This window comes from Lycorma delicatula, chromosome 6, assembly GCF_047948215.1.
Source record: "Lycorma delicatula isolate Av1 chromosome 6, ASM4794821v1, whole genome shotgun sequence".
In the NCBI taxonomy this organism is placed as follows: Eukaryota; Metazoa; Arthropoda; class Insecta; order Hemiptera; family Fulgoridae; genus Lycorma; species Lycorma delicatula.
Genome location: NC_134460.1, coordinates 131,195,863 through 131,340,041, shown reverse-complemented (window position 1 = coordinate 131,340,041; position 144,179 = coordinate 131,195,863). Strand labels below are relative to the sequence as shown.

At 29.5% G+C, this 144,179-nt stretch overlaps 2 protein-coding genes across 5 annotated transcripts; one reads left to right on the top strand and one right to left on the bottom strand.

Annotated features, from left to right (window-relative positions):
* Positions 1 to 68,181: 68,181 nt before the first annotated feature.
* Positions 68,182 to 107,843, bottom strand: Tbp (TATA binding protein). 4 transcript variants are annotated; one of them, XR_012756729.1, is made up of 7 exons: positions 107,162 to 107,842; positions 100,758 to 100,894; positions 97,074 to 97,317; positions 92,810 to 92,913; positions 91,690 to 91,784; positions 80,905 to 81,144; positions 68,182 to 69,025 (listed from the first exon to the last, which is right to left on the bottom strand). XR_012756729.1 is itself a non-coding variant. In XM_075368531.1 (6 exons), the coding sequence occupies exons 1-6, from the start codon at positions 107,411 to 107,413 to the stop codon at positions 81,104 to 81,106; spliced, it is 873 nt and encodes a 290-aa protein (XP_075224646.1). In that variant the 5' UTR covers positions 107,414 to 107,842; the 3' UTR covers positions 80,826 to 81,103. The 4 variants fall into 4 exon arrangements, 3 of the variants coding, with proteins under 3 accessions (XP_075224646.1, XP_075224644.1, XP_075224645.1); XM_075368531.1 differs by lacking the exon at positions 68,182 to 69,025 and having other exon boundaries at positions 80,826 to 81,144; XM_075368529.1 differs by lacking the exons at positions 68,182 to 69,025; positions 80,905 to 81,144 and adding an exon at positions 81,497 to 81,753 and having other exon boundaries at positions 107,162 to 107,837.
* Positions 107,844 to 109,059: 1,216 nt separating this feature from the next.
* On the top strand, positions 109,060 to 119,590 carry eIF3k (eukaryotic translation initiation factor 3 subunit k). The gene is made up of 4 exons (XM_075368528.1): positions 109,060 to 109,289; positions 109,572 to 109,788; positions 117,025 to 117,244; positions 119,361 to 119,590. Exons 1-4 carry the CDS (start codon positions 109,237 to 109,239, stop codon positions 119,516 to 119,518), a joined length of 648 nt encoding a protein of 215 aa, XP_075224643.1. The 5' UTR covers positions 109,060 to 109,236; the 3' UTR covers positions 119,519 to 119,590.
* Positions 119,591 to 144,179: the final 24,589 nt, after the last annotated feature.

The following is a 144,179-nucleotide window of genomic DNA, read 5'->3' as shown; positions in this document are numbered from 1 at the left end:
GGTTGATTTTATTCTTGTTATATAGTTTGTTTTTCTTTTCCGTGGAATTCAGTGCTTAACCGTAGTTTTTCTTTTGGTGGAATCTGTTTTCTTTGAATGTTATCTTTACTTGTAGATAGCTCAATACAGCTCTTAAATTTATGCAGAGAATCACTAAAAGCTAAATCTACATTTTCACATGGATAGACAGTTGACCAGTCTGTATTAATTAGGCAGTTTTTAAGTACATTAATGTTCATTCTTTTTTATTTTTATTGTTTTGCCTGGTGTGGCATATAGATGAGATTTAATTACTTGGTTCACATAAAAATTAATAGTCTGTTATACTGGGATGTGTACTAAAAATTCTTGTTTCATTCATCAAAAAAATCTACTTTTAACAATCTACAGTAACAAGCAGTATTTTTTAAGAATGAACATCTTTTTTTATAAATTGCAAGTCTGTTGGATTTATAAACATCATTGCAATCAGAATAGCGGTTATAATTTTCAATAGGTTAATGTTTATTTCATCACTGTAAGTCCAAGATTCGGTTAACACAATACGTATAGATTTATTGTTAAATTTACTCAGTTCAAGCAAAAATAGATCAAAACTTTTTGTTGTGCTTCAAATGTTTTGGTCTGGGCAAAGTAATAGATCATAATTGTTCATAGGTTAGTAATGTGTAGCAATAAAGAAAACAAAAATTAACTAATGTTAAGTTAGTATGTTATATGTTGAAAGTTTATTTAAAACTTATTTGAATCAACTGTTTCTAGTATAATAACTGGTTGATATTCTTTCCTCATCATGATTTTGCTATTGTGGATCTATAAATATTTAAAACCTTGGTGGCTTTTCGTTGTTTTCACCAGTGTCAGCATTTTCTTTCTTTCCGGAGGCAAGCTTTCATTGATACAGGGATATCAGATGAAAAATTTAAGAGGCATGTTGAATAATTCTTCTTCTTTGCTGTAGAAAGAAGAAGAATTCTTTTTCTGTCTGTTCTTTTTGTAGATTTTATCATTATTACCGGAGGCTTGTCACCTTGACCTAGATTTTTTGTTTTTATCCACAAGGTAATTATGCAATTCAAGGCAATTAGCTCTAATGTGTTGTTGTAATTTGGAAAAAGCATGATGTAAGTTTCACTTCCTTTTAAGGTCATTCATTTCTCTAGATTGAGCTTTGATCTGCTCAGAACAAAGGATAATTGTTTTTCTTGAAGATTAATTTTCTTAAGGACATCCTCAACATTAAAACGTTTGAAGGATTTTTCCCAATTCTTGCATCATTCTTCTGTTGTCTTTTCTCATTTCATTGAGTAGATTGACCACTTGTATTAATGAGATTTCTCCCTTTGATGTAAATGTTTCCAGAGACAACCTTTTTCTCTTCTCTTTTGTGCATATATTGTTGATACTTCCATGCATTATAAGAAAATATTTTTTTATCCTTAATTCATAATTTTGTGGATAATCTGAATCTTATTATCAATTTAAATAATATGTTTAAATTCTGGATTAATATTAGGTTTCTCTTAATTATTGAAATACTATATGTTATACATTCTAATTTTAATGTAATTTATAATTTAGATTGTGATATAACTAAAGTATTTGCTAAACTTTTCTGACCAATCTAGGATTACAATGGTGGAATCTGGGAAGTCGATACAGAAACATCTCCTAAAGCAAATCCTCCAGTTCGGTTATTGAAATGTCACTCAGGACCTGTAACTTGTATGGCTGCATCACCAGTTGGTTATTACATTGCGACAACTAGTAATGATGGTTGGCTTCACATATACAATACAAAAACTCAGAAGTTGATTATTATTAGAAAATTTACATATCCTATTTTCTGTCTAATATGGTTACGATTGAATGTAAGTGTTTTTTAACGATGAACCACATATGTCTTTTAATATAAAAAAAAAAAAAAATTGTAGTATAATTGGTCAGAATTGTAATATGAGAAGTGTCAGGCACTATTAAAGAACTCTGATTTTGAAATCAACAAAGAGGATCTGTTTTCGAATTCCTCAATCCAAGGTCATCTCATAATTCATTGAATAATACTTCTTATGTCCACTAATTAAATGGACATAACTACATTAAATGGATGATATAAAATTTCATTCTCAGGTTGTAACAAGGAAGTCATATTACTGGAAAATACAAACTTCTCAAAAATGATACTGACTTTAAAACAGGGTTCACATTTTTTTTAACTTATAGTTCCTAGATTTTACTTGGGTTTTACTAAAAAAAAAAACACCCTGGTAGATTTTGTAAAACATACACACACACACTCTCTCTCTCTCTCTCTTAACTAATTTAGAACTTGTATCTGTATAAGAAGTTTTTTCTTTGAATGTTTGAATATAGAATTCGCACAAAATAATGGTTAAATCTTTCACAGCCTTAATTTTATTTATCTTCTCAACTGATTACAGTGCATTTGTTAATCGCAAATTATACAAAATAGCTGCATTAACTCAAGGCAGGGTGAAACAAAAACTAAGATATTTCTGGATCTCAGAATTTGTTTCATGCTTGTAAAGTGAGTAATATTTAACTCATTCTATAAAGTTTCATTGATAAGTTGAACCAGCTTACTCTATCCTTCAGATTTATTTTTATAATATATATTTTCATACATGCTAACTCATCAAATGTGACTTTAATAATAATAAGAATGCCCCGGACAAAACCCAACTCCACATCTGCAATAACATCAACACACACATCTGGGGAGGGCAACAATATGATACTTTGGTTCCTTCACTTATGTTGGCCAATGGGGCAATGGTCTTGGTTCAGCGATCCCCTGTGGAGTATGGGATTGGTGTTCACGAGTTGTCCAAGTTGGTTGTGCTTCTCAGTTTTGCTATTTGCAGTGGTGGCGGGATGCATGACCATGATCTGATTTTGCTGATGTTGGTTGTAGTGCTAACAGGAAGTGCTCATCCCTCTTCTTGGTTGTGGAGCCAGGTTAAGGGTGGGCTGCTGTAAGCTTGCTCTGCGGAAGTCTTGTGCTGACCACTTGGTCAGTCACTTTGGTCCTTGGCAGGGATTGTCGAGAGTTTCAGCATTCAAGTCCTAGTAAAGGCAGTTACTTTTATATGGATTTGAATACTAGATTGTGGATACCAGTTTTCTTTGGTGGTTCGGTTTCAATTAACCACACATCTCAGGAGTGGTTGAAATGAGACTGTACAAGACTTAACACTTCATTTACACTTGTACATATCATCCTCATTCATCCTCTGAAGTAATACCTGAACGGTAATTCCTGGAGGCTAAACAGGAAAAAGATTGTCCCATTGGTAAGGGTATCAGAGCCCTTACTGCTACATGCCAGCCCTGAAATGTCAGTATTGCGGGTCAGACAATACCTGACTCCTCGGCCCTGTGGTTCCTGTGCCTCCTTAAATGTGAGGGAGGTAACTGACTGGGGGAACCCAGGCAGGATGAATGATCTGGGGCATGCCCAACCATCTCTTTGCCTTGCGGTGTGTGACTGGTGAATTATAGGTTTATGGAAACTTCTACTTCCATTTCCACAACTTTCGAGGCAGAGGGTCCATGTAACAACCCTCATCTTGAAGAAACTTTTTTCTTTGGAAGTGAAGAATAGGAAAAGTGTAGAGTTTAGTAATAAAGAAGAGTGCAAAGTTTTGGAAAAGGATCGAAAAAGTTTTGGCCGAAGAGTGGTGGACGATTCCTAAGATTAAGAGGAAAGAAGGTGACTTTTCTACGGTTAGCCCTTTCTAGATTGAAAGCAGCTATCTCGAATTGATGAAGCAGGCATTGAGGAAGCAGCTGGAGAACCTGTTAAGGAAACAAAAAAATAGTGACAGAATTATTTGTTGAGACCATCAACAACCTATAGTCATTGCGGCTACTCAAAGCAAAGAAGATGGGACACAAGGACATTGAAGTTTGGCCCACATAGTTCTTAAATACTTCCAAGGGTGTTGTCATGTGCAGGGAGCTACTAAACTGTATCGAGGAAGAAATCGTTGAAGAGCTTCATCCACAAGCAGTCATGGCATGTTGTAGATTGAACACATGACGCAACAGAGAAGTTGTACCCTCTGAGTCACATGTCCTGACTTTCAACCGTCCCAAGTGTCCAGAGAAAGTAAAAACTGTTTTCATAGATGTTTTCCCACCACCCATATTGAGAATCAACAATTTTCTTGTGCCCCAAAATTTTTAAACTTACCATCTGTTAAAAATAATTGTAATTTCTGTTTTTAAGATGCACTCTTAAAAACAGCAATTACAATTTTTGTTTTTCAATGTGGTATATCCTATTTCTGAGTTGAAACTTATATTTTGAATGAGCGCAATTTCTCACTGATTTTTTTTTTTTAATTTCATGATTTTTGAAATCTGTAGTATACTGTCAAAAAGTAAAGTATTCAAGCTTTAATTCCTTTTTTTATTCATCTCTGTCTCTTGGTTGCAAAGTTAAAGCAGTTTGAATGCAATTTTATGATTTTTTATCACAAAATGTAGTTGTCCCTTTAATTTTTTGCACTGGTATAATAGGTATTTAATTTTAATTTGAATTATCAGGAAAACATAATTTTTGCCTTTTCTTTAATCAGCCATCACCTTCCTAGACCGCCTGAATGCCCCCAATTTTCTGTGGGCTTTCTATCGGCCTCTCCCTGAAAGCCTCCAGCACCCACAAGGAGGTGTTAGTGCCCATGTTGAGAACAAATGGATTAAATGTTCATCCATTCATCCCAACTCTGTTGTGTGATGTTTTGGGTGCCAGAAGTTTGGACATAAAGCAGTGCGATTTACAAGGAAACAAATCTATCTGTGTGGTGAACCGTTGTACTCAAATTGTGTCAATTGCCACGGACACTACTCAGCAAGATTGTGTACTGTACAGTTTATAAATAAGAAATAGCAATCCAGGATATGAAGACCACATAGAAGGTCAGTTACTGCAATGTAAAGAAAATTGTAAATAGTAGGTCTCCGAAGGCTGTGTCCTATGCCCAGGTTGCATAGGACACAGCACTTCAGCCACCCCACACACTCTTGCGGGGAGTGTATAGAGTCTCGACTCTGTTGCACTGCTGATTGCTCCATCAGAGCTGATATCTTCTGATGCCAGCAGCAAGAGATCTCTGTGATTTACTGAGGAGGATCAGAAGAATCCATCTCAGAGGCCTCAGACACTCTGGAGTTTGATATCGAGGCCTTCAGAAGATGGAAAAAAGAAAGAAGAAAGGATGGCCTAAGTGCAAACTTAGTTGGAAATTGAAGAAGAAATTAGTTTATATGTGCTTACAGAATGAACTGTTTGATTTTTTTTTGACAACATTTCTGTAGAAATAGTGGAGAGTTTTGATGTTTTGAGTTTTTAACATATTTGAAGTATTTTAGAGTGTTAAGTATTTTTAAGTGGCAAGGGTCATCTGTGTCTATTTGGGGTTTTAATATCTGTTAACAAGTCTATTTCTGGATGATCTGTGATGACAAGACTAGTTTTTAGTTTGTCGATCAGGGAGGGATAAAAATTTAAAGGAGCTAATGGCCACATCAGTTGATGCTCTAAAAACTTAGTAGTAAAAAATATTTTCATTTGTTCTTCATGTTGGGATATATAAATACAGAGTGATGTGTTTATAAGACTTAAAAATAAATTAAAATCTGCAGCTTATGATTTTGAGAAAGAATGTTTAAAATATACACGTGCATAATTACTGTAATGTGTGCTAATCTGCTGAGCGCTTTTACCCAAAATATATACATAGTCCAAGTGAAATTTTGTTCCTGCCGATTTTACTTTATTATTTTAATAATCAATAATGTATATTCTTTTATTACTTGTAGATTTACAAATAAATAAATGTTTGAATAATCATTAAAGATTAAATAATACATTTTTGTTTACTAGATTGATTCCAAAGGCAATGCCTTGGTAGCTGGTTTTGGAGATGGTAAAATACGGGTGTTAATTGCATCGATCTTGGAGAGAGAAAGTGAAGAAATATTTGAACAGATTTCATTGACGGAACAGTTTATCTCAATTGTATATGTAAATATCAGCTTATTGTATATGTAATATTAGCTTATACCTAATCAAGTATTTCTAAAATAGATGTTAAAAAGATAATTTACAGTTAACACAGATAAGTAGAATATTCATATGTTTTATTGAAACCTTTTACTTTATGTTATTGATGTATAATTAAAAAAATTTGTAAAAATCTTTGATTTTACAACTGTCGTTTGTAAGATACTTTCTTTTCCATCAATTACATTTCCCATTACAGGCAATAGAAATCTGTTATCAGTAAAAAATGTGTGTACATCAAACAGTACATTCATACAAACTTACTGATGTAAAACTTCTGAATATAATTTGTTATTATGTCAATGATAATACTGCAGGATATTAAATAAATTGCAGACTTAAAATACCTTTCAAGCATAAATATGGTTTAAAGAAATGTGAACCAAGAGTATATAAAAAAAAAATGCTTTATTCTAAATGAAACTAATGTATAAGAGGCTGAAGTTAATAAACGTAATATAAAATCCTTCTATTCATAATCAAAATTAGTGATTGTAATTCCAAAAGTAAAATTGCTGATAATGGAAAAAATGATTCACACAATTCATCCTTTACAGAAATAAAATTGAATAGAATAGTAAAGAAAGGAGAAATGACTGCAATGTATTTAATAATTATAAGAAACACAAAAATGTGAATGACCTCTTTTGGCAATCCAAAAGAGGTCCTGACTTTACACAATATCCATCAAATATGATATATTTTATCCTGTATGCTACGTTTTAAGATACTTGTTAAACAATTTCACTTTCTTTTATATTGATGTATACTAATCAGAAAAGGAAAAATAATGTTTGGATTATGTATGTAGTTGGTTATCAGCTGCACGTTTTATCTAGTACATTGAAGTAAGTTAAAATTGTATTTCAAGCAATATATATATTTTAATGGCTCTGAAAAATTATTTATGACTTTTTATAGGTTCCTTAAAAAAAATCTGTGTAGGACATACAATTTTAATATTATATGAATCTTAAAGTTTCATACATCCAGTTAGGAAGTGACAGAGAAAATATTATGTTTTTAGATTTCTCACACAGGGACAACTTAATATGTTACTTCTGGTTTTAATTTGAACCTTGCATTTTTTGGCATATGTCAATAAACCTTGATTTTGCATGAAGATTATTTGCGCTTCATTCAAATCTACATAAAAATCCATCACGGAGTAAGAGGCGACGAAGTCAACGAACTACGTAACAGTTCTAAAGATGACCTAACCTAACAGTGAAATGAAAATTGGAAAAAAATAATAAAAATAAACTTTTCAACATTATATTTCAGTTTAATTAAATTTTTAATAAAGAATACTCTCAAAAAATACCTCTAATTTTCTTAGACAAGGTTTTTTTCCATTTGATGAACCGCGGGACTAGAATATGTAATTTTATTCATTTGTTTTAATGTACCTTTACGAATCGCGCCGCTACATAGCAGTACTTGATAGTACTAGGTATTTTACAAAAATTTGATAATGTACTGAAATAAGAAAATTTAAAAGAAAATATACTACAGCTTGTTTTAATAGTAAATGATCTTATTTAAATGAAAGTACTGAAGATAAAACAATTTTTTTAATTCCATCACTTCTTAAAAAAATAAAATAAAATTACAAGAGGTTATACTAGTTTTATTTAAAAAAGTAATAAATAAAACAGAAATAAATTCGATTGGTAAAATCGAATTTAATGATAAAAATCGAGGGTTACACTCAAAAAGTAATAAGTGCAATGTTACATCACGGATTTCGATTCGTAAAGGTTGCTATACTAGTTTTATTAAAAAAGGAAAAATGTGGTATGAAGTGAATGATATGACTATCGACAAACTCGATAGTCAAGAAACTCGATTATGCCAAGAAACTCGGTTTCTTGGCATAATTGGCCGTGAAATTCAATTTGTTTGTTCTAGAAAGGCAATAAATTTTAATAATAAATCCATAAGATAACAATCAGTAATTTAAAAAAATAAAAGATAATCTAACAAAACGCAGTGATATCCAAAAAATTACAATGAAATTTTAAACCGGGTACGGTGATAGTCTCGCAGATATCATTTCTTTCGCCCAAAAAAAATTACCGTAATTTAAATAAAACTTTTTTTAACAAAACGATACTGATATATAAAAAAGGTAAGACACTACATTTCTGTTCTCAAAATCTCTTATTAAATTTAGAATTTAAAAAAAAAAACATGTTAAATATATCTAATAGACAATAGTAATCTATTATCTATTACATATATTTAACATGTATTTTTTAAAATATTTTTGATAATATAAATGTAGTGTCTTACCTTTTTTGATATCAGTATCGATTTATTTATATTACAGAAATTTCAGTTTTTTGAGCGGAAGAAATGATATCTGCGAGACTTGCCCGTAAGGTTTACAATTTCATTGTGATTTTTTTGACTGTATTGAAATTTCACTGTAATTTTTGTTTGTTTATGTACAAACAGTATGTAATATATACAGTATGCATATCATGTTTTTTTTTTATTTTCATTACTTGCATAAGTGAAACAAAAAAAATCATTTTTTTATCATCATACATTTAATAGAAACTGTTTATGAATTAGAATAATTATAAAATATCTTTTAAAATTGGGGCTTGTATTCTATAAGTCACATAGTCTTTTAACAGAGCAAATCATTATTACTACTAAAACTATAATCATTTGATATTAACAGATTTCAGTATTATTTACAAACATTGATTTATTCAATGTAACATTTAAATTTTATTCTCTAATAAAATATTACATTATATAAGGTGAACTTGGATTCTATTAGTTTAAATAATAAAATAACTTGGAGATGTAATATACTAGGCATTAATGATAAAATAATATAAACTATTATACTACAAATTTATAAAACTGTAAGTACAGTAATTAAAATATAAACAAAACAATTCATTGTGGTGAATTGACTAATACCCAGCATTTGCCCAAAATAAAAATTTTAGAAATCAGATGGATAAAAACAAGGAAATAGAGAAAAAAATTTGTGGGGGAAAAATGATAAGACCATGAAGTCTCTAAAATATAAAGCAGTCTTAATTGCAAGTTCAAATCTTAAAGTCTCAAATGTGCATATTTACATACAATTTAAAATAGGAATTTTACATTAAAAATTAAAAAAAAAACTTTTCAGAGTATCAAAAGTCACAGTCAAGCAGTAACAGCTGTGTCACTAAATAGCGATGGAAATGTCTTAGTAAGTGGCAGTGATGATTGTACAGCTTTTGTTCATGAAGTTCAGCTAGGATCAGAAAGCATTATACTATTACCAATTGGATTCATTCCTACTCCTGGACCAGTAAATTTTCTTATAAACAAACCTTCACAGGTAATATTTTTACATGAGCAATTTTGTTGTAAGATTTTGATCTTAACTCAGATTGACTGATGTGAGAATGTAGTGTAAATATACTAATTTTTAATTTATGCATGAACTATTTTAATATTAAACCTAATAATGTTTTTAATGTATAAAACTGTTATCTAATACTGGTACAGTAATATAATGATGAACTTAAAGTCAGTTTCCTCAATAATAGGAGAATAGTTAATAAAAGTAACAGAAAATGTTTTTTTTTATTACATGCTTAGTATACATAAAAAGTGCTCAAATTTTCAATTCAATCCTTATGAATTTGTGGCAGTTTTTTCCTTTAAAGTTTAGCACCAATTTATAAAATTGATGAGTTTTCAATTGAGTTTTAAGCAGTTCAAATCATTTCATTGATGCCTTGTCTATTCAAGAAAAGTTGGACCGAGGTAATCTCAAAAGTAAAGAGTGTCAAGGCCCCATCTTGCTGCCAAACATAGCTTATCAAGACCATTCAATGTGAAGCATGCTTCTTCATCAGATTGTATTACTGAATTAGAGAACTGAACCAGAGAACATCTGCTGCACAACAAAAACATCTGCTGCAAAACATAAAATTATTCTTGGTACTTTCTATCGAACAGAAACCTTTATGGTTGATATTTGGAGTTGTTTACTGATTTTTTTACAAGTTGTTCATTTTTAAAAAAGACAACTTTGGTACACAACCTTCTTAAGGAATATCTCTAACACCCACAAATTTCAAATTTTATGTTCAACTTTCTTTTTCTATTTAGACTCTGGAATCACCGGAGTAAGGTAAGCCTCTGAAGTAAAGTATTACTTCAGAGGATGAATGAGGATGATATGTATGAATGTAAATGAAGTGTAGTCTTGTATAGTCTCAGGCTGACCATTCCTATTTGGTTAATTGAACCACCAAAGAACACTGGTATCCACACTCCAGTATCCAAATCTGTATAAAAGTAGTTACTTTTATACAGATTTTCCTTTACTAGGATTTGAACCTGAGAACTCTCGACTTTGAAATCAACTGATTTGTGATGACTAGTTCACCACTAGAGCAACCTGGTGGGTTTATGTTCAGTTTACTGGCATATTGATTGGTTGGTAATTGAGAATTAGAAAATCTTGCATGAAATTCTTCTTGGTGGCAGCAGTATCCTTAGTATTTTCCACTAACAATGAAGTTCAGCAACTTTTTTTGTATTTATACCACTATTTTCAATATAAATATAAAAATGGACTGAACAATAATTGAATAGTACGAGTAATAGCAGTAATTATATCAGCAGATTATTACCAACTGTAAAACCAAAATATGTAATCCTCTACATAATGGAATTTTGTTTCAAAATTTAAATATTCATGCAAGGAAAATAGAGTTCAATAGTACATAAACACAACCTTCAGTGAGAAACCAACAAATAAGATCAAAAAAATTGAGAACTTGAAATTATATGAAGCTGCAGGTCATCAGAGTTTTAGCAGATATAGAATAAAATAAAAATTCTTCGATTATTGGCAATAATGATTATATTATATTTAATATTATAAATTCAAACATATAACTATAAATTATCAAGTAGTTGGTGAACAGGGCAATTTTTTTAAGTTGGTACAATATTAAAAGAAAATTCATACTACACTGAACATCAGACTCAATATGGTTGACTTTTATACTTTGAAGTCAATCCAGTTGGATGCTGTATTTTTATACTATTATTCTAACAATACATTATTATTACAATTAAATAAATACACATGTAAAAAATACATTTCCTCTATTGAAATATTAAATATTATTTAATCATGAACCTCCAAAATAAAAAGTTTAAACAATTTGTTTACATTTCAATTAATTTACATTAATTACATCTTTTTTTTTGTTTTTGAATATTAGTTACCAAACTGTGGTCTTTTACCTTATTCAACATCGAGACTACAGATGGTCTGATGTAAAATGTAGAATTAATATAGAAAGGCTGATATGAAAATAGTATACTTCATTTACAAAATATACAGACTTAATATTTTTTTATCTGTATGATAATCTACATTTAAGTTTTTTATTAAAGTTAGTTTTTTATTAAGTTTTATTAAGTTTTTTAAATTTAATTTAAATTTGTTTCAATTCTACTGAAGAAACTATTAACTAATTTTCATTTTAATTTGAGGAGATTGTTCCCTTATTCACTAATAACTCCTTTTTGTTTAAATGGATATAATTTTTTCATGAAGAAATAAAAAATAATTTGCAAAAATAAACTAAAAAAACCTATTTACTATTCACTATAATTGTTAGTATTACTGTATTATTATAATTAAAGAAATCATTTTCAGGAAAAAGTATTTCTTATATGCTGTAAAAACGGTAAATTTTTAGAAGCAGAGCTACCATATATTCAGTTGAGTTATGAACAAAAAACATTTAAACTGGATTCTATACCAATTGTAACAAATACCTTTAAAAGTACGAAATCTGAGTTACGAAGACAAATTGAAATTGATGCATTAGAGAAAAAGAAGCAAGAAAAGATTGAACGTAAAAAAAAGGAATTAGAAAAGATCAAAAAAGAAAATCCAGATTTAGATATTGATGAAGAATTATTTTTAGGTATGGATTTAAATCTTTTTCCCTCCGTATATTTTTATGTTATTAAAGTGGTAGATCTTACCTTTTTTTTATTTGGTTATCTAAAATGAAATAATTCTTAAAATATGATCATGATCACTTAGTTTGTAAATTAAGTTTTAAGGACTTTTAATCATGTACGAAAAAACAAATAAAAAAATAATTTAGAACAGAAGGAAAGGTTAGGCAATGAAATGAGATAACTTTCAATACAATACATGAGGTAACTTTCAATACAAAGACTGACTGAGCACTAGTTAAAATAGATTAGCTACATCAGTACATCAGCAGATAGCTTGAGCTATGTGTTTGTAATTAATCTATGTTAAATCTTCTAGAAAAAAATTGTACTAATAACTATCCACCTAATTTATAATTACATTCCAGTATATTTATTGAAGAAGTGCAATTAAACATTTGATTTTATGTAAATAAAGAGCTCATAGAAAATAACTATTTAATGTTAATTTACAAATATAGCATTTGTTTGTGTAAAAGTAATTCAAACTTATTAGTAATTGCTCTTTTCTGTATTAACATTATTAAAAGTAAAATCCCCTTCATATATTCGTGAGCCACCACTATCTGTTATAAAAGGAAAAGATTAAATTTTTTTACTTCTGAAAAAGAAATGATAATCATTTTATTTTTTCCATTAATATTAGTTTTAAATAAATATGGTTTGTATTGTATTGAAAATGAACTGGTTGTTACTGCATCATAATGTATGTATAATGTTACCACCAGGGTTTATAATCTCATTATACGCCCATCAACCGTCAGTTCTTTTTACTATTGGTAAAGCTGCAATTGATGAAATATGTAACATATCATTACTGTTCCATCATGTATGAAGTGAAGTGTGTGGCATGATTTTTTTAATGTAAGCAGAAAATATTCAGTGTTTGAACAACCAATGATAACTGACTTTGTTTTTAAACAATATATTATAAATAACAATGCTATGAGAAATTGATGCTCAAAATTTGGAGTGGATGCTCAGATGTGCATGATACAAGGAGGGGAAAAGTAGAACTTGTTAGAAAATTGACAAATGATTGATAATGTTGTTTCAGAATTTTGAATTTTGAAATGAATTTTCATAAATAATGAAAATTACTCTTTATAATTGTGACAAACAGTTTGAGTTTCTATAACTTCTGTGCAAAGTACCAAAACAGCAGATGACATGCACAAAACATCACATTATTTGAGAACTACAATAAAAAATGATTATCACATCATGACTGTGATTGGAGGTGAGATATTGGTTTAAGTTCATGTATGTAGAGGCCAAGGAACAGTCCACGTAGTGGGTACACATTTATTGTTCACCTAGCAATTAAAAATATATGAAGCATACAATATTGAACCATGTTAAAGTGTTTTGAGACCACAAAGTAATTTTACTGAAAAAATTAATTAAATAAGTAATCTCAGTAACATTAAACAGTTATAATTGAAACATTGAAGAAGCATTGAAATTTAATATGTAAGAAATTATGAAGAAAGATCATGAAATATGTTGTTTTCTGTGACCCTCATCCATTAAGGTTGGGTCTAAATTTAAAGCAATTTATGGAAAGTTATCATTGAACTATCCTTTCATCTGGGGCTTTGTGCTGAATGACTATGAAGACCTCATAGATTGGATTAACAACTGGCTGACAGATCTTTCATGGTTATCTGCAAAACTGCTAAGTGTAAATTATAGTTCACATTCAAAAGAGAAATAATGTAGATATGTCGCAAAAATCAAACCTTTTTTCTCTTCAGAACCTAAATTAATAGGTGCAAAATCAAACCTTTTTTCTCTTCAGAACCTAAATTAATAGGTGCAACTTCTGTAATTTCATACTAACTAATTTTTTTGAATACCAATTAATATATCAATAGTTATTTTACTTCAATATTATTAACATAAATTAAAAAAAAAAAGACTAAATTTTACTACATTTACTAATTGAACAAACATAAGTACAGATAAAATTGAATATTTAAGTATGTGGGATTACATTTATCTGTTAACTGCGGTACAATGAATGTGGATATCATCAGTAACTGCAACACATCTTGATGAAAGATTTATAACATAGTTCTGGAGAGATCTTTGAGCAGTATTTTTCATTTATTTAAAGATGTGATTGAATTTTTAAATTAATTAGCTGTGTGTAAATTTAAATAATTTATTGTTGCTGATGAACTAGATGTGTAAAATTTCACTTTCAGTAAACAGAAAGTAGCTGATTACAAAATCTCTTAATAATAACAACTTTCATTTATTTTAATGCATTTTTTATTTATTTATTTTAATGCAGTTGTTTTATAAAAGTATCTTTTAATATTACAGTTGATTCAGCTGAAGATGTTGTATTTCCACCTTTATATATACCTGAAGAACCTAGCCCAATACTTTTTGCAAGATATGTCAATGATGAACATATATTACTATCGATGGGTGGATATGATACTGGATATTTTTTTATTTACAATATGTATGATGATAATCCAGTTGAAGCAATCTTTATACCAGGAGTTGGAGATGTAGAAGTTTCATCATATGCTTTATTGTCAGTTTTTTATTAAGAAAATGTTTTTATAATTATACAATTTATATTACTAGTATATTTACTAGTTTTGTAATTATTAAATTAATAATCCCCCTTTGGCTTATCTTATGTTTATTTGCCTCAAACTATAAATATGAATAATATAATAATGATGAGGGGGAGATAGGGAGAGAGGGCGAGAGGGCGAGAGGGAGTGAGGGAGAGAGGGAGAGAGAGAGAGAGAGAGAGAGAGAGAGAGAGAGAGAGAGAGAGAGAGAGAGTGAGAGAGAGAGAGAGAGAGAGAGAGAGAGAGAGAGAGAGAGAGAGAGAGATATATTAAAACTCCATTAAGATTCTTAATGATGATGTAAATCTAAAATTAAGCAATAACATGCTGAATCAAACTGAAAATAAAACATCTTAACATACTTCAAATGTTTTTATTAGTTTTGCTATTGTTTTTATACTGACATCAGCTGATATTACTGGTGGTGTATTTTGTAAACAAAACCCCACAACAATATATTAAATGAAAACACACATTTTAGATCATATTGTTTGTAAGTGTCTGCCTTTTTTATAAAGCCACCAGCAGTAACATCAACTGATGGAATTGGAAAGCAAAGACAAGTGAAAATGTTTTGAAATAAGTTAAAAAAAATGTTTTATTATAAAATTCAGTTTTGTGTCATTTAAAAAGTTAAAATTTCATATCAGTTTTCTGAGCTTATGAGTTAATTTCATTCTTGTCTAATTTCATCAGTCATTACTTATTATAATGAAAGCTTTTACAGTACTTAGTTTCACAGTTTTTAAATTTAAATGTAGTGTTTAACTTTAAATAATTTTTTGATTGAATTTAATTTTATTTTTCTCTTCATCTAAAGATTTAATTAATCATAATTTTATCATTAATCCAAAATGATAAAACTTAAAGTGTGTGTGTTTATGCATGTGCATGTGCATGTGCACGTGTGTGTGTGTGCATTCACTCACATTTAATTGGTTATGTACCTATTCTAGACAGACTATGATGATAGTCAATAAAATAAAGTATCACTAATACATGTTAATGACCAGACTCACTCTTGCTTAATATACAACATATGTAAAATATTAAGCAAAATTAAGAAAAAAAAAAATCTACTGACGATAAACGTAATTACAGCCACTGATTACACTCAAATAATGGTATTAACTACAACGTTCAAATTTTCTAACTTAACAGGCCCAAATGGTAGAAAATTTATAAACATTAAAATTAATAAAAACAGAATAATAAATTAATAAATGCAACATAATAAGTCACCTGTAAAACTGAAGGAGTTGACAGTGTCATTTTCAAAATGACTTTAATGTTTAAAAATCTTAAATAATTTTTTTAATAATTAGTGGACTAAGGAGATTTTCTATAAAAAAAATTAATTCAACTTTTATACAATATTTATTTATTATACATTGTTAACAAAAGCCTTATGCTCAATTACACTTACTCTACTTCTTTTTTTTTTGTGGTAAGAAATGAGTTTTATAGCAGGTAAAATAATGTCAAATCTGACTGGGATTTGAACTCATTTTGCTGATAAAAAGACAAGAGATGCTACAACTCCACCACAAACTATAATTTTAATAATAGGTTTTATGATTCAAATGTAGATACTGGGTATCATAAAGCAGATCCTGTTTTAATAACCTTTTCAGTCTTAGTTATTTCATTTCTATCGTTCTGATTCATTTAATTTTTTTATGTTTACAAACATTCTTGCTTAAGTGAGAACTTCCAGAATACCTTCTCTAAAAAAGAAACAAATTAATAAAACTTGCAACATTGTAAGACAACAGTACTATTATAGGTTTAGTTATTATGTATGATTATTTTCTAATACATCTATCTATAACCCAGAGGGAAATATATCATAGGGAATAGCTGTACTTCAAACTATTCCTAACATAATGAAATTTTCATGAAATAAATCTTTTGATAAATTTTACACGTAAAGTAGTAAGTACTTATCAGGTATTATTATTATTTTTTTCTTACTTTATTTTGAAGATTTATATTATTTATTTCCTTTTTTATGTATTTTGTTAATACATTTACTTGGGATTGTATGTGCCAATATTGTATAAAAAACTTATCACAGTATTGTATGATTAAGTGATACAAAATTTGATTCTTTATAATCATTTTATTCCTGAAATGAGCAAAGTGAATGAATACCTATTTACTTGTGAACTACATATTATATCTGAACTTAATTATATCATTCAAAATTTGCTCAAGTTACTGTGGAAAGTATGACTTTGTATAAATTAATGAAGTATTTGATAAAATTATATCCAGTGTGATCCAGTAATATTTTTTGTTGTAAAAGATTAGTTAGTGTAAAGTAGTTTTGGGTAACCTATTAATGATACTTAAAAAATTATGATTTTTTTTTTGATTAGTTAATAAACAAATTAATAGGAAAAACAGTGAATTCGTAAAACATGTACATAACTGAAAGAAAAATAATTTCTAAGTCTTGCTAAACTAACCATATCTTTTTTATCTTTTTTTTGTGGAAAAAAATATAGTATTCTACAAAAATCTATATATACAAAAAAAAAGTGGACTAATCAGATGACATAGTTTGAATAGACAGAATAAAGCTATAGAGACAGTTAAGAAAAAAAGGTTTAATAATTTCTACTGATTACTGATAATTCGCATAATGGACTATTTTTATCATTAGTCAGCCAGGCTATAGCTTACTGCCCACCTGGAATTGGGCTCATGGAACTGTAAGGTAACATGAGCTCAAATAAAAGATAAACAATAATATTATTATTATTTCTATATTTTCAGTAAACAAAAAGATGTTATAGCATTTGGATTAGGAGATGGCAGAATTAGAATAACAAAACTGGCAAGTCCATTTGACTTTTCAGATTTATCGGATTATTGGGAACTAAATATGCACGACAATGTAACAGGAAAAATAAGTGTAGTACGTCTAAATCATAATCAAACAGCCCTGTATACATGTGGAGCTGATGGAAATATATTTAGTTTCTGCTTAAATCTTGAAGAATATTACCTCAAAACAATTGACATGTTTACATACATCCCTTCATTAGTAAGTAATACAGTTACAATATTGCTTATTGTTTTAATGTTAAAAAGATTTCAAAGCTATATGTTAGGCAATCCAAGGAATTAATAGCATTATATTTTGCTTCACTTGCTGCTAAGCGACAAGAAAAAATGCTGTACAGTTCATGTATTTATATGAAAAGGTCTTTAATGTTTAGAGAGAAAAATAAAAAAAAAGAGAGAGAGAGAGAGAGAGAGAGAGAGAGAGAGAGAGAGAGAGAGAGAGAGAGAGAGAGAGAGAGAGAGAGAGAGAGAGAGAGAGAGAGAGAGAGAGAGAGAGAGAGAGAGAGAGAGAGAGAGAGAGAGAGAGAGGGGGGGGTGATGGGGGTACCTGCTTTAAATTAAAAAAAATGTTGATAAATTGCATTTTTATGACCTTTATTTTTTTGAAACAAAATGTGAATATTCACTCTAATAAAATATCAAAAATTGATCTATTATATCATGTCCAAGTTCTCAATCAAAATAAAATAAATATTGTCAACAAAGCTGTAACAACACATGACATTTACATTTTGTTTTTACAATGTATTTATTAAAGTACATGTTGACTAAAAACATCTTTGAAAACGTTTTCACAAATAATGAAGCATTTCAGGTGGAGGGACCCTGAAGTGACAATATTCAGATGAAATCAGTGACATTTGAGTAATTTTATGAGAGCTCCACACCTTAAAAAAAAGCCTTTAAAATTAAAACTAAATTAATTTTTTAATTGTATATTTTCTGCATTTAGAAGTATGACCCACAGACTGCTTATACACCTATATCACCTGAGTTACATATAAAAACTCAACAATTTAAAATAACCAGCAAATACCATGTATATAACAGTATACTCATTGACTCCAATGCTTTGCAAACAAACAAAAATAAAACATCACATTAACATATGCAAAGATTCAAAGAAAATAATTCAAATTAAAAAAAAAAATGCAGATTAATGTGACCGTCAGAACAATAAAAAAACAGATCATTACACACAAAAGATGATATCTTTGAATACATAAACTACACAAAGTTCTATGTTGGATCAAACATGGTGGTGTGGTGTCAAACAAAGATATAATGAACACTTCAATTATTTAAAGTTGGTATAGAGCTAGCAACATGGCTTGAACATTTGCCAATAATTCCATAAACTCAAATCTTTAATCTATCAACATTAACAGAAACGTAGATAAAGAGATAACATTCAAACATTATGAAATATATAAATACACAAAACCCAGCAAGAATATACTAAGAATGGTTGCAATTGAAATGTAACAAAATTTTTCCTCTTTTATTCTTTTTTTTTTTTTTACTCTACTTTTAAGTAGGTTTACTAAACGATGAACAAATAACCATTAGATAACTAGGGTGAGAATAACAGGCTTGTCACTGAAAGGTGTTTGCAAGAGTGATTGAAATCATTTTAAATTATTTTATTTAAAAAAAATTATACAATTTTATTTTTAAAATTTATTTTCTGTAAAATGTCATTTATTTCTGAAAAAGAAATAACACTTACCCTTATACAGAATTAATTTTTTCTATCAGCTTATGAGGAAAAATTTAAATTGCAGTTTCTCTTAAATTATCAACCCATTTAATATATCTTCCTGCCAATTTATTTTAAAATCAATTCAAAAATGTTCTTTTATAAAATCTATGTTATTCTGTTAAATGAACAATTGTAATAAAGAAAACCCTGAATTTTCTCTATTATTATTTTCTGTGCATAAGTACTGTACTCAAAATAATTCCAATTAATACCTTAAAAATTATTTTATTTTCTACTGACTTTAGTTATTTTTATGTATTTTTTATGATACTATTTAAAATATTTATTACTCTTATGTATTAATATAGATTTTAATCACTTCTTTTTTAAAATAAATTTTGCCTCCTGTAATGAGTTTTGATCAGACTTTCTTCATGGTTTCCCTTGAACTTTCCAAGAAGTTACTTTTTTATAAATATAACGATGATGATCCAGTTAAAACAATAGAAGTATTTTAAAACATTTTCCCATTATATACAATAATTATCTTCAACTTATGAATTGATTTAATAGTTGTCAAAAGATTTTAGTGAAAGTTACTGTTGGAATTTTCTCCCAAATTTTTAAAAATTTCTTGCATATAACTAATCACAGTTTAATGTATTAATTTTGGTTAATATTTTAAAATATAATTTAATAAAATGATACTATTCTTCCCCTTTTTCTTTCTTTGTGTTGTATTTTTAATAGTGATCAAACACAAAGATATATGTTATACATATTTTAGTCTGGATACATTATCATTTACCATACATAGCATGAAAGTCACAGATTAACTAATAATTAGGATGTATGACTTTCCAAGATGCACATATTCTCATTCTTTTTACTGATTTCTGAAAACCAATTTATCTTAATGAAATATGACAATTCAATATCTCATTAGTTAAATTACTGTTATTATAAAAACGACACCAGCATAATTAAATATCTATATTATGTTTTAGCCATTAGTGGTATTGGATGATAAAACCGATAAGGAATTATGTCTTGAGGAAGAACAACAAAAAAAAGAAACTGAAAAGAGAATGATCAAAGCTGAGTATAACAAAAAAAAAGTAATGAGAACGCTTAAATATTTAAAGAGAAAGTATGAAAAAGTAAAGGAAAGGTAAGTGTATATGTGTGTGTGTGTGTGTGTATATATATATTTTTTTTTTTCAGAGATTTACTCATCATGAAACTTTTAAACAGATGTTTCAAATCAAACCAGATATATCTTTTTGAATATTGTTTTCCATTCAACAAGCATCTGAGAATTGCTTTGGAAAACTACACTCATAAAAAATCTCAAAGAAAAAAATTCTTGTATTGGTTTAAGATCTGCAGATGTTGGTGACCAAAACTCTTTGAGATCAAAAGATTGTCAAACATACATCTATCATTCATTATTTATATGACTGTAGCAAAGTCTGGTTAACCCAACATTCTCATTTGTTTTCCTCTTAACAATCCAGTAATTGGTAAATTAAATTATGATAAATTATACCAGATACAGTTTTATAAAGAAAAGAATTTTTACATAGCATAGAGATATTATTCATAGAGATATTATTATGTTTGTGTAATGATTTTTATGAAAAGTATGAAAATGTTTACTGATTCATAATTGGCTATTTTATCTGATCACATAACAATCCATTGAGACCAAGCTTTGACAATAAAATACAGACAGTCCAGCATCTTAGTCCCATTTTCATCTAAGTAAGATGCAGAGTAACAATATTGTAAATGTTTATCTGGTGTTTACAATTCATGAAAAATACCAATGCAGTTATTTGATGAAAAACACAAATGGATAATTAAAATGTAGTTTAGATAATTAATGAAAGTGTACTCTTGAGGGTAACTTTATAAAAGATTTTCTGGCTGAATGAATTAAATACTCTTGCAATTTGATAAGAACTTCTCATGACAAAATAACAATGATGTTTTGCCTGGGCCTTTTTGAATCTGTATATTTCCAATCTTTTGAAATCTAATGTATCACATGATACTGCTGACTTAATGGAGGCTGCATCCCTAGAAATTTTAACTGAAACTTGTTTTAATAAATTTCAAAAATCTTATAGTGAAATAACATTTTATAGTTAAAAACATACTCATCTTTGGAAAATATTTTAACTGAACAACACAAAGGAGACGATACTGAAATGATATTAATGCATACAAAATTATTTCAGCTGTTATAAGGACTATCCTTGAATAAAGTTTGACAAATAAAGTAGTATATCGCTTTGCTGAGTTGCTGAATATTCAGCTGAATTAATCTATAAAAATTTCCAACTATCTAAATTAAAATTACTTTATACCATTATTAAGATACATTACTTGTGGTGTAGTGCTTCATAAATAAGAAATATAACAGTAAAACTAAGAATGATATGGCACAAAAGACTTGAATTACACATTATTATTTAATTAATACATTGTTGGTTATACCTACAAGTTGATTTTCATACAATACCACGGTTGTCATTACCCAGAAATCATTTTCTCTTCATTCTTGCCTATTTGTATGCTGTGTTCTGAACTGAAAAATATTACAATTTGCAATTCATCAAGTATTTGATAAATTTTCAAAATCTGGTGTAGAGTTGGTGTTGAATCCAGAAATTCTGTTTTAAATTGTTTATGAATTTTGGGGTCTTTTATCATATTTTCACCATTACTGAAACTCATTCACTATCAAACATATAGGATATTAAATTATAAACAAATTTTGGAATTCATGTCATGTGATGATATTACAACACATTCTTCCGTACATAAAATATATTTGAAGAAAAAGAAATTTCTGTCATCTATTACATTGTTTAAAATTGATTATATTACTGTTATGGTATTACACAGGTGGTCAGTTTTTTTGGCAAGGACTTTTGACAGTTGTTTTCAATTTCTCTTATTCATTTATGTGTAGGAAGGAGATTAAAGATTAAAAGTAGAATTGGTAAAAAAAAATATTTCCCCTCTCCATATATACCATACAAATTAAAATATGAATTCTAAGAAGCTATTCTTGGCTCTTAAGTAGAAGAGGATGCTAATTAGCTCTAAAAGTCCTATAGAAGAAATCTTTATATTTTGTAAGCCATTTAATCTTTTCCTATTGAAACGTTGAGTTATCACTTTGGTTAAGATAGACATGAAGGAGAGACTGATTAAAAACTTTCAGAGACTAAAATTAAACTTTCAGTATATACTCATTTGTTACTAGAGTAACTAACACAAAACCAATTAGAATCATTAATTACTTACAAAAGATGTTTTTATATTAGTTTGTAAAAAAATAATTTTAACATGAAAGTTTTAAATGGTTTGAAAGATATGATTTATTTTAAAAATCAATAGTATCTATTTTTCTAATTTTAGTAAAAAAGATTGACTTAATATAAAAAAATGTGTTTATTACAGAAATGACCAGCTTCCACCATTGCAAAGACTTTCGGACAAGAATTTTGAGTTAGATGATCGAATATCAAATATATTTGATGCTAAAATAGTAAATGAGATGAATGAATTGGAACGACAATATGAATTCAAAGTAGAAAAAAGTCAGCTTCTTTACAAAAAACTATATGATTATTTCATTGATCCGGTAGAAACGTTTAAAATAACTATTCCTGCTGTCAGGTAGGTTAAACTCAATTAATTTACAAATTAATATATTTTTCACTGAATGTTCCTTAGTTTTTTACAGTTTTGAACTTAAATTTCTTATTAATGATTTTTATATTACACTATCTGTATAGCCTCCTCTATGAATCATGAGACCTTGCCGTTGGTGAGGGGGCTTGAGTGCTCAGGGATACAGAGTAGCTGGACCGAAGGTGCAACCATATCGGAGAGGTATCTGTTGAGAGCCAGACTAAGGAATGATTCCTGAAAGAGGGCAGCAGCTCTTTCAGTAGTTGTTAGGGGCGTAAGTCACAATGACTTAAACGGCCATATCAACATCACTCAGTCCTCTGAGTACTGCGCAGCTGAAAGCAATGGAAAACTACAGCTGTTTTTTTTTCCAAGAAAATGTGGCTCTGCATTTTCAAAAGCAATAATGGAGGCGCCTTCCTTGGTAAAATATTCCGGAGGTAAAATAGTCCCCCGTTCGGATCTCCGGGTGGGGACTACTAAGGAAGGGGTCACCAGAAAAGTAAAAAATAACATTCTACGAGTCGGAGCGTGGAATGTTAGAAGCTTAAAAAAGGTTGGTAGGCTAGAGAATTTGAAAAGGGAAATGGATAGGGTAAACGTGGATATAGTAGGAATTAGTGAGGTTCGGTGGGAAGAGGAAGGCGACTTTTGGTCGGGTGACTTTAGAGTAATTAACTCAGCGTCAAATAATGGGCAGGCAGGAGTAGGTTTCGTGATGAACAAGAAAATAGGGAGGAGAGTGGAGTATTTCAAGACGCATAGCGATAGAGTCATTGTAATAAGGATAAATTCAAAACCTAAACCGACAACGATTGTTAACGTCTATATGCCTACAAGCGCCCATGATGATGATGAGGTAGAATGTGTATACGAAGAGATTGATGAAGCAATTAAACACGTAAAAGGAGATGAAAATTTAATAATAGTTGGAGATTGGAATGCAAGCATTGGAAAAGGCAAGGAAGGAAATATAGTGGGTGAATACGGGCTGGGCAAAAGGAATGAAAGAGGGGACCGACTTATAGAGTTTTGCACGAAGTATAATTTAGTAATTGCCAACACCCAATTTAAAAATCATAGTAGAAGAATATACACTTGGAAAAAGCCAGGCGATACTGCAAGGTATCAGATAGATTATATCATGGTTAAGCAAAGATTTAGAAATCAACTCGTGGACTGCAAAACTTACCCTGGAGCAGACATTGATAGCGACCATAATTTGGTGATAATGAAATGTAGATTGGGGTTTAAAAACCTGAAGAAAAGGTGTCAGATGAATCGGTGGAATTTAGAGAAGCTTGAGGAAGAGGAGGTAAAGAGGAATTTTGTGGAGGACATCGCAAGAGGTCTGAGTAAAAAAGATAAGGTAGAAAATGTAGAAGAAGAATGGGAGAATGTTAAAAAGGAAATTCTTAAATCAGCAGAAGCAAACTTAGGCGGAATAAAGAGAACTGGTAGAAAACCTTGGGTTTCAGACGATATATTGCAGCTGATGGATGAACGTAGAAAATATAAGAATGCTAGTGATGAAAAAAGTAAAAGGAACTATCGGCAATTAAGAAATGCTATAAACAGGAAGTGCAAACTGGCGAAAGAAGAGTGGATTAAAGAAAAGTGTTCAGAAGTGGAAAGAGAAATGAACATTGGTAAAATAGACGGAGCATACAGGAAAGTTAAGGAAAATTTTGGGGTACATAAATTAAAATCTAATAATGTGTTAAACAAAGATGGTACACCTATATATAATACGAAAGGTAAAGTCGATAGATGGGTGGAATATATTGAAGAGTTATACGGAGGAAATGAATTAGAAAATGGTTTTATAGAGGAAGAAGAGGAAGTTGAGGAGGATGAAATGGGAGAAACAATACTGAGATCTGAATTTAAGAGAGCATTAAAAGATTTAAATGGCAGAAAGGCTCCTGGAATAGACGGAATACCTGTAGAATTACTGCGCAGTGCAGGGGAGGAGGCGATTGATAATTATACAAACTGGTGTGTAATATTTATGAAAAAGGGGAATTTCCGTCAGACTTCAAAAAAAGTGTTATAGTAATGATACCAAAGAAATCAGGGGCAGATAAATGTGAAGAATACAGAACAATTAGTTTAACTAGTCATGCATCAAAAATCTTAACTAGAATTCTATACAGAAGAATTGAGAGGAGAGTGGAGGAAGTGTTAGGAGAAGACCAATTTGGTTTCAGGAAAAGTATAGGGACAAGGGAAGCAATTTTAGGCCTCAGATTAATAGTAGAAGGAAGATTAAAGAAAAACAAACCAACATACTTGGCGTTTATAGACCTAGAAAAGGCATTCGATAACGTAGACTGGAATAAAATGTTCAGCATTTTAAAAAAATTAGGGTTCAAATACAGAGATAGAAGAACAATTGCTAACATGTACAGGAACCAAACAGCAACAGTAGCAATTGAAGAACATAAGAAAGAAGCCATAATAAGAAAGTGAGTCCGACAAGGATGTTCTCTATCTCCGTTACTTTTTAATCTTTACATGGAACTAGCAGTTAATGATGTTAAAGAACAATTTAGATTCGGAGTAACAGTACAAGGTGAAAAGATAAAGATGCTACGATTTGCTGATGATATAGTAATTCTAGCCGAGAGTAAAAAGGATTTAGAAGAAACAATGAACGGCATAGATGAAGTCCTACGCAAGAACTATCGCATGAAAATAAACAAGAACAAAACAAAAGTAATGAAATGTAGTAGAAATAACAAAGATGGACCACTGAATGTGAAAATAGGAGGAGAAAAGATTATGGAGGTAGAAGAATTTTGTTATTTGGGAAGTAGAATTACTAAAGATGGACGAAGCAGGAGCGATATAAAATGCCGAATAGCACAAGCTAAACGAGCCTTCAGTAAGAAATATAAGTTGTTTACATCAAAAATTAATTTAAATGTCAGGAAAAGATTTTTGAAAGTGTATGTTTGGAGTGTCGCTTTATATGGAAGTGAAACTTGGACAATCGGAGTATCTGAGAAGAAAAGGTTAGAAGCTTTTGAAATGTGGTGCTATAGGAGAATGTTAAAAATCAGATGGGTGGATAAAGTGACAAATGAGGAGGTATTGCGGCAAATAGATGAAGAAAGAAGCATTTGGAAAAATATAGTTAAAAGAAGAGACAGACTTATAGGCCATATACTAAGGCATCCTGGAATAGTCGCTTTAATTTTGGAAGGACAGGTAGAAGGAAAAATTGTGTAGGCAGGCCACGTTTGGAATATGTAAAACAAATTGTTAGGGATGTAGGATGTAGAGGGTATACTGAAATGAAACGACTAGCACTAGACAGGGAATCTTGGAGAGCTGCATCAAACCAGTCAAATGACTGAAGACAAAAAAAAAAAAAAATATCTGTATAGCTATGCCTAGGTCTCATAAAGAGGGATTTTAATATTAATCTTTTTGATGAAACATAACAAAATTTAAATCAAGGCATTCAGCAAGTTTCATTAAAATCAGAGAAGCTGTTTATTCATAAAATTAATGTGTGCAGAACAGAGACAGAGAACAGGAAGTTAATTAGATAATCAGACATTAAATATGTAGAGGTAGTTAAATTAATAAATAAATGTCATAAGAATTTATTATACCAACCAAATTAAATCTTAACCAAATTAATGAATCATGAGACCTTGCCGATGGTGAGGGGGCTTGAGTGCCTAGTGATACAGAGTAACTGGACCGAAGGTGCAACCATATCGAAGAGGTGTCTGTTGAGAGCCAGACTAAGGAGTGATTCCTGAAAGAGGGCAGCAGCTCTTTCAGTAGTTGTTAAGGGCGTAGGTCAGGACGACTTAAACAGCCATGACAACATTACTCACTTCTCTGAGTACTGTGCAGCTGAAATCAATGGAAAACTACAGCTGCTTTTTTCCAGGAAAATGTAGCTTTCTGCATTTTCATATAACAAAGATGGAGGCACCCTCCTTGGTAAAATATTCTGGAGGTAAACTAGTCCCCCGTTCAGATCTCTGGGTGGGGACTAAGGAAGGGGTCACCAGAAAATTATAAAACAACATTCTACAAGTTGGAGCGTGGAATGTTAGAAGTCTAAAAATGGTTGGTAGCTTAGAAAATTTACAGAGGGAAATGGAAATGGAAATGGGATTTTCATCATGCAGATGTAGTAGGAATTAGTGAGGTTTGGTGGAAAGAGGAAAACAACTTTTGGTCAGGTGATTTTAGAATAATTAACTCAGTTTTAAATAGTGGGCAGGCAGGCATGATAGATAGAGTAGAGTATTTCAAAATGCATGGCGATAGAATCATTGTAATAAGGATAAAATCGAAGCCTAAACCGACAACGATTGTTAACGTCTATATGCCTACAAGTGCCCATGATGATGATGAGGTAGAGTATATATACGAAGAAAATGACAAAACACATAAAAGAAGATGAAAATTTAATAATAGTTGGGAGATTGGAATGCAAGCATTGGAAAGAGAAATGAACACTGGTAAAATAGAAGGAGCATACAGGAAAGTTAAGGAAAATTTTGGGGTACATAAATTAAAATCTAATAATATGTTAAACAAAGATGGTACACTGATTTATAATACGAAAGGCAAAGTCGAGAGGTGGATAGAATATATTGAAGAGTTATATGGAGGAAATGAATTAGAAAATGGTGTTTTAGAGTAAGAAGAGGATGTTAAAGGGGATGAAAGGGGAGAAACAATACTGAGATCTGAATTTAAGAGAGCATTAAAAGATTTGAATGGTAGAAAGGCTCCTGGAACAGACGGAACACCTGTAGAATTACTGCGCAGTGCAGGTTGAGGAAGTGATTGATAGATTATACAAACTGGAATGTAATAATAAGAAAATGGGGGAAGTTCTGTCGATTATTATACCAAAGAAAGCAGGAGCAGATGAATGTGAAGAATACGGAACAATTAGCTTAACTAGCCATGCATCAAAAATCTTAACTAGAATTATGTACAGAAGAATTGGAGGAGAGTGGAAGAAGTGTTAGGAGAAGACCAATTTGGTTTCAGGAAACATAAGAGACAAGGGAAGCAATGTTAGGGCTCAGATTAATTGTAGAAAGGAAGATTAAAAAAAAACAAACCAACATACTTTGCATTTATAGACCTAGAAAAGGCATTCGATAATTTAGATTGGAATAAAATGTTCAGCATTTAAGGGTTCAAATACAGAGATAACAGCAACAGTAATAATTGAAGAACATAAGAAAGAAGCCGTAATAAGAAAGGGAGTCCGACAAGGATGAACCCTATCCCTGTTACTTTTTAATCTTTACATGGAACTAGCAGTTAATGATGTTAAAGAACAATTTAGATCCGGAGTAACAGTACAAGGTGAAAAGATGAAGATGCTATGATTTGCTGATGAATATAGTAATTCTAGCTGAGAGTAAAAAAGATTTAGAAGGAACAATGAATGGCATGAATTAAGTCCTTCTCAAGAACTGCCGCATGAAAATAAACAAGAACAAAATGAAAGTAATGAAATGTAGTAGAAATAACGAAGATGTACCACTGAATGTGAAAATAGGAAGAGGAAAGATTATGGAGGTAAAAGAAATTTGTTATTTGTGAAGTAGAATTATTAAAGATGGATGAAAATGGGCGAATGGGTGATATAAAATGCCGAATAGTACAGGTGAAACGAGCCTTCAGTCAGAAATATAATTTGTTTAAATCAAAAATTAATTTAAACATCAGGAAAACATTTTTGAAAGTATATGTTTGGAATGTAGCTTTATATGGAAGTGAAACTTGGACGATTGGAGTACCTGAGGAGAAATATTAGAAGCTTTAGAAATGTGGTGCTATAGGAGAATGTTAAAAATCAGATTAGTGATAAAGTCACAATTGAAGAGGTGTTGCGGCAAATCGATGAAGAAAGAAGCATTTTGAAAAATATAGTTAGAAGAAGAGTCAGACTTATAGGACACATATTAAGGCATCCTGGAACAATCGCTCTAATGTTGGAGGGACAGGAAGAAGGAAAAAATTGTGCATGTAGGCAATGTTTGGAATATGTAAAACAAATTTTTAGGGATGTAGGATGTACTGAAATAAAATGACTAGCACTAGATAGAGAATCTTTTTTTTTTCAAATAAAAAAAATTGATCTTAATTCAGCGAACAAAAGAAGAGACCTGAATTTCAATTGTTACAAAAAAAAAATAATATATACCTAATTAAGACTTGTTCTCTTATTAAGAATGTTTAAAGTGTGTTTTCAAAAAAAGGTTTTGTCTTTCATTTAATGCAATTATTTGATTACACATTTACTTTTTAAATAGTGGATTTACCAATATTTAAAAAAATTGTAAAATTTAAAAAACTGGTAAGTTGATGTGGAACTGTATTGGCCAAGCAAAGACATAAGAAATTAAAAAGACAAGGTTAAATTATAATTTTTATTATGAATGTTTTTTTCATAACGGCTACAAGATTTGCAGAAAATAATTAATAAGCACAATATATTAAAGGATAATTTATATTCTATAACTCATTACAAAAAACAACAGAAAATCACAAACAATTATAACAATCACATCCATTCAAGGAGTGGGCTGAAGTGGACTGTGTCTTCCCTTTCAACTTAGTATAAGTAGATCTTCTTCACCATCACAAGCTTCAGGCATCAAGGCATTTGAAAATAGACTGTGAACTCTTTTTAAGGCTATCAATAATACTTCAATCAAAAATCAAAACAGAAACAGGCAGGCAGATAAAAAATGAAGTGCTTTCAGACATTTTTTAATAGGAATTTTACATTTTTAAAGTTGAATGAATCACTTCCTGAAGTTTGAATGGATAGTTTTTTACCTCAAAGATAAAACAATGTGACGTAACCTGCACTTACATAAGTACAGTTTATGGAATTAATTTTCCTTTTTTCCAAGTAATTTCAGATAAAAATTTTAAGAAACTGATCCCAATGTTGTACAATGAGTAGTTTTTGAGAAATTCTTGTGAAACATTAGAAAAAATAATTTTTTGTAAAGTTTATTCGTACTCTTAGATTTCTGGGCAAACTCTTTCATACTTCCCACATACAGAAATCAAGACAATTCATATCAGATGATCTGGCTGGCCGTGAAAAATCAGCTGGTAAATGTTGTATTAAGCTGATGAATAACAGAGTGATAAAAATAATCGAACACCTTGCCACGTTGAAAATACTATACATATTCATGTCATTAGTGTACATTTGTGGTAGCTCATGATGATGAAGTAAATTTTAGAAAACCATTATGTGTATATTTACTAGTGAAAATGAAAATTCAGATTAAAGATTATTAATGGTCAAATTATTTCCTATTTACAATTAGTTTTTTTATAAAAATATTGACAGTAACAATATTTTATTAATCTCTGTCACAGCAATGAATGAAAAGTATATTATATATCTCACAAGAGATACTGTAATTTTTTTGTAGTATTAGTTTTATATAGAATGCATTTTGTTTACTACTGATTATTTTTTTGCATAAATATTCATAATTTTGTAATTTTCCTGAAATTTAAAAATATTAACTTTTTAACAATTTATGTGATGTTTTATGCATTTAAAAAAAAATCCTCTTATAGACCTATGCTCAATTATGACTATCCTACTCCTTTTTTTGTGGTAAATATGAATTTTGTAGGATGTGAAAAAATGCCAAGCCTGACTAGGATTCAAACTTGGAACCTTCTGGATGCTATGACTCCATCATGGAGGCTGGCAATTATTATTTTAATAATCAATAAAGGAACCATCTGGAACATATTTACTTCCTTTTTCTTTTTCACTAATTTGAACATTAGTGCATTTGTTTTGGAATTTGTCCATATCTTCGGGTCAAAAATAAAAATTATTATATTTTATTTATTTTGCAATAACTTAACTTTCAAACTATTTATAGTACTATATAAAAATTTAAATCACTATGTTTAAATAAGTTAAACCTAAAATAATAAATTTGACTTAAATTATTTTTGGATGCATAATAACACCATCTGCTGTATATATATTATTGAGATGTCCAGTATCAGTTTTATTATTTCATTTTCTGTCATGTTTTTTATGCATTAATCTAGAACTGTTCTTTAGTAGTAATGGAGTTTCACTTTCTAAGATTTTTTATTTTCAAAATTATGTATGTTTTGATTGCCTGTATTTATGATGTACCTAAAGTCTTTTTAAGTTTTATCATGTTTACCAAATAACTATGTATTCTATTGTAATCACAATAGAACATGGTAAATAAAACATTATACTGGTTTAAAATGTTGATTTATTCAGAACTCAACATTTTAAACCAGTATGATCTAAATTGTAATTCTGCCGTACAGTTGCAAACTTATAGTTGATAATATTTGCAACTATTTTCTTGCAATGTATGTTGTGAATAAAATGTTTTTCTTGTTGATAATCACATTTTTTTTCAGAATTATATATTCTATGGAATTAAAAAAATGAACATTAAAAATGTAACTTTTAAAAAAGAATTAATTACTTTAAAATAATATTTCTTGTTTTCATAACTTTTATGTCTACCAGTCAGATTTGTAATCAGACACTAGGGACCAAATTTATGAACTACAGTTGGGCTGACAAATTATTGTCATGTCACCCATTCTAAGAAAGTATAATAAAGTACTGCTTAATGCTTTGTGGTTTGTTATAAATTAAGTTAGGTTGTACAGCTGGAAGATATATTAATATAACTGCAGGAGATTTCTAGCTACTATGTAGGCATTGTGATGATTGCTGTTGCTGCTGGTTTTTCCATTCGGAAAAATGTTAAAAAAAATTAGTATGTAAAAAAAATCTTATATAGTATATATGTATATTTAAAAAATGTGATTATTACTTAAATAATGAAAAGCTGTGCCAGAAAAAGATGTGGAAGAAGTAGACTACTACTCAAGGTGTAGATGTTATGTTGTCCAATCCCAGCTCAGATTGTCTCAGTGTAAGTGGGTCTATTTAGGCTCTCCTGCTGGTCATCAAAATCAGTATCAACAATTAACTAATTTTTGTATTAATAAATAATAATAGAGACCTGCATATGTAAAATGTATAAAAATAACCACAGAATGAAAAAAAATTATAAAACATTTCAGGCGAGACATAAATGTATCAACTTTTGTTCATTCGAAACTGGGTAAAATATTTGAAGAAGCAGAACAATATGTTGCAAAATATAAGAAGGACGTTAAACAAGGCAGGTAACTCAAATAGCTATTAAGCAAATTTACTTTACATTGGAATTTCAAATTTCATATCAAACTAAAGTAGGAGTATGTAATAAGTCAAGCTAGTTCGTAATACAGAGTGATTTTTTAGTCCTGTTACCCAATTATTAATGTCTGGTAATTTTTTTCTAAGAAAGGGAAATTTTATTTTGTGACACGAAATTGGTAGCGCTACTATACCGGTATAGATACGGCAGTGTGAGTTGATTCTCCTTGAGCTGTGTAAACTTTTGTGCCGCTTCTAGTCGTGTTACGAACACAATGTCTTTTACCATAGAACAACAAGTTTTCATTCTTGAATAATATTTTGCTATGAAATCGTACGCGAGTGTAAAAGAATCATTTCAATTTAAATTTGTTGGTGTTCCTCTGCTGGAAAAAATGTCAATTTCTAGGGTAGAAAACCGATTTCGAGAGGCAGGTAGTGTTTGCGACAGAAAACGTAATGGTTGACCAACTCGCTTGACAGATGACGTTTTAGAGAATGTGAAAACAAGATTCCTCAATTCTCCACGGAAAAGTTTACGAAAATTTTCCACGCAAGTTGATTTGTCATATTCGAGTGTTCAGAAAGCTGCTAAAAAATTGAAATTGTATCCGTTATCGCGTACGATTAGTCCAGGAGCTTCAGCCGCCACATTTAAACAAGCGATTGCAATATTGTCGTTGGTCTCTCGTAAATGATAACGGAATCAAATTTTTAAACACAGTGTTGTTTAGTGATGAAGCTTGGATCCATCTCGATGGTTATGTGAACAGTCAAAACTGTCGAATTTGGGCGGTTGAAAATCCTAATGCTTTACAAGACAAATCTTTGCATCCTGAAAAAATTGGCGTGTGTTGTGTGATATCTCGTCATCGTATAGTCGGACCCATATTCTTCGAACAGACAGTAAATGGTGAAGTATACAGGAATATTGTGCGCCAATTTGTGTCCCTCTTGGAACCTCAAGAACGGTATTGCTGGTTTCAGTAAGACACACGTCTCGAGAAACTGTGGATTTTCTGCAAGAGTTCTTTGATGATCGAATAATAAGCAAGGGCATATGGTCTCCAAGGTCACACCTCACATCTCCTAACTACTTTTTGTAAGGCTATATAGTCAATATTACAAACTTAATCACGAATACTTCCACTGCAACTCTTAAAAAGGTTTCTGCTAATATGCTGAAAAGAGTCAGTGCATGTATAACCGCAAGGGGTGGGCATTTTGAACATATTCTTTAACAATTATGTAAGTAATAGCTTTTTATTAAATCTATTTTGTAAGTAATAAATACATTTTTTTATTCCACCTAAATTTTCCTTTCTTAAATTACATTTAAAATTGGGTAACAGGACTAAAATATCGCTCTGTATAATAGTAAAGCTAAAAATAATAAAGTAGTAAAGTTATAAAGAACATAACATTAAGTGCAAAAAAAATTTCCCCTTCTAATTTGAAGCAGTGTAAATATCACATTTCACAGTACAAAGTGATACATTAATTTATTGCTTTTCAGTACAATTCCCCAGTCATTCTTATGGCTGTGATGAATGTAAAGCACTGCTGAATGTAAAGTAATGCTGTTAGCTACACATCCAAAAAATGACACGTTCAGATCTATGTCACATCTTCATTCTCTTCACTATTTAGTGGTAAATTTAAAAATTGTGAATAAATATTAACTGCAAGTTGGTAAGCCTGATGTGCTGCTACTGATATGCAATTAAATTTCAGCTAAGTGAAGAGAACAATTGGAAATAACATCACATTCCATTTTCCCTAGCAAACCTGGCATGGGGTGCTTCTTGTTATTTTGTCATTTTTGAGAGTGACTTTAACCCATGACAACATTCATTATGGTTATTATATTTAACATCTATTAATTTAGTATAAAACATTTTTGTTGATATTCTTTTCTAAAAAAATACAAACATTTATAAAAAGATTTTTTTTGTGCCTAATGTTTGTTAACAGAAAAATGTTCAACAATGAGTTACTTTTTCTTCCTTTTGATGGTAAAAAGATTTTTCTTTTGATATTTTTTCCATTCTGTTTCTTATTACTGGTATAAGAAAAAATTGCATTTAATCAGAATTCTTGAATTCTTTTTCAATTACAACATGGTTGTCATCATTGACAACACATTGGAATGTCCCTGGGAGTAGCTCCTAGAAATAGAAGATTATTAAGGTTAGCATTGGCATTTATTATTGACCAGATAATTTGAACTTGGATTCCTCCAGATGAATAACTGAGATACTACCACTTTTCCATGAAGGTTGATAATTAATGACTGATAATAGTTAAATTAATTAATTAATTAATGAACGAATAACCAGATCAAATTGAATGATCTACCAAGCATTGTTATGTAAATAGTTACTGTTAACAAAAGTAACTGTGTGCTCCCCAGTTGTTAATTCTGCAACTAATCTTCTAATGAGAAAAAAAGATTCTGGATGAGTCCTAACAGTATTTGAAAATATGTAATTATGGCTGTTTAGTAAAAACTATAAGGTAACCACAAAAAAAATTATTACATAATCTTGAAGCTTGTGTGAGAGCATGATAAAAATTCAGCATAAAAAAGAATTTAATACAATTTTGAAAATAAAATCTGGAATTTTTTTAGGGATGCGTGGAAAATCTCTAGCTAATCTTAAATTAGAAACTTTCTAATAAAAAGGTAAAGATTCTGGCAATTTGCTTTCTAGAGAGGTTAATTAATTACTGACTATAAGGAATTTATTAAATAATTTCTACAGAGATTAACTTCTTAATATAAGGAAGGAGTTTGAAACAAGCTTCATTTTTGTAAAACAAACTTATTTCACGGTTTAATGAATCTATATAAAACTTTTTTTTCATGCGTTCAGAATTGAAAGTGGATTGGAAAAAGGTTAATGAGTTAAGGTAGGTTATTTATGTCAAATATTTAAAGTTTCTATATAAAAAGAATTCAATCAATTCACAACTGCACAAGTGAAATTTATATTAAGAGTTTTTTGTTTGTGTCTCTTCTATCCTTTTAAAGTCTCTTCTATTGTCAGTGAATATTTGAATCCTGATAACTCTCATTTAATCCATAATCTTATTCTTTTGCTTCCTTCCTATCTTTGTAATTTATGTTGATGTGATCCATTTATCATAGTTTTAAACAGCTTTTCCCCTATTACGATTGATTTTATTTGTGTTAGAAATGCAAGATACTTATTTTACAAATCAGAACAATACATGTAGATGATATAAAATGCACAGATTACATATAATAAACAGGTATACTGTTTATACAAAAATACATTCATTATTTATAAAAATTAAACAGCAAAGAAAGAGGCTTAGAATGCACTTGGTGTTATGTAACTATTCTGTTCTAATTTTAAATATTACTTAAACTCTTCTTAAATTGCAATAAGATTTACTTATATTAGAAAGGATTTTAATACATTTTTGAATGAGTTAGTCGTCTTCATATTTTATAAAGTTTGTAACAATCTATCAAACATTTTCTTAATATATTTTTTGGTTCATTTGTTGGCTGTTATTGATCTCTATTCCTGATACAGTATAATAATTAAAATTATTTAAGAAGTCTTATTATCTTGTATCTTAATTACTTTTGGTTTTTTTATTATTTTTATATCAAAATCTGTCATAGTTGAATTCTGTCTCATAAATCAAATTAATGAATACGAACATCTATGTTAAATTATAGTTTATATTATTAACATTACATTCAATTACTCCTAAACTGATGATTGTATTATCAGTTAAAGAAAATGCATTAATACATTTTCTTCTTAATTGTTTAGTCATGTACACTCTCGATCATTTGATGGATCATGCTCTGGCAGCTTCTATCATTTCCACCTCACTCCTGCTGGTTGCTTTTTTGATAGTATCCAGTTAACAGTTCTTTTTACAAATAATTAATTACACTATACTTTAATTTTCATTCCTTTACAATTATGAACCCTTTTCAATATATGCACATATATAAATTAGCATTATTTATTTTGAAGTTGGTCGTTTGATTTAAAGCCATTCACTTCCATGCTAGGGTCATCTTTGTTTGTGTTATATTTTTATTTTGTAAAATACCAACTGATTTTCTACAGTTATTTCATGTTGGCTTTGTTTTGCTATTTTCATTTACTATTAGTGGATTTTGTGGTTCAACTGTTAATTACAGTCTTGTTTCACATAATTCAAACTTATTTTATAATTTCTGATTGAATATTTATTATAATTTTGTTTACTGGGGTTTTATCAGAAAAATTGTTTGTTTCTGTATTTAGATAGTAAGTAATCTGTTTACACCTTAGCTTCCTTTCTTTACATTTCTTTTTATAGATATAAGTAAGTATATGTATATAATTTTTCAGATTTTATTACTAATATGTGATAATACGTACCATCATGTGATTCTTTACTCGCTTAAGGAGCTTCTGGGGTTCTTTTATTACCCATTATTATTTTATTTTGATAATATTTCTTTGCTTTTATAATATTTTTGACGGTTTTATGAATACTTTTTTTGCATTTTAAAAAATTATGTAATTGTTTAAAAATTATATTTACTTCCAATTCAGCATTTTCTGTTTGAGATTATGGTGGGATAAATTATTTCTACTGTTGTTTACCCATTAAAAAAGTGTAAATGAATGCAAATTTCCCTTTGTGAATGAAATGACATAATTTGTTTTTTTGCTTTTAGAATGAGTAGTTAGTTTTTGCACCTCTTTACTCATAAATCTAATTTATATGTTTCATATAAAAGATACATACTGAATTTGAGCTATCTTAGTTCTCTGCCAAAATTGATTTAGAAGATGTGCTGTGTAAAAAGCTTGTTTTCTTTTCTATTTGTTTTTACTAAACTGCAAAATTATTCTCTAAAAATAGAATATTTTTTTACCAACTGAAGTTGGTGAAGAAAAATTGTAAAAAATTTATTCATAGATAATTTATCAGACAGTATAGTTTTTGTTTACGTTACTGCTGATCAGTGTAATGAGCTAATTAGATTACACAAAAAAATTTGCATTATCCAAAACCAAAGTGAAGGGTAAACAGTATATGTAATCCATTATCATAATAAGTTTGGTGTTTAATGATAGATTTGTACAAATTAGTCCTAAAATTTAAATGCGAAGAACCCAGGCACCATATACAGACATTTTGTGATTTTTATTTTTGGATAGCTGCATAAAATAGTGTTGCTATAAATTGTGTCTTTAACATCATTTGTTAAACAGAGATTTCAGGAACATCCTAATCCACAAGTTATAAAAACAGTATGTTTTTGTCAATGATATATATTGTTCAATTAATTATACTCTAAATAAATCATAATTTATTCCTATTATACTTCTCACTTATGTATGACTTTGTATAATTTTAAGCAGTTCTTACAAACTAAATGTATATACTTGTAAGATCAGATCTGCTTATAAATACCATAATATACATTAGGAGTACACGAGTATTATTTTGAAAAATAATAGTAGTAATCTAAGGAAATGTTTCCATAACATTTTTTGTAGGAGCATTCTGGGATTGGTTGACTGTAGTGTCCCTCATTATTAAAAGAATACTGGGAAGAGACTTTTTAACAAGTGTCTTCTGTAAACAAGTAATGTAGCTTAGATTGAATACACCTGACAAAACACTAAAAATATTTTTAAAAAAAGGGAAGGTGGGGCTCACGCGTTATGAATTAATAGGATTACAGTATTCGGTCACGTGACGCTGGCCCCGCCCCTCCATCATCTAAGAAATTCCTTTTCCCTCAGGGAATTTCTCTTTTCTTCGCAGTAATGTCAACCTCTAAATTTTTTGCATATCAAATATTATTTATTTAATTAATATTTCAAAGGTTGGAAGAGAGAACTGGACTGCAGCTGTTATCGTCGTTACAGTTTAGGGGAGAATTAAATAAATATTTAATATAAAAGTATACTTTTACATTATTTTATAGTAGGCTTCCTGGGGAGAAATTTCACTCGTTAATAAAAAATCGCAACGCGCGATGATTGATACAAATGAAATTGTCACGAACCAATAGGATTTAGTATTTTGGTCACATGACGTTGACCATCCTGTTTTCTCCAGATCAAGGTCACAAAAAATTTTAAATCACTAAAAAACCTTCGTTCATCGATCGATAAGTTGTTGCAGTCATTCAAATTAACATCATCTCTTCGTCTTCAGCACTGCCTAAGTTACAGATATGACGCTCTTTAAAAATAAAATGCTCTGTCTCTGATGGAGTATACGAGGTGTGTGAGGAAAGTAATGAGATTTGTAACACTGCGAGCGATCTGTACTAGACCGGCTTGTTCATCCCTTTCACATTCCTAATACGAGTTTCAACTCCGTTCAGCCAATACATTATTTTTGACAGCGCCATCAGTGAAGTTGTGTTACGAAAATGAAGCATCGTAAGAGCAACGTTGTGCAATCAAGTTTTGTGTTAAACTTGGGGAATCCGCGAGTGTGACCTTTGAAAAGTTGAAACAGGCCTATGGGGAACATTGCCTATCAAGAGCACAAGTTTTCCGCTGGCACAAATCATTTTTGGAAGGCCGAGAACACGTTGAAGATCAATCTCGCTCAGGGAGACCTTCAACTTCAAAATCTGACGAAAAGGTTGAGCGTGTGAGGGTTCTTGTGAGATCAGACCGTCGTTTAACAATAAGGATGATGAGTGGAGTGAACAGTTAAATTTAAACACTATGACCATACATCAAATTTTGACTGACGATTTGGACATGCGAAATTGGTGCCGAAAAACCTCACAACGGAACAGAAGGACAATCGAAGAAACGTGTGCGTTGATCTTCTTGAGAGGATTGACAATCGTGTGATCACCGGTGATGAATCCTGGACATTTGAGTACGATCCTGAAACAAAGCGCAAAGCGAAGAGTGGCACACTCCGTCATCTCCTCAACCGAAAAAAATGTCGAATGAGCAAATCAAATATCAAAACCATGCTGATTTGCTTTTTTGACAATGGGGTATCATGCATGAAGAATTTGTTCCTCCAGGACAAACTGTCAACCAAATGTCTTACAAAGGTGTCCTTGAAAGGCTCAGGAAAAAGAGTGATTCGCGTGAGACCAGACATTGCAGACAAGTGAATGCTTCATCATGACAATGCCCTGTGTCACACGGCCATTTCCATCAGGGAATTTTTGACCTCAAGACCATTCCTACGGTTCTTCAACCTCCCTATTCACCTGATTGATTCCTTGTGACTTTTTCCTTTTCCCGAAATTCAAACGTGTCTTAAAAAGGACGTCATTTTGCAACTCTGGAGAACATTCAAAAGACTGTGACCAACCAGTTAAAAGACCTACCAGTTGAAGCCTTCCAGCGCTGCTATCAGGAGTGGGAACAACGACTCCGCCGGTGTATAGCTGCCCAAAAGAACTACTTTGAAGGGGATAATATTGTTGTTTGAAAAAATAAAAACTTTGGTAAGTAAAAAGTCAGTCTCATTATTTTCTCACATACCTCGTACGTTGACCTGTTCTGTTGAGAGGTATCGTGAAGAAAAGACACTGAAGGGAACACATATTTCTTCCCAGTTCTTCGACTATCGAGTTTTTTGGTGACTCGTACGGTCGTCAATTCTTACTGCTATCATCAGTTTCAATCTTTCACAAAGCTTGTTCGTATTTTCAAAGTAATCGGGTCTTGTGGTCTCATTAAAATTATCGTCGTCCTTATTATCCCTCTGCCAGTTTTTTCTGTGCGGGAAACAAGTTTTTTATTATCTTAATATATTTCGAACCGACATTCGATTTTATACTATCGTATTTCAAATTTTGTGTTTTATGAGCACTGGTGAGCATAAGAATCTTTTTATACTCTGAGATTTTCGTTAGCATACACGTACGGACTCGTATTTTTTTAAAAGTAACTCGTATAATCCGCACCTGCGGATTGGAATCCTGTATTGCTTATAAGAATTCCATCGTCTTGTTCGAAATTAAAAGATTTGTCTCAGATTTTCAAATAATCACTTTCGAAGTGAATTCTGTAAACATTATCGATGCTATTTTTTAAATAGCTTACCGCGTCGACCATGTACTTCTTCGCCCTCTAATTGACTCATAACCATGCTACGGTTGCAGCTTTCCTAATTGTGCCTCGAGCGTTTTTTCTACCGTAGCAGTGTAATATAGGCTACGCTTCCGGTAAGGTATAAGTTAGGCGTAAGCATAACTCTCTCTCACCCCTGCTCTGACATCTCTACCTTTCGTAAATCAGCGGGTGATATAAACTCTGGTGCCCTTCAGTTTGTATCCACTTGTTTACCTGGACTTGCTTGATATTTTCTCAACCAGTTTGGTGATCGAATTGGTAATATGTTACTTCACAGTCACCTGATCTATACATCAAATGAATAAGTAGTAATTTTTTGTCTTATAAAAGATAAATATAAGAAAAAATAAACACATAACTTCCTTAAAAAGCTGTCAACCTTTGCCCTTCTTAAGGTTCATGTTTTACAGAAACTATATTATGGATTTAGGTGTTAAGGCCTATGCTACAATCTGATGGAGGATCAGTCCTCTAACAAACTTTGGCAAACTGGAAGAAGCTACCTTTGAGTAACGATCGGCCACCGATTTATAGCTCCAAACAGCTATAAATAGTGGACAGGTATTTGCTGGCTATAGTGACCTAAATGTGGCAGTGAAGTACTATCTTTTAGAATAAGAATATAGACGATTAATTTTATTATTATGATAGTTTATATATTTTAGTAATTGGCGGGGTGCGCCTACCCATTTAGAAAATATATGACATGTGAATGGCTGGACAATTAAGCAAGTAGTTAGATAGACTGTGGTTATTCTGTTGTTGCAATTAGGTTAACTCCTGGAGCTGTTAGGACAGTGATTGCAAAAACTGTTTTGAGGCACAGTAGCCCTTAGAGGTTCATAGACTGTAAGCCAGAAGATTCAGATATATTTTTATTGGTGATAGTGAGGTAACATGCAATATTTTTGGTAGTAAGTACTAACAAAGTATGGTATACACCTAATAAATCACTAAAAGTAGTACATAGTGAACTGTCTGCAAAAATATGTTAAATAAGTGTCTGCAGAAAAGATGTTTTAAAATAATTGTTAAAATTAGAATTTAATGCTATTTCAGGATGGACAAATTTCTTGGTGACATAAAAAAAACTACAACAGAAGCAAAACCAGCTCCTCTTTTTCCTTGGTTAAAAGGAATAAATTCATTTTATAAAAAACTGGACACAAAAACTTTGCGAGCACTTGAAAAATTTGTTGCACGACATGAGTTGGAGGACAAAAGACGCAAGGAAGTGAGTAGAAATAAATACTTAAAAAAAAGAAAAACAATCCTATAATATTTTACAGAAAAAAGAAACTACTGAAATTAATATAATGTATAATTAAATGTTCTCTTTTCAAATTAAATGACATTTAAAAACACCACTATTTTTCTTTATCTATTCCTATTCAGAACAAATTCTACATAAGGTTTTTACATATTCAGCAGTTATTTCAACTTAGAATGACTTTTATATATTTTTCTTAATGCTAGTATAATGTTGTTAACAAGAAAAGGGATTGTGTTAATTTATTAACAAATGTATGAAAATTTGAGAACAATTTTTTTAAATTTGTCAAATTTATACTACTGGTTATGCACAACTAGTAAGAATCCCGCAGCTGGATTATATGGATATTTAAAATTAAATCTAAAAAGTTGATTTTTTTTATAGTGGGATGAGTTCCTTGCAGCTAAACCTGATGTGAATAAAATGGATCCACGAGATATTGCAAATATAGACAATGCAATAAGAACAATTGGTGACTACAAACTGAAGACTTCAGATGAGTATAGGGTTCCAAAATCCATGCGCATATCTACTCAGCAAAAATATACTAAAATTTTGGATACCAGAAAACAGGTATATAATCTTTATGGTGCAATTATTCTAATTTAAATAGAAAAAAAACATCTATAATTATTTAAATATTAGGGTATATGCTGGTGATGTTTGGTTGGTTGGTTGGTTGGTTGACAGCATGTTCAAAAATGTTAAATAAAAAGTTGTTACATTCCAAAATTTGCTTAGGTGTACATTGGTCAGTGAGGAAGAAAGAAACATTAACAGTTGATGAATTTATCTATGAATGCTTGTTGCTTATTGGGGACTGTGTGTGGTATTTTTGTCTTTTTAAAATGTTATGGAAACAACTTGCAAACAAACATTGATAGGAAACTAGACAAAGGAAGGAATAAAAATCACCTATTAGATTTTTTCCTTTAAACAAACTAAAGTTGATAGCTTTTGCAGTAGAATAGTAGTGTTTCAGTATTGTTATCTTAAAAGCACTGGGTATGGGTTCGCTTCAGGTATGGCATTTTTCATATGCTACAGAATTACCATTTAATATTCTCTTGAGTACACTTTGAGCTTATCTAGTGAACTAATCATCAGTGTAATTTCTGTAACAATTTGCCAACAATGAGTCAGACTTGTATCACAATAGAAAATGAGCTAGTTGCAAGACTGTCATATTTATGATACCGTGAAGAAAAAACTGATGTAAAAAAAATGTTGCATGAAAAAAAATAAAGTAAGTTTTAGTCAAAGTTAATGTGAAATTAAAGTACAGTTATAAAGTTGTCAAGTATGAAGTTTTTCACAATTTCTATGCATATAAACATTAATAATGCCTATAATAATAAAAAGCAAATCAAATTCAGACATATGAATGTATAATAATGTAAAGAATTATCAAAATAATGTAATATAAGAATAAATTATATCTAGCAGTTGTCTTTTTAGATAGAGAGCTCTGTGATAGAATAGACAGCTTTGAAATAGATTAGACAGTTCTGTGATTTATTTTGTGTAGATGTTCTATGAATGGTATTAGTAGTGGTAAGCTAGTAGGAAGTTGAAATAAAAAGTTTGGATGATTTAATTTTTTGATTCAGATTGTGAATGACAATTAAAAAAAATATTTTTCTTTAATATCTTGGTTTTAGTTCATAATTTAAAGTTAACAGAAGTTATGGAATTACAATTAGATTAAGTAAAACATCTAAGCTTAGAATTATGGTGTATTGTTTGATTAAATAACTAATTTAGTAAAGTAATTCTAAAAATATAAATACTGTTCAGAAAATAAATACTGTTCAGAAAATAAATACTGAATAAAATATACTAAAATAAATATAAATACTAAAATAATGAAAATTGTGTATTAATTTGTTACACAAACACTGCTATCTGTAGTGTTTATAAGACTCTCCCTCAAACACTATCTGATTGGTTTATCAAAATGAAACTTTTTTGTGTTTAAATAAGTAAATGTTTTTCTAATATATTTAATTTTGTCATCTTTATTATAATTTCTAATATTTCTAATTTTTTTAATATCAGAAAAAAAAATGTTTATAGATGGTCTGTTAAATTAGATAAACCTTATTTATTATTTTCATAATTTTGATAACGTTCAAGAAATCTAAGGATCTATTTGTTTTTCCTGTATAAATACCATCACAATCACTCAAAACATTTAATTTTATAAATTGCACACTTTATTTTATTGTTTTGTTTTAAAATAATTTATGTGGTTTATTAGGTTTTATGCTGCTCTAAATATTTCTTTATTGTAAGTTTTAATTATGTTTTCAATGATATTATTAGTGTATAAACAAATACTTTATGTATATGTTTTCATTCTTTTGCATCTTATCCATTGGTTGTAATGTGTTATTTTAGTAATGTGTTATAGTTTTTTTATAAATATTCATTTAAGTAATCTCATATTCATTTCTAACTGCTAAGTTTTATGATGTTTATTTGATTATTTAACTTTCTTTGCTGATATGTATGTATGTTATTGCTCTAATAATCATACCTATACAAGTGATAATTTTATGAGACCAAGGGTGATTTAATATTTTATGAATTGTTGTATTATTAGATGTAGGTTTTTTATATGTTAATGTTTCAATTTGGTTGTCCTTGCTTATTTTGATATTGACATCTAAATAATTTAACATTCTATTATCTATTTCAAATGTGAATTTTAAGTTTTCTTCATAATGATTTAATTTGTTTAATATTATTAAATCATTCATTAGATTATTAGATGGTTCATTGTTTATTATAGGGTTATATGTGATGAGAATACCATCAACATACCATATCTATATTAAAAGTTGTGTGTGAGTGATACCATGCCACTAATTTACTCTTTAAATCCTGTAAATTTCTGACATAATTGCTGATAAATGAAATCCCATAGATAAGGTATTTTTATTTGTTATTAAATTTAAAAACATTTTTTTATTAACAGATAGTAGTATTAGTAGTATTAGTCATAACAGGTATTTTTAACACATTTGTATAATAAATTAATACACAATTTTCTTTATTTTAGTATTTTTATTTTTAATTTTTATTATCAGTAACTAAACTATTTCAGTCACGACTGAGGATGCGGGATCCTGTGAAAGTACTTTCATGGTAAAATTAAGGTAAGATATCATATCTCAATATTCCTGTACCAGCTGGTGTATATTTGTAGAATTAAAAATATAATTTAACAGTACAGAGCAATAATTTCAGTAAAATAACAGAAGAATAAATCTGTAAAGTTCTAAAATATTCACAATTGTCAAACACTGGGAAGGAATATCTTTTATTACCATAATATAGGCTGGCGTTATACGAGATTTGGTCATTGAATATAGTTATAAATATAATCTATTAGAGATTTCTGAGAACCCTTCACTGCTACTCTTTTAAAATAACAATTAAAAATCTTTTACCCCACTATTTTTTTTATCCAACTGAATTCTTGGAAATCCAGAAAAATTGTTCATAACTTGTGATCTGAGACTTCATTAGAATGTATTAGGGTTGATTTGTGATATCTGGGTACTGTTTGTTTTAAATTATGTTTTAAAACTGTTGTTTTTATTTACAAATATGCACTTTGTTTTTTCAGTTCTTGTTAAAAAAGATGTGCATTTTCAAACCAGGTGGACATTTACATGTATAATATCAGTAAACAGACAAAATGTGAAATTAAGACATGGCCTTAGTCAATAATGAATGAAATAATAAAAAATATAACAAACTTACATTTATGAAAAAAAAAATAATCGCCAAAATGTATAAAATAATAGGCTTAATATTTTTTACTTAAACTTAACTTTTTTTTCAAACATCATTCTGTTGTGAATGTGGTAAGTGTGCTGTGCATGTACTAAAGGATATTGGTGGGGAGAAGCTGACCAGTCCTGGATGAAGCAGAGGCCAGCATTCGCCTCTCTCTGTCCCAAACCAGTTGTAAAAATATTAAGCCTCAAAAGCTCGTCTGAAAAATTCCAAGTCAGACTTGTGAAAATCTGTACTTATCACATGAAATAAAATAATATACTGTAATAACAGACTGATATTAATGGTTGACACATTTGAATTGTTGTTGGTATGTTAATATTATCTTTAACGTCATTCTACCTTTAAAGATAGTTTGAAACTTTAAAGGCTATTTAAGTATTTGTTGAAACCTTTCTTATTATATTATTATTTGTTATAAAATAAATTTTACAGATTTATGATATAAAATGTTCATTCAATAATAAAGTATTAGCTCTAAGGGAAGCAAGAGTTAATATGATAAAAAGATTCCAAAAGTTGCATCTAGATTTGAAGAACATTCATAGGGAAATACCTGAAGGAACCCAAAATTTTCCACCTAAAATACCTATTATAAATTATGATACAGAATTTCCTGAGAGACGGTATCAAGTAAGTATTTTTTTATTCTATCCTCACCATAAATGTAATAGGTATGAAAAATACATGCAATTTATAAAACTAATATTTTGATACAAAGATTCTTCATATAATATTGTTATATTAGATGAATAATTAAAATTATAATATAGTAATTTTTTTCCACGTTTGGTCTGTTTATTTTTTAGTTTAAACTCTTCATGTTCAGTTGACATTTCTATACAAATTTTCTTAGAATTAAATTCTGTACAAATTTTATTTTTTTACTCATTTAATAAAATTATCTTATTATCTTATAAAAAATTGTGTTTTGCAACTTAAATACAAAAAAAGTTTTTTTGTGTTTATAATTTTCTAAAATATTACTAAATTTGCAAATTTTAGTCCAATTAATTACTAGAAATAATGGAACCTATTTTGTTCAATGTTTCAGGTAACAAGCCTGATAAAATCATCGAATTTAATCTTTAAGTTCCAAAACTTCCAGTATAATTTCATTTTACTCTTAAGAGCAAAAATCAACCTGAAATATTTTGCTAGTTGTGTGATTAGTGTTTATGAACAATGTTTCAAATGAATTATTTTATTTATCTCATTGTGTAGAAGATATCCTGAAATTTGAGTGTGTGTGTGTTTCTGTCTCTGTCTGTCTGTCTGTCTGTCTGTCTGTCTGTCTGTGTGTGTGTCTGTGTCTGTGTGCATGTGTGTGTGTGTGTGTGTGTGTGTGTGTGTGTGTGTGTGTGTGTGTGTGTGTGTGAAATTACATAAGATAAACCTAACCATATTAATTTCCAATAATAGGATTTTCAGAATATCCTTCATCTTCAGTTGGTATTAAATTTTGAATTTACATATACGTTTATGATAGAATTTAAATTTTTAAAACAAAATACAATTTCGAATTAAATCACAAATTATTATAAGAACATATTTTAATGTAGTTATAGAAATCAATACAAACTGCAAATGTGGGATACTGTGAAAATCGATTATTGGAAATTAAAATCGTAAGTATTAACCAGTGTTTTGTGGTCTGTATTTCATCATATTAAATTTTATTAACACTGTCAATATGTTAATGAATTATTTGAATTTAAAAAAAAATAATTAAAAATATATATATATATATATATATATATATGTGTGTGTGAGTGTTTACAAAAAATGTAAATGTATTTTTAAAAAATTAAACAAATAGAAATTGTTTAAAAAATGTATATACATATTACAAAATTAGAAATTAAGAGGAAAAATCAAATTTTTGTATCAAAAATTTATAATGCTAATAAATTATTTCAAAGGTGTATGTTGAAATGCCCATTACCACACCTTCTTGGGACTTTGAAATAATTTTATGATCATATGTTATTCTAAGTCATAAAAGAATTCTTTCTGTTTTTTTGAATGAATACAATTGTATCTGCATACCAGTATTTTTCTATTTAATAAAATCGTTTTTGAAGATTAGTTCTACAACTTTTTTACAAGTTTATATTATTGCTCCCAAATCATGCCACATAAAATTATCTAAAGAGAGAACAACATTTTGAAAATAAAAAGAGTGAGAAGTAAAAATAAAATGCCAATAATTTAAACCTAAGTAGTAGCTTCTGTAGATAAATTAAGTTGGAAATAATGGGGTATAGTTTCTATTTGTTAGGATAATTGTATACATTCAGTACATTGACATGGATTTATAAATTGCATTTAGTGCATTTTTATTAATTATTTTTTTTTTAGATTGATCCAGGCCCATTACCTGTGCCAGAGGAATATGTGGATGATCAGTCATGGGATGAGGAATTATATATTCTTTATCCTCACTTAACTAAGTACAATATTCCAGAATCAATAATACAAGAACCCAGTACAACATGGGAAGTGTGGCTCAGAGATAGAAGACAACAGTTGTAAGTACAGTTGTAATACAGTAATAATGATAGTTTGTAGAAAGAAGTTTCATTTAAAGTGAAACATTATTTAGCCAATCATTCAATCACTCAATATATTTTATTAATATTATAATAATGGACTTTTAAGATGTGCTTTTTATCTATTTTGGATGGTGGGAAGAGAAAAAACTTCACCCATTTCTAGCCTTTTGGCTAAAATATTTTTGCAAAAATATGGATAATAAAATGTACAAGTAAGTTTGGCTACTTACTCAACAATTATAACAAGTTATAAAAAAAAAAAAACTAACAAAATCAATAACACATTAGAAATAGAAAATGCATTTAAGGAGAAATGAGTACAGAAGAGTATGAACATAGTACACAAAGGAACCTGCCTCAGGCATATAGTCATTTGATAACACATCAGTCTACAATTATACAAAATCATCTACATTTTCAAAAAAGAAGGCTACTGTGTTGCTTTAAAAACTACAAATGAAATGTATAAAATAATCTGACAAATTAACAAAACATATACTAAAAGTACAGGAACCATAATTATACAAATTAAACAGCAAGGACTGCACGTCAAACAGATAGAAGTAGCATATGCGTAATAATGCCAGTACTTTCAGTTGGATAAGTATCCCTTACAATACTACAATAGCAAACATATGTGTAATTATTTCTTGATAAAAACATACAAAGATAAAAATATAATTTATATTCTTATATACCAATAAGTATGTATAAATATATCTATTTTACTATTAGATTTGAAAGTGGAAAGAACTAAGAAAAATTATGCATGTTTATAATGTTATCAGTCTGAGTACAAACAAATAATAAAACCACTTAAAAATTAAACTTAAGCTTCATAAATTTTCTATAAATTATCAGTATAAACCATTCCAAAAGTGAATATTGACTGATCTGTAAAAACTGAGATGGCAGCACAGTGATTTTGATGTTTTTGAAAGAAAAAAAAATTATAAAAAACTTATTTGACTTATTTTTGTAATTATAATAAATATCTTTGTCTATTGCTGTTGTACATAATCACAAAATGTACATATCCCATTATCAGTTTTAAATAATTAAAAAGAACTTTCAGAATTCTCTTCAAATGGGGAACCCAAATTGGAACAATAGTTAAGATCCATAACAGTTGGTAATATAATTACCATGAAAATAACTTTTAATCATCTAAAGGTCCAAGTATTAATACTTGATTCTTTGGAATTCTTAATCATCCCATATAATTGTTAAAAATTATTTTGGAATTCTTAATCATCCCATATAATTGTTAAAAATTATTAAAAGTCAATGCTTTATACTTAGATTATGAATGTACATTTCATCAAAATTGAAATTTAAATAATAGATGTAACTTTAATGTAAATTGTAACTTTATATAGATGTGGATAATGTGTATAATTTAATGTGGATAGTCTATAATTTCAAATGGTAATTGTGGTTTTTGTAGAAATTCATTTATTATAGGAAAATTCAGTTCAAAGAATAGAGTAGAAATTACAAATCATTAATTATAGATTATAAAAGTATTATTAATATTTTATACACAAGTATGTGATAGTAAAATAATTAAAAAATGCTGGTGTTACATATATATATATATATATATATATTTTATTTCTAAAATGGTGGGCTGGCTACACTTATTCCAATTTTACTTGTAAAACTAAACAAAAAATACTTAGGAAAAATGGCAATTTCTCCTTTGTTCTCACCCTACCTGTCATTTTGTTATTTTTGTATAAAAATTTATATTTCAGGTTTGGATAGAGGAATCACATTAATATTTTATAAGCGTCTTTGTAATAAAGGTTTAAAATTAGCACACAAATCAAGACTTTTAAAAACCTTTGCAAATTGCAAAATGGTGGCCATTTTTATTTTTCAATCTGTTATATCTCCATAAATATAATTTTTATCAAAATGTATGTTATTGCTAAAGTATTAATCCTTTTATTTAAAAAAAAAACATTTTATTTTTTAAAATTGGTTAACAAATAGCAGAGTTATGGCAGAAAATTGTTGTAATTTTGTGTCTGTTTTCATGTCCTCCACTTGAATATTAAATGTTCAACTCAATCAATGTTCAATTGATTGAATATTAATTGTTTTTATTTATTGTTAATTCTAATATTTTAATATATTAATCTTGTGTGACCCAGGGATGATTAGATTTTTCTATTAATAGTTATTTTACTATAATTTGATTCTTTTTATTGATCTCAATATTAACATCAAAAAAACTTATTTTTTGCATTTATCTGTTTCAAATGTAAATTTTAAACTATTGTGGTAGAAATTGAGTTTTTTCAATACTATAAATGTTTCATCATTTATAACAGGATTAAGGATAACAAAACGTCATCAACATGTCGAACCCATAGTAGAATTTTGTGTATATTTGTAATAACCATAAACTACTTTATTTTTTAATTCTTGTAAATAAAATATTTACAATTCACAATATACTCATATACACAAAATTCTACTATGGGTTCAACATGTTGATTACATTTTGGTTATCCTTAATCCTGTTACAAATGATGAACATCTTTATAATATTGAAAAAAAAAATTATTGTGAGAAAATTGTTACTTAATTTGAATACTAATTTACAATATTGAGATCAATAAAAAGAATCAAATTACATCAGTATATAGGAAATCTACAGTAAGTAAAATAACTGTTAACAGAAAAATCTAATCATCCCTGGATCACACAAGATTAATATATTCACAAATATGGTAAATAGAGCTATCGCTCTATTTATCATGTGTAATGTATACATGTTTTACATGTTTACATGGTTAATTTAACACCAAAAAAAATTAGATGTGGAAATAAAAATGATAAAGGATGTTGCAGTAAAAATTGGATATAAAACCTTATTAATTGATAATTCTTATAAAAAACAAAATTTAATTAATGTTTATAATGAAGAAAAATATAAAATCAGCATATTAGCCAAAAAAAACCATATAATAAGACATTAAAGAACTATAATGATAATGATTTTAATAGTTTGTGGCATTTGTAAAATATGTAATGATTGCGATAAAATTTATATTGGGAAAACTAATAGATGATGTAAAGCAAAGTTTTCAGAACATTTTAGATATTATAAACAATAAATTAGGTTTTTCTAATGTTGCAGACCATCTAATTATAAATAAACACTCTATTACTGACTTAGAACTAACTTGAAAATAATTGAAATTACAAGAGAAAATAATTGAAATTACAAGAGAAAATAATTAAAAAATTGGACATTTTGGAAAAATACCATATTTATAAATATAAAGGGTAATTCAGCCTAATCAATTTGCAGACAGAGTTTGATAATGGTGCTCTTGTCAAAGCTGCTGTAGGTAGCAGCACTTTTGGCAATATTAGTTCAACTTCATATTAAATTAGTACAGTGTTGTATTTAGTGGCTAGCCACAAAGATGAATACAAAATTTTAATTATTTGACTACACATATTTTATATATGTAATAACTTTGGTATTTTAATGTGTAACTTTGAAATTTTCATTTTAATTAACTGATGATGAGGAATTCATTGAAAGCGCTACTGATACATAAGGAAGAATAATAAAAATTAAAAATTAGGTAAGAGCTCTTATTTGATTTCTGTACTGTGGTGGATTGCTGAATTTTGTTTTTGTTTTTGAATTAATTTGTACAGAGGGAAAATATGGACAATATAAAATTAAATATATATTAAATGTGTGCAACTAATTTAAAGACTTAACTGAATAAATATAGCACAACTTATGACAAATAAAGACCAATTAAACATTTTATAAAAGTAATAAGTTCCCTTTAATACAAGCTGACAACTTAGGCTTTTAATGAGTATCATCCATTAACATGCTAATTGGTATGGGTCAGAGTAAAACCAAGATATCTAATTTTAAAATAAAACATGAAGTTTGTGTTTTTGTATGAGTCCCAGTAAGTACATAAAACTAATACTAGGAAGTGTTTATAAAAATAATATTGCAAAAAGTTTTAAGATTTTTAAAAACTCTCTTTTTGGCCATACATTAATAAAATTATCATCATACATTGTATGAGTTTAATTAGTAGGTTAATTTGGATTCAAAAACCCACATAGCCATTTTGCAGATTTCGCAATTTTTTACACCCGCACCCTTATTTCCACCCTTAATTTACTCCTGTATGGAGGGGTGTTTGCAAAGTAATGGTGGAATTTTGCATTGTCATCTGACCTTAGTAACTGTGAAAAATTTCATCAATCGGCAGTGTCAGGCAGTATGCTAAATTAAGGATGCAAGATTTGAGGACAAACATCAAAAAAAAAAATTGAAAAAACATTGTGGGTTTAAAGCAAGTAAAAAGGAAAAAATGTACTTAATTTTCTTTAACAACATATTTGTTAGATTTAAGGAAATTTTATTTTAACAGGCAAATAATGGAGATGGGTAAATGCTTCCCATCAATTTCCTGATTGTAAGATACATTATTAGTCTAACCAATTGAGAAAGTTATAATTTTTTTACTGTATTATTTTTAATTATTTTATTAATAATTTATTTTTAAAAAATTCTTTATAATTACAGAAAGTTTAAAGAGCAGGAGGATATATTACTAGAGATGGATGAATTAATAAAAACATTTGATAAAAGGGTTGAGAAGCTAAATTCAGAACAACTCAAAATTAGAATTAATGTAAAACTTTTAGAAATACATATATTAACATTATATCTTGAAGTAGTTGTTACAAGGGGTTATGAAAGTTTAGAAAACGATTTGACTCTAAAAGTTGATTCAATGATCTATTTAAAACATTTCAAAATACTTCAGGTATGTCCGTAGTAACTGTTATTTTATTGATTAATTTAATATTATTATTTATAATAAATATGTTATTTAATCTGTTTCTAAATCTACATTTTATGTTACTGTCTGCTACTGAATGAAATGCCAGTGAATCACAAAACACCATACTTAAGGGAAGTTTGTGACAAAATCATGTTATGAAGCATCTATCATCCTGAGTAAGATTTTCAGTCCTTTTACATTTTTTGTTATGACTTTTGTGATAAAAAAACAATTATCATTAGGTATCATCAAAACAAAAACTGCAAATATTAATTTAATAATTATAAAAAAAAGTAAAAAAGTGCAAAAGCTAACAGGAAGGAAATTGTTTGCAAGAGGAATGCACACCATATTAGAGATTATAATATCATATCAATAAATTTATTCTAAATTCACTACAGATTCTACTCCATAATGAAATAGCTCTCGTCACATTGGTATAATTATAATTCAGTGCATATGAATAAAATACATTCTCCTGCTGAGTGGAGATGTAGTATGTATTCATTATTTTCCACAGAAAGGGGTAAATTAAGTTATTGTATTACTTTATCTGTTCTAGTTTTTCTTATGGCTCTATGACACAGTATAAGTAGCAATAATTGCAGTTGCTTTCACTGATAATTATGTTCACTTCATAGCCCATATCTAGGGTTAACAAAAGAATTAATACATCATTGTATTTTGGAGGTCTTTGGCATGCTGATATACAAAGAGCCATAGGAAAATTTTGCAACGTGATGGAACAGATCATCAAACACAGTTACAAGTTAGCGTATGTTTAGACAGGTTCCAACCTGCAGTGCACAATATTTTGTGGTACAGAGAGTTTAAAAGAGGAAATTTTGGGTTTGAGGACTCTCCAAGATCAGGTCAACCCTCTTAGTCTGTGACTGTGGGAAATGTTGCTGCAGTATGAATGTGTGACACCTAGCAGAGTTGTCCCTGGGCATTAATGCACCAGCAATTCATGCTATTCTGCAAGATCACCTTCAAGTTATTTGGCACTCAAAAGATAATGATGATCAGATAGAACATAATGTTCCATGGTGCTGTGAAAAAGTGGGAAATCTCCCTAAGTGAACAATATTGTGATAGTGTTGAAACTTGTCTGTGCTATTATAACATTTTGACCAAGGAGAAATAGTGTGAGAAGAGTTGTAGAGCAAGTTGTGTTGGAATCTTAGAAGAAGTTACAGGGAAATTGTATACCAAGGAATGACTGCCTAAAGTTATCAAAGCTCTCAAGAAGCTGCACCCAAATGGAAGGATGGATAATGCTCTAGCACACCATTCCAAAGTTTGTTTCGAGTATTTAGCCAGCACTGGAATAAGACTATTATCACTAAAGCCTGGCTTCGCTCCATGCTGACTTTACACACTGTTCCCTCAGGTGAATAATTGATTGAAAGGGGGAGGCATTTTATGAATGGTGATGACCTCCTAAGGGCTTGGGGGTGATAAGTGTGCCCAGATATCTGATGAAATGTGGCAGGATTTCTTTGAAGACTGGTTTTGAAGGATGAAGAAGTATATATAATGTGTAGTGGAGAGAATGAGAAAAATTTTATTAGTCACTTTTTTGTAGTTTAGCCTGGTTCAGAATATTATTTTTGGGAATGATTTGTCATTTTTGTTAGTGACTTCTTATGTCTCACATCATTTTGCCAACAACCATTCAGTTATGCTACATACATGGAGAATAAACACAATGTTTCAGGACTCTCAAGTTGTATTATAAAATTTGTATGACAGTCAAATCTCTTTTTCAGCATTATTATATGTTTGTGTATACATTATAAATAATAGAAAGATAAATGCTTTAGAAATAAGCAAAAAAAAAAAAAACTCCCATATTAGAACACCTTACTTGTATGATGTATATATTACATACTGAGATTCATAATTATATGATTGTATGTGTGTGTACATACACACATTATTTGTATAAATGGCTTGTTTCTTTAGTGCAACCAGATATCAGAATAAAACTTAACTGTCAATTACTTAATTTATCATATTACTTTAATGTTGATAACTCATCAAAGATTTATCCCTAAATTTATCTTCTTTAAAAGGAGAAAAATGAAACTGGTCAGATATAAACAATAATATATACATAATTATGCTAAATACAATAAAGATTTTTTTTGTATTATCAACAAATCCCATTGAAATGAAGGATTATATAATTTTATTGTTCATGTACCTAAGTACCTAATGAAAAATTGTAAGATTATTTTATCTTAGAGGAAGTGAATTAGATTTTCTTTATTAAAAAGAAGTAAAAGCATTCAAATTTTTAGTCTAAAAATTTCTTAATGACTCAATTTTTAAATCATAATATTAGAACAAGTAATTATTGTTGTTTGTTTCCATTAGTTTTCAAAGTTTTCTCATCTTAAGATGAAAAGTTGAGATATATTAGTAATCAGAATTTAAAAACAATTAACATAAACAAAAAAATATTTTAAAGAATTTTTGAAATTTCTTCTCACACATTCTATGGGAAATTTTCCGTTATAACTATAAATATAAATATAGAGAATCATTATCTTCAGAACCGAAAGGACAGTTCTACTTTGAGTGGCCAAGAAATGTTCTAACTCACCAAAACTGGGAACAAATGCACAAATTTAAGTTTTAAGATGCAATATTTTAATATAATTATTTTATACATACGAGGTGCGTTCAAAAAGTAAGGAGAATTTTGAAATTTCGCGTGTTGTATTAGTTCGATTCTCGGGATTTTTTCGTTGTTGTATTTGTAAACATGTCTGAGAATTATCTGTACATTTTTAGCCATATTGGATGTTTAGTCTGTTGTGTCAGCTGTCAAAAGGATAACATGTATTTTGGTACGATCGGCGATCTTTTATTTGCATAAATAATGGATCAGAAAATTTATATTAAATTTTGCTATAAAAATGGAATAAAGTGTAGCAGTGTTTTAGAAATGTTAAATTTTAAATATGTTAAATAACAATACGTTATTGTTAAATGTTAAATATGTTATATTGTGTGTCTGCTATGAGTAAAGCAAGGGTTTACGAGTGGTATAATTGCTTCCAACAAGGTCGTGAAGACGTTAAAGATGACGAACGCCCCGGACGCCTCAGCACATCAATAACCGATGAAAACGTGGAAAAAAAATGAAAGAAATGATTATGAATGATCGCCAAATCACGAGAAGTCGCTGATGATGTTGGGATATCAATTGACTGATGCCATGAAATTTTTTCGGATGTTTTGGGTATGAAACGTGTGATAGCAAAATTTGTTCCAAAATTGGAATTTCGAGCAAAAACAGGGGCGAATGGAAGTTGCTCAGGAGTCGCTAAATGAAGTCAACAACGATGCAGAACTAGTGAAACGTGTCATAAAAAAGTGATGAAACATGGATTTACGGATATGATGTCGGAATTAAGGCTCAATCGTCCCAATGGAGGCATTCTGGATTACCAAGACCGAAAAAAGCTTGACATGTACGGTCGAATGTGAAGGTTATGCTCACAGTGTTTTTCGATTTTTACCAGCATTGTGCAACATGAGTTCTTGCTCTAGGTCAAACGATCAATAAGGAGTATTATCCACAAGTTCAATACCGTTTGCGTGAAGCAATCCGAAAAAACGCCCGGATTTGCGGCGAAACAATTCACGGCTTTTGCACCACGATAATGCGCCTGCTCACACTTTATTACCTGTTTCTCAAATTTTAGCCAAAAATAACAGTTTAATGATACCCCAGCCACCATATTTGCCAGACATGGCCCCGTGTGACTTTTTTCTATTCGCAAAAATAAAGAGAACCTTTCCGTCGTTTTACAAGCATAGATAAAATTAAAAGCGAATAGCTGAAAGAGCTAAACACTATTCCAAAGATTGAGTTCTAGAAGTATTTCGGGGATTGGAAAAAGCGTTGGCGTATGTGTATAATATCTAATGGGAACTATTTTGAAGTGGATAACATTAATGTAGACGAATAAAAAAAATTCTTTACAAAAAACAAAAATTCTCATTACTTTTTGAACACACCTTGTATGTATAAATATATTTAAATCCTTTAAGACATGTTTAGTGCTTAAACAATTATTATTCACATAATAACAAAACTGATATCTAAGTATGAACAATTAATTATGGATGTGCAAACATATTCAGCAAATAAAAGAAATATCAATTTCTTTACTTAATTGTATAAAACTATTAATTCGTTTTTTTACAGGTGAATATTAATAAAAAAAAAATTGCATCAACTATGAAAGAAATAAGCGTATTACAGGATAAGGAAAAAGATGTACATAGAATTTTTCAAGAAATGATAACAGATAATAAATATGTTGATTATTTAACACGAATATTTAAAAAAAAATACAAACCACCCAAAATAAGAGCTGAAGGAAGTATACACTAACTATTTCTTTAAAACATAAAATATTCAATATTTTTACCAGTAAAAACAAAATACTGTAAATAGTTCATTTTTTTATTATTTTTGTTTGTTATTATTCTCGGTGCATTATATTTAAAAAAAACAAAACACTTGTACAGTTTAGTGCAGTGGTATTAAAAATATTTATTAAATATGATATTAAATATTAACAAAACTCCTTTCTGACACTGAAGTTAAGGTAATTTTAATAAATATATGAAAGATACAAAAAAAGAAATGACATTAGTGAGAAATAAATTTTCTGTACTGTATTAATAAATTTTTTTTCTGGTTTTACTGTATAATAGCTACCTAATTATGCTTCAGGTTAGAACATACCCATCTACTGGAGGAGATCATCCTTTCCAAGAAATCTTATTCTTCATGTGAAATTTCCTCTAAGCTGAAAAAGCTCAATAAACATGATAATCCAGACGTTTAAAACCATTGTTCTAAATAATAATTTAGTGGAGATACAGTTAAACTGTTTGATTTAAAAAGGACAATTTGCTTCATCTTCTTTAACTTCATAGTCTATTTTCCCTTGGATTTAGTTATTAAAGGTAGTACTTTCTCCCTGCATTATAAAACTGAGGTATTCCAATTTCATTGTGATTATCACTATCATTTGGTTTTATTGTTCTTTTGTCAAAATACCAAATTACTTTGTCAACTATGCAATGGAAAACGAACTAATAAATTTCTATATAAGTTGTAATAATTAAATGAATTAATCTATTAAAAAAATTTAATAATAATGTAATGATTTTTAAACTATAGATGAATCATCATCGTCTTCATCATCTGAGAGTTCAGATGAAACTGAAGAAGATGTAGCCAGTGTTGATTCTGGTGATTTAGAGTTTATTAAACTTGATGAAAACATTTGTCCTGACGGCCTTGAAAGAGAAATTTATGATAAAACTTTTGCATTAAGGAAACGAAGGTAATTTCAAAATTATACTACATAAATGAAAATTAATACAAGGTTGTATATGTAGAATAATTGGTGCTTTGTTGATGCCAATCAAATATAATACCTGAATAAATGAATAAACATATTATATTAGAGTAGATTAACAATGAATTGCACTTTTTCTTGCATGATTATTTGACATTATTCTAAAATTTATATGAAAAAAGAGATGATATAATTAATGATTTCATTTAAAAGTAGCCCCATTGTCTTCTTTTTGTTATTTGTATAAAAAACCAAAATAAAAACAACATAAATACTGGATAAAAGTTTAGATATTATTTCAGTTTCAAATACAATAGTAAAGTTCATTTTGGACATATATTTTATTCTAATTATTTAAAAAATACAAAAGCACACCCATTAATTGTGTTGCATTTGGTGGTGAACATTTCTTTGATTTATACCCTAATTTTATTTGTGATAAAATTCAGCTGCAGCAAGAAGAGCATTTCTTAGGTGGTCCTTTTTAAAGCAAGCCTCTCAAAATTGCTTATTCTATGAAGATTTGGAAAGTCCTGTTCTTCATTTCTAGATACAGACCATTCCATAAATACCTCTGTGAACTGTAGGTGCATCTTACTAAAACTGATGATCTATCTTCAGAGGCTGCAAAACACCTTAAGTATAAGTGCTTTTATATTTCGGGGGTTGGCTATTTGGGAGGTGTGGACATTTCCAAACCAGACCATGAAAATTCTGGTAATCATAAAATATACATAACTGGATAGACTGGTTAGTTTCTTTTAAATTGTACAGTATGGTTGAAGTGCCATAAAAATAACACAGTGATAGTGTCTTAGCGTAAACCCACAATACTGTAAAAATAAATCTTCTTTATCTCTAAAGATCCTTGACTCAGAAAAGGAGAACTTAAAACCCATTGCTTTGGAGAGATAGTGTCTGGTATGTATTAAGTAAATGAAAGAAAACTTCAGACCATTTCCGTAGCTTCCCTAAACTTATCATTTCAAGTATGAGTGAACCTAACCAAAAAATTTAAGTGCAACGTTAAGTGGTTTTCATAATCACAGGTGTCATTAAAATGTTTTATGATAGTTTTATGACTGGCTCAAATTCGATTATAGATAACAATACTTTGAATAGTACTTTATGTTATAATATAAATGGTATTGTTCTTAATGGGATTTAATTAATGACTATTGTCTGTGTATGTATGTACAAGATTAAGTTCACCATGTAAACTTTATTAGGTGTACTGCTTGATATGAGCCAGAGAAACAAAAAAAAAAAAAAAATTATTTTACAGGCATGAAATTGAACTGCAAGTTACAGAGCTTAAGAAAGCATGTGAGTTAATGAAAAAAGAAAATGAAATTCATCATAAAAAGGTGACAAGTATATCAGTTATTTTGAAAATTCGCCAAGATCAAATGGAAACCATCCAGGTAAGATTTAAATTTTTTTTTATTTTTTTGACTTAAAATGAATATGAAAAAAGAAAACAAAAGTGCAATAAGGCTGATTGGATTGAAGTGAGGCAGTGAGTTTAAAATGGAGAATGTGTCTGATAAGGGGAGCCTGATCCATGCAAAAATATTTTTTTAAATTTTATTTTTAAAATGATGCAATTATGTACAATTCCTAAAAGATATCAAAGAGCTGTAACTGTAATCCAATGAGATGTAACTTAAATTCCAATGTTTAATGACTCAGTTACTGACGTAGTGGCATCACACAAATGTAATGTTATATTGCATTTTTATCTATCAAACTTTGTAGAATTGTCTAACTTTCCAGAATTTTTCATTAGAATTCTAATGCAAGAGGGTGAGACAAATAGCACCATCACAAGGAATGACTAATCTTTCTGTTGATGGTCATTGAAAAGACTCATTACATTTGAGAAAGTAAAAATTGCTTAAAGTATATTTAATCATAGATCTAGAGGTCTTTACTTGGGTTTAAGAAGGTAATTTTGGTTAAACAAAAATAAAATAATATTTTTAAAGGGTTCAGTTAAGCAATTCAGGTGAGCTGGGGTTATTATTTTTTAAATATTACAAGTTGGGAATAGTCTGCTTTTAAAATAAATAGTTTGTTCTTCTAGTAAACCTTTTGATATTAATTATATGTACCTTCTACATAATTAATTCTGAAAGATACTGTTGTTCTCTTGAAGCGAACAATTTCCAAATAACTCTAAACTGAGTCATTAATAATATTTAATACTTTTTAAGTGTTACAACATTTGAATTTTAAAAATGTTTTTATGGAACATTTCAGAAACATCAATTGTATACCTAAAATCCATCAGGCTTGGTAATTTTTATTCATTAAAAATTTCCATATCATATTTCATGTCCAAGTTTTAAGCTTATGTTAACATATGTTTTAACACATAAGTTTTTAACATATGTACTATTTTCATTTTTTGAGTCTAAAATAAAAAAATTTAACTTTAAACTTTTTTAATTTAACTAAATTAAATTTTTTTAGACTGAATTTTTAACTCAATTGTGACCAACACAAAAATTAAAAAAAGCTATACTTAATCATAGAATGTAAAAAAATGAATTTAGTTGATTACTATCAGTAAATTAATTTGTTTTGTTGTCTATTTCATTAGTTACGACTTAATTTTTCTCTATAGCCAGATATAGAGATAAGATAACAATTACAGGTAAGCTTCAAGAAAAGAATGTGCAAATTAGATAAAATTTTATGTAATGAATCTATTTCATTTAGTTTTCAGTGCTAAATTTTTATAAATAGTCATACTAAATTTTTGATGATCTGGAAGAAGTTTTGTTTTAATTCACTGCTTTATTCAGATACCATCATAAAATAACCTCTATTGCAGCTATATGGAAAGAAGTACTCTGAATCAAATAAGCTAATGCTAGTTCAAAGATTTCAGGTTATTACTTATGCTGTTCTTTGTGCAATGGAATAATCAGATCATAAGAAGATGCAATTTTCAATCTTTTTTGCAACTTGTTAGTCTGATTCCTTCATATGTACTGCAGTACTGTAATGATGAAGTAATTGTAGACACAGGGAAGGGATGTAGTAAGTCTATAAATTTCAAGGTATTGTGTAAATGATATTGTTTTGTTTTTAAACATTTTAATTACTGAATAACATTTTCTAATAGTTCTAATAGTTTTCTAATAGACATCAATATTATAAACATATAATCTAAACTCTACAACCATCATAGTGTAGAATATGTTGTTCATTGATGAGAGAATGACAACTGACAAGTATGACATTAAAACCTGTTGAAATAGGTTTCCATATAAAAGACTCATCATCATCATAACAGATATCATCCATTAGACAAGATACTACCATGCTAGATTATGCAAAGAAAAAGATCATAGGAAAATTTTTGGATTGTCCTAATAATTAAGAAGGGCCTGATACACTTCCTGGTGGCCACACAACCCAGGTTAGTTTCATGCCTAGAAGATGTCCGTAACTTTCTACTCTCTGCTAAATGTTCTTAAGTTCAAAAACAATTGTTTTTTGTTTGACTGGTCCACCGTATGTATAAGCCTTGACCTTCTGAGTAGTATTTTCCCTTTGGCTAACCCATCTATAATTTCTTCAACTTAGTGCCCAAGTAATTCTAAAGTTACAAGTCCTGCCAACTTTTATGATTGTATTTATACTTGGACCTATATAATTCTAATTCATTCTTTCTGAATAGAACCAGAATTTTGCTTCCTATTGCTAGGGTAGGTCGGGTTAAAATTTTATGTATCAGTATTTTAGTTTCTCATGAGAATAATCTTGATGACATTACGTTTTGCAAAATACTAGAGATTGAGTCCTATTAATAACTGGAGATACTGAGATCTTATATTCAATTTTTCATGTCAAAAACCATATGAAACCATAGTTAAGGTTCCGGTCGGAAGAATTTCAGTACGGCTTCATTTTACCTATCAGCAGAAATCAGGTCAAGATTTTTTTTCCTCTATATTCATTTGTAGAAACATGCCCTGAGATTTTTACTTTCTTTGCAATATAACTCTTTGACACTGTGATTGAGATTTAGGTTATCTTAATGCATATTGAATTCCTATATGGCTTAATATTATTGAGGATTAGTGAAAGTGTTATAAACTTAGTTCAAGTATTAAATTAAATTGCCAAAAAGGTTCCAGAAATCTGATTTTATTTATTTATTATTGTTTATTATTTACAAGTATTTTAATTAGAAACATTATTATGTTTGAAATTTTACATTTTAATTCATATTTTTAAATTTCAGAGAAATAAACAGACAAAATTAAATCAAATTGAGACAGTTATAATAATGAAAGCGAGTCAGTTGCAACATTTAACAGAAAATTATAAATATGAACCTATAGACCAAACTGTTGTGTTTCCTAAAGAAGAACTTATTAAACTTAACAAAAGGGTGGCTGAGCTAGAAGAAGAAACTAAAGTGGAAATATTAAAACATCAGTAAGTAATAGACAAAAACTGTCGGAATAAACTATCATTACATAAATGCAGCCAGTTGGTTGTTTCTTGTGAAATTATTTTATTCAGTAGTAAAAATAAATTGGAAAGTTTTTGACTTAAACCCAGAATCTTACTGGCAGAAGTTTCTGTCCTACAAATTGTCTCTTTGCTGGGAACAGATCTGTATGAGCTGACTTATTCCCACAAACACATTTTTATACGTGATAGTCACTTTTATATGTTTTTCAGTTTAGTCAGTTCTATACACGATTAATAAACTTACCTAAACAGCAGCCATTGAATCAATACTGCTCTTAAAGATAATCAGCATTCTAAAAATTCTTTTATGGTCTTAAGATTCTGTATGAGTGAAGAATCCAGAATATCCGTCATGACATAGTCTGTATCATTTGAGCTGTTCTGGAACAAGTCCATTTATTTCCTAAATGCTCTAAGTCTGAACATCTTTCTAATACTGATCCTCTCAGCAACAGGCACCTAGAAAGTTACAGAATGCTCTTTGCAGAGATTCAGTTTTCCATTATTCCCACAGCATCAGGCTGATTATTAATATTTCAGTTTGATTATCCTTTACACTTTCTCCTATAGAATTTACATTCAAAACTTTTTATCATAAATTACGTGAGCTGCATGGTTTCAAAGTTACTTCCATGAAAAACATACTGAAAATTCAGTATATTTTTCTTTATTAATAACTGAAAAGTAGTCTTATGAGACTACTTTATGATGAGTTCTGGTAGTTTAATTAATTAAAATAAGAATAGTTTTAAAATAATCTACTAATGTAATTTTGTGACTTCTCTCTGAAAGTCAAGTTTCATATTTCTTCTCATTCCCTGTAGGTAGTATTAGATTCAATTTGTGTCTGCCTGAACTGAATTAGTAACAAGAGGTATGGGGTTTTTATTATCATAAAAAGAAATAATGGAAACATGCCATTTATAATAAAATAAATAATAAAAACATTTTTAACTTTTTCAGGACATATAAGACACATTTGAAACGAATGAAAGTAGATATAAAACATATGCAAGAGCAAGTAGAAACAATGAATAAAAACATCGTACAAGAAATGATGAAAAAGTTTGGTTGTATTATTGACATTTCTTTAATGGAAGATATGATATTAAAAGGCATGATAATGGATCAGAGATACCAAGTAAAACATTTGCAAAAAAAAATTGATGAAGAAGTTGCTGAATATAAAGTCAGTCAACATATTATATTTTTTCTTAATATTTGTTTCAAAGCAGTTAGTATTGCAATCTTGGGGAAACTTCAATTTGTTTACTATATAATACATGTTTTTTATATTCTAAAGATATCCTAATCTCCACTGTTAGTTATAACTCATGTGTTATAGCAATGTTCATAATCATAAAATAATTGTACCTTAGTAAAATGTTATTCCTTTGTTAATGTGTCTGGTAGGTAATGTTACTTAAATAAAATCCATACTACCAGCTATTTTCCAACAACCAGAATGTAACAGAGTAGTAATTTAAAAATAAAATAACATGAAATAAGAATAAATGCCAGGCATGAAGTAGACATAGTAAACTAATGTTATGTAATACTGGATGCAGTTTTTCAATTGGGTAGAAACTGTACTGTTAAAACAATCTGAGACTAGTGTTAATAGTAAATTCAATTTTTTAAATATCTTTTATTCCTTCAATTTTAATTAAATATTCTGTTATATTTTAATTAAATATAATCTCAAAATTATAAATTAATTTCAATAATGATTTTAGTATAAATCATTCTTTTTCGCTGAGGTAGGGATTGCCGCTTGGTTCAAGACCACCTTTTGAAAATCATTATATACTTTTGCCATAGTATAACACAATATTGGTATGTTCCCATACAGCAATTGTTTTTAAGCAAACAAAAGTGATTTTCTTTTCTATAGCATCTTTTGATCAGAGGAATCCGTGGATAAGTTTAGAGTTTATTATGTATTAAAATCTGATTGCCTATAGTAAAAAAACTCATGTGAATTCATTAACATGTTTGAAAAAAAAACACTTTTTTGAATTTAAACATTTACTTTTGAAAAACCATTAATTGAAAGAAAATCTAATTAAATATTCATGCTCTGTTGAATTGTTCAAAGCATGCAATTACCAACAAGAGTTCAAATAATTCAAGAAATACATGTTGTCAATAAAGATTCATAAAAGGAACAAAATTATATACTACAAATTACAGAAAAATTCACCTCCAGTGTGTTCAGAAGGCTGAGGTTCATAATTAACTAATTTGTTTTTGTTTTGTTTTGGGAGGTTTATTAAATACTAGCCAGTTAGGGCTTGCTTTGCTTGCTTACCCTCCCTGTCTAGCCTGTCTAACCTTTCCAACCTGTCTAGCCAGCTGTTACTAGCCCTTTCCATCTAGCTTTTCTTGTCTCAGTTCCTTGGCCACCCACTGCATTCATTTTCCTTGTGCTTGTGAGAATATAGATAAACAACAACTAAAGCCTATTCAATTGATAGAAAACTACCAGTATTTTGTAATTTTTTCAGAGTATGCGGGTTTCAGAATTGTCAGCCCTCAACTTAAAAATCATTATAGCTGGTTAACCATCCTTTATAGGGTAAAAAAGTATTTTGCATGGTTTTTAGCATTACCCAAAAAACACAATGACCATAAGACCATAAGACCATAAATTCTGTTTCTCACCTTTCTTTATTTTTTTTTTTTTTATGTTTTGTCGTGCATACAGTGATAGTGCTGTGGCTTTATTGGTTGAGCCACTGCACCATACACTGTCGCACCTTTAAAGCTACTTTTCTCGATAATCAAAAGAAATATCAAAAAGACAGAGATCAATTTTTATAGAAAATTTCATTTTAAATATTGTAAATGGTCTCCAAATTTGATTTGATCAACAGTCTGGCAGTAGTAAAGTTGAGTATCGACAAGGAACATAATCTAATTGTTACAGCAATCTATTAAAATGACGACTGTCTTGAAACTATGAAACATTTTGTAACGGCAATAGTTCTATGTTCTTCCCAAAAATGTTCTTCATAAATATTATTTCACTGTATATTGTTAATTATAATTTATTATTTCACTGTATATTATTGTTAATTATAATTTTTATCAAAACAAATGATAAAAATCTGATTATTAAAAGTTCTTAAATTTTTACAGGAATAAATCACAGTGGTGGTTTAAGGGGGATTAAGATAATTAAAAATAATTTCAAGACTAGTGATGGTATGTTTTTCTGATTCCCTTTAAAATCAGATTTTAATGTTTGGTGAATGTGTGTTGATAATCTTCTTATGATCAGACTCATTATTAATGTCTTTGTCTTAAAGGTTACCAAAGGAGACAAAATTGGGGGAGGGGCTTGGGAAGTAATGTAATTTCTACATAACTTATGATACACAAGAAATAATATGCAGTATGCGTATAAGGAAGTATAATTTACATCATTTAGGAAGAAGTAAGAATTAATACAATGAAAGAAATATTGAAAAATATTTAATACAATATTAATACAATGTATTAAAAATATTAATACAATGAAAAAACAACCTTTGCCTCTTTATATAACAGCATACAAACCACTATTATATTATGACAAAGGGATAATGTAAAGGATTGAAATCAAGAGTGAGAGTAGGATTGAAATAATTAATTTCACTAATTACTTGACAAAACTCTTTTGTCATTAGAAAAAAATGGGCTTTTAAAATATGAAAAATTTCTTTGACCGTAAAAGATTTTTTGGTAGTCTGAATTATTTCAAACAACCAAATTTTATCTCTACTAATATCATTAAAATATTAATAGTTCACTACCAGCTGCAACGCATTGATGGACTGCCTAAAAAGTATGTTAAGAACTATATTCCTTAGTTTGGCAATTATTCATCATAGTGACAATCTTTATTATATTTTTTAGTGACAATCTTTCATGATATGTTATATTCAGAGTTTTCCAACATTCATGGTTGGTTGTGGTAGATATTTTCTGTAAATAAACCTGAGAGATAAAAATTTTCACAATGATAAGTTTGGTAAGTCGGAAAGCAAGATTGGTCACAAACTTGTACTTATGCTGTTATATTAGTAAATTTCCTGTTTTCTCTGATATTATGGAAAACATCTTGTTGGAAGAACGAGGAAGAAAGTTTATTTGAAATGAATTGACTGGCAAAATCACCATAAAACTATAAGCAGACAAGTAGATATTCATTCGATAAAAACATGAAACTGTTTAGGTTATTAAAAATATTCCCAAAGTATATTCATGGAAGAAAAAATTATTTGTACTTAACAGGTTCAAGTTCTGTTGTTTCCAAGCCTCCTTTAAATCAATAAATTACAATATTCTTTTTTTTAGAAAAAGGTGTAAGTTTTATTAACTAGGTAGGTTCAGGAAGTTTTGGATTTTGCACATATTGATTAAAAAAATCGAAATGTATTGCAAAGAAGCAGGTCTTATCAATCAAGTCTTTTGCTTCTGAGGTTGTTTTTGCTTTCACCTCGGTCCCCTTTGATTAAACAAGGTTTAAGTTATATGATGTCAAAATATTCCTTTTATTTCCTGTGGACGAGATTAAAACATTCACTTGTATTATTATATATAAGAAAAAAAAAATATATGTATAATTTTTTTTCTTTTTGGTTGATATAACCACATAAGCTTGAAGCTTGTGCATGGGATTTAATTGTTTAATTGAATTTATCCTTTTAAATTTGAAAAATATTAAGAGAATAAATTCAATAAAATTTACAACAGTCATAGATAATTGTTTAAATTACATCCATTTTCAGCAGAAAAATTACTTTTGATTTATTTGATCAAGATGCACTTACGCAAAAATTAAGGTGGAAAAATTATTTAACATAAATTTAAAACTTCATAGACAAAATGTTTTGTTGTAAATTTTGTTCTAGGAGTGTCTCCTATCCAGCTTATTTAATATCCATGCACAAATATTTTAATAGTTTTATGAACTATTTCAACTTCCTTATTTTTTCATACAGTTAGTAGAATTTATCTGAGGTAAAAAATAAAACACTTCTATATTTTTTTACAGCTGGAATTACTGGAAAGAGGTGAAGAACTTGCAAAAATACAAAGAGTAAATACTGAAAAACTTCATCTTATGTGTGCACTCCTAGAGGAAAAAGGAAAAGTTGCAAAACTGGTTGAAAAAGAAAATCTCAAAAGGGTATATGAAAGATCCATTCTTTCAGATTAATTCTTTCTTTGCATGTTATGGTTGTTTTTATACATACTTTCCTATAACCTCTTACCTTCTTAGTTTATGCTGTACTAATCCATTTGTCAACAAAATTTATTCTTTTCAGGAACCCAAAAAAAAAATCAGTTATATTATTCAATACGTACAAATTTATTAATTTTAATATAGCTATTGTATTCAAAAGGTTTTCTCTAATTGAAAAATGTTGAAGTAAATGGAAAAATATCTAATTTAAGAAGATTTACAGATTAATTTAAAATCTAGTTGTTACATATAGTGTATTTTTACTCAGTAATATTTTGTCTTTAACTTCATTCTTTTCTAACAAAGTATAAAAGTTAGTGCTCTTTAATAATGGTGTTATTTTCAAATTATGTGATTAAGAAATAAATGTAATAAAAGATTTAATAATTGTAGAGATGAAAGCATCAAAGAAAAAAAGTTTTAAAGTATACTTACAAGAAAGGTCTATTTGTGTAACATTTAGTACACATATGAATATGTATGTGATCTTTAGCCATTTCTATTACAATGACAAGTTAAGCTGTAGGAAACTACTATCCATGACGATTATACTTAGCATAGCATTTCAATAAAAAAATTGATCACATTTGGTTTTCCTTTATTTAAGTTGGGAATTATAAAATTCACTTCTACCACTTTATCTTTCATTAAGTATAGAGTTTTTAAACGTAATTAATAATGCTAAGCTTATTTATGAAATTAAGTTTCATACATATTTAACCTATTGATTTTTCAAGATCCAATCTAATAGACTGGAAAGTCATATATAACTATAATGCTTTCACTTAATACCTCCAAGTACTTAATTAAAATATGAAATAATTATTTATAAATGTCTTTTATAAATAAATAGTACATAATTGTTAAGTAATTAATGTGCACTCCTACATGATGATGTTTTGTAAGCTGTAAACTAGTAATAGTCTGAATTTAATAAGTCTTCATCATACAAGATTTAGTTGTGAAAAAGCTGTTTTCCTGTCTTGTCATCACATTTTATTAATGGTTGAAACAGTTTAAAATATTGATTCTATTTACTTGTAGCTAGCTGAGTTAATTGTTCATATCTTATTTCTCTATCTTAAAAATTCCTTTTACACTTTTTCTAAACCTGAAACAGAATATTTATTATTTTGTGTGATTTCAACTAATATCCTACTAAATAATACACATCTAAACAATGCTCATGCGATGATGTACATATTCTGAATGTGAGATTAGCCTAATATCAGATACTCAGTGTATTTAATTATTATTATTAGGTGCAGTGTACTTTGAAACTCGGAAATAATTTCAGTTCAATCTGATCTGAAGTAAAAGATTTAAAACTTTCTTATGAGGAAGCAGAGTAAGAGGATAATATTGAACAACAGTGGGTTCAGAACAATACAGTTTACTTAAAATGTTAAGTAACAATTAAATCAATATTTTAATATAAAATAAACATTTGCATTTAATATAATTTTTTTTCTTTTTTGGCAATGTTTCAGAGTAGACTTCCACGAAGAAAAAAAATTGAAGCAGATATGGCAGCTGATATAGAAAGGTTAAAGAATGTTTTACATGACTTAATTTCAAAAAAAGGAAAATTATTGCAAGAGATAAAAACATTAAGTCTTAAAGGACGTCCCTTACCTCCAATACCGCGTAAGCAAGTACTACAAAAAAAGAAACTGAATGTTGGGCTGCCAGTTGCAAAAGAGGAACATGAAGTTAGAGATAAAACAGTTGAAGATAAATACCTAAGTATTGAGATAAAATATGAAGATTTTTTCTCACAAAAACTTGTACCTAGTCCGAGTGATAGTTATTATGATATATTCATGAAAAAATCAAAAGATATCCAATCTGAAATGCAAACTTTAGAACTAAGTGATATATCAATAGAACATGATCCAGAGAGTTTTGTATTTTTATTAGAAGATATCAAAGAGAAACACAAGTCACTTCAGATTGAAAAAATGATTAAATTAGTAGCCAAGAAGTTAATAAAGAATATAATAGAAATGGGTAAATTGGTATTAACTGAACGTTTTGAAGATTTAGTGGATATAGTAACTCGTACAAGTATAGAAAAAATAGAAATAATATCACAGTCATCAGATTTGTTGAGACAGTCAATTGAACAAACAGACCAAGAAATGGAATACATAAAAAAAAAGCCAACTTCTGAGATGACTCTTATATCAGAAACAGTTGTTGATGATACAATAAGTTTGGCTACAAAAAAAATAATTTATCAAATAGTCAAAGATGTAATCGAAAAACTAATAAGAGGGACAACAAGTGAATCATTAAAACTAGAAGAATTGATTTCACTATCTGATGTAACATCAGATCACGAAGAACACTTTCCACAGAGTGTTATACCATGTGATCAAGAAGAGCTCATTCCTCACAGTGATATACTGTCAGATCAAAAAGAACAAGCTTTAGAGGTTGGTATAAAATCTGATCGGGGGGAATTAGTTCTACAGAGTGATATACCATCTGATCAGGAAGAACCAGTTCCGCAGATTGATATAACATCTGATCAGAAGGATTTAGTTCCACAAAGTGATATGTCATCTGATAAGGAAGAACTAGCTCCAGAGATTGACATACCATCTGATCAGGAAGAGCTCATTCCACACAGTGATATACCATCAGATCAGGAAGAACCAGTTCCGCAGATTGATATAACATCTGATCAGAAGGATTTAGTTCCACAAAGTGATATGTCATCTGATAAGGAAGAACTAGCTCCAGAGATTAACATACCATCTGATCAGGAAGAGCTCATTCCACACAGTGATATACCATCTGATCAGGAAGAACCAGTTCCAAAGGCTGACATAACATCTGAACTGGAGGATTTAGTTCCACAGAGTGATATATCTGATCAGGAAGGACTAGCTCCACAAGTTGACATACCATCTGATCAGGAGAAATTAATTCCTCAAAGTGATAAATCATCTGATAAGGAAGGAGTAACTCCAGAGATTGACATACCATCTGATCAGGAAGAGCTCATTACACATAGTGATGTACCATCTGATCAGGAGGAACCAGCTCCACAGGTTGATATACCATCTGATCAGGGGAATTAGTCCCATAGAGTGATATACAGTCTGATCAGAAAGAATTCATTCAAGAGAATGACGTACTATTTTATCAAGAATAATTTATTTTTACCATAATCTGATTCAATATCAGATATCCATAGATAGATAAAATATCAGTTCAAGATGAAACTATACCAGTCTGAGTTATCATCTCATCACAGGTATAATTAATTACATGTATTGGTATAACATAGAACAAAAGTTAATAATTTCATCTGCTGATGAATCCAGTCAGACTGAATGAATCTGAAGTAAAAAGAAAAAAAAATAGTCCAAGAAAATGAAAAACATTTATTTGATTTTATAAAATAATGAATTCAGACATTTTTTTTTCAATAAACTGAAATTCAAGAAGATATATAGAAGAAATTAAATGTAATGAATAATTAAGAATTAAAATTATATTCTAAATTAAATGTTAGTACAAGTACTGGCATCATAAACATGAATTGAAATAAAAAATGAGTGAATGTGATCTTAAATTTTAACACCTTTAGAATAAGATAAAAAGTGGTAAAATAGTTCAATCATCATTCTTTTAATAAACTGAAATTGTAAAAACCATTCATAGTGAGCATGAATTATCAGCTCGTTTTTCTAAGTATTAAATATAATCATAAGTATTTCTGAATAAAATACAAATAAATATAATCTGTATAAAAATATATAATATAAAAAATGCTTTGTGTATGAGTTTCATCATCCTTGCTACCAGTGTCTCTTGATTGATTCTGAAAATAATTTCATTTTACATTTTAGAAGAGGTAAAAATATCTGATTGTTACAATATATACACATACATTTGTGTAGATTGTGTTCTTTCAGATAATAATTGTTAAATTGCAATAGCATCATTTATTGATGAAAATGTGCAACAAGAAAATTCTTACTTTTATTCTTTCAAGAGAGTGGATCAATAAGGATTCAATTAGAAACTTCAGAACCTTGTAATCTGAAACAGATTGGGAAAGTAATAAAATTAGCTATGATAATTTCCTACAGTTATCTTTCTAACTTTCCATTAAAGAGAAAGTTTAAACATAAAAACAAAAATGCATTGATTACTAAATGAATTGTAAAATCTAGCTCTACGCAAAAAAAATCTCTGAAATGTAAAAATATAATTTGTGTGATAATTTGATTACAAATCAATTTACCCTAAAGTTATTCATACTGCTAAAGTATTATATTATGATAATTTAATATCTATTTCAAATAATAAATCTAAAACCGTGTGGGAAGTAATAAAGAGTGAAAGCAGATTTAAAAATGAAACTGGTGAGATAACCCCAAAAAAAAAAAACAAAAGAACCACTTCTGTTAATCTCATCCCCAATTTAGGTAGCAGAGGAATTTATTAATTTCTTTTCCAGTATTAAAAACAGTGATAATGTTAATCAACTTCAAACAAATTCATTCACATTGAATAGTTTAGTTGATGAATCTATATCTTTTACTGTGGATACTCAGGAAGTTTTATTTCAAATATAAAGAGTTAATATTTCATGGGCATTAATTATATTCCTGCCATTATAGGCAAATTGCGTTAATGTCCATATTTACTAAAGTTCAGGTGATTCCGGGAAACTTTGAAAATTAAATATTTTTACGAAGAAATTATAAATAAATTTATTTATAATATTTAAATAAAAAAAACAAGCCATTTATGAACACACACACAATTTTTTTTTTCAAAGATCATATCTTGCAGGTGAGCTCAGTCTTGGTGTAAGTACCATTCCTGTAGTCTTTTAGTGAAACCCTGCATGGCTTGACAAAATATTTCAAAATCAATTTCAACAATTGTTGTTTGGATCTTCTTTTAGTTATTCTTCACAACAGGTAGACTAGTATGCATTTTGCTTTTAAGTTGACACAACGAGAAAAAATTGCACACAGACAAATCAGGAGACCTGAGAGGCTATGGAATGTTCCAATTTCTTGAAGTTATATATAGTTATCGAACAACTGGTGGACAGCAGTCATTGATGTTTGTACTGTGTGTGATGTTGTTGAAACAGAGCGCACATAGTTAATGATCTATGGAAATGTCTGTAGATGTTGCACACAAAGTTTTTCAGCATGGTAACGAATCGATCTGATTCGGAAGTTGAGGCCATCATCCTCATAAAGGCCTCACAAAATAAAAGTAAGGGCATATTGTGCCATATGATGACACAGCACACCAGACCACACCACGAGTAAACTTGTTGCTGTGAAGTGAGTGCTGGTGTATCTATGTAGAAATCTTCTGTATCCATTAATGACAATTTTTTTTATTAAGAAAGACACTAAACTGGAAATGTGCTTCATTTGTCAACCACAGTTTGTTAAGAAAATCCTTGTTTATCTTTGCAACAATTTGTGCACAGAATCGATAGCACATTATGTAGTCATTTGGTTTGTCTCTGGATGATCTAATAAATGTATGGATAACAAAGTAAGTCCTGGATAAGTATTCCTTGAGTACTTGAACTTCACAACTGTCAAGACACTGCATGATGATGAATTGATGCAGTGGGCTTCTTATGACAATAACTTGATATTATCTGATGTACAAACAGTTTGCACACCAGTGGAGGTTTCTTTTCATTGCTAAACCTGTTTCTCAAGATTACCCATCCATCTGTTGTGCATGTGCTAATGTTACATGATTGTGGCGAAATAAATTAAATACTCTATGGGCAGCTTCCACAAAATCGTTATTTTCATAAAAAGCTTTGATGGAAAAGCATGATGTTGCACACCACTCCAAGTATCCATGATAATAAAATAAGTTTGTGTGAACTGCCTTCTATAGTTATAGTGTTGACACTCGCCTGGGGTACCAACACAAATTTCACTGAATCACCATGTAGTTGATATGAAAAATCGACTGTTAACTTTTCTTGAAAAGCATATCGTATTAACAAACTTTCATTATGGTTTTAGGAAAAATTTCTATTGACAGTCATTTACAGTTTTTGGAAAATTTATTTAAATTCCGTTGGTAACAAAAAGATTACATTTTCCTTTTTTGCAACCTAAATAAAGCATTTGATTTAGTTGCACATTTTTTGCTAATGGAAAAGCTTATTTCATCTTTTCTTAAGAATACACATGTAAAATTTAGATCCTCACTTCAAGATGCAAGAGCGGAGTACCTCAGGAAAGTGCCTCTTGTCTTTATCCAGAGGCATTCATTGTAAATCTTTTTGCAAACGACACAACTACATCTATATCTGAAGATACTTATTTAAAAGGAATGAAAAATTGCACAATAGTAGCGAAAGCTTATTCAATGGACTGATTGAAAATATCTTAACTTTAAATATGGATGAAACTGTTACATTGTGCTTTCAGGTAGATAGATGTAACATTGCTGATCGCATGGTTAGAAATTCCCCTAATGCAGATAGCCGACAAAGCGAAATTTCTGGGCATTTTATTAGAAGACAAACTCTCATGGATTGATCAAACTAATTTCATTTGTAACAAAATCAAGCTGTACTCTTTTACAGTACAACTAATGAAGGTGTACTGTTTTTTTTTTGTTGCCCTGAAATACTTATACTTCATCTGTTGGAGCTCCCTCAAAAAGTTGAGTTTTTAAGGTAGAAAAATGGACTGTCAGATCATATCTGGTGGCATTCATATGTATGAATGTGTAAACTTCATTTAGAAAATTAAATATACTTACTGTTTATATTTATGAATGTGAATAGAGGGGATTTGGCGATTCTAGGACAACCTCGAAATTTAACTCCCAGGAGGCTGGGTGATCTCGACCTTGACCTCAGGTAAAAAACAAAATTGAAAAATATTTTCGAGGTCATGTCAAATTTTTTAAAATTTTAAATCGCTATAACTCGGGACAGGTTTATTGTGTTCAGAATGATGTAACCTATCCTTTTTTAGTGAGAGAGGTAAGAGATTTTCGGGTTAGGGCACGTATGCATTCTCGCGCATTAGTGCTCCTGCGAGTCGCAGAATTTCCATAATAATTGTGTCAGTGTATTTCCAGGTTAATTAGTAATTAAAACTAGAAATTAAAATTAATAATGTTAGAGATAAAATGGGGCTGTTTAAATACTTACGATTTTACTAGTTTAATTTTGATGTGTATTAAACCAAATGATAAATTTTTAACGGCCTCCGTGGCGCGAGCGGTAGCGTCTCGGCCTTTAATCCGCAGGTCCCGGGTTCAAATCCCGGTCAGGGACGACATTTTTACTCACGCTACAAATCATCTCATCCTCTAAAGCAATACCTAACGGTGGTCCCAAAGGTTAAAAAAATTTTAATAGCTCGTTCTTTATCATGGCGTTCAAAACAGCTCCGTATTTGGTATAAACATCCTTTCATCTCTCATACAGTGTACTCGTGGAAACAATCTACATCTAATCTTATTGTCGAATAAATGATTGTAGACGAAGTGTCATTAATGAACGTGACTGGATCTAACTGGAAAAGTATGAACTGCTTCAAGCTACTCAACAGAATGATAAAATTTACCAGATTCGTACAACTTGAAAATGATCCCCTTTACAACCGTATGTGGTAAGCGTCTTGTGTCTTGGATTGCGCAATTTTTTTTAATAAACCTTTAATTCGCCAGCGTCTGACTCTATAATTTTTTGGTCCTTCCACTACCATTCTTTTGTACACATCAATTTCTTGACGTAACCTCATAAATAAATAAATTCGTTAAAATAATATCAAATCATATTTGTTTACATATGTGAAATCGAGTATACGACCGGATTTCGGTATCTCCTGAATATCGTCGTGGAACCTTCGGAGAAATTTAGCCATTTCCCGTCCCATTGTGAAAAAAGTGTTTCAAGACTTTTTAAAGTAATCTCATAAATGTAAATAAATTCACACACACAGTTGTAGGCGTGATTGTTATTGCTACACACATATAAAACACACTGGAACGTAAAAGGCGAATTCCTTATCCAGCTGAGTGATGAGAGAATCGTGACCAAGATGTACAGCCGCATTTTTCATGATGAATTTTGGTGATTGGAGTCTGCTTCATATTTATTGAGTTGGAGTTTTGTAAACTTTCTTGTTACAAATGCTAATTGTCGATACTGACGTAATGTTTCTTTCGCTTCTTTTATTCTAATCTCGAGCGTTTTAATTTTCTATTCTCAAGACTTCTCAGATTGTGATCGCAAACTAATGAGTCCTTGTATACTTCCAGTAAACGCCCAATAACCCACCGGGTTGGTCTAATGGTGAACGCGTCTTCCCAAATCAGCTGATTTGGAAGCCGAGAGTTCCATCGTTCAAGTCCTAGTAAAGGCAGTTACTTTTATACGGATTTGAATACTTGATCGTGGATACCAATTTCTCTGGTGGTTGGGTTTCAATTAACCACACATCTCAGGAATGGTCGAACTGAGACTATACAAGACTACACTTCATTTACACTCATACATATCATGCTCGTTCATCCTCTGAAGTAATACCTGAACGGTAATTCCCGGAGGCTAAACAGGAAAAAAGTAAACGCTCAATGTCTTGCGCATGCGTGCAGTAATGCTAAAATAAATGTTCACGGTATCGCATCAAACTTCTCGACTATTCCTCATGAGAAAGTAGTCAAAATGGATGAAAATTATCTTGTTAAAGAGACTGATCCTTATTGGACATAAATGATCCAAGCAGACACAACCAGTCCTTAGAACCTCAACTTGACGACTGTCTCGTACAAAGTCCGTCAGTAATATTGATTTTCCCTTCCACACCTATCTTATGGATATTACATCCACCTAATACGATATCGAAAAAATACTCAGATACCCTCTTGATTGCATCTCTGATAATATTTAAATGTTGTCTAACGATTTTATTGAGACACTAGTCTGAATCACCGTTACACTGTGTACGTCATACACTCTATTACAGGATTTTTTTCCTTCTCATTTTCTGAAAGTTTATTGATCGATTCGGGTGAAATGTGTTCCAAATAACATAATAGTTATTGAAAGAGGTTTCAAATTTTCCAGCCATTTTCATCAAAGAGGAAAATTAAACAGCCCGTTACTAAAACGATGTGTGTCAATTAAAAATATAATTTGGTGGGTAGAAGTACCCCCTCCTTTAAAATTTTAAAATAATTCTGTATTTTAAATTTAGATGAAAACAACTGAACTAAAAGTTTAAACAAGCATTAAAGAAATTATTGGTTAATAGAAATTATTTAAATTAGAAACAGAAAATAACATTTCTCCAAATACACATTTTATTATATCTCTTACTTGTAAGCAAGAGATAAAATAAGTAAAACTTGTGTATCTTATTTTTTTTTACTTTATTAAGATTAAATTAATAATTATAAATGTCTTGATTCAATTAATTATGAAGCTTTTACAACATTTTGTGGCACCCCTGTGGCTACATGGGGAGCTGCGGTGCACAGTTTGGGAATCAATGCATTACATTAATTTTTTTAAGTTCTTTATTAATACATTTAGGAAAACACATGAACTATAGTTTGGTAGTTTTTGACTTACATCACTATGATGTAAGTCATTCAGTAATTGAAAAGACAAATTTTAACTATGGAAAAATGATTATTCATTCAGAGGAAATGAAACTAATGCTACTTTTCAATGGTAATCTGTGGCTACATTTGTGCACTTGTCCTATCTTTTTTTATTCCAGTAGTAAATTATTCATAATGGTATAAAAACCATTCTTGATAAACCATTGTTGCTGAACTTGGTATCAATTAAAACTCTTAGAGGACCGAACAAAAAAAAAAATCTGATTGTGTGAGATTGGGACTAAGGTAGGTGTGACCTCCTGATCCAAGTTTTGAATAGCTCCTACATCTTTGGAGCGATATGGGGGATGGGTGTTACTACGCCTTTTTAAGAGAAAACCAGTCAGTATATTTCCTCCTTATTGAGGGTTTAACTTATTTCCTAGAAAGACACAATAGTTAGTACTCATTGCTGATTGATTGTACATTGTTAGAAATAATTGCAATAAATTGGGCCTTTGACACACAGGTTTTGAATTTTTCCTAGCAGGCAAACTTGGATGTTTCCATCCTATACTCTGCTGATGTTCGAATTCTGGGTCAAATTGATGAATCCAAATCTATATAAGTGTTATCTTTCACCAAAAATTGTTGTTCAAATTCCATAAAAATTTGTAATACTTTGAATCAGCTTCTCTGAGCTTACCTTGAAAATGCTCTTTTATAATTATAAAAAAATCGAATATAAAGTTTTTTAATAATGAATAGGAATATGTAAGTTTAGAAAATTGATAGGGGTATTGATTATAGAAAATAAAATAATATGTTTTTGTCTTAAATAAATTTTTTTTTTTTTTACTTTGTTGAAAGTGACAGGACATAAAATTTATCAATAAAAAATACTAACATATTTTATTTCTACTATTGAAACCTATAAGGCAAGTTTTTTAAAAAAATTTCTGTTATGAAATTAAAAAAATTAGAAAATCAACAAACCTTTTTTATCTCTCCGCACAATCACCATTGGCTTACATGTTTTTTATATTTCAACAACTTTCTTATTCCATTATTGTAAAATGTTTTCAGCAAAAAGTCTTGGCAAAGTAGCTATGCAGTTCTTTAGTTCAAAGTCATTTTCAATTTGTTGAATCTGTCATTTTCAATTAGAGAAATTTCTTAAAATGGCTCACATGGTAATCATTTGCTATGACATTGGAGTTGTAGAGTGGTTGGCCAAAAATTTTCCAGCCAAATTTTTTAACAAATGAATAGTTTAATAGCTGTGCGAAGTCTATTATAGAACAAATGCACAAGCCTACTTACTAATGAGTCACAATTATTGTTTTGAATGGTATGTATTTAGTAGGGTTTTCAACATGCTCCTGGATTAATAGTTATTCTGTGCATTAAAAAAAAAAATACATTTCTGTTTGTGTGTATCCAAAAACATTTTTGGCATCCATTATACACATAATTTTTTATAACCATGTCTCTATCACACTATAATTTTTAGTTATCAAATTTAATAATCTCCTTATTTTAACTTGAAATTTCTCTTTTTTAATCTGAGAATATCATCCTGTAATATAAAGTTCATTCTTTGTTTATGTTCTACTGTATCTTATATAGATCAGAAATCTGATTAACTTAATAGCTAAACACATCAGTAAGATTTTATTGGTGATATTCTTGAAGAATGTCACATTGGAGAATATTTAAGCTGTCTGTGTATGAACTTAACAAGCAGACAAATGTTTGTTTTATTTATATATTATTAAAAGCTAATAGCACAGTTTTATTATTTAATACACATGGTCATCTTTGTAAACACAGAAACATTATTACATGAATTTCTCTTTAAAATCAACTATCACTTTACAAATGTTATGTTTTTTTATATTCAAAATGTACAGTTTAATGAACTGTATATTGAATGGTATAATCTGAGGGTAATATTCTTAAATAAATTATGTGTAATATTTAATTAAATTTTTATTATTAATTTTCACACTAAATATTCAATCCTTTTAAATTGTCCATACCAGTAATGTTTCACGATAAATAGTATTTTACTTTTCAACTGCAAGTATATTTTAACAAGTAATCATAAAAATACCTTAATAATTTTTGTATGAAATTTTATAATGGCAGAAACTAATGTAAAAATATGTAAAAGATTAAGAAAATGGGAATAACTTCTCTTTAGTAATAGAGTTATTTGGTGAAAATTTGTGTAACTTTTCCTGCTTCACAGCAGCAGTTATGTGCGTAGAAAGAATGAAATATGACCCAAACGTGATTCTAATCATTCCAAAGCAAAGCTGAAAAAAATAAACCAGCGACAATATTCATTCATCCTTGCATATCAATTATATTTAAGTTTCAACAACCCTACAAATTATATCAGCAACCAACTAAAAAGAATACCAAATTTTCCTTACCAATCACAAGTATGAATATGACTGACCACTCAAAATGTCATTTTTTTACACTAATCACACTGTACAAGATACTGACCAATTATTAGGTAGAAAATTCCAACCAATCATATTCCCTGTTTTTTAACTAATCATAACATGTGAATAAAACTTATCAGTTGGAGTACAGCAAAATTTTATTGATAAAATAAGAACTGTCCAATGCTGTGTTAATTTTGTCAAACACAAAGACTAGAACCATCCAGACAACAATTTATTTTGACCAAATATAAAAGAGAATTATCATAACCATAAATTTTTCTGAAAAGTATAACATAAATATTTGTTAACCAATCCAAATCCATTTATCATTCAATATTTTTATATGTATATACTACTCACTGTATGTGCATATTGTAAAATAACCATTTAATATGTGCAATGATGTGTTTCTATATATGTAGTACTTTTTGACAGAGGCAAACGAGAAACTGTTTGAAGACAATAACTGTATTAATGGTTTAATATTTATTTACTTTAAATGGCAACAGCGACTATATCTTCAGCACTCAAGAGAATAGGAAATATATTTTCTGGAATTGGGAATTAGATTTACAAATTATAGTTCATTTCACATACATGTTTTAGGAGTCGAATATACCTAACCTAACTGCATACAGCAGTGTTCCGGAAAGGGAAGTTGATTGATAACCAAGGAAATATCACAGCAAAAGTAAATGTTGCAAATTTTAATGTATAATTTGCACAATACACAAATTATAACTGCTGAGACTGAAACATTAGTTAATTGAGTAGAAAATTATAAATAATATAATATTAATCTTCACAAACTTTTGCATTCTCTTAATTCATTTCATCACTGTTGGGCACAAATGACACCTTAGCTTACCACTTGCAACGTTCAGTTCACAAATCTCACAAAGCTGCTTGAGAATTTCAGCAGCACTATTTTTCTCTACAAAAAACTTACCAGTGTTAATTTCATAGCCGATAGGATTAGCTATCGTAGCACTCATTGTACACCAGAATACACAGTTGATGCTGCCAGCATATTATGGCATAATGGATGCACAATTCTGCTTCACTGCCACAGTCTTCAGTAATTTCAAAATGGAGCTTATTTAGAAAACTTTATCCTTCACATATTTAAAAGAAAAGCTCTAATGCTTTCACAAACAGTTAATAGATTCCACTACTAATTTCACAAAATCTACAAAAAGAACAAAAAGAATGGCTGTTAAAAAAGGTAAAAGCCTTTACATTGCAAAACAAAAAATGGGTCTTCAATATCATAAGTTGTTTCTCTTACCACCACATAGTCTAAAAATACATGAAATGTGAAACATGCAGGAGTAGTATCTAGTAAGTTAAAGGAAGTAAAGTAATGATGAAATGCCAGTGGTCAAAGCCATGTTTAACAAAGCAGTTCTTGTAAATTACCAAAATTTAATGATATTGGATATAAATTCACTGCATACTGATAGGATAAGTGTCTAATAATCATACTCTTCATTACACTTAACTCTTATACAGAATAAATTTAAAAAAAATTCATATGAAGAAACACTTTTAAAATCATTTTTATTTATTTAAAAACATTTACATTACAACTGATTATAAAAAATAAATAGAACAAATATGTTTTTTATCAATAAAAAAACATTAACTAACAAAATAGAACATTTGTATGGGCCTGATATATAAAAAATTCAATCAAATTATTAAAAAAAAACCATACAGTTTTACTGTTTCTTGAAACTTTTTAAAATAGGATAAATATTATCAAATGCTTCATAAATTTCTTGTCTCACTTTTGCACCTGTAAAAAAGAGCTTTCTTAAAATGAATAAATTTAAAGCATTTATATAAATGCTATATATTCTGTGACAGAGAATAAATTACAATCAGTAAAAAAAATGAACACTTGTAAACTAAATAGACTTAGAAGTCTTTTTTATACTATTTTTTATTTATTATTTATCACAAAAAATATAAATGATAAGATTTAATTCTAGTTCAGAAGCACAAATAGGTGACACATTCAATACAAGGGTTAACCCAGATTTTGAAAGTACATAATGATTTGAGAAACAAGTACAAGAAGGTAATGCGCTTTACGCAATCTACAGTTACTGATAGTAATAATACAATAATAAAATTTATTACTATTTTATTATTACAAATAATATATAATAATATTATTTTATATATAATAATATTTTATTTATTACAAATTTATTGCTATTACTGATAGTAATAGCAATAATCAATCAATGAAATTATCAAGTGAAGATGACTGGTCATTTATGGTAAAAAAAATTCTTTTGTTAGTTTTCAATGAACACAATGGAATCATTGTGGTACAATTGAAGAAACATCGACATTCATGGATTCTATCATGAAGATTATTAAAAAAAAAAAAAAAAAATCAGAAATTAAAGATAATTCAAATCAATAGATTTGAATTATCTTTAACAATTCAAAATTATTATTATTATTATTATTCTATAATTTATCAATAATAATTGATAAATTAAAAAAAAACCCTACTATTAGAAATATTTGCCAACAAAATTACTTGAAACTTAATGATAAATATTATATTCAGGAAAATACTTTACCAATGGGTTTTCCATTATCAGCTATCATGTCTGAGATCCGTTTACAAGATTTTGAAGATAAAATCATTTATGGCATTATTAATACACATGATATCTTATAATGGACTAGGTATGTTGATGATGTTTTTGTAGTTTATAATCCCATTATACACAATGAATATTTAATAATTTTGAATAAAATTAATTCATATAATAGTTTGAAATTGACATAAATAGAGAAATAAAGTTTCTAGATGGTAATATAAAAATTATCAAAAATAATCAATTTATAATGTCAGTAATAGGAAACCCACAACCAATAAAACCACAATACATAGAAATTCAAATCACCCATGGTCACACAAAATCACAATGACAAAACCACACAAAATAAAATGCAATGAAAAAAAACTAATAGGGCTTTTAAAACTAGATTTTTAGAATACATTAGAAATTATAAAAATGGTAAATTAGGTCTATCTAATGTTGCTGACCACCTTATTAATAACAAAACATTCTATATCTGATATTTGGACAAATTTGGAAGTAGTGGAAATCAAGAAATTTAATTTAAATAATAGTAGTAAAAGGTTGGACGACATTTTGGAGAGATTTTATATATATAAGAACAAAAGAATTTCCAACTTGATCAACTTTCAGACAGAATATGAAGATATTCTGTCTTTAAAGATACTCTTTAAAAGCAGCAACAGATGGCAGTATATTTTTAGATAAAAATAGATATAAATTTCAAATCCACTCAGTAATGTAACATTGGCTGGCCAGGTTACATGGTATAAATTTTTTAATTCTTACTTAACATCATATTTCAATATATGTAGTTACTTTAATTAATTTCATGTTTTGTATGTAAGATAATAATTTTAATATTTTAATTTTTATTTAAAAAAAAAAAATTGTTGTTTGATATGAAATTTTATATAATTTATATGCAACTGATCCTGAAAAAGTGCTGTTGCAATAAAAAAAAGGTAAGTGTCATTTCATTTACTTTGTAATTCTGTACTTGGGTTGTCAGGTTGGTTTTTGATTATAAAAAATACAAATTTAAAAAAATTGCATTACTGAACAATAAAAATCTGTAATTTGGTCTTGAACTTCTTTTTAATTTTACCCAACAGAAAATTTTAATTCACTTTTCCTTAAGATCCTTTTAAGTTTAACTATGCATTGCATATGCCTACGTTTTCTTGTTATCATGTCTTGTCATTTTGACACAGACATCAAGCTGCAGACCAGCGTAGAAACATGGCTGAAAACACAGGCAGCTCCGTTCTATGATAAGGGTATTGGAAAGTTGGTACCATGACAAATGTCTAAATCGGAGTGCTGACTATGTAGAGAAATAGCGTAACTATCTAAGTACTTGGTACAAATAAAAAATTTTTTATTTTCACTGTGGTTTTAATTCGTGACCGATCGGACCTTGAAAAAAAAAATAACCCTTGTATATATTCAATCTTATGTACTGATATATGGGTAATATTATTTAATTATAAAATTTATATATATATATATATATATAGGACATATGAGGTGTGGCTATTAATAATGAACCTAATGCTTTTATTTTTAATTTATACATATTTAGTTATTATCCCCTTCAATATAACAATTCAAAAGATTTGACGTTGAAGTCACATGGTGTCAGGTCAGGTGAATAAGGTGGATGGATTTAACATTGGAATGTTATATTTGGCTAAAAACATCTTGACAGACAATGCAATGTGAGCCAGTGTGTTGTTCTGATGAAGAACCCATGACTTGTTCTTCCACAATTCAAGTAGTTTTTTCTCATTTTTTCATGGAGTTGAGCAAGGACCATGAATAAAGACAATTATAGTTAACCAACGGTCAGATTGAATCAGATTACCACTTTTTTCAATATTTTTATCCATTTTTGATGTGGAAGGGCGACCCGGGTGAACATCAGCTTCAACGTTTTCTCGGCCATCTTGGAAACACTTAAACCACTCAAAAACCCATGCATGTAATAAAAATTCATTGCCACATACTTTTTTTTAATATAAGGTAAGTTTCAGTAGCAGTTTTTCCAAGTTTCATATGAAATTTCAAGACAATTCTTTGCTCTAATAAAACAATTATTATTTTTTCAGCAAAACAAAAAACATATGTTATTCAAACGAAGGCCACGCCTGACTAATATGTCCACAGAGACTGGATTGGTAACAATCAAAAGAGAAGGCTTCACACTACACAGCTGTCAATTGCACAAATTTGACACATGCAGTTCTTCTGTAGCAGCATTAGTCTCATATAATAGCTACCTCGTATTTATATATATTCTTTCTCTTAAGAATATACACATAATAAAAACATAATGAACAAGCAAAATCTGAACATGATGAGGGGATTAGGGTAATAATACATTTAACCTAAATCATTTAAACTTATATTCAAAATATAAATCCAAATCATGATAAAAAGAAAAATAATTTTACAATCCAACAGACTGTAACAGCTCAATAAATCATCTTAAACAGTGACCTAAGTGGTAATACCTCTCTGTACTCAAAATTTGAATATTTTAAATTATGTTTTTAAATACATTTCATAAGAAATGTTCTGATGAAGCAGAGATCTACACAAAGTATGAAATACAAAGCAGTAAGTGCAAAACTTAATTTTATTAATACACATGTAACACACTTGCCTACTGCAGGAGGTTTCTGTTAAAGTGTATTCTCTGTAATTCACATAAACATGGATCCAGAACTAGGTTCTTTTTTTCAGTTATGACCAGTTAAAATTTGTCTCCTTTTTTGGCCTTGAGAGTAAAACAATGGTGGAATGCACTTATGGGAAACAATTTATAAGGACAGATTTATTATATCAGAAATAATTTTAAATACTGGTCTCACCAATAATGTGCAGTGAATTATTTCAAAAATCCCACATAACCAAATTAAAAAGTATATTACTTTCACACTTTCAAAAAAAAAAAAAAAATACAGAAAAATTTCTGCCACATCTCAGATAATTCTGGAAAATTTGTGTAAAGAAAAAATCAACTAAGCCAAAAATTAGTGGTAATTAGCCCCCCAAAAAAAAAAATATATATATATAATCTGTATTTTCAATAAAAATAATGCAAAACAAATTAGTAAATACAGAATTTCAATCAAAATCAGTTATATCAAAGTAATTTCATAAAACAAACACTGTTCATAAATTAATTGATTGCTTATAAAATTAAATTTCTGTATTAACTGTTCAAATTGTTTTTAATTGCCTTAAATCGCATTTCAGCTCAGCAAGTTAAAAATGAGATTGAATCTCCAATATTCTTTGATTGTTTTCTTCTTGATTTTCCTCAGCAGTATTACTCAGTTTTCTGTAAAAGTTCATTTACATTCACTGACTTTTGGGCAAACACTAATGCTTTCATAAAATTCCATAAAAAGAAATTAAGAATATTCATATTACTTGATCTAGCTTGGCTATGCACAAGGTCCACCTCAGCCAATCTACTGGCTGGGAAATGTTCTATTCAGATGTTGAATAATGGGTGATAAAAATAAACCAGTTCCCCATCATACTGTATATGTGTACCTGCAGTATACAGTGGATATTCTCTAACAGTTATGGTAGCTTATTTGGAAGGAAGTTCAGGTAAATGTTACATTTGAGTGTACTACTGAAAATATGATGTCTAATAAGAACATCCTCCCTTATTACACTAAACCAAAAATTTACTGAAATACATTGAAAATAAGTTTCAATGAGTCTATTACAGAAAATATGTCTGTTAACCCATTGACTGCGGAACTTGTAATCAAATTCTCAATCTAAGGACTGAAAGTTTTTTTCTTTTTCTTGTTAAATCAAGTGTTTTTGATTATGCATTGAGTTGATTTCTTGGTAAAAGTGATTATAAAGACAGAAAACTCGGGAAACCTTCACCATGCACCTGTTATGTGGTTTGCCTAATGAAGTGATTTTACTCCTGTAGTGTAACAACCATACATCACATAAACATAAATTTATCTTTAATAATATATTGTGAAAATACGGTAATAACAAGTAATGTATAACATATTTTATGAATATTTTTTGCTGTTCATAAAACATGATGAAATACAATAACATTCATTAAAATAAATATACTAATTTTTTTTTTCATCTGCTATTACTAGTATAATTTATAATCGGTCTATCTATTTACAAAATATTTAAAAAGAAATAAAAAATATATCATTTTATGTAATAAAACATTAAAACGTTAAAATTTAAACATTTTTTTAAAAATACTAAAAGGCAATTATTTTTCAATGTTATAATTAAATACAAAAATTTTCTGTCCATCACAGTGAATTTATTATAAAAACCTCTAAATTAAATCTACATTAGTCTACTTGTAACTAAATATTAAAAAAAATCTTAACATATAAACATAACAATTATTATAACAGTAAATACAAATAAATGTTTATATAATAAAGCACTTTTATTATATCAATATTTATGAAATGGTCTAAAACATGGTTTCAAGCAGAGTCCTGGTTTGCCAAGGCAATTTTTGCAATCAAATTGAGTCATTTTTCTCTGTTTGTTTTTTTTTCAAATCCTACAGCCTTTTCTTTTTCCACTAATTTCGAGGACAAATGAAACTTTTGTTGTTAAGGAACTTGTAGCATTGGCAGTTCTTTTGGTCCAAGAAGAGCACTAATAACTTCGTCTTGGTAACTATTAATTCATTATGGATTTAGTATGGTTCTTAAACATTACATAACTATTATTCATTATTATATGAAATATAATAATGTAGAATTTTTTTCACAAGGATAATATGCTAGAAGCTGCTGATCGCTCTTATCAATTCCCCCCATATATTTGAAACTGCGGCTGGTTTTGTAATTACCTTTTTGAGTTCCATTCTGTTCTGATGATATTATAATAACATCCCTTTTATAATTCCATTTCAAGACGCATATGCTTTCCTCTGTAAACTGTTCATAAACTTGGCCCTTTTTTAATTTTTTGTTAATCGCTTCTGGTGGATTATCTTTTCAACTTTTTTGTAAAGTTCCTATTACATATGTCTTGTTATCCAACAGGTATTTTGTCAGTGGTATATTACTGTAATAATTATTCATATATATGGAATCCCACATCCAACTAATTAGACACTAACTTTTTAATAATATTGTCTGCTTGGCCCTTGCCACTGACTTCAGGGTCTTTTGCTCTACAGTATATGAGACGTTGACTATATGGCTATATGGACTAGACCATATGGCTGGGTTAACATATAAATTTTAATTTCATATTTATGTTTCTTGTTGCTAATATAATATATTGCGGGAAAAATAATCTTTCTTGCCAGAAAAGCATTAACTCATCAAGACTCAATTGTTTATAAGGATAGAATATGTCGGTCATGTTTGTATGAAACTGCTCCAATAGAGGCTTAATTTTGCGCAAAGGATGTGGTAGCAGATCATTGTTAGGGGGATTAAAATTGAAGGCAGTGCAAAATCAGCAAAAATCTGTCTTAGGACATGACTGAGGAGATATTTGGAAAAAAGTAGATTTTATTTTTTCTCCAAAATCTTGATAGGTCAGGGATGTTTATATTACCACACACATACAATAAAGCTAGGAATTTGGTGAAATCATCATCTATATTTTTCCAAGATTTAATTCTTGATTGGGGAGAATCTGCCATTTGCAGTAAAATCTGTGCGTAATTGTTACTTTCCCTTAAATCAAACATATATTCATTAAATAACAATTTTAAAATTTAAAAAAATTGATAGGTCTAGTATTGTTCTGGTTGAAGTTTTAGACCTGATACACCAGTAAATGTATAATGGGTTTTCCAAGGTTGTCTTCTTTCTGCTGAAATAGGTTTACATGTACTAATGGCTGCTGTTGTGACTGTTGGATTTCAACATTCTGATCAGGGTCAGGACCGCCAACTTCTATAGACCCTATAGTTGATGCTTGTAAGGGGAGGGCGCAGGAGATACAAAAATACATCGCCGGCCTGCTTCTTCATCAGATGAAGCCTCACTACTCATAAAATAGTCAGCATCTTAATCAGTATTGTCAGAAAAATCATCATCCTTTTATCACTTCTCTTTTTCTATAGCTGGTACACAGGGAAGGGATCTGCAGATATTGGAGCAGTTGAGGTTGATGGACCTACCCTTAGTGACGGGGAGTGATCTTTTTCTTTTCAACCCTACATGATGACATTTCTAAAAATAAGAAAAATACTTGCATTAATATTCCTTACAAAAGAAATAATAATTACAAATATAATTTTTTTATAATTATTACCCCTTCCTTAGTGGGCTGAACTGAATTTTTCCTAACCCTTTTTTTTCTTAATACTTGCTTGAATCACAGTATCTATTTCATTTTTCACATAAAAAAAAAAAAAAAGAAAAGATTCACTACTAACATTTGTACTAACAACATATTGTTTGCATAGTGTAAAAAATTTGTTTGTTTTGTAGAAATTTGGAGCTTTTACACAAGCACAAATTGACCAACTATAAAAATTGATTTCTTTATCATTTTATCTGTAATGTAATTTTTTAAAATTATTTTTTCAATCAGTAATCTAATTTTTTTAATTATATGATAAAGTGTACAGTTTTGCAATAAATTTGTTGTAGAATCTGTGGTTTTCTGATGAGAAATGCGAATAAGTGAAGACAGCAAAAGCAAAGGAAAAGTATTTTTTTTAAGTTTCATTCTTGTATACTGGCTTATATATTTGTTTATATGATAAATAAGAAAAAAAAATAGTAGATGTACGTAACAAATTAGTAAAAAAAAAAAAAGAAATACACTTTAGTCATAAATCTATGTTTGAAAATGGTATGAATGTTCTAAAAAAAAGATGGATAAAAGTATAGTTGATCATAAATAGTTTTCAGAACCCACAAAAAGAAAAATATATACTAATAAACTGGTCCTTATAACATATACAATAACGAGAAGGCGACTCTATAGGACAGAAAAAAAATTAAACCTTTTTTCACATGACCACTACACAGAGTATAAATTTGTATTTGTTTATGCTGATCATCTAATAATAAAGACCATTTCTTTCTCAACTTTTTTGTATCTTACTGGCCAAGGTTACTTCAAATGGGAGTTTTTTCCGATTTTAACATTCAACCATTCCTTACTGGAACATATACATTGTTAGCGCCATTATATTATTGAATATGCAAAATAAAGAATGACACATATGCAAGTTCATACGCTACTATCATGAACAAATACACATTCACAAAATTGAATTAAAAATGTGATACAATGGAATTACATTTTGTGCATATGAAATGTATTTACCAATAATTTCACACCCCACCCACCCAAGCAAAGGTATAATATTACACACCGGGGTATGTACGCACTTATACCTACTATATCATGAGCTCAACAATAAATACACAAAAATTATTAGCATTTTATATAATAGTTATACTACATGGGTTATGTTAAGCAAAATAACACATTATAATCTGAATCTGCATCTTTTACAAAAATTTTCATGAATTATAATTTCATAATAAAAATTTTACAGTAAACTATAACTTTTTTATAAGAGCCTAATCTTTACACCACCTCTCAACATTTTAGAAATACTAATAACTCTTAATTACAGTATCTAACATAGGTTCTTGTTCGCAGAATTTTTATGTGTATTAGAACCATTGGTGAAATAGAATTTCTTTTGGTCAACTACCCTCAAAATTTTAGTTCTACTTACTTGTACAGACATACTGAATGTAATATACAAGTTTGTATCTTCAAATATTAAAGAATATATCATTTGAGCACCACTGATGAAAATTTATGCGTATTTAAAATGCAGAAACACAGATTGAGAGTATGTTTTTATGTATGTAGAGTATTAAAAGAAAAAATTAAATTATATAATAAAACAATACATATATCTGCTAGAACTTATGAATTAATACTGCAATAAGAAAATAGATATATTATAAAATAATAAACTTAAAATAATTTTATGAAATGATAAACCTTACCTCGGAGTTATGCGCTTGGAAATCGATTGTCTGGGTTAATAAAAAATGGTTAAACACCGGAACGATGTGAAATGTACACAAATCAAACACTAAATGAAGCATAGAATCAACAAAAATACAACTATGTAAGGCAAGTAGAATTTTACACAAGTACTGTTTTACAAACAAAGACCATGCAGACCCTCCGTACTCTGCGCCATATTGCAATATCTGCAACCACACAATTGGTGTGTGGTCCACAGGCAATGTGTTAAGAGCATGCCTATTACACTGCACTGATATTTACTGAAAGATACTGAAAATAAGTTTCAATGGGTTGTTTCAATAATTACACAAGGATTGCTATTCTTTCAAAAAAATGTGTTTCTAATATCATTTACACCATCATACATAAGAAATGGCTCATTCATAAATAAAATTTATAAGGGTAAAACGTTATTGCCTATAAACCACTTGCAATAATTTAGTCTCTGATTATAATTACCTTCTGTTGTTGAACAGTCTGAGGGTGAATGATGTGCAGACCTTCATTATGCAGTGTTCACCACTACTATGCTACATGTTTGGAATTATATAATATATATACATGGAATTTATACATATACAGGTAATCTCTGAAAACAAATAGTTGGACTTAAAGAATCTGAGGCAAAACATGTTCATGATCATTCTTTCCTACTCTGATGTCACTGTAAATGATTTTTTTCTGATAGTATTGCATGATACTGGTAAAAATAATTTTTAATAATACATATGTAAAATTACTAGTAAAGTCATAAAGTTAAGCTCATAAATTATGTTTACATTTATCTTTTTTTAAACAAAAAAGGAGGAAAGTTTTGATTGGTCTAAAACAATCGAACTATAATCAGAAAATAATCGGACTAATGTTATATAAACATCATATTATTATCATTACTTTAATCAAAGCAATATGCTCATGAAACTTAACTGGAACCTCCTTGTACATCTGTTAAATATACATGGGGAAAAAATTAAAAAAGTACAATGATCAAAATAAACTATTAGTATGAATTATAATATCTAACTATTACTGGTAAACTGCCCTTAAAGTAACAGAAATAAACCTGATAAAATTACCTGTTAACACAACTTTTCCAGACACAAAAATAAGAAGTACAATCCTTGGTTTAACCATTCGGTATATGAGCCCAGGAAACAACTCCGGCTCATAACTGAAAAAAAAAATTAAAAATTTCATTTAATTTTTAAAATAAGAGAATTTATTTTTTACAAATTAACACTAATGGTGAGGATAGATAAATAAGACCTCCAGAATGCCATAGTTAAAAAAAATTATTTTATACTTCTAAAATGTTAAATGAAGTCTTACTTTAAATGTTAATACTATAATGTTATTACATTTATTAAAATATTAATAACTATATAACCACAATCATGATAGTTTTATTTTATTATTATGATCTCAGATGTGCTGTACATGTATCTAGTCCCTCTACAGTAATATGTATTAAAATTAATATTGCAGAATAGAATATTTTAAATTCAATTAATATAAACCACGTAGTACAGAATATTGAGGTAAGACATATATTACCTTAATTTTACCATGAAAGTACTTTCACAGGATCAAAATATTTAATTAAACTGTATGTTAAAAATATTAATATATTGAAAATTCTGTTTAATTTATTATGTAAGTGGTGGTATTTGCAGTTTTTATAAGATTATTGTCTCCTTCAAACACTGTCTGATGGTTCATCTAATAAATTTATTTTGTTATCTTTATTAATTTTTAATATTTCAATTTTTGTATTACAAATTAAAAAAAAAAAATGTAATAATAAATTTTACATTACTAAATAGTAATATAAAAGATAATCTTAAATAGTTTTTTCTTTTGTATAACACAGTCAAGCACATATATTAAATTCTCTGGCACTAAAAAGATTGAACAAAAAACATTTACTAGACTCCTGTGAAAATTGTTTTTCTCTTCTAAATAAAAAAAATTCCTTCAATGAATTTCCTTTATTTATTAAACTATACTGGAACAAATGAACAAGTGTGATAAATCTACAAATAGTTATAATGTGTGAATAATCTACATATGATTAAAATTGGGGTTATCTGATTAATCTTGTGAAATTAATGATACTTTACTCAAAGTCCTTAGCATCATAAGTTACATTTCACTAACAAACCATAAATCTGTTTACAACATGGAAGAAACACATACCTACTAAACTGAGAATGTGTTAAAACAAGTCCTTCCAGTCGTATTGGAAATTTAACATCACAACTTCCAACCATATTTTGAATTTTAAAATCTAAAAATTTTGCCTGCAAAAAAATAAACAAATAAACCATAATATTAGTAAAAGCAATATAATCAAGTACTACAAAAATACCTACAGAAAAAATACAATGGTAGTCATGTGAGATTTTATGCACGAATGTGTTTTATCCAATTTCAGTTTGCTAAGACATTTTCATTGGATACACATATATTATTGTTTTCTTATTTATTAAAAAAGTGGTTGTAGCAGATCTTAAAAGAGTTATTAAAAATACATTACTCAAATAAATAGCAATTAATGAATTAGTTCGTTTGGAATACATATCAGTATCTCAAGAGTTCTTAATCTACAAAGTCTTTTTACTCATAATATAAAAACTGGTTTACAATCAATTGTTTTGGTGATATAAAAATTTGAAGTTCTAACAGTAAAAAAGATTACTACTTGATTTTCAGTGCCCTTAGCAAACCACATTGTTCTATCCCAATAAAATATTGACACTTTTTTTTATGGAAAAAGTCTTTTAATTCTCTAATGAATACAATTTTTTTATATCTGAAACCTACATTTTTTAAAATGCTGAATGTTTTATTCCAGTCTATGTTATCAAATGCTTTTTCTAAGTCTATAAATGCCTATTAATAATAGTTGGATGTTGGTTTGTTTTCCTTTAATTTTCCTTCTACTATTAATCCGAGTGTTAAAATTGCTTCCATTGTCCCTATACTTTTCCTAAAACCAAATTGGTCTTCTCCTAACACTTGTTCCACTTTCCTCTCAATTCTTCTGTATGGAATTCTAGTTAAGATTTTTGATGCATTGAGTAGTTAAGGTATGAGTATTGTTCAGTATTCTTCACATTTATCTGCTCCTGCTTTCTTTGGTATCATGACAATAACACTCTGACAGAACTCCCTTTTTTTTGTACATATTATACATCAGTTTGTATAATCTATCTCCTCACCTCCTCACCTGCACTGTACAGTAATTCTACAGGTATCTCGTCTATCCCAGTAGCCTTTCTGTCATTCAAATCTTCTACTGTTCTTAAATTTCGATTTCAGTATTGTATCTCCCTTTTCATCCTCTTCTGACTTCCTCTATAACACCAGTTTCTAATTCATTTTCTCTGTATAACTCTTCAATATATTTCACCCACCTAATGATCTTTTCTTTCTTATTATAAATCGGTATACCACCTTTGTTTAGCACATTATTCGATTTTAATTTATAGCTTCTTCTATATTTTCTACCTTATATTTTTTACTCAAGACCTCTTGCAATATCTTCATCAAAAATCTTCTTTACCTCCTCTTCCTCAAGCTTCTCTAAATTCACAGATTCATCTGACACCTTTTCTTCAGGTTTTTAAACCCCAATATACATTTCATTATCACCAAATTATGGTTGCTATCAATGTCTGCTCCAGGATACGTTTTACAGTTGATGAGTTGATTTCTAAATCTTTGTTTAACCATGATATAATCTATCTGATACCTTGCAGTATCACCTGGCTTTTTCATGTGTATATTCTTCTATTATGATTTTTAAACTGAGTGTTGGCAATTACTAAATTATACTTCGTGCAAAACTCAATAAGTCGGTCCCTTCTTTCATTCATTTTGACCAGCACGTATTCACACACAATATTTCCTTCTTTGCCTTTTCCAATGCTTGCATTCTAATCTCCAACTATTATTAAATTTTCATCCCCTTTTATGTGTTTAATTACTTTGTCAATTTCTTCATATACACACTACCTCATCATCATCATCATGGGCACTTGTAGGCATATAGACTTTAACAATAGTTTTCGCCTTAGGTTTTGATTTTGTCCTTATTCCAATGATTCTATTGCTATGCATTTTGAAATACTCTACTGTCTTCCCTATCTTCTTGTTCATTACAAAACCTACTCCTGTCTACCTTTTATTTGAAGCTGAGTTAATTATTCTGAAATCTCCTGATCAAAAGTCATTTTCCTCTTCCGACTGAACCTCGCCAATTACTACTAAATCCATTTCCTCTCTTTAAATTTTGTAACCTACCAACCTTATTTATTTAACCTTCTAACATTCGATGCTCAGAGTCATAGAATGTTATTTTTTAATTTTCTGGTGACCCCCTTCTTTAGCAGTTCCCACCTGGAGATCTGAACAGGAGACTATTTTACCTCCGGAATATTTTACCAAGGAAGGCATTTCCATCTTTGTTACATGAAAATGCAGAGAGCAAAATTTTCTTGTAAAAAAAAAAGCAGCTATAGTTTTCCATTGTTTTCAGCTGCACAGTACTCAGAAGTTTGAGTGATGTTGATGTGGCTGGTCTACACCCTTAACAACTACTGAAAGAGCTACTGCCCTCTTTCAGGAATCATTCCTTAGTCTGTATCGGAGAGATGCAACCTCACCGATATGGTTGCACCTTCAGTCCAGCTACTCTGTATCGCTGAGCACTCAAGCCCCCATACCATCAGCAAGGTCTCATGATTCACAGAGATAAATTAAATATAAAAAATAAAATTAAGCATAATTTATATTAAATATAAAATGGAACAAATATAATTAATTATTAAGTTAGAATTAATGAATAATTATTATCAAAAATAATAATAAAGGTTATTAGTTGTAATATTTTTGTGTATTATTATAATGAAGGGCAAACAGTAAAATTACAACTGAATTACGATCGGCTGGTCTTTGATAAGGTTAAATGGAATAATACACGTATATTTATTATTAGTAAATAATAAACGTGTATGAAATAAGATTTTGCGGGAAAATCGATAACTACAATCTAAAGGTAGAATGGGTTTAGATGTTTTTTATTTATTTTATATCATCATATACATCATGACAGAAGGATGAAAGATATAACCAAAATAACTAATATCACAACCATTAAAAAAAAATTTCATTGCAAAAGTGTGGGTGAATCTCCTAATGACAAAAACAGTATGAAATAAAAAAAGGTGAATAATACAAACACTTACAGTGTGAAGGTACCCCTCAAAGAACAATTGTTTGTTCTGAATTTGAAAAAATTGTTATTTTTGAACTTACAAAGGTTTGCCTGCTATGGGGCTGTTTCAAAATATAACAAACTAGTTTTAAAAAAAACACAAACAAACAAGCAACATACTTGATCATTAGAGCAACATCTACTTGTAGTAACTTTATTTTGCTATTAATTATTTTGTAATTGAAATAGCTCAGCAGCAAATGAACCTTTGTAATTTTAAAAATATTAATTTATTTTGAGGGATCAAAATCAATTTTTGTCTTCTGAGGGATACTTTCACAGTTTTGTATTATTCATCATTTTTTTGATTACATAATCTTTTTGTTTGTCATAAGGAGATCTCACTAACACCTTTATGTGATTATCCTCATTGTTATCCAACTATTTATCTGGCACATTTATAAAAGCCAAAAATGTTAACCGAAAAATATTTTAAAAAAATGTCAATAAATGATTAGTATCAACTCTGATATTCTGACAGTTACAGTAGCACCTGATATTCAACCTATGGTGTAGACTTTCTTGAACATCATAAATATGATATTAATGTTACAGGTACTTTTATATAACTAAAGGGTAATTATTGAATACCTGTATCAAATAATCTTATTTGATACTTCATACACTTGTGAAGTTGTGCGTTATAAAAATCCATTAGTTTTGAGAACAAGAGAAAAATTCTCTTTTGAGAATTTACAATTTTGAAAAATACAATTATTTTTCTTGAACAAGCAATATTCCAATGGCGTCTACCTATAGTGAAAATGAAGCAAACAACATTTTGTCTTCGACTATTTCACATTTCCTTTTCACAATACACTTTTATATACTTCTGTAAACATATTTATATAAAGGAGAATATCTGTAGCATTCATACAGTGTCAGTTTTAAAAATAACATGTCATTACTACTTTTTAGGAGCAGGGATATACTTACATCAAACACCAAACTCTCATTGCCTGTATATAAGTTCAAATCTTATTAAAGATCTTTTATTTAGATTTAAGTATTTGTTACAAGCATAATTTGGCTACTGTTTAAGAAATAGTACTGTCTCAGAAATGGGTATCTAAGATTGGATAATGTAAATAAACTGTAATTATTTTATAATAAAAATTAACCGTTCTGAAAAAAAAGCTGAAACTTAAAATTATAATAAAAATAAGGAACACTGATACTTACTAAAAAACCTAGTTTTTGAATAATTCTGGCATATTTTCTGGCAGCCAATCTAGAATCTTCTTCACTTTTAGCTCCAGTACAGACCATTTTTCCAGAGCTAAAGATAAGAGCTGTCGTCCTAGGCTCTCTTATTCTCATAATTACAGCAGCAAAACGTTTTGGATTATACTCAGCATTTCGAGCATGAAGAGCAATTTTCTTTAAATCTAATTTACAACCAAGATTAACAGTTGATACAATATTCCTAGATAAAAAAAAAAAAACACAAATTAAAAAGTTAAATTATAAACATGAATTTAGATGGCAACATTGAAATAAGTAAACCATATACATGTAATATGTAAATCTTATCTATGTGATGCTTTAAATACCCAGCAATGTGTTCTGATTTACTTGAATCAAACAAACTCAACCTATCAGTCAAGTAGGGGGAGAACACTCACCTACCACATGACAACATCTATATGGTCATGTGAGATTTGAAGGACCTGATATAATTTAAATTCATGATACTAATTCAAACAAAGAATTTATCTGTTCAATACGTTCAAATATATACACTTTTACAAAAATCTTCCTCGACTCAGAAAAAGCTATACAACACAAACAGTAACACATAAGATAACCTACAGAACAAAATTAAAATAATCCAACAAATCCACATAACTAAATAAATTGACTGCTTAACATTAAAACACATGGAATTAAATTAAAACAAAAAATATAAAACAGAAAGAATGAATACAGGTATGGCTCAAAAACAACTGGACTGATTGATCTACAGACAAACAGCATGTGCGTGATGGTCAAACAGTACATGGCTGAGTCACATGACATCCCTTCTCTCTATTCCTTCCGCTGAGTCGACTATGGACCTCTTATATTGAACCTCTATGGACCTCATTCATATAGAACCTTGCATATGCAGCCCTTCAGAAAAATGTTAAATATTTTAACAGAGCAAGGAGTTAATGTGAAATTTCTTGTGAATCTTGGAAAATTTGCTACAGAAACTCATTCTTTGTTAAAGGAAGTATACGATGATGAATGTTTATCATGCACAGGTTTTTGAGTGGTTTAAATGGTTCAAAGAGGGACGAGAAGAGACTGAAGATGATCCACCATGACAACCATGCTTTCAACACCCATGGGGTTGTATATTCAAATTGGATACCTGAAGGTCAAACTGTGAATAAGCAATACTACCTTGAGGTTTAACAACTATTCTTCATGAACAAGTAAGAAGAAAGCGACTTGAATTGTGGAAAAACAAGTCACAGATTAATTTTTCATCAGGGCAACGCCCCGGCCCATACTGCACTGTCTGTAAAGACATTTATGGCCAAGCATGGGTTCCCTGTACTGGAACATCCATCCTATTTACCCAATCTTGCCCCATGTAACTTTTCTCTTCCCCAAGGTGAAATCAGCAATGAAAGGAACAAGATTTGAGACAGCTGAAGCTGTGAAAGATAAAGCGACGGAGACCATGAACATGCTTTCAGAAAATGATTTGTGTTTTTGTGGCACCCACTATGTCACACAAACATTTATGAAGTTGAAATTTGAACCTATTTATTTATGCCTTCCATAATCACCAGATTTGATGCCCTGCAACTTTCAATTCTTTTAGTAATTAAAGAGAGATATTAATGGTATTCATTTCACCAAAAATAATAAACTGAACGATTCAGTGAGTTATGATCAAGAAAGGCAGCTAATTTTCTTCAGATGGAATGAGAAAATTGGTTCACCATCAAAATGTGTAGCTATAAATAATGACTACATGAAAAATAAATGTAAGTTTTTTATTTGTATTCTGTTTGTCAATGCATTTTTTAAATTTGTCTCTCTTTTAATTTGCGAGTTATGAGCAAAACTGTGCATTACATTTCAGCCACCCCTCATACAAATGATACGAAATTTTCCATTCTCACAAACTTTTATTACATAGATAAGTTCATAAAAACTTAGAGACAAAATGGAAAAAAACAATATATCTGTAATTCAACATTAGCATAATTAACATATCAAACTTCTACATTTTCATTATTAAAGAAATTTTCCCTTCTTAAAAACAATATGAACACAATAATGCATCAAAATGCATTTCAAAATTAGTAAACACTTAAAACATCATTAAAAACAAAAGTACTTCACCTCACATCCCAATCTAGATACAATCTCAAGGCCTTATTGTGAAATCTTTTAATTCCAGTATTCAATCAGAAACCCCATCATGCTAAAAATGTTTAAAAACTAACATTTCCATCCTTTACTTATACATATTTCAGTCACATCAGACAACAAAAATATTTATGTGTATTATTTAGCAAAATAATTTGGTTAACAAGTTTCTACTGCAACGGACATAGATTTTACTATGTCCGTTACAATCTTTAAAGATTACCAAACTATCTAAAAGATCTTTTAAATACTGGCTATTAGATAAAACATTTGCTTGCTCAATTATAATTCAATTAGTGTCTTCAAGATTGTCATTTTATTCTGTACAGATTTATTTATTTTCTTCATATGGCTGCATCACTATTATTGCACTAATAACAAATAAGGTTTATAACAACGATATAGACTACCACTATCAATATTCAATTCACCATCAATATTGGCCTGGAAGGCCAAAATAGAAGTGATGAAAGGAAGAGATCTAACAGTGGAAGATTGTGTAGCTAGACAGAAGTGGAAATGGTGTGAAGAGTAAAACTGCAACAATCTGCTAAAAGTAAGAGTAATATGGAATATAACCACTTCAACCTTTTAATAATTAATTTTTTATTTTGTAATGCTCCTCTGATCAAAGTTTTCCACAACTTATTTTGAACTTTTCAAGCAAACGGGTTTCTTAAAGGCTTAAGAAAAAATTATGTTTATTCTGTACAAACAATAAAATATTATAGATTAGAAAAGGATAATATTGATTAAAAATACAAAAGTAATATGGCAGAAATACTTTACAACTATCTGTGTTATATTATTAAATAAAATTATTATGGTGTCATAAATTAGCCTTACACAAATAGCAAGCAAAGAGTGATGAAATTCTTTCAACAAAATTACCTGTGGTGTCATCAATCATTATTTTTCTGACATTTTCAAACTTTTATCTATTTTTCAGAGAAAAAAATATTTTCAAGGTAAAAATAACAAGTAAATAATTAACATCAGTAAACAAAGTTACAGTGCATAATTACTAAATTCAATACTTAATAATTTCTTTCCCTCTTTTACAGCTGGTTTACAACTGTACCATCCTTCTTAAATAGTAAAATTAAAAATTTTAAATAAAACTGCTCTTATAATACTAAATCAGCTTAAAATAAAATGTTCCTTTTAAATTGGTGTAGGATAAATTTACACTTTTAATTTTACAAAGTTTAGTTCAGTCACAATCTCTGTGACTAAAAATGAGTTAATATTGGTTAACAAAATTGTAAATATAAAATATATTTAGCTTTAGATTTGGTATACAGGTTAGCCTCGCACCAAGACTCCACTTCCCCCCCCCCAAAAAAAAACTGACAAAATACAGCATCTCTAACTACTTAAAAAATAATAGAAGTTCCACAAATTTTTATATTTTTCTGATATCACATAAACATACTGAAATTTTCAAAATTAATACAAACATTTTATATGCCATTACATATTTAACTAAATACTGACTGTAACTGAGGCACAATTCCTGGATCAGCAGAAGATGGCGTCATGGGTGTCATAGGGCTAGGAGTTGCAGGACCCATACTTGTTAATTGATTGTGAGGTGTCTGATTTGGAGCAACCATTGGTGACATAAGATTTTGCTGTAATAAACAATTCAAAGAATCAAAAACACACTTTATATAAAAATCTTTTACACACTAGAGACATAATAATAATAATAAATTGACTATAAACACTTTCATTGGTAAATTTTCTTTAAATAATTCACATTATAACAAATATATCTTATGCAGACGTATTTTGATAGGCAACATTTATCTATTGAACATTAAGTGCCATCTTTATTTTACGTTACGTTCACTCTCATTTCTTAAGTAGAAAAAGACAAGTAAACACAATAGGAAATATTGATAAAAATGAAATTATTAATTAGAGAAAATGGTCATGGGTAGGGAAAATATGCTAATGTTCAACTAGTTTAATTTATATTATAACACTTCCAAAAATGCTATTAGGCACAATAATGACTATTAAATACTATCAATCAATAAAATAAAAGAGTAAATTTAAGTTCTTAAGAGTACAAAAAGATTCAAAAAGAGTCCATATGACCAACAAACTGGTACAGAGTAATTGTATACACCTTTGAGTATGACTTTATTTGTCAAATATCCAAAAGTAAAAGTAATGATTTAGCTATGCATGTAAACTAAAGCAAAGATCAGTTAAAAAATATTTTAATTTAAAATGTTTTTTTTCTTTGATTTAATATTTTTGGAAATGTAAACAAGAAAATCAAAAATATTAATTTAAAAATACTAATTAAAAAAAAGTTCTAAAAAAACAACTAATAAGTATAAAAAAGGTACTAATAAAAAATAAGACATATGAAGAAATGTCATAAATTATAGTACAAACAATCTGTTAAAACTTTACAGGGGTTCTTGTCTCAGCCACCACGAATGATGCAATTAACTAGTGACGGGTGTGATTTTTCATATAAATTAATTAAAAGCGGGAGGGGGGTAAATATTTATTATTTTTACTAAGTAGTTATAAACCAAAAGGTAACTAAAAAAATTATTTTCATTACTAACTTACTGGAGAAAAAAAACGAGGCATCAGTTTCACGCGGCACCAAGAACCGATTTTGTATTACTTTACAGCAGTACTCGTCTCCGGGGTCAGATGGAATAACTTCCTCGCGGAGTCACGGTCTGCTTATATATAATGAGACGGGGGATGATCTTCGTTGGCGAGTCCACAGACACGTCTGGGCGCTCATGTACACACACGTACTTTTTCATCTTACTTCCTTGTACGAAGTGAAGTAAGTATTGCGATCGCGAAAAATTTCAGATTTCAACGGAAATACCCATTTTGACCATCCCTAAATCCATTTTGACTAGTTTCAGCGTGACGTCTGTATGTACGTATGCATCTCGCATAACTCAAAAACGATTAACTATAGGATGCTGAAATTTTGGATTTAGAACTGTTGTAACATCTAGTTGTGTACCTCCCCTTTTGATTGCAATCGACTTTATCAAAAGTGCCCAAAATCCCCAAAAATTTGGATTTTGGACTTTTTTTAACTGCAGTAATAAGTCCTCATTGAGAGCTTTTCAACGATATAATAAGTGTCAGTAAGTACTTATTTTCATTGGTTCCAGAGTTAAGAGCCAAATAACATTTTCATTAATTAAATATTTGGATCTTACAAAGGAAGTTGGCTTCATTTCATTTTAACTTTCCAAGGGAAGGTTTCGTTTCTGGTCAACTTAATTAAATTTTTTTTCAACTTTTTTTTTAAAATTTATATTGATTTATTAATAATTATTAACCGGTGATTGTAAAAAAAAATTACAATAAAAAAAATATCAGAAATTATCGGTGAAATAAAATTTTATGCACTTTTAAAAATGTGTGTATGTAATTTAATAGGCATTATTATGCACGTGTATATGCAACAGATTTGGTGAAACATCTTATTATATAATATTAATCGAAAAAAAATTAGAATTGTATTATTTTCCATTTTCTAGTTTAATTTTATTTAATTATTCTGGAATTTCTGTTTAATTTTATCTACATTAAAGTTAACTAGAGTGACTGAAAAATAGACCCTCACAAGAACAATATATAAACTGAATCATACATGCCTGATCTTTAATAAATTGCAAAAAATTCTCTAGTTTAGTTTATTACTCCCCTGATATTGTCAGACAATATTCTCCTGAAGTCGGATATGATCATCATTTTGCTTTCTTTTTTTTTTGCCAATCATTTAATGGTTTGCCAATTTACTCTTTGGTTTGATGTAATTCTTCTGATCTTAATTTGTGTACACGTTCTCTAGTTTTCAAATTTTCTCTCTTTATATTCACCATCCTGTTTTAACCTTTTATTTTTTCCTTTATCTTAATGTTTTTTTATTTTTTTTTCAACATTTTCTTCTTGTTTATTTCTCTTTGTTTTTCCTTTTTATTCTTTCTTTGGTTTTAACATTTTCTTCCTCTTTATATTTATCATCTCTTAATCTTTTCATTATTTCTTTGGTTTTAACAATTTCTTCCTCTTCATATTTATCATCTTCTCTTAATTTTTTTATTCTTCCCTTGTTCTTAACATTCTCTTTCTCTTCATATTCTTCTTGTTTTTTTTTGAGATAAATTTCTTCATGTTATCTTTCTTTTCCTGTATGATTTTTTCATTTTTGATTATTCACTAAATAATCCAATAATAAAAACTGAATATTTTACCCTGTAAGGGCGAAATTAACATTTGTAACCAATATACAGGAGTTCACTAAACTTTTATTTATATGACGCACCAGAAATCTGAAAGTTTGTTAATTAGCAACTCATGAAGATACGAATAATACGAGTAACAAGTACAGCAATTTTAATCTATCCTAATATTTCATGTAAGATGTTGAATTAATAATTGTATAAATATTTGATGTTAATAAAAACTAATATTTCAGCAATTGTGTAACTGTCCACTTTATTAAAGAATTGGAGGATTGTATCTCACTTTCAGATGAAAAAGGTTTAAATGAAGTGCAGCAAAACACGTGTATATGTAATTTAATAGGTGTACAAGGGAGTCATGTGGTGTAGACATCAGATTTTTTCAATAATGAAGAGCCATCTGACAACTGACTACAAAAAAATCCATATGTATCAGACCAACCCTGGAAAAAATGCTGGTTATTGTTGAGATTATGATTTGCTTCTGAGAAAGAAATTTTAACTAATTTGACATTTTTACTTATATATATGATCAATTTTAATATTTTAAAACTTTGTTAATAATTTTAAACTTTGTTAACATTTTACAATACTGGCGCGTGCACGCACACACACAAACAAATATGTTTGATATGATATGATTACTCTTTTTGCAAAAATTATATAATTTTTTTTTAGAAAATTATCTGAGAAAATAGTAACTAATTTACATCTATTGTTAAATTGCATTAATTTTGATTGACAATACTGATTATATTTTTCAATTTATCAAATAAAACTTGTGAATTTGATCATTTTCTGTGGTATCTTATTAAAACGAAAAGTCTCTAAATCCATACGCTTTTCCAATGTAATTATATGAAAGTGTATTGTTTTTAAATCTTTATAATAAATTTTCATGTATTTCTGTGAAAGACTGCTTTGCAATTGGACATTACTTTTCTTATAATGATATTCTTAAGTAATATAAAAAATATTTGTGTATTTCTAAACTGCTAATTACTTATTGTTATTATTTCACCTTAAAATAAAGAAAAATCTTAAAAACTATTTTAATTTTCAATAAATGGTTAAAATGAAGAACGGTAGTGTCAAGAACAGCAGCACTTACAAAATAGTCTTCTTTTCCTGTTTAGCCTACAGTAATTACTGTTCAGATAATACTTCAGAGGATGAATGAGGATATATATGAGTGTAAATGAAGTGTAGTCTAGTACGTTTCTCAGTTTGATCATTTCTGAGATATCTGGTTAATTGAAATCCAACCATTAAAGAACACTGGTATCCATGATCTGGTATTCAAATCTGTATAAAAATAACTGACTTTACTAGGACTTGAATGCTGGAACTCTGGACTTCCAAATCAACTGATTTGGGAAGACGCATTCACCACTAGACCAACCTGGTGTTTAAAAAATAGTCTAAACTGCATATAATGTTATACAGTATGTTGTTAATGTTGTCACACGAAGTTCATACAGTCAGTGACAGATGTTTTGACTTCAGCATTTTTGCAGATAACAGAGTGACTGTTAACACTGACTATAATATATCTATTAGGGATCTTTCTTATCTTTGTAAGTATCAACAAAATTTCATGTTAAAAAAAAGTATTTCAAAAAAAGTTCTTGTTTTTTTCAAGTCTGTTTTTTATCAAAGGCTACAAATAAAATATTATTTACTGCTTCATGTCTGTATGGTTTTTTTTATATAACTCATCCATTACCTATCAAAGGAAAATGTAAAATCTCAAATTATTACAGTAAAATCAATTAAGAAAATTATCACAGAATAGGGCAGAACAATTGTGAAATAGACATAAATAAAATAATAGGGCTGCTTATGATTTGCATACGGTGGGGGTGCTATTATATTTATTAAAAAAGTTATAATTTTTTTTCAAATCTAATTCACAGACAGAAAAAGTCATGGAAAGTTTCCAATGAAAATATTGATTATGGGCATCCCCTTTACCTACGAATGTGTGGTTTTAGCAACATATTTTGGAAAACTGAACTTGGAAAATCAATTCTTTTGCAATAAATTTTACATCTTTGATGTTACATTAAACTGATCAGTATGACATTTAATTTAAGGGTGAACACCATAAACTATTTTCTTTAATACAAATTTTTTAAAGTAGTTCTTTGTAGTTCTAATATTTCTTTTAGGGTTAGTCCTGACAGTTATTATAGTAACTTTTACTAACCTTCACCCTATGTAACAACTTTGATATGCTTAATATAGGTACTTTTCTATTAACCAATACTCACCTGCTACATCATTTTACCATGAATATGTAAATCATCAAGAGATAGTAAATACTAATGTAACCCGCCGGGTTGGTCTAGTAGTTAACGCGTCTTCCCAAATCAGCTGATTTGGAAAGTCGAGAGTTACAGCGTTCAAGTCCTAGTAAAGCCAGATATTTTTACATGGATTTGAATACTAGATCGTGGATACCAGTGTTCTTTGGTGGTTGGGTTTCAATTAACCACACATCTCAGGAATGGTCGAACTGAGAATGTACAAGACTACACTTCATTTACACTCATACATATCATCCTCTGAAGAATTATCTAAACGGTAGTTACCGGAGGCTAAACAGGAAAAAAAAAAGGAAAGTAAATACTAATGTAATTTTTTTTCTAATGATAAGGATGAAATTTTGTATCATGTAAAAATTTTAAGTCTAACATGAATTTGGAAATGCAGATATGCTACAACTCTACTAAAAAGGGCAATACAATTTGGATACTTCTTTGGAATCTGACAGCCGATTTTTAAAAATCTTTTATAACTTAATACTTGTAAAACAGTTTGTTTTTCAATACTTAATTAAAAATATGTCGGAGAAATAGAGGTAAAATGATAAATTCATAAAAAAATATTTTTGTTGAAAAAACAAAACTTATATTTAGATAAAATATAACATATGTTGATATATGTGTGATTTGTCAGTACACAGAATCAACATAATCTAACTAAACTGATAGATGCTTGCTTCACTCACTAACCTTATCTAATTAATGTTAAAAATAAAAATTATATACAATAAATTGTATGAAAAATTTTGGCTGTGAAATTTGGTGTGCAATATTTTTCTTTCTTGCAATCTTAAAACAACTGAAGCAAAAATGTATGGAAGCAAAAGTGTATTCAGTGGTATGATAACACACAAATCACAAGTAGTCAGAAAAAATAAATACAAACACTGTGACTCTTTACTGGTTATTTTGAGTTAATTCTCAGTCTTAATTTTTATTTACCGCTTTTAAAAAGTAATAATTGATCTATTAAAATAAAAAAATTGCAAAAAGTGAATGTCGGATTCTGAAAAAGAACCACAATTTGAGACTGCTTTAAATCAACAATTATAAATGAAATTTACAAATAAACAAAAAATTAGCTGTCTGTATAGGCTGTTGCATTGGCTGCTCTAACAAAGAAATCTGAAAATTTTCAAATTAAAAAAATAATATTCACACAGCTGTGAGAAATTTTGTAATATTGCACTTTAAAATTTGATACCAGATGACTCATTAACTTTATTTTCTGGAGGAAGAGTGATGATCTACAAAAAAACAATGATTTTTGCATAATGCCGTAAAAGAGTAATAAAGCAAGTACAAAAAGAATAAGCATTATACTTACAGGAGTTAATGGTTGCATAACACTCTGAGGGGTAGTAAAGCCAACACTTGGTGCATATGTATGCATAGTTCTTTGAGGTGCAGCCATAACATTTTGTTGTTGCTGAATAGGTAGTAATGGTGGCATCTGTAACGGCTGCTGATGTTGTTGCTGCTGAGCGTGTGGAAGGATTTGTTGATCTTCTTCTGGCTGATGCAAAGGGGTGCCAATACTCGGGATACTAAAACCTGGACTTGGTAGCATCTGATCCATTTTTAAGGAATGTATAACTTTACAACAATATAAACAAAAATTATTCACTAATACCTTAAATTCAGTTAGAAAAACTGAATTAAAAAAAAAAACTCATATATTATGTCACGAAAGTTGATAGTCTAATATGACACTGTGGTAAAAGATACGAAACATGTTTAATAAATATTAAATTAAACTTATAAATAATAATACATAACCTCTTAAAGATGAAACTTAAGTTAGTTTGGATGAAATCTGAATATTTTGATAATGGAAGATATAATATGCAAGCATACTACTCAGGAAACTAGGCAATATGTAACTCGGGTCATATAATATATTTCAACAAATTTTATCTTAATCACAAACACAACCATCTAAACCGCTATCGCCATTATTACTAACACATCCCACTCACTACCAATCGAGAGCACTTAAAACACTCGGTTCTTTTATTATAACTCTTTTGAACTATCTTAATAGTCGCGTACTAAAGATTATTTAGTATGCAAATGATTGTTCCGAATATTTAAGAAACATTGATTACAATCTTTCTAGGTACATAACACGTTCTTGATTTTACAGCAAGATCCATTCTGAAAATTTTCACTGTTTGCACGAATACAAACAGTATAGTCAAGATTCTCGTTTTAAATTTCTCATATTTATTTTCCTTGTATCTTTCCTTCTGCGATCGTCTGTGCCGTAAGTACGATCTTGTTAACTTTTAATTATTACTTTACAATGTATCTTGTTTCAAATAAACCTCTGTATCAAAAAAGTAGGTAATTGATGGAGATCAACATTCAAGAAAACATTAAACAATGGTCTGAAAAACGTTGCAGACAGTAACGACCATCTGAGTCAATCTTGCTGGCAATAAAGTAATTATTCTTTTTCATTTAACTATCCACTTCATCTTCTTTACATTCTCCATTCGTCAGTTTTTGGCATCCGTTACTAAAACAAAAATAAACCAGTTATCGTAAGACCTGGAATTAACGAACAAATACATTTAAAAAATTATCATTTTGATTAATAGCACAGGCTCAGAAGTTATGCAGTCAACAAGGTTAAAATTAGAGTATTTAAATAAAAGAAAAGTTTGACTTAAATAAAAGAGTGTCTGCGTGTGTTTAAGCAAACTGGTTTATTGCTGCTGATGAGGCTATCAGCAATTGCCATTAAAATATCAGCGTTGCCTTTAAAAGCTCTCATTTGTATTTTACCTTTCAATTTGCTTATAATTTGAATTCATACGACTTTTGCCCTACCCTAGTTCTTAATCAAGTTTTGCTTCCTAATTAAATAGTTGCTAATTACAGTGTAGAAGCGTTTACAATAAATTTCATACAGCATGTTTTCAGACGAAAGTAAGCATAACGCTTACAAATTCAACATGTAAATTAAAAATACTCGTTTTCCCGTGACTTATTTATTTACATTGTATGAGCAAAATTATAAATCTATTAATATTGTTACTAAGCACGAGGAAGAGAATGAGAAAATAACTAATAACATCCATTGTGATAATAAACCAGAAATTATTCCGTTTTTATTTATTTTTTTCAATGTGAACCATATTTTTTGTAATTTGATTTGTAACATTCCTTGAAATTGAATAAAATATACTTTACGGATGATACTAATTTTTGCCGGTAGAGCAGTCACGACATTCATTTAGCAATAATTTCTTACATTGAGCAATACACGTGTATTACTAAGTTCGTGTGCAGGTTATACCCTTTTAAAGGTGTGCTGTTTAATATAGCAGTTTTGTTAATTTATCTTGTATAAAGTGGTGGATGATCTGTACTTGCTAAAAATAGTATTTTTTCAGAATGGCTGAAGCAATGCGAGTGTCAGTTTCCGACATGTTAAAAGGTATTGAAAGGTACGTAAGTTGGCCTTCCATGTGTTCTTTTATAATTCTGTTTTATGTTATTCACTTTGGAACTATTTTATTTTAAATCCTAAGCTCGTGAAATAAAGTTATTTTTTCTTAACGGAGTATTTGTTTAATCATCAAAATAGTTTATGCATTTATTGTGACAAACAGGTTAGGATTATGACATCCCGTGAGGTTGGGTGCTAAATCTGGCTTTTTATAACTGTTTATATGTTAAAACTTAAAAGTGCGCCTTGGAGTAAAATAAATAACCGTTCTGTGTTTCAGATACAATCCAGAGAATCTAAAGACCCTGGAAGTATATGTTGAAGCACAATCTCATGAGAATGCTTATGACTTGGAAGCAAATTTGGCTGTGTTAAAATTGTATCAGATAAATCAGAACTATAATCTTGACATTACTTCCCAGATATTATTGAAAGCACTCACAAACTTCCCTCATACAGATTTTGTGTTATGCAAGTGTCTTCTTAGTGAACAACTGGTGGGTTGTAGTAATTATTTTATTTCATATATATATATTTAAAATTTTTTGTTGAATAGATTATTATACTGATATTTACAGATCTGGGATCTGTTTAATGATTTATCAAGTTACAAGATGTGCAAAAATGTAGATGACAAGGAATTAGTGCTCATTAATACCTTATAAAACAACACTACATAACAAATACATTGAATAATAATAATAAATTAAGTTAAAGTTTATGAGAAAGTATCAACCCTTGACATAATATCCACTACTATAAATACAATTCATTGTTGCAAGATCTGCAGCATTTACCTTAAATGAAGAATCATATTTCATATAGCTAGCTAAATGGTTATTAAAATAAATAGAAAGTAGTTTTGAGAGCAATTTTGCTTTCATGTATATTTCAAACACTTTTCATTAAGAAATTTAGAATTTATATTGTAAAAATAAAAGATAACAAACAAATAAAGTTAATGGTATGAGTTTGCAAAGCATGTGCTTGAGGCCATTTGCAGTAGATGAATGAAAGTAACCTTGTTATTGATTGATCAAGGTGTTCTTGATATTGCTATATGGAAACTACTGTTACAGACAAGCATTTATTCATCTGGTGTGGACGAACCTTAACAATTATTGTATGAGCAATCAGAATGAGTACTGTGTGCGTTAATTACAATTTTTGCTACATTTTAAATTAGACTTCTAAAGGAGTATTCAATTTAATTCATCAAATTTCCAAAAAAATTATTGCATTTCTATTTTTGATTTTGATAATGATTGGTTTATGATAAGTACTCACCTTCTAGTGGCCAAAAAATTATTTTTTATATTTAAAAAAAATTTCTTGCGTAATAGACTATTTTCTAATTCGCCAACAGGTAGAAATAGCCATTTTCTTGACATTTTCCATGAGCTGTAGCATTTTTATTTTACATATTACAGAGGGTCAAAAAGGGTGTTTTGGAAAGAGTAAAGATTCATTTTAGTGTACTCAAAATTCATTTTATTACATAAACAAATCTTGTAATGTTTACTGAATTATGTTTACAAATTGTTGTTTTTTCAAATTTTGGGCCCAAAATAAATAATAAAGAGCTTAGGGTAACGGGCCTGTTTTTTACCTGTTAACTCTTAGGTACTAGTAGTACTTAGAAAAAGAGGATTGGACTGTTACAGAGTGTCCTTCATTAAAATAAATGGCTACCAAATTGTAAGATTTTAAAAATGTCTCATATTTGGGACCCAAAAACCACATGTGGGGCAGGTGGCAAAAATATGAAATGTTTACAGCAGTAAGTACTATTTATATACTTTGAAAGCATATAAAATTTATTTTGTTACTCAAAGGGGTTGATGAGTAATGAAACTATTAAAACCGCTAAATACACTGTTTCTTCTAACTGTGAACAATGTATCAAAAAAAATTCACAGCATGTATTTTTTCAAATAACGTAGGCCTACTGTACAATGTTTATAATGAGATTGCTTATATTCCAGATAGTTTGTTACTTAAAGTATGACTCATACACACAAACTCATGTTTTTAACATGAAAGTAAGTAGAAATGCATGGACATGAATTTTTGTGTAATCCTGAATGTAAACAGTGTAGAAGGCTCTGTTACTCTTTTGATTTCAGTGTGATATGTTGTATTGTTGCTAGTGTTAATACTGTGGCTAAGTAATGTACACTTGTTTATAAATTAATTTTTATTAGCAGTGAACTTCTCTTTTATGCGATATCTTTTATTTTTAATTTTATTAAATAGAAAAATTTTTATTTTAGCTGTAGAGAAACTGTGATAACACAAAGTGGGGTGCAATTGATAGTTTTATAATTTATACTAACTGTATTGTTATTGTAAGAACCCTTGCATTTTATAAAAACAGATTATGAAGTGTTGAATTGGCATTCTCACACAGAAACAGTATGTCACAAATTTACTTATAGAATATCTTTAAGAAGTAGATGTACTGAAACAAAAAATATCTGTACTTATCATAAAACCAAACATATAGATAAATATTTTCATATTAATGGGAAAAGTTGCTCTGACCCATTTAGCTGTCACACTAAACTGGTTAAGAAATTTCTTTGAGAAATATCTTTGATACTTTCAACACCTGGAATTTAAAAGAATTCCAGGTAGAGCACTGTGTACAAATGCTTAAACAAAATACAAAACTACAAGATGATACAGAATGTGAACTGGAATGTCAACATATATTTGAGCCTCAATGTGTTGCAGTCGAGTTGGTGAATAAAGCTTGTTCAGCACTTGGCATTTCCCCATTAAGGTTAAAAAATTATCGAGCAGTGCTAAGGAATCAATTTTAAAAAATAAAGTTATAAAAATGGCCGAGTCAGTTACCAGTAAATTAAACAATTCCTTTGATTTAAATATTTGTACAGTAGAAACCATTTTACTACCACAAAATTATGCTGATATAGGTAGGAAATGTGAAGAAATTAAAGTAAAGGATTAAATGAGAACAGTTACATCAACCCAGGAAAAAATTAATATTTTAAGTTTATTACCAAGCAGCTGGAGCATTCAAAAGAATCAAAATGAGTTTAGTGTTAGTAAGTATTTAGCCCATAAATCCAGATAATTAGTTAAAACAAATGGAATTTTGCCACAAGTTAGCAAAAGAAACCCAGTCATGTAATTGATGAAAAAGTTATTAAGTGTGTCCAAGATTTTTACCAGAATGATGAGCACAACTGAATCATGCCAGGCAAGAAAGATTGTGTCTGTAAGACAAGCTGATGAGAAGAAAATTAATATTCAAAAAAAGCCTATCTTATGTAATTTAAAATTGTATACAGCCTTCAAAGAAAAACATAATTTAAAAATTGGTTTTTCAAAATTTGCTGGTTTAAGACCTAAATTTTGTGTTCTGGCTGGTGGGTTAGGTACTCACTCTGTGTGTGTGTTTTACCCACCAAAATGTAAAACTCATGTTATCTGCTCTAAAATGAAATTGATTATAACATTCTCCTTTCAACCATGGTATGTGATATAGAAAATGAAACGCATGCTATCACAGTGAGAAAAATGTCCAGACATTAAGGAAGTGCTCAGATTACTGCAAGAGAGCTGGGATGATTTTGATTCTGAAATTATCTTCAAACATTGGGTTTCTGTTGATTATAATGAACTAACTACTCAAATTCTTCCATTTCAAGAGTACTTAGATAAACTTACTGAAAATTTAAATAATCTAAAAAAGGCATTTTGTTGCAAAGAAAGAAGCTAATTTCCTCAACATTAAAAAGGAAAACTTGGAGGATGAATGTATTGTATTGGGGAACTTCCTCAAAATTTTCCTTTTGTGATACAGGATGAAGTCCAGTCATATCACTTGTGAAAAACTTATGCCATAGTACATTCATTTCTCATATATTTTAAAAAGAAGGAACATTATAAAACCAAAGATACTGTGATTGGCAAGTACTTGAAGCACAATACTACACCGTTCTTTTGTTTCCAAAAGCAAGTTATAAATAAAGTAAAAACACTGTTACCACAAGTTAAACAATTTTTGTAAATGGTCTTCAGTATAAAAACAAAAAACAAATTCATAAATTTGTGCTACCATCAAGAAGATTTTGAAATCGCAGCTGAATGGCATTTTTTTGCCTTATACTATAGAAAAGGACCATGTGGTGGTATTGGTACAGTTGGTGGAACTGTAAAAAGGACTGTGACTAAAGCAAGCCTTCAAAGGACAGTCAAATTGTTACACCTTCTGAAATGTACAATTGCAAAGACAGTATTAAATATATAACATTTATTTTCTGCTCTAATAAAGATGTTCAAAAGACTGAAGAATACCTCAGTTCTCGTTATCAGATAATCACAACAGTCCCAGATAATCACAAGAACCTTTCGCAGTTATGTTCCAAGAAGTCAGAAATGTATTCTGAAGGTTCGGGTGTCTTCTGAATCAGAAAAAGTTATGTTATTATCACTACACAAGGAAATTAGTGTTTCTGATTGCTTTATAAGTTTACCTAAACCACAGTGTAAAAATTGTCTGCTGCATATACGATGGTAAGTGGTGGTTAGGTGTCATTGAATTCAAAATACATGAAAATGAAGAGAAATATCGAGTCCACTTTTTCCATCTGCATGGTCCTGGTACTTTATTCAAGAAATCATTGAGGGATAATCAAACATGGGTTCAACTGGAAAATATTTTAAAGATTCTCATACCTTCAGAGCTTTTTCTATCAACTACTGGAAGAGGACACAACATTACACCAAAGATGAATGAGGACTTATCACTTTTACTTGGTAAGAAAATGGCAGGAGCACTAAGCTTGTTATCAAAAAGTGCAAGATTTATTCATATTTTCCATTAGCAGGAGTAAAATAAGGTAAATGTGAATTGAACTATTTGTTAATGTATTTGAATTGTTTATCATTTTGTAGTTATTATTTATCATTCTGTTATAGACTATTTATCATTTTGTAATTGACTTTATTAATTATCAATTTATACATTCTAATGAGTTTAGTTTTAATTTTTATAATCTGAAAAAAATACATAACATCAGTATTTTTGAATATGTTTACGGTTAGAAGGAACGGTATTTTTAGCAGTTTTGTTGGCTTCATTACTCTTCAACTACTGAGTAATAAAATAAATTTTATATGATTTTAAAGTACATAAAAAGTACTTACTGCTGTAACCATTTCAGATTTTTGCCACCTTTCCCATGCGTGGTTCTTGGGCCTCAAAAATGAGACATTTTTAAAATGTTATGATTTGGCAGCCATTTTTTTTTAAAATGAAGGACACTGTAACAGTCCAGTTCTTTTTTTATAAGTATTACTAGTACCTAAGAGTTAAAAGGTAAAAAGCAGACCTGTTACCCTAAGCCCTTCATTATTAATTTTGGGCCCAAAATTTGTAAAAAACAACAATTTGTAAACATAATTCAGTAAACATTACAAAATTTGGTTATGTAACAAAATGAATTTTGAGTACTTTAAGATGAAGTTCCATCTTTAATTGTTCCAAAAAGCCCTTTTTGATCTTCTGTAAGAAAATAAGAATGCTTATGTTCATGGAAAATGTAATGAAAATGGCTGTTTCTACCTGTTGACAAGTTTGAAAATAGTCTATTAATCAAGAAAAATTTTTTAAAATAAAAAAATTTTTTGGCCATTACAAGGTGGGTAGTTATCATATACCAACTATCATCAAAATCAAAAATAGCGATGCAATAACATTTTTAAAATTTGATGAATTAAAATGGAATATCCCTAAAGTGAACATTATTTAATCTCTTAAAATAGCATTCAAATAGAAATTTTTACCCCTATTCTGGGATCTTTGGTATCAATCTTAAAGATGAATGATTTTTTAAATCGTAAATTAATTATTATTAGCCTGTTGAAATCTAGTTATTATAATATCTGAAGCACAAAGAAGAATATCAGGGTTTTAATTTGTTGTAGTGTTTTTTGGATGATGTGTATAGTGTTGATTCAAGGCTACAATCAAAGAGGAAAAAACAGTTTTAGTTACATACATGGCTGTGGATTGATACCTTATTTTTCTGTGTGACAGCGTAATTAGCAAAGGTGGTGATTATTGAACAAAATGCTTTCTTTGTTTTGCAGTTTGCTAAATGTACCAACCGGGTTGGTCTAGTGGTTAACGCGTCTTCCCAAATCAGCTGATTTGGAAGTCGAGAGTTACAGCGTTCAAGTCCTAGTAAAGCCAGCTATTTTTACACGGACTTGTATACTAGATCGTGGATACCGGTGTTCTTTGGTGGTTGGGTTTCAATTAACCACACATCTCATGAATGGTCGAACTGAGATTGTACAAGACTACACTTCATTTACACTCATACATATCATCCTCATTCATCCTCTGAAGTATTAACAGGAAAAAGAAAGTTTGCTAAATGTGAATCTGTTGATGTGCATTGTGCATTCCGTAGGAAGTTTAATTGTTATTCTCCAACTGGCAATAACATTCATCAGTTACATAATTTGATTTGAAATGATTGGCATGACGGGGTTTTCCTGCATATTATCAAAAAATCTATTAGGAAAGCAAGCTATGAACTAGCAATGTTGATGATGACAGTGTGGAATGTTTTAAGGAAACATTTACTTATATATCCATACCATTTACCAGCTATTACAGGTTTTTAAGCATACACACGCTGCTATACGTGCTAACTTTGTGATTGAAATATTGCAGCATGATGATGTAAACTTCCTTGATATTAAACTTCCTTGATTCCTTATTTAGTGATGAGTCATCATTTTGTCTTAGTGAAAAGGTTAATGCTCATAATCTCTGTTTTTGGGGGCCAAACCACCTCCATGAACTTTACAATGTAACAGAAACTCCCTAAAATTAAATGTGTTTTGTTCAGTTATTTGACAGCACGTTTAGCCATTCTTTTTTGCTGAAGCAAGTGTAATAAGAGTTGCTTATTTGGATATGTTCATACTCTGGCATGAACTGCAAAATGGACTTGAGAAGTTTTATGGCAACAAGGTGGTACGCCCTTTTCAGTGGCGTAACTGTATGGGATTTGTTGAATGATGTTTTTCCTGATTGTTGCATCAGTTGACATGGATTCAATAATAGAGCTTGTTTGTGGTGGCCTCGAAGGTTATCTGATCTGACCCTGTGTAATTTTTTCCCTTTGGAGTTTTATAGGGATCTTGTGTATATGCCTTTGCTACCTACTGATGTATCCAATTTATGTGATAAACTCTGTGATAAAGTATGTGATAAACTCTCCGATTGGTTGGATGTATGTTGCATGATAAAAGATGCTCACATTGAACACCCATAGAGAAGAACTGTATTTACCCTTTCATTTTGTTTGTGATCCATTATTGTAAGTCAAAGTTAAAAGATTACAAATAAATTAAAAACCTTGATTCTTTTTTGTACACCATGCACTATTTAAATCTTTTGAATTGGGTTTTCTGCTGTTAGAAGTACAATCATATTAACGAAAGAATCCCAAAAATAAATCTTCCCTAAAAACTAACTCAGGAAAAACAAAAAAACACAGTGAAATAGAAACAATAGTTCACGAGTAATGTTATAATTGTGATTCAGAACTTATTCTTTTAATGACAAATTAAAAAAAAATTGTGATTTTTTTTTTTTTATACAACAGTATTAAACATAATATTATTTTAATTATAAAATAAACTTAGAAAGATTTCTGTTTGTTCTTAATTTTTTTTTCTTTTAGTGCAACCAAGAAAAAATTAGTGAAATAATAACATTGGCAAACTTATTAGAATGCTGTGAATTTCAAAAGTTCTGGGAAGAAGTACCAAAAATCTGTGGATTATGCGTAAAAATAACTGGGTTTCATGATTCTATTAGGAAATTTGTTTGCCATGTTGTTGGAATTACTTTTCAGACCATACAAGCATCTTTGTTGGCTGAACTTTTAGGAAAAGTTGATGGTAAGTCTTGATTTGTATTATATATATTATTTATCCTTATTCTGATGTGGTTGCTGCTGTTTCTCCCATGATTTTATGTATTTTCTTATTAAAAATTGATAAGAAGTAATTTAGTTAGTTATTTTATGTTGAGTAGGTTTTCTTTATTAAATTGAAACATTTTTTAAATTAACATTTTACCTAATATTTTATGTTTCAGTTAATTTTAAATTATGAAATATCAGCAAAATGGTTTGGTAGTAAATTTTAGTTATAAATTTGTTTATTTGTTTGTTCTATTTTGAACAGATGATGATTTTAGTTTAATTTCAGTATATAGCTCTTTGTGCATTTATCCATTATCAGTTGGAAATTTGTAAAAAAATAAATAATGTTACTATTTGTTCATAAAAGGTAAGTTATATTATGTGTTAAAATAATGATGCACTGAAATAATTGTATTTGTTTTGGAAGTGATCTTTACCTTTTGTAACATGATTACTGTAGTTATTGTGTTGTCAGTGGTGTGACAATTTTACAAGCCAATGTAATGTCTGTAAAAGAGGTAACTATATATTAAAAAAAAAAAAAACATAATATTTTAAGTGTGATTAAAAGAACATCACCTTAGAATGTAATTCAAAGAATATATTGTTTTAGTGTGACATGACATATCTATATATACAAGTCAGCTTTTTGAGTGTGAAATATCTTTAACTTGTTTTAAAAAAGCTATTTTGGCATTATGATAAGTCCCTTATGACAAAAACCCCATTGCTTTTAAATAAAATTTCTAGGCTTGATTTTGAATTTTTGGTGGTTACATACAAGATCATGCAGCAGATTGATAAAACATACATAGAAACCATAAGAATATATAAATTAAAACTGCAATTGAATGACTTAAATAGGCAGTAGGCATGACTTAACGTAGCAACAGCAAGAGAATCAAAGTCATCAAGTCATATCTGCTTAGAACGAGGACATACATGCAAATACAGTAAAATCATGCTGATCTGAACCACTGGATAATTCAGATCGATCCTCCCGATTCAATCTGTATGAGTCATAAAGAAATTACTGAAAACATACATTTAAAGGGAAAAGAGAGTAGACTTTTTAAGGTGCCAGTAAGATGACTAATTACTTTTGTTTACAATTAGGTGTATGTGAGATTATTGTAATATACTATGCTACTCTATATTAATGGATGAGACTCATTAGTCAACAAAATAAACATTTAACATTTATAATTACTCGTGCACTGGTTTTCAACAATTTTAGATCTCAGTCGAATTTGATCATTTGTAGCCATACCGTTTCATTACGTATTTGTTATAGTACATTCAGTACAGTTAAATTGGTATTGCGTTTTTGTTTGTTAATTTGTATAGGTATTCTTGTTTCATAAATTTAATGAAAACTGGTTAGAAAAAATTGCATGAGTTTGAACTGACATCACTTAGATAAGTGCATGGACTTTATTTTATTATACACATTTAATGTATGTACTACTAAAAAATTTTAGTTAGTTGGTTAGTTTTTTTGTATGTTGGACCATAGAATGTATATTCACAGAGAGGCACTAGGGTCAGGCAGGTATTATAATTCATTTCGATGTCATCTTTAGAAATATTGGTAATGGATGTGTAATCTGTTAGTTGACCACAGTATATTTTTAAACACTGTTTTGGAACATTGAATCACCTGTATGGATTATCTCAAACTTTTTTCTAATTAATAATAAAAAACTATAATTTTTGTATTTTTATTGTAGTTAATTCATTTAACTTTGTTAATATATTTGCTTTATTTTTCACCAAATACTATAGGTTGATGCCAAACTATTGTGTCTTAGGTAGATGAATTTTGTGGCTGATGAAGAAATGTTAAGCCTGATTGGAATTCGATATTAGAATATCTTAGGAGATATTCTGGTTTAATTCTTATAAGCATTTGTGTAATATGTCCCTGAGAATACTGATGAATTAAAATGCGTTAAAAAAAATAATAGATTAGAGGTGTGTTATGAATGAAATTCAGTCCTTTATTATTATCAATTATTGTGATTGTAATCTTTAGTGAATTTTTATTGTAATTAATTTTAACTTGAAAATAATCAATAATTTTTTTGCAGATATTACTCTAAGGCAGTGGGTTCAAAAGTATGGTTGGAAGGAAGAACCAAACGGTTTAATATTTATTGCAAATCAAGATGAAAATATAAAAACTAAAAATATTACAGAAAAGATTGATTTTGATAACATTGCTGGAATAATGGCTGCATGTCGTTAATAAAACATTAAAATGTTGATTTGTATTTCATTTTAACAATAAATAATTGTATTTAATTTTCATAATACTGCATTTGTTTGTGTTTTGTAATTTTTTTTATAGCCCTACTTTTTGTATTTGTTTATAAATTTTTTTGGTACTTTCGTATTAACGCCACCGCAGCTATAGCTTTATTTAAAAACAAAGTAGTCAATTGGATTTCGGTGGAAAATGAACAGTCTCTTTATTAATTTTAATAAATGGTTATTTATATTTATTTATTTTATAAATATAATTTAACCAAACTTAACCTACGCTCGCTTTGCTCGCTAACCTTGATTAATTAACACTGTAATTTTTGAGTATTTATTTAATAAATTCAGTAATTATTTATTATTTAAATAATCAAAACACTCCTGTTAATTAGTCAAGGTTAGCGAGCGAAGCGAGTGTAGGTTAAGTTTGTTAAATTATATTTATAAAATAAATAAATATAAATAACCAGAACCATTTATTAAAATTAATAAAGAGACTGTTTTGAATCTATGTTAAACTCTATATCGGCTAATTTTCCACCGAAATCCGATTGACTACTTTGTTTTTAAATAAGGCTGTAGCTGCGGTGGCGTTAATACATAAGTACCATTTTTTTTTGTTTGATTATAAGTTTGATGTGAAATTATTATAAAGCTAGGCAATATTAGTCATTAGTCTGCGTCTGGCTGCTGTACTGAACAGACATGTGTCGCTCTATTCGCATTCCTGTTCAGAGTGTAGTAGATAAGCAGTTCTTATCTTAAATACACAACTGTATATTTTCTTGAACAATTATGTTGTATTTTATATGCCAGTGTTAAATATTTTATTATATTGTAATCCTGTTTGATAAAAAATATTTGAAAATGAAGAAGTGCAATACCTTTGAGGGAGAATTACCGATTGATGGAACATACATTATTTGTCGTTTTTGTTTATATGGTTACCACCATAAATGCGTTGGAATTACGGAGAATACATATCAGCGAATGTCGCAGAAAAAGAAAAAAGAGTGGATGTGTTGTGAGTGTCGCAAATCAGTTAAATCTACTGACAACAAATCAGTGGATTCGACTAAAGAAATATTAGATTTCACCGGTATTAATGAATTAAAAGTTATCATTTTAGAACTCAAAGCAGAAGTCAGAGCTTCTTCCAGTAGGACCAAAAATGAACTTGGTAGGCTATCCCTATGACGATATTCCTTCTATGACGATATTAAAAATGAAATTAGTGAATTACAGAAATCTAACAAGGATCTTCTCCAAGAAGTGAAACAACTCCGAGAAAGCGTAACAGAGAAGGATAAGAAAATCGCTTCGCTAGAAGAAAAAATCATACAACTCGAACAATATGGAAGAAACAAAAATATTGAAATTCACAGGCTAAAATTACACCCCGATGGAAACCGTAAGGAAAATTTACATGACTCTCTTCAGAAAATCGCTGATAAACTAGATATTCCTTTCAGCTTGGACGGTGTGGAAGCGGTTCATAGACTACCTACTAGGAGGAAGACTGATTCACCACCGATCATAGTGCAGTTTAGCAGCAGAAAAATGCGAGATTTCTGGATCAGCAAAAAGCGCGAGAAGCTAACAAATAATATGGTTCTTGCAGATGGAAGTGACAAAAAAAGTGTATATTAATGAAAATCTAGTAACATCAATAAAAGACTTACTTTATAAAACGAAACAAAAAGCGGGTGAACTTCAGTATAAATTTGTTTGGATACGAAATGGTAAAATATTTGTTAAGAAAAGTGAAGATGTGTTTGCTATTAAAATTAACACTGAGGCGGATCTGCAAAAAATCAAGTGAGTTATATAAATTTGTAACTATGATAGCGTTATCCCTAAGAGTATAATAGAATTGTTTCGTAATAATATTATTATGTTCATTACATTCAGTTCTGTAAATGTAAGTTCACGTATTAGTTATTTCTATCATTTTATTGCATTTTATATTTATCATATTCTGTTATTGATGACTCAAGATTCTTGGTATTACTGTTCCAATATTATAAAAAAAGGAAGACTTTCACTTAATTTAATTTTATGCCAATTCAGCAGTTACTTTTCTATGTTTATAAGCATCAGTTTATTTCTTAAAGTGAATAATAGTTTAATGAAAAATATTTTATTTTTAGAAACTGGCTTTAAATTGATAAGGATAATTGACTTGCATAACGATGTATTTCTCTTGCGAGCCTATCTCAAAAATGTTATCTCTGTTATGGTGACGACATTGATATCAAATAATATGATACTGATATCATTAAGTTACACCTACGATCTTATTCGAGCGTTTGTTCTATCGAATATATGTTCTCCCACCCCTTTAACAAAAACGGTTTTGCTGTGTTTTTGCGTAGATAAGACATTAGTCATAACAATGATTAGTATTAAATTAGTCTTTACAAATAAAATTTATATGTTTCTAAATAAAATGTTTTTATTATGTTTACAAATTGTATAATCTTATAATCTGTATAGCTTATGTAATCTTTGCGTTTTAGACATATTTTCGAATCCCTATTGAAATCGAAAACATTAATGAAAATAATATTTTTAATGGCCGGTTTTTGGCTATTGATAATTACTACTCGAACCTAGACGAATTTTCGCAAGATTACTCCTGTTTATCGAAACTGAGTATACTTCATTTAAATATTAGGACTATTCGCGGTCATTGGGATGAATTCTTGATTCACCTAGGTAATAGTAATGTAGATTTGATAGTTCTCACGGAAATAAACATTACGGATAATGAAATAAGTTTAATTAATTTTTATCAGATTAATGGCTATGACTCCTATCACTGTGTCCGGAATATTAGGTCTGGTGGTGGTATTTTAATTCTTTGTCGTAGCACACTCAGTGCTGAAAGAATAATGTTGGATTTGACTGTCTCAAGTTGTGAACTATTATGCATTCAGGTTTCAGTGAAATTGGGCGTTAAGACCGCTGATTTTACGATAATATGCTTTTACAGACCGCCAGATTTAAATGTTCATGAATTTTTACATGATCTTGAAAATATTCTTCATAATTGTAATAATAATAATGCGGTCTTAATCGGAGATATGAACATTGATCTTGCTAAGGAAAATACTGTAGTTAGTTACTATCAAACCTTATTACATACAACGGGATTCATGTGTTGCATATCTGATATAACGAGGGAGGAAATAAGAGATGGGGTAATTGTTAGATCTTGTATAGATCACATTTTTATTAGAGGCTTTCCTGATTATGTTTTTTCTGGAGTAATTGAAACTAAAATTTCTGATCACTATGTGGTAATAGCAGATCTGTTGTACAAGAATTCATCCCAACGATCGATGGATGACAGTCTTGGTTCATTTTACTTAGATAATGCCTTAATTAGATATAAGTTAGATACCATAAATTATGACACCTTAGGTAATAAGATGGATAATAATCCATCTGCATATGAGAAATTCGTTGATATAATTAATTCTGTGTATAACAGTTCTTTAGTTCGCAGAAATACTGATAGGATTAAAATTCAAAATAGAAAAAAACCATGGATGACGGATGACATTCTAAATAAAATAAAGTTTAGAGACAAACTGTTCAAAAAATGGAAAAAAGCACCAGCTAACCTGGAAATTCGAAAAGATTACTTATTATATAGAAATAAAATTAATATTGAAATACGAAAAGCGAAGGAGAAGTATTTTAATGATAAATTTAAAAATTTTCAAAAGAATGATATTAAGGGTAACTGGAAACTACTTAACTCTTTGATGGGGTTACCCTCTAAGCGTAACTTAGACGATACTATAATTAAATATGTAAGCGGTACATCTAATAATGCGGGTAAGGTCGCTGCAGACATTATCAGTAAACACTTTGTAACTTCAGTAGATGATATTAAACATAATTGTATACATAAGTTCTTGAAATTCACGGGTGGCAATTGCATGCAGCTTGTGTCTTTTCATTTACCTTTAAGTTCTCCTAAACAAATAGAAAATATAATTTCATCTATGAATGATAAAAAATCGCCAGGTGTAGATGGCATATGGATCAAAGATTTGAAATATGTCGTTAATAAAGTCAGCCCTTTAATTTCAATTATAGTAAACAATATAATTAAATCAAGGAGGGTTCCTGATCTACTGAAGATGTCTATTGTTAGACCTATCTATAAAGCTGGTTATTTTAAAGATTTAAATAATTATCGGCCAATTTCTATACTGTCATGTATCGAAAAAGTTTTTGAACGGTATGTCTCTATGCATGTTACTAAATACCTTGATGATAATAAATTAATCAGTGAAACTCAATATGGTTTCAGAAAGGGGATTGGGACTAATGATGCTATAAATGATTTATCTGATTTTGTCAATATTAACTTAAATAAATGTAACCATGTAATCTTACTTTTTTTAGATTTTCGTAATGCTTTTGATACGTTAGACCATCATAAACTTCTAGATGCCCTATATAAGCTAGGTTTTAATGGCCCTTTTAATAATATGCTACAAAACTATTTAAGTAACAGAAAACTTATTGTTAAAATTAAAGATAAATATAGTGATAGATACGAAACGGATAGTGGCGTGCCTCAAGGGTCTATCTTGGGCCCAACACTTTTTAATCTGTACGTTAATGATATGTCTAGCGCGATCTCTAATTCATGTCTGTTGCAATACGCTGATGATAATGTTTTAGCATTTGGACATAAGCGATTGGAAGAAGCAGAGTTTTTAATGCAAGAAGATTTTAATAATCTATTAAAGTGGCTTCATGACAAAGGCCTAATTATTAACGCTAAAAAAACTGCTGTTTTACATGTAAGATCTCCTTATCTTCAATCCCAAAGACCAATAAAAATTATTTGTCATACATGTGACTGTATAAAAAATTACCACATAAATTGTAATTGTGAACATCTCCAGAATGCTGACAAATACAAATATTTGGGTGTACATTTTGACTCTTTTTTTAGATGGGATCACCATATAAAACATATATGTAAAAATTTAAGAGTGGTTGCTATGAAATTCCACCACATCTCACCCCTATTACCAATTCACTGTAATCGCTTACTCTATTCATCCTTGTTTGAATCTGTTATTCAATACGGCTTGACAGCATGGGGATCAGCCGCAGACTATCTCATAAATAAAATTAATTTAATACAAAATAGGGTCCTCAAAGATATTGCTCTTTATGATTCTGATAACAATTATGACACTAATTTAAATAATCTTACAAGATTTATGTCAGTTAGAGGTCTATTTAAATTCTTAATTATTTTTAAGAACTTTTACAACAGTGAATACAGGGTAAATGTAGAAAGTGGATACAATTTGAGAGCAATGAGCTTTATCACAGATAGATATAATAATACTTACGGTAAGCGATTAAAGAAGTACGTTGTTCCTGCATTACTTAATTCTTTACCGAATCACCTCAATAATGTAAAAATGAAAAAAAATGATTTAAAAAAACTTCTCATTGAGTGGGCATTAATTATAACGTAATAGGTACTAACAGGATTCATGTTGGATTTATACTGGCAGTCCAGACAATTATAACATGATTATAGTTATTATTTTAATGTTGATAATTATTGTAAATCAATAAATAATGTATTGTTGAATGGTTAAAGCTTAGTTATTTATTTTCTTTATGTAATTGTTGCAACAAGATATTAATTGTGTAATTCGTTGTTGTAATTAAGTATAGTTTTGTTTCTTGAATATAATTTTAGTTACTAAATCTAATACATTACAAATATTAAAGAAATAATTTGTTCATTAGTTTTTAAACATATAGTCTAATTTTGTAAAATTAATTTTTATAATTGTACTACTATTATAAGTATTATAAAACTAATAATATCTTTAGTTGTTACATAAAATTGGTTATTACATTAACCACTTAATAATGTAATAATAACTCTTTAGTATATCTGTCGACAGACTTAGGTCTGACGGATGACCATGTAAGTTTTAAATTGTAAATAAATAAAAAATAAATAAATATAACTAGACTTATAATATATCAAATAGATGGTCAGTCATTGAAAACAGCTGGCAAGAAATACTGAAAAAGTTTTAATAAGTAAACAGTTTTTTACTCTTTTATCATGATAAAACTGTTTTTCAGATTTCTACACTAAATTAATTTTGAATTTCTATATTAATTGTATGAAGAGGAAAAATGGTTATCATAGTTCTTTAGATCAGTTTATCTATAATTTATGGTGAAATGAAAGAATTCTAGCTACCGAAAGAAGCCCTCTGAGTTTGAATAATTAGCTTTTGTAATTAACAAAAAGAAATGTCATTTGTACTAAATTAAAACCTGTTTGTTTTATATTATTTTTTAAGAATTTGTTCAGATAACAAAAACCATATTTGTATGTGTGGAAATTGAGAAAACAATGTTTTTCTATATATGCCTTTTTTTTGTATATGCAATTTCTGAGCTTTATAACTCTGACAAAACAAATCTGTTTAGTTTACATATGTTGAAATATGGATTTTATCCTTAACTTTACCAATATTTTGGTAGCAAAGACCCATTTTATTTGTTGTAGATTCAATTATTTGCTTTTTTGATCCATTTTTGTGTTTTTCATTAAAAAGCATTAATGTTATCTCCTTCCGCAGTAACTGTAATAAAGTAAATTTTAATAGTAGTAAACATTTAATGGGCATTCAAAAATGTGGTTGTCAATAAAATTAGAATGATATTAATCAAGAAACTTGAAAAAAACATGAAAGTATTTTTAAAATATTCTTTTAGATTGTGAATAATTGCTTGCAAAAAAACGGTGAGTTAAGAACATTCTGTGATTGTGTGAACTGCAGCCTAGTACTTTTAACATCAAGTTATGGCAGTAATGCTTCATTCATTAGTCTATAGAAATATGAAGTATATTATGCATGGCAGTCATGTAATATTACTTTATAATATTGAAAACTAAAACAAATATTTAAGTTAAATATATTTTTGGTACTACAAAAGGATTTTACTAACATACTGTAGCTGCTGCAGGGCTACTGACTGCAGTAAATTTATGCCTATAATTTCTTTAGAAATCTGTAATTTCTTTATAATTATTTGTTATAAATTATAATTCTTATATTTGTGTAGAATTATGTTTTTTAATTAATTTTGTTTTCTTTCTAACAAATATATAGGCAAGTTTTGTTCTTTAGTTGATTCTTTTTCTTTTTTTTGTATGTATGTTTGTACTGTGTGAACAATCAATAGAATTTATTTCCTGAAAAAGAATTATATTTTAAAACAATTCTTAAATATGTAATAAACAAATTTATTTTGTAATAGTGATTAAATATTAAAACATACTTTAATTACTAAATTATTAAGCTTCTATTACAAAATAAATCAAAATAGATAAATATATATATTAAAAAAAATCCTAATTCACTTTATTCTTAATGTATAAATATACGAGGGATATCTCTAAACTAAAGACTGCTGGGAAATTTCTCTCCTTAAGGGTGGTAAATCTGTGTTCATGGGCATGCTAGTAATGTGTACACACTGCATTGTTGTCTGTAAGTTGTGTTGTAATATCTTTGATTACATGTGAGTTATGTTATAAAATCAATAGGAAAATCGATGTCGCCGACTGTGAAATACGTGGAGTCATACATTTTTTAAACCTTCAAAATGTTAAGCCGACTGAAATTCATAGGCAGTTAGTTGGTGTGTACGATGATAATGTAATGAATGAAATAAATAACTGAAAAAGGTGTGAAAGGTTTAGAAATAACAGAATTAATGTGCATGATGAAGAATGTTTGGGGAGGCCGTCGATAATCATCGAGGACTTGTTGAAATGCGTCGATGAAATCAGAAAACAGTGTCACTCAATGATTTCTGATCTACCCTTTTTTCCTGATGTTTCAAGAGCTGTTGTTGGTTGTATTGTTCATGACCATTTAGGCTTCAGAAAGGTTTGTGTATGTTGGGTGCTGCACATCTTAACAGAACGTCACAAAAAAATCCGAATGGGATCTGCTTTGGAATTTTTGATGTTTGACAGCCATTTGGACACAAACTGATGGTCACAGTCTTTTGGGATCGGTTTAGCATACTGCTGATTGATTTCATGCCGTGTGAAATGACTGTAAATACCGCCTACTGTGAAACTTCATGTAAGTTATGGCGTGCCATTCAAAATCAGCGATATGGGCAGCTGACCGACGGTGTCGTCCTGCTGAATATGACGAGAGTATATTGAAGCTGGTGTATTGCTCCAATAAAAGTCTTAATTCAAGTGGCAGTTACTTAGAGAAATAGTATAAGGTATGTGGTTTAAGAGAAATAAAAAATAATTTATGAAGTTTTCAGAATAGATTTTTTTACAATGAAACGGTCTTTACTGTAGATATAACCTCTTGTACAATTAGGCAAAAATATTATTATATTTAAAATACATTAATACAAATTACAAACAACAAAGGAAGTAAAATTATATTTATGCATTATAATAAGTATTAAAAGATGGGTGGGTGTATAAAAGCATAAATATTTGTGTCATTGGAAAGTGACTGCTTCGTTCACAAGTGGAGTGCTACAGCACAATTTAAAGATTTTTTAATGAATTTTTGGTGTTAATTCCATTCTTTCTTTTCAACAGTATAACCAATTTAATAAATGATGATATTCTTCAATTTCTGTTGTAAAACTATTACAGTAGATTGAAGTAACATAAATGTCCAGTCACCAAAGTAATTTAGAAAATAAGTAACGAGAAAAGTTCATATATTAACATAATTAACTGATAATTATACAGAATTGTTTTGTTTAAAGTTATAGAGTTCAGAAATTGCATTTAAAAGTGGATCATAATACTGTGTTATTTTTCTTGTAATTTAAATGATTTTTTTTTAATAGTTTAATGTAAAATAAAACAATTAAATTTCATATTTTTTTTATCTTAACTATCAGTTAAAAGTTATAACAACCTTTACTCGCTAAACTAAATCTAGATATAACTAAATTTAAGGAAACACCTTTTCTGCTGTTGTGTCAACATTTATTTTGCTATTCTACTATTGTGTTGGGCTTACTCTGATTCATTCAAACTTTTAAGCTCAGTATAAGGTATTTAAGACATCTAGTATGAATCTAATTCTGGAACTATGTTGAGGCAAATGTAATTGATGCTTGTCCTTCCAGAACTTCGGGGTAGGCAGGAAGTGCCTTTCTACTATAATAAATCCAGCTTAATCGGGTTCTACTGGTGACAATTCTAACCACTGATATTGCTCATTGCTGCTGGAAAAGGAGTTGAGGATAAGTCATGGTGGGGATCGTCTGGTGTATTCATTTGTAGTCAAGTGTGGAACAATGGCAGATATGAGTGTGTTCACAGTTGAAGAGCTTTCTTTAGCATATGTGTGGGCCCACAAACATCCTCACATAAACATTGGAGAACATTATGAATGACTTCTTTATGTTTTGTTCTTTGCGTTTTGGGAAATTATCACCATCACAGCAAACGTTACTGATATGGAAGAAGAAGGCTTTTGCAATGGGAAGTGTTTTTGATGCACCATGCAGTGGGAGGTCAAGCACTTGAACTGAGACGTGTGCTGCTGTGAAGACATTGATTCAACAATCAACTTACAAACATTTTGGAGATTTAGGCCTTCCAAGATTGACAATTTGAGAACATATGTGGAAGGACTTGAAAGTTAAATGTTTTGTCTAACAGTAATCCGAGAATGATCGATGAGTGGTTGCTTCCAGAATTAACAGCAAAAGGGATCACTGACATCATTATGTTTCAAGCTGGTGTTTCAGTATATTTTGCTTAGAATGTCTGCAGACGTCTCAATGAAATTTTTGTGAATTGCTGGACTGGACGTGGGTCAGAAGAGTTCCTGGCTCCATTGTCTTGGCCAGCAAGAAGCCCTGAACTCATTACACCTGACAACACACTCGGGTTTTGTAAAAGAAGAGATCTGAAAACGCAGATATGTCAACAATGAGTATCTCCAAGACACTGTTCAGTCAGCATTAGAAATGATCAACCCCTGTTATGCTGTGTTGGATGAATAACTGGACATAGGCGCATACAGCTGTGCTTTGAACATGGTGGAATCCACACAGACATTTTAGATCTATAGAAGGTAAGCTGCACCTATTCTAATAATTTCATAACTAGCACAAAGGGACTTCCCTCCCATCCTGTATTTATACTCATTTATTTCTCTACAATTTTAAATTTTGCAATTATTTCAAACTAAACAGTTTTTATTTTTTATTGCTTAACCTTTAAACTTTTTCGAACTGTTTATACAATAATACATCCCAACCCCATAGGGGAAGACACACGCCTTGTGATACTTCTGGTCGCCAACCCCCTCCCCCTCCATTAGCATACATTAACAATGAAAATCGTTTTCACGTAATGGAAGATAAGATGCATATATATAAAGTTCTGGACTGAAACGCATGTAAAAAAATAAATATTCTTACCAGCCTTTTTGGCAATGACAAAAATATTTAATTAGTATAGTTTTAAAGTTTTAGTTACATATTCATTAAGACAAACTTCAGGAATTGTCTGTTATTTGCAACATCCAACAAACAAAATCTTTCATATTTTTATTGTTTTTACAGAAAAACCAATGTGAAAATCATTTCACATTGAATATGTGGTTTTTTTAATTTATTAACTATAAACAATTTTAATTTGATATTTTCCTGTTTTCTTAATGACCTTTTTTTATGAAATTGACCTTATTGAATCTTTTTGTTTACTTGAAACTTCTACAAATGAAAAGATACACTAATTTTTTATTGAAATTTACATAAAATTATGATTTTAAACTACTTTATATAGATTGTAACTTTGTGTAGGCCATGCTTTGTTTGCTATTGGTCTGTGAATATATAAAATATATGAATATGAATTATATAAGCTACTTTCTAATTGGATACAAAGTGAGAAATTTATCTATAAAGTTTTATAATGTACATAAAATAGCTTAAAGACTTAATATCTATAACAATTTTAATTTTTATTTACAATTTTCTTTTAAAAACGGGTGATTTTTTAAAAAGAAGATCTTTGATATTCTTTTTTTATGTAAATTTATATAATGTTAATATCTTTTTTAAGTGATAATAACTTAAGATTTACAAATTTAATTTTTTAGTTACAAGGTTACCCAAAAATATATTTTTTAATTATTTGTTTAAGATTATGCTCTGTAGTATCTGGTTGAAAGCCTAACAAGAATTTGGATGTTTATTTTGTTCTACCTTTGGCTAGCAATTCTGAAAAGCTGCTATTAGTGGCTGATCAGTTAAAATAATGATTAGCATGTTGATTTTTGGTTTTGGGTTCAATCATATTCTACCATTTTTTCACATTGTTACTTAATTTATTTTGATGGTATAACCTATAACAATAAAAATAAATTGAACTGTTAAATACACTTAAAATGGCATTCTAATCATTAAAAAAGTAACTGTCATAAGGATGCTAACAGCTAATACAAATGATGGGTTGAAATTGTATAATTTTTTTTTAATTACGTGTATACAGTAATTAATTTCTCTACATTTATACTGAAAAAAGGTGTTTAATTTTACTTCTTTTTTGTATCCAATATTGGTTCATAGACCGACATCCTGTTCTCTATTCATCATCATTCTTCTTTGTTACTTTTTTATATTTCTCCACCTTATACCCTCTGTAACTAAATTTAGTCAATGTTCTCTGTATCTACCTCTTGATCTCTTCCAATTTTATTTATTAAGTGAATATTTTAAACAATTTCCTCTGTGCCTGTTTGAAGCTTTAAATCCCCTCAATGATCTCTTGAGAGCTGAGTGATCAGTCCATGTTATAACTAGCACAGAATACTGTGTTAGTAGTATTGACATTAGCGATTGTAGTCTCAATATCAGGCACTAAAGTTACAAGCAGAATGAAGTTGCAACTGATTTTTGATTATGAAATATTTCTCCGATTTTAAATATATAAATAAATATTACAACCCTGATCAAAAAGCACCACTTATATGGCCTGAATCCCCCTTCATTACTGCTCTTCATCAATTATTTTTTATATGAGTACCATTTTATCAGCCATCATCCTGGTTCCATCTGTGGTACAATACTGGCATATCCTAGCTTGTAGAGCAGCTACTTGTTTATTTGGTCTCATTCGGGGGTGTGACTATAACAGTGGTTATGTCTAAGAACAGCATTTGCCTGAGAATGGATTTTTTAGAAAAAAAAAAGACAAACTTATTATGATCATAGGATTTGGTCATACCGAACTCAATGTAATAGTAAAGAGAGTTAACCCTTAACACGGTTTGATCAGCGGTGTAGTTTTACCAAAAATATAATCACCTACATATCAATGTACATTTTATTACTTATAATTAAGGTTGATGCTAGAGTATATAATTATGAGGGCCATTTGGAAAGTTCTTGGACTGAAAAGATTTTTCAGAAATTTTAGTTTTTTCGTTACCATAAAATATAATTTGACCGACTTTCTAACTATTTAATATCAAACTATAATCTTATCCGTCCAATCCAGAAAAATAAGCGGTTATCTCAGTTTCGACATAATCATTTGAAGTTAATTTTCAACCAGTGATCCATTTCTTTGGATTTGGGAAGAGGTAGTAATCGGTGGGGCCCTAATACGACGCATATGGTAGGTAGCACTTCTAATCTTAGGTCATGGAGTTTAGCAGCAACAACCTAAGACTTGTTTGCAGGCGTATTATCGTAGTGGAAGAGACTTTATTTTTTTATAGATGTGAACGTTTAACCTAAATAGCACCCTTCAATCAGTATAGTATTGAATCGTAATATTACTACATTTTACCAGTTAATCTTTGAGCACCACACTACGAATACAAAATTTTTTACTGCAGATGGAACCGTTTTCGCTTTCTTTGGTGTACATTCACCTGCTTCTACCTTCTGCTTGGATTGCTGTTTGAAGTCTGGCGTGTAACGGTGTATTTACGTTTCATCTGTAGGTTATAAAACTTCGAAGAAACTCAGCGGAATCGTGTTTAAATAAGTCTAAAACACCCTTGAGAAGTGTTGAGTCGAATGCGTTTTTGGTCGATTGTTAACAATTGACCCATCGAGCGGAATTTTCTCATATCTAAAACATCGTATACATTGTAATGGACATATTCTGTCTGGATATTTGCAATGTCAGCAAGCTCGCTTATTTTCAGTCGGCGTTCATTTAATTCATCATTGTGGATTTTTGTGACCATATCGCCGATCGTAGCGTTTCTGAACGTTAATCATCTTGGTAGGTAGCTGTATAAACACGATTCAGCAGTTCACTTTATTACCGTCGAGAAAGAATCCTAAAATTTCATTTTTTTGTTTTTCCGTCGTATTAAACCATTTAAAGCAAAGTATCAGCTCGAACTAGTTTTATACGTTTTCGAAAAATGTCAAAACTTGTTTGCATAACTCGATGGTCACAACAAAAAACTAAACGCATTTGTCCGAAACTTCATAACGCGCAATATAAAGGATCATATTTAAAAAAAATTATACTCTATTGATCGTATTGTGCCTACTCTTTTTATCAGGCCGAGAACTTTCTGAACAATCCTGGTTCATCAAGAAATGAAAGATTAATTTGAGACTGAATTATAATTCATTGATTTAATGATATATTATTTTAGCCTACAGTATAAAAAATCAAATGGAATTACAAGAAAATTTCTGTTTAATTGACGTGCTACAAAATTTTATTATTTAATAATTAAAAGAAAGAAAAATTAGTAAAGGTTAACGCTTCAGTTGATTCCTAGTAATACAATATTAATTAAAAAATTAATTCTGGTAAATAAATTTTGGATATGTTTACGTTAAATAATACGAGGAAAGGACATTTATATTCTAGTTTTGAAATGAAATTAATCTAACTGAAAGGTGGTGGTTTTGTTGGATACTTAATTATTCTGAGTAAAAGATGAAATTACCATTAGATGAAATGGTTTTTTGACAAGGTCCGTAATTTGTATATATATATATATATATATATATATATATACGGTAACTTCGGATTAGCCACTACACATAAGTGTTGAGGAGATCGGGAGCGGGGTTATAACATCCCCTACATTTCTTTGTAGGTATATGAAATAAATATATCCCACCGTCCTGTAACATCTGGACTACTTATCTATACAGAAGAGGATCACAACTTTTCCACTACTCTTAATGAAATGCAGTCTCAATCCGCTACTGAAAATCTCTCTCTTTGTTTCCCCTGACTTCCTTTTTATCCTTTTCTTTTTCTAAATGATCTTTCTCTTTTGGAGGGAGAACGAAGAGTTTTCCTTTGGAATAAAAGAGCTTGTAAAATACTAATCCAAATCCGTAGCAACAGCGCCGCGACGCCCTGTTTGGTTAGTGGATTAGGGTTGGCGCCGTAAAGAAGCATTGACGCCTACATAAGAAGAGGTTGTATTATTTTGTTCAATCTTAGCGATGGAAAATTTATTTCAATTTTTCGTGAATTATACGTATATTAGTTTATAAGTCATGAAACTTTGGATGTTTAAAAAAATTAGATAGTAGGAATTGTTATATTTAACAATTATTTATTTATTTATTTTTATATTTATATTTATTTATTTTTTTGCTTGATATCGCCACATAAGCTTGAAGCTTGTGCGTGGGATATGGAAATGTACGTATGAAAAGTGCCATGCCTGACCGGAATTCGAACCCAGGATCTCCGAATGAAAGGCCGAGACACTACCACTCGCGCCACCAAGGCCGGCGAATTATTATAATTAATAATAATAATATTTATATATTTTTTGAATTATATATTTTTAATTAATTATTATTATTTAACAAAAAAATATTAATTTAAAATTGCGAGAAAACATTTATTTTCTTTCACTCCTTCTAATTTACAGTATTTGATTTATTTATGTCATTATGACTTTATATATGCTGCACTTGTATTTTAACAAGAGGTGGTGGGCGAAAAATTGCTGAAACCTTTCCGGCAATCAAACCGGAAAATAAATAATTAAACATTTCTTTCTTATTAAAAAATTTACTTCTCCGGTATCTGATTAAAAACCTGTTACGGTGATGCTAAACTTTCCTGGTGAATGTTTTTTTCGTCTTTTCAAACTCCAAAATGGAGTTACGAAAAAAATACTTTTTAAATGTAAATGTTTGAAAAAAAATAATTCGTAGGAAGTAAAACCATTAGCATTTCGATTAAAACAATTATTTTTAAATGTAGGAGTCGTTTTGGGAAAAGTTTTACACGACAAAATTTTCATATCTTTAAAGGTGGTCTAAAACTAGTTTCGGTTAAAATTTAATGAAATTTAGCTCTAGCCGATATATGACCCTTGACATACATCGACGAATTTATTTATTTTTCTTGTCCTTTCTTAAATCCATATGAAAACAAAAAAACGGAAGACAAAATGTGTTTTTTTGATACGATACTTAAAAAAAACCGAAAATCAAGAAAAAAATTGTTATATTACTGTCTTAAACTTAAGTGTGTGCTTTGTATATTAATTTAGACTTAATTCCCAACATTAAAATTATTTTAGCTTTAAAGAGCCTGAGTGACTTTAAAACTACGCAGACATTAACAACTTAAATAAGGAAGTCTTGCTTTTTGAGTTTTAATTAAAAAAAAATGCCTTGTTTATTTTCGAAAATTACAGCTAAATAAGAAATATGTACTTTAAATTGAATATTAACAAGGTTGGACGAAATAGTATTTTTAAAATCTTATTTTAAAAAACTGCTCCATTTAATTACTTCTCAGAAGGATAAAATATGACCTCGTTATAACATAGTACAGTACTTGCTACTGTGCATTGCTGTTTGTAAGGTAGGTGCCGTCTGATCATTTTACTTTATATGTTAACTAAACATTGTTCATTATTGTGCAAAATATTTAATCAAAATTTCTATTTATAAATTTCACTTCATTCACATCGTAACAATTTTTTCTCTTTTTCTTAAATTATTATTAATTTGTTTTACTCAGCTTATTAAAACAGAAAATATAAGTGTTTTTTTAATTTTCAAAAGTAATAACTGACTTTACTGGGACTTGAACGCTGGAATTTTCGACTTCCAAATCAGCTGATTTGGGAAGACGCGTTCACCACTAGACTAGCCCGGTGAGTTAATAACAATAATGCTGTGGACAAATCCAACCCCACTTTCGTGCAATAACATACACATCTGACGCGGGCAACGACATGGTACTTGATTCCTTCACTTATGTTGGCCAATGAGGGAATGATCTTGCTCAGGAGCTCTTCTGTGGAGCACAGGATTGGCGGTCCCGAGTTGGTTGCGGTCGTGCTTCTTGGTTTTGCTGTTTGCAGCGGGGGCGGAAGGCATGACCGTGAGTGATCTGGTTTTGCCGACGCTGGGCGGAATGCAAACAGGGAGTGCTCATCCCTCTTCTCGGTTGTGGAGCCGGGTTGAGGGTGGGCTGCTTTGAGCTAACTCTGCCGAAGTCTGGTGCCACTCGGCGTGAGTCAGTTACTTCGGCCTTTGGTAGGGATTGTCCTACGGGTAAGGCTAGTCCTTATTGCTACATACGAGCCCTGGGATGTCGGTGTCGTGGGTCAGGCTGTACCTGACTCCCCAGCCCGGGTTAAATTTGTGGGAGGCAGCTGACTGCCTCCCATAGATCAAGGCAGGATCTATGATCCGGGGCTTATCCATCCGTCTCTCCACCATCACCTTATGATATATTGTCTGACGAAACTATAGATTGTGGAAGCATCTGCACCCACATCTTCCGTCGCTGAGGGCCCACGTAAAATACCTCGTTCAGGAGAACCTTTGTCTTCGGAAGCGAAGAGAAGAAAGAGTGTCGAGATCAATGAGCCAGAAAAGAACATCCGAACTAAGTCTCGACCTAAGAGCTTTAGACTAATTCTAAAGTATCTGGTGATAAAGAAGAAAGAAGGGAATTTTTCTAAAGTTAGTCCTTTCGTGATTGCTCATGGGATTACGAAGTCGGAGGAATGCCTGTAAAAGAAGGAAGACCGCTATGGGCTTGTTTGTAGATGTCTATGACTTGATTTGAAGTGGTTTGTTTTCGTCTATGGTTATGCTAAAAAATAAATATAGGAATCGTCTTTTACCGCTTGAAAACGGTTTGCTTTTGTGTATTTCTAACATAGATCCACATATGGAGAAACTATTAAACGAAAAACAACCGTTTTTCGTATCCGTAACCGTTTCGTATCACCGCGACCCCAGGTTGAGAAACGCTTTACCAGAGTAAAGTGAATACTATCTAAGTTTTACATTAAAAAAAAAAACTAAACACTGACAACAAAGTTGTAAAAACCTGGCAGCTGTACTTTCCTGGCATTGTTTATTTATTTTTATACAGTGCAAAAATAATTGTACATGAAAAAAGTTATCTTAGATTTCTTTTTTTAGGTGAGGGTAATCCATGATAAAGTTTTACTGTAAAATTATCATTATATATTTAAAGTAAACCAAAAGAATGTTTTAAAACCAAAATTAAACCAAAAAATTTTTAAAAAATAAAAAAAATCGGTATTTTTTTGTTTTCTGTCCTCCGCACTTCCAAAATTATCTTCCAAGAATATTTTTTGATTTTTCTACGTTTACTTGGTTAAATGAAAGAAACTTAAAAAAAAATCACTGAAAATGTACAACCAATAAAAAGTTACCCTTAGATTTCTTTTTTGGGAATCCGCGGGGGTGAGATTTGATTTGGGCGGTATGATTGTTTATTAATATGTCTGAGATTAGTTAAGCTCTTCATAATTACTGTTTGACTGATAATACAAATCCGGCATATTCAAGGAAAATCAGGGCTTTTGTTTTAGGACAAGCAACAACAAAAAAGGTATTGCCAAGAACATTTCCGCAGAACGAACTAAGTAAGAAAGTTTATTAAAGAAGAAAAAATAAACATTTTTTTTCAAAACACTCAAAGATTAGTTTTAATGCATCTAAACGGAAAGATTTGGTTTGTAAAGAGAAATTTCCACAAACAGAGAAAAAAATTCATTGTTGTTAAAATACTTATTACTCTACTCGACATGCAAGTGATTAAAAAATGAGATTGTATTCGTACTGATTAAAAAATGAGATTGTATTGTCATTTTAAACAAACTTAAGTTTTGAAAGTTATTTTACCTAAAGTTTTAACGTATGTCTCAGAGATATTTAAATCTTAAAAAGACGTTTCGTTAAGATTTTTAACGGTAAGTGTTAACCTTAAAAACTGATTAAAAAAAACCCCGTTGTTTTTCATTTTAATGGTATTTAATTCTCAATTATCTATAAGAAATTTTTTTTCGATAAAATGGTTTTTCACTTTTTTAATTAGATTAGGTCATATAGAATTAATTTTAAGTTAATTTAAGGCCTAAAGCAACACAAACTTTGTTGGTAATAGTCATTGTTAGATTCCTTTATTGTTCTAAAAGGTATTAACTTCCGATATATAACCTAACCCCTAATATGCGGTGTTATATTTTAATCTCTATGCATTTTATACTATCCTAAACCTAAAATAATGTATTTTTACTGTTTAATTCTGGGTTATATTATTTATTTACAGAAGGAAGTGCAAAGGGTAAAAAATATAAATAGATAAATATTATGAAGCTAGCTCTATATAAAATAGTCATTTGAGAAGGTGGGATGTGGCATGTAGGACTATATTTAGGATAAACAATTAGGACAGAATATAAAGAAATAAAATGTTGATAAAAAAGTAAAAGTAAAAAAAAAATTGTGAAAATACATAAATGAATTTAATTTTTTTTTGTATACATGTTATCAAATATATGTTTTGTTTGTCCTTTTCATTGAATTTTCTTAAAACCAAATTCTTTGTTACATAAAATAGCACTGGCAGAGAAATAGCCAAATATCTTTGGTATGGATCGCGCTACGCTTCATATAAAGGGAAAGAAATGCCTGCGGTGTAAAGGCATCAATTACATTAACAAGAGTTGTGTTGTTACTGAGTGGGAATAATACATAGCGCGCGCACACACACACACAAACATATACACATACTTGACGACTTAAAATCATTCAGATCTTCTAATAATGCATTGTATCTAATCATTATCAACACATTTATCCATTTTCTACCGATAAGCTGCAATAACAACATTTCTTATCTATCATCATCTATTTGTATTTATTTACGAAATTAAAGTATGAGTAAAAGCGTTTTTATCTCTAAAAACACTAGCTCTTAATTAAAAAAAAATTATTTTTGTAAATATAGACACTAACATACTTATTTTTTATTTTAATTAAAATATTTATAAAATAAATGTAATCTTTTCAATAAAAAATCTGATGTCGATACCACATGACTTCCTTGTACGCCTATTAAATACATATAGTTTTTATATATTTATATCTTTTACTACATATTTCTTTATTTTTTTTTTGTTATTGAATAATTATTTATTGTAAAAATGTTTTTATAATCACAGGTTAATTATTAATAAATCAATATATTTAAATTTAAAAAAAAAGTTAAAAAGAAAAAAAGTGGAAATGAAGTCGGATTATCGCCGATGTGCCTTCTCCTTGTAAGATCCAAATGCTTCATTAATTAAAATTTTATAACTCTGGAACTATAACTCTGGAACCAATGAAAATAAGTACCACTTATGATATACCGTTGAAAAACTCTCAAGTGAGGGCTTATTACTGCAGTTACGAAAAAGTCCAAAATCCAAATTTTTGGGATTTTGGACTTTTTTGGACACTTTTGTACCACTCGATTGCAATCAAAAGGAAAGGTGCACAACTAGATGTTACTGCAGTCCTAAATTCAAAATTTCAACATCCTACGGCTAATCGTTTTTGGGTTATGCGAGATATACAAGTATGCACATATACATACATACGTACGTACAAACGTCACGCCGAAACTAGTCAAAATGGATTCAGGGATGGTCAAGTAAAAAAGATATTTCTTTAAGAAAATAAATTATCTCGTTGGAGTAAGAAATTTTAATTATTTAGTAGGAACTCTTGGTCATTTACATGGATTTGAATACTAGATCGTGGATACCGGTGTTCTTTGGTGGTTGGGTTTCAATTAACCACACATCTCAGGAATGGTCGAACTGAGAATGTACAAGACTAACAAACACTTCATTTACACTCATACATATCATCCTCATTCATCCTCTGAAGAATTATCTAAACGGTAGTTACCGGAGGCTAAACAGGAAAAAGAAAGAAAAGAAAGAAAGAAAGAAAGGAACTCTTGGTCAAAATTCCAAAACATTTTCATTTGAAAATCGTCTCAAATCTTATTTATTTCAATTTTCAAAATTTTGCTATTGTCCCATTCGATTAAGAGTAGGAAAGGAAAACAAAGATACTATAAAAGGAAGCATTTTTAGAAAAATTATTTTATTAAGCTACAAACCAATAATTAAAAACGTTTTTTAAAACTATTAAAACGAGCACATCGATTCTTACTGTGCAGCAACATTTTACTCATTTTTACCCTTGTTAAATTGAAAATTACACAACTGAAATTTTGTACACATATCTAAAATGACAGTAGATACCCCGAACTGGATTTAAAAAAAAATGTTTATCCTTTAAAATGAACGCATTATCTTGTGTATGTGTGTCGACATAAATACTTTTATGTATTCGCATACCCACTCTTGCGCGCACAGCAAATCTTTACTGTAAAAATTAATTTTTTTGAAATCATTAGCTATTAGATTAATATTATATTATTTTCTGTGCCTTTTTGTAATGTGCTATCATAAAATCTGAAAATATATATTTTGTGTCTAATCTCCGTTTTCTGTTGAAAGTATTTAACAATTTGTCTTCTAGTTCAGTTTTTACTTTCTTTATACCTCAATCTCTCAATTATTGAATTAACTATACATGGACTATACTATAAATCTTAATAAAATTTTATCCATTGTTTTGCAATTGTACTCTCTTTTTCTGTTTAGTCTCTGGAACCACCGTAAGGTAAACTTCAGAGGATGAATGAGGATGATGTGTATGAATGTAAACGAAGTGTAGTCTTGTACATTCTCAGGTTGACCATTACTGAGATGTGTGGTTAATTGAAACCCAACCACAGAATAACAACGGTATCCACTGTTTAGTATTCAAATCCGTATAAAAGTCTTCACTAGGATTTGAACTTTAGAACTCTCGACTTCGAGATCAGCTGACTTGCGATGACGAGTTCATCACTAGACCACCACGGTGAGATTTTGCAATTATACTACCTAAATAAAAAATTCCGCGACCTTCCCTGAAGGGAATAAAAACTGGGATTCAAATCCGGAACCTACGGTTGAAAGGCTGAGACGCTACCACTCCGCTATGAAGATTAGTGGAGTGGTATATACGAGAGGTTGTCTCTAAAGTAAAGACCGTTTCATTGTAAAAAAATTTATTCTGAAAATTTTATTAATATTTTTTATTTATCTTAAGCCGCATACCTTATGCTACTTCTCTGTATAATCGCCACATGAATTAAGACATTCATCGTAGCGAGACACCAGCTTCAATATACCCTCGTCGTATTTTTTGCTGCCAGTCCATTTAGCCACTGATTAAGCATTTTTAAGTTCATCGTCACCCGCGAATTGCTTACCACTAAAAATTCTTTCAATTTCCCAAACAAATGATAATCAGAAGGAGCTAATCCGGACTATATGGTAGGTGATCGTAAATTTTCCAATCAAATGTTCTTAGTAAATCACATGTTGTACCCGCAACATGTGCATATGCATTATCGTGCAGCAGGATGACGTCGTCGGTCAGCCGCCCACGTCGCCGATTTTGAATGACGCGCCGTAACTTACGTAGAATTTTGTTTTAGGCTTCTGCATTTATAGTCGTTCCACGCGGCATGAAATCTATCAGCAGTATGCCAAACCGATACCAAAAGACTGTGACCATCAGTTTGCGTCCAAATGGCTGTGGCTTGATCTTTGTTGGTCTGGCTGGTGATTGAAGATGACGCCACCAGCTTGACTGCCGTTTCTTTCTGACGTGTAATACGAAATCCATGTTTTATCGCCGGTAAAAATTGAATTAAGGAACTCATAACCTTCTGTGTAGCGCATCAAAAATTCCAAAGCATATTCCATTCGAATTTTTTTGTGACGTTCCGTTAAGACGTGCGGCACCCTACGTGCACAAACCTTTCTGAAGCCTAAATGGTCATGAACAAAACAACCGATAACAGCTCTTGAAACATCAGGAAAATGAAGGGCCAGATCGGAAATCGTTGAGCGACGATCTTTTCTGATTTCATCATGGACGCGTTTCAACAAGTCCTCGGTGATTGTCGAGGGCCTCCCAGAACGTTCTTCATCACACACATTAATTTTGTTATTTCTAAACCTTTCACACCATTTTCCGACGTTTCTTTCATTCATTACATTATCACCGTACACAGTAACCAATTCCCTATGAATTTCAGCCGGTTTAACATTTTGATGGTTTAAAAAACGTATGACTCCACGTATTTAACAGTCGGTGGTAACATCGATTTTCCTATTCATTTTATAACGTAATTACTCACACGTAATCAAAGACAAGTTATAGACAACAATGCAGTGTGTACATTACTAGCGTGGCCATGAACGACACAGGTTCGCCAACCTTAAGGAGAGCAATTTCCCAGCGGTCTTTACTTTAGAGATATTCCTTGTATTTTCAAATCAAATTTATTGTTAACAGTAAATCCGTTTTGTATTTCTTCTAATTTATTTTTGAGTTCATACAAAAAGAGAATAATATTATCAGTAAATCATACCTTTATATTTTCCCCTTGGCTAGCTGTCTAAAAATTTATCACTCAATTTTTGCATTGCTTCCTCAATATATAAAAAAAGTTTTAAAGCAAAACAGAATAACTTTTAAAAGTTGAAATTTAAAAAAAATAAAAAAAATATTACTTTTTGTTGTTTTTTTTTTTTTTTTTTAAATTAATTTTGTTATTTGTTTGAAAATCATAAAATCTGTGTAAAAAATATTTTTAAAATAAAAAGTTTTTATATTAGTTTAATTTCAAGTTAAAGTTTTTTTTTTAAATTAAGCTTTCTGTCATAGAGGAGATATTGTTAATCATGAATTTAACACCTTTTATTAAATTCACCTAATTGGCGTGTGTTTTTTTAAAGCTCAGTATCTTACGAGTTTAGGTTTCATTACATAAACACTGTACTTTTGTTATTTATTTTTAAATAGAAGAAAGGTTCTCAATATATATATATATATATATATATATATATATATTTCTAAAATAACCTATAGAAAATAAGTGGTGTAATTCAGGATCTCTTACACAATAGAAAATTAAGAGATCCTACAAGAATCTGAAGTGGTTCTTCCATTTTGCCGCGGTAAAATAAATGTGGGGTCAATTCTGAAAAGAGAAATAGTAGGATAGGGATGTTATAAGAGTACAATAAAGCGATAACAGAGGGGTTTTCGATATATATATATATATATATATATATATATGTGTGGGTGTGAATGTGTTTTGTATGAAGAAGTTGGGTAGTGTAGACGAAGGGAGAGCCACTTCACACCCCATTAGTACGGTAACCCGAGCCTTGGCTTCAGCTGTTCTATCGCATACACACGCTTGCACATATTGTATGAGAAACACACACTTAAATATACACACACATACATATTATATTCACACACATACATGCAAATGTTGTGTTTTTTTATATAGAACTCCTCTTCAAACAAATTTGACCAAATTACCTTATGTTTATTAAACGAAAAAAAATACACCCTAACTAGAGTTATATCTGTCAGTAAGGCAAAACAAATAAAATGACATTTGTTCTATAGTTGTAAAGACTATGCTTTTTCTGTTACGTCAATAAGTAGTTTGAATTTAGAAACAATAATTGTGTTATTAATTACACTTTTAAAGTTTCTTTATGTTTAATATTGATTTGATTCAGCAAGGCCTAATTTAACTGTATTTTAATATCTACTTGCGGGGTATTTTTAGGCAAAAGACACAACAAATAAGAAAAGATTTCAGTAAAAAAACATAAAGAAGTTCTGTTTTTATCAAATTTCTTATTCGGAAAAGTTCTTGTTTTTTATTAGTTTTATCAATTATTAATTTTACAAGTGTGTTATTAGGAGGTAACTACTGTGGTTTAAGATTTGATTTTTTTTTTTATTACTGATAAAACACTAAGGACATAATTTTGCTCGTATTTTAACAAGGATATTAGGATGGAGGAAAAGATAGTGAAAAAGGCCGAGTCGGAATTAGAACCCGAGACAAGATTATCTAGAATCCAGCAGGCTAATCACTTGACCGGGTACTTATTGTTACTAGTAAAACATTATTATTATAATATAGATTACGTATAATTATTATTATGATTTCTGTATACTATTATTAACCTTGTTATTATTCATTACTCTTAAAGAGAAAAAAATATAATTTATCAGTTATTTTAAAATATTCTTATAAAATTTGTTAATTTATTTTAATACTGAGATCATACTTTCAACGGTACCCAAAGATTTAAAAATATGTATGATATCTGTATTACTTTTATTTT

Coding starts and splice junctions, on each gene's coding strand:
- eIF3k (XM_075368528.1), top strand. CDS start 109,237: ATGGCTGAAGCAATGCGAGTGTCAGTTTCCGACATGTTAAAAGGTATT. Junction 109,789..117,024: donor GTCTTCTTAGTGAACAACTG/GTGGGTTGTAGT, acceptor TTTTTCTTTTAG/TGCAACCAAGAAAAAATTAG. Junction 117,245..119,360: donor ACTTTTAGGAAAAGTTGATG/GTAAGTCTTGAT, acceptor ATTTTTTTGCAG/ATATTACTCTAAGGCAGTGG.
- Tbp (XM_075368529.1), bottom strand. CDS start 107,413: ATGGATCAGATGCTACCAAGTCCAGGTTTTAGTATCCCGAGTATTGGC. Junction 92,914..97,073: donor TTCAAAAACTAGGTTTTTTA/GTAAGTATCAGT, acceptor ATTTTTTTGCAG/GCAAAATTTTTAGATTTTAA. Junction 91,785..92,809: donor ACACATTCTCAGTTTAGTAG/GTATGTGTTTCT, acceptor TTTTTTTTTCAG/TTATGAGCCGGAGTTGTTTC.